At 52.4% G+C, this 140,574-nt stretch overlaps 2 protein-coding genes and 1 pseudogene across 22 annotated transcripts; 1 reads left to right on the top strand and 2 right to left on the bottom strand.

Annotated features, from left to right (window-relative positions):
- Positions 1 to 335, bottom strand: part of LOC101028193 (small ribosomal subunit protein uS5 pseudogene) — an 867-nt pseudogene extending 532 nt beyond the window's left edge.
- Positions 336 to 7,459: 7,124 nt separating this feature from the next.
- On the top strand, positions 7,460 to 21,010 carry PIPOX (pipecolic acid and sarcosine oxidase). Of its 2 annotated transcripts, none has more exons than XM_010342070.3 (8): positions 7,460 to 7,639; positions 9,104 to 9,252; positions 16,812 to 17,025; positions 17,306 to 17,488; positions 18,447 to 18,560; positions 18,930 to 19,088; positions 19,680 to 19,755; positions 20,043 to 21,010. In XM_010342070.3, the coding sequence occupies exons 1-8, from the start codon at positions 7,526 to 7,528 to the stop codon at positions 20,171 to 20,173; spliced, it is 1,140 nt and encodes a 379-aa protein (XP_010340372.1). In that variant the 5' UTR covers positions 7,460 to 7,525; the 3' UTR covers positions 20,174 to 21,010. The 2 variants fall into 2 exon arrangements, with proteins under 2 accessions (XP_010340372.1, XP_003931490.1); XM_003931441.4 differs by having other exon boundaries at positions 18,414 to 18,560.
- A 16,693-nt stretch (positions 21,011 to 37,703) lies between these two features.
- On the bottom strand, positions 37,704 to 140,156 carry MYO18A (myosin XVIIIA). Of its 20 annotated transcripts, XM_074388440.1 has the most exons (48): positions 102,297 to 102,378; positions 98,824 to 98,889; positions 95,605 to 95,782; positions 95,330 to 95,469; positions 92,899 to 92,960; positions 89,517 to 90,212; positions 87,600 to 87,674; positions 86,373 to 86,408; positions 84,175 to 84,262; positions 83,835 to 83,941; positions 83,536 to 83,712; positions 82,986 to 83,199; positions 82,609 to 82,751; positions 81,329 to 81,429; positions 80,270 to 80,333; positions 79,925 to 80,074; positions 77,608 to 77,791; positions 77,294 to 77,384; positions 76,840 to 77,032; positions 75,937 to 76,023; positions 73,662 to 73,803; positions 73,370 to 73,529; positions 72,400 to 72,586; positions 71,820 to 72,063; positions 69,092 to 69,201; positions 66,852 to 66,917; positions 62,975 to 63,103; positions 62,166 to 62,309; positions 61,698 to 61,787; positions 61,453 to 61,572; positions 61,137 to 61,248; positions 60,563 to 60,690; positions 60,093 to 60,247; positions 58,265 to 58,388; positions 57,979 to 58,179; positions 57,295 to 57,405; positions 56,682 to 56,786; positions 56,214 to 56,360; positions 55,715 to 55,828; positions 54,238 to 54,354; positions 53,962 to 54,045; positions 53,386 to 53,523; positions 50,608 to 50,793; positions 50,122 to 50,261; positions 49,294 to 49,338; positions 46,027 to 46,149; positions 43,459 to 44,738; positions 38,534 to 38,625 (listed from the first exon to the last, which is right to left on the bottom strand). In XM_074388440.1, the coding sequence occupies exons 4-47, from the start codon at positions 95,364 to 95,366 to the stop codon at positions 43,463 to 43,465; spliced, it is 7,203 nt and encodes a 2,400-aa protein (XP_074244541.1). In that variant the 5' UTR covers positions 95,367 to 95,469; positions 95,605 to 95,782; positions 98,824 to 98,889; positions 102,297 to 102,378; the 3' UTR covers positions 38,534 to 38,625; positions 43,459 to 43,462. The 20 variants fall into 20 exon arrangements, with proteins under 20 accessions (XP_074244547.1, XP_039331851.1, XP_039331850.1 ...); XM_074388439.1 differs by lacking the exon at positions 95,605 to 95,782; XM_074388442.1 differs by lacking the exon at positions 95,605 to 95,782 and having other exon boundaries at positions 95,330 to 95,388.
- Positions 140,157 to 140,574: the final 418 nt, after the last annotated feature.

The raw sequence follows: 140,574 nt of genomic DNA, 5'->3' as shown, positions 1-140,574 counted from the left end.
CGGGTCTGCTTCTGCACGGGCATAATCTTCAAAACCTCATCCTTGAGAGAGGCCCCCAGGAAAAAGTCAATGATCTCAGATTCCTTAATGGGCAGAGAGAAGAGATAGATCTCCTCCAGAGATTTAATCTTTATGTCTTTGACCAGGCGGCCCAACTTGGTGACAGGCATCCGCTCCTTATCCTCAGCTTTGCCTCCGCGAGGTCCGCGGCCTTGGCCCCGGCCCCAGATACCACTGCCGAAACCTCCTCGGGAGCCACCGCGGTTCCCCATCCCAGGGCCCGCGGGCCTCCGGCCCCAATCCCCCGCCCCCGCTGCACCGGCGTCATCCACCATTTGGTGTTTTGTCGGAGAAGAAGCTGAAGACACCACTTAACGACTACCTGGGGATATTTTAGGGCACCACAGTCAGATGAATGTGCAAATACCGACACGTTTTTTGTGTAGGGTTGGCAGGGACAGACCTGGAAATAAGGCTAAGGAGATTCCAGTGATGGGCCGGGCACAGTGGCTCACGCCTGTAATCCCAGCACTTTGGGAGGCCGAGGCAGCTGGATCACCTGAGGTTGGGAGTTCGAGACCAGCCTGACCAATATGGTGAAACTCTGTCTCTAAAAAAAAAATAAATAAATAAAAATAAAAAATAAAAAATAAAAAAATATATATGTAATAATTAAAAAGAAGATTCCAGTGTTCATCTGCAGGCAAGTTTCCCCTGAAGACAGATGAAAGCCACTCCACCCTCCTTTTTGGTCATTTCCTTTTGTCCCAGTGAGGTCTGAGGGCACTGATTCATGGGTTTATCCTGCCTGCCCCTAACTTCCAGGCTAAATCATGACTTCATATTTTCTTAGAGGTTTCGGTCTCAATTTCCAAGGCTTTTCTTATTTTCTGCCCTTATTTTCTGGAGTCTGCCTAGCAACTGTACTCTTGTATCTTGAGGGAGAAGCATTGACTCTAATATTTGTCATTTAACAAATACAAACTTAAAGGAAGTAGAAACCAGGATCTCTGGGTGTTTGACCCCCTCCACCTCCTGGTCTGAAGATGGGTGCTGTCCTGGGCACTCACAAAGGGCACTATCAGCCTTCGATAAACCTTGCCAGGCCAGAACAGGCATCTCGCCCTCCCTGAACACCCAATAGCAGACAGCTATTGTGAGTCGGAGAAACCCACAACTTATCAGCAAACAGGAAGGGATGCTTTCTTCTTCCCAAATGTCTCCCACACACCATGGGATACTATCCAGCCATCAGGGAGAAGGTGACCACTTGGTATGACTGACGTGGATTGCCAAGATAAAGAAAATGAAAACACCAGGGCGTTCTATACCCTACTTTTGTGACGAATAAAAGAGAATATACTGTATATGTTTGTCTACCCATAGAACATCTCTGGAAGGACTCAAGAGAAAATAGCAACAGTGTTGCTTGCATCTGATGAGGAGAACTAAGCAGCTGAGGATAGGGTGGAAAAAGACATCCTTTACACAGTGGTCTCTTTTGTACATTATGCTGTTGTTCTATGTGTATGTATTACCTACGAAAAAATGACAATTAAAAAAAGCCTTCTCCTTAAAGAGCTTGAGGGAAGGTAGACATACAAACAATTACAATACGATATGCTGACTGTCATTGAGAGCAGGGAGTATAGGAGAGAGGCTAAGTGGGCTTGGGGGTGTCGGGGAATTTGGAAGAATCATCCAGAATGCTGAAATCCTCTCTGGGCTCGGCGTTGCCCAGGCATAAAGGACGCAGTGAGAAGCTACCTAAGACGAAGCTGCAAGAGCAGGCAGAGGCCAGAGCGTGAACGGCCTTGTGTGCCAAGCTAAAGAATTTGGATTTTATCCTAATAGGAAACAGGCAGCTATTAAAGAATTTTCAGCAGGGAGTGACCTGTTCAGATTTGCTGTTTAGAGAGATGACTCTGGCAGGGATGCGGAGGATAGATTAAGAGGGGCAAGGATGGGGCGGGGAGAAGTGTTTTGAGGTTAATGCAATAATCTAGGTAAGAGATGGTGGACGGATGACCCTTGTGGCAAAGGGGGGGAGGATGGCCAAGGAGGGATTAAACCTGAGACCTGAACTGGGCTGGCAATATGTACGGAGACCATGCACAAAGCCTGCTCTGCCGCTGTCTGTTTTCTCACACTGGCATCCTCTGCACGTTTGGATGCCCCAGATGCCCCAGCAGCTGGCAGGATGGGTCCAGAGCGCCCTTCCTGGTCTGCCTGCCTGCCTCCTTGCCCCAGGCTCCTTGGTAAAGCAGGGCAGGGTAAAGAGAACAGAAGCGTTTCCCTCGCCATCCAACTCCTAGGTTTCTCATTTATTCCTCGCTCTCTCCGGATTCGGGTCCTCTCATTATTTCTGATCTGTACAGCTTGCCGCTTCCCTGGCTCGGCTCTCCCACCCCCGTCTGTAAAGTGTCAATCAAGCCATCAGATGAGCAGCTCAGCCTCATATCCTCAGCGTCTCTGCCCCAGGACACAAGAAGCGATGGCTGACACACACAAGCAGCAAGGTGTAAGGCTGCTGGCTCTCCGTTTAATAGTCTTCCGATCCAGAATGGGTGTTAAAATGGAATTTGAGTGGATAGCTTCTCTCTGCCTGCCCCTGTCAGGACATCCACAAGGACGGGCAACCCTGAGAGAAGGGGAAGACTTCAGAAGTCGATTCACTTTTCATTTCAAGGTTGGGCCATGGCCAGTGTCTGCTTTCGGAGGAGCTATTTGAAATTCTTAACGAGAAGCAGAATGCTTGAGTCCAGGAATCCAGGGCAGCCTTGTGAAGTAGGCATGGGAAAATGGAATTGTCATTTTATCTCTGAAGGGATATTGTATTAAACAAAGTGGGGGTGGGGGTGCGGGATACAGAGACGCTTTGTAGCTTCCCTGGAGGACTGAACAATAAGAAATATCGAGGGCAGCAGGAAGAACTGAGATTAGAACAAAGAATGAACTTCCCCAGGCCCTGGAACCAGGGGCCAGGGAGATCTGAAGCATCTGCTTCCTCGGGGGCTTTCTCCTTCTTGTACAAATTGTGAATGGATGTGTGATTTTTATAGAATACAGCAACTAATGAGCATGAAGCTCAATTACCCCACCAAGTTCTCTTTCGATCTTTGATCACACACACACAGAACACTTGGCTGCGATGTGTGTGCGTGTCTGTTTGTGTTCTGCTTGTTTTTCTCAGGATTATCTACTACACACATTTCTGCAGAGCAGAGTCCAGCTTGTCATTTGGAATAGCTACGTAGTATTCCATTGTGCCAGCGAGCCAGAGCTTGCTCAGCCATTCCTTGTGGTTGGGTTATTTCCCATTTTTTTTAATACTGTAAAAGCACAGATATAAATATCTTTATGCCTTTGTCTCCTCTTGGGATATGGTTCCCAGGCTGAATTTCTAGGTCAGAAAGTTTGAGCCATTTTACCTGGATTGCTATGTGTTGCCTCAGCCACCTCCAAAGAGATCTGACAACCCAAATTGCCACCTCCTCTACCTCTGTCCCCACAGCACTGAAGGCATAAGATGCTGTCATTTTTATTTCGTTTTGCTCATTTAATAGGCACATAATAGTACCTTGCAGTTATTTAATTCTCGTTTCTTTCATTGCTAGTGAGACTGGGCACACTTCCATGTGAGGATTTATTGTCTGCTTTTCCTTGTATGTAAACTGTTCATCTCCTCTGACATCTTATCAAGAGAAATCTGGGGGCTGATCTTATATATTTACATCAAGCCTTTACATACTCAGATAGAACATTTTTCTCGGTTATGTCAGCCATTTTTTACTCTTGGGAGCTGTCCAGTTGTGATGTGGATGCTAGCCTGTCCCAGGAGGGTGGGGGTGGGAGTGGCATGGAGTTGTGAGGATTTCTGGACTCTAGAAATATACATATTTCTCTCTCTCTCTCTCTCTCTCTCTCTCTCTCTATATATATATATATATATATATATATATATATATATAGTTTTTTTTCAGAAGAAAAAAAGTCAGGCATGGTGGCTTATGCTTGTAACCTAGCACTTTTTTTTTTTTTTAGATAGAGTCTTGCTCTGTTGCCCAGGCTGCAGTGCAGTGGTGCAATCTCGGTTCGCTGCAAACTCCGCCTCCCGGGTTCAAGCAATTGTCTTGCCTCAGCCACCTGAGTAGCTGAGATTACAGGCCTATGCCACCACAACCAGCCAATTTTTGTATTTTTTAGTAGAGACAGGGTTTTGCCATGTTGGCCAGCCTAGTCTTGAACTGCTGGCCTCAGGTGATCCTTCTACCTCAGCCTCCCAAAGTGTTGAGATTACAGGTGTGAGCCATCACCCCTCGGCAGTCCCAGCACTTGGAGAGGCTTAGGTGGGCAGATTGCTGGAACCCAGGAGTTTGAGACTAGCCTGGGCAGCATGGCAAAACCCCGTCTCTACAAAAAATACAAAAATTAGCTGGGCATGGTGGTGCACTCCTGTGGTCCCAGCTACTTAGAGGCTGAAGTGGGCAGATCACCTGAGCCCGGGAGTTTGAGACTGCAGTGAGCTGTCATCACACCACTGCACTCCAGCCTGGGTGACGAGTGAAACCATGTAACAACAACAACAACAACAACAAAGATAAAAGAAAGAAAAATCCAGTCCGATGGCACCTCCTTTCTGGGCTCCTGTTTTCCTAGGAACAAAATGGCTGGGCTGAGAGGACAGCCAGTTGCCAAGACCAGTCTGGGGGATTACTAGTGGAATGAGAAGCATTGCTGGAGGCCTTAGTGGGCCACTGTGCAGAGGCTGGCAGCCCCCTGTAGTCATGTGCATTTCCGGACCATTATTTTCTCCCACTCACTGTGGGAGAAGCAGCGAAAAATTGAAACCGAATCATCATTACAAGTTCTGGCTCATCCTCAGTAAAGCACAGTGGTTAAAGGAGCGGCTTCTGGAGCAGACAGACCTAGGGTCATATCTCAGTGTCTTTCTTTCTTTTTTTTTTTTCCATAGAGCTGGAGTCTTGCTCCATTGCCCAGGCTAGAGTGCAATGGTGTGATCATAGCTCACTGCAGCCTCAAACTCCTGGGCTCAAGCGATCCTCCTGCCTCAGCCTCCCAAGTAAGACTACAGGCACGCACCATTTTTTGTGGAGATGCGGTCTTGCTGTGTTGCCCAGACTGGTCTCAAACTTCTGGCCTCAAGTGATTCTTCCGTGCCTCAGCCTCTCAAAGTGTTGGGATTACAGACGTGAACAATTGTGCCCAGCCTCAGTGTCTTTGTACACCAGGAATGTGGTTTTGGGTAAAATAGGACCTCTCGAAGCCTTCACGTCTTCAGCTGTTAAGCAGTATTTTGGTTATGGCTGGGAAGGTAAAAAAACCTTTCCAAAATGTTGTGGCTGAAAACAACCACCATTTTATTCTGTTTCACGGTTTTGTGGATGAGGAATTCAGATGAAGCTTGATTGGGTGATTCTTCTGCACTATGCAGCATCAACTGGGTCACTTGGTAGTATTTAGCTGGGGCTGGGCTGGCCTGGAAGACATAAGATGGCTTCACTTTTCTTTGAGACAGAGTCTTGCCATGTTGCACAGGCTGGTCTGGAATTCCTGGCCTCAAACAATCCTTCCTGACTCAGCCTCCCAAGCCAAGATAGATGACTTCATTCTTTTTTTTTTTTTTTTTTTTGAGACTGAGCTTTACTCTCGTTGCCCAGGCTGGAGTGCAATGGCGCGATCTCGGCTCACTGCAACCTCCGCCTCCTGGGTTCAAGCGATTCTCCTTCCTTAGCCTCCCGAGTAGCTGGAATTACAGGCATGCACCACCACGCCCGGCTAATTTTTTGTATTTTTAGTAGAGATGGGGTGTCTCCATGTTGGTCAGGCTGGTCTCGAATTCCCAACCTGAGGTGATCAGCCCATCTCGGCCTCCCAAAGTGCTGGGATTATAGATGTGAGCCACTGAGCCTGGCCGACTTCATTCTTACATTTGGTTCTCCACATAGTCCCAAGTCCTCTTCACGTGCACTCTCCCACAGGGTGACATGGTAGCTGAGGGCTCAAAGAGTAAAGGTTCAAACATAGGAAGAGGAAGCTGCCAGTCTCTTTAGGGCTGGGCCAGAAAGTGGCATGGTATCACTTTTGCCATATTTTATTGGTGAAGCGGTGACGGAGTCTATGATGGAAGGAGTGATAAAGAATTTGACACCATCCTTAATCTGTCAAAAGCGGGGATAAAAATACTCCTAAGCCAGGTGCGGTGACTCATGCTTGTAATCCCAGCATTTTGGGAGGCCGAGGAGGGAGGATTAGATGAGTAGAAGAGTTCAAGACCAGCCTGGGCACATAGTGATCCCTTGTCTCTACAGAAAATAAAGAATATTAGCTGTTCATAGTGGCGTGTGTTTGTAGTTTCAGCTACTCAGGGGGCTGAAGTGGGAGGATCCCTTGAGCCCAGGAAGTGGCGGATACAGTGAGCAGAGATCGTGCCACTGCATTCCCAGCCTGCGTGACAGTGAGATCCTGGAGATCCTGTCTCAAAAAAAACAAAACAAAACAAATCACAATACAGAAACTCCTAGGGCTAGGAGGAGTAAATGAGCTATCGCATGCAGAGGCAGATTTACCATGAAAAAAATGAAACTTCAACCATGGGGCTCCTTAACTGAACAGTTTCTTCCACATCCGGGCATCTAATTTTGTATTAATAATTCTCCTTTTTCCTTTTGCTCAAAGAGGCCCCTCCAACTGTATAAGAATCAGACCCTACCCATTTTGGCTCTGTCCTGAATGCCAGTATCAGTACTTACTAAGCACACTGCCTGGCGCAGAGAGATGCTCAACACGGGGCCCCTCCAGGCACTGGGCTGGCGCCTGGTCCCCTCTCTGCGCCTGAGGAGAGTGCTCCTCCTCTCACTCTGTCCTTTCCATCTTTTCAGGATCATTTCTTCTCCTTTCTTCAAAATGAAAGTAAAACATGCTGGGAATAATTTCATAATCACAAAATTGCCCTCCCAATTGGCCTCTGCCTCTACTCCCTGACCTCACCTCCTACCAGGGAGGTGGGCCTTTCCCTGGGCATCGTGCCAAGTTCTTAGCTGGGCCCTCTAGAATTTCTAAAGGAAATCAGGCTGAAGAGGGGAAAACCAGCAGGGGGAGGCAGCATTCCCGGTGCCCAGTATGGTCTAGGAGGCATTGAAATTCCAGGGCCGATGTCCTGAGACAAAGATCATAATGAGACAGGAAGGTGGCAAAGGAAGGATCCATTTGCATGACAATAATTGAGCCAAGAATAGAAAGCCACAGGGATACAAGGGTGAGGCTGGCAGCTGAGCTGGGCTAAACCTCACAAATCAGACTACCCAGCTCTGCTCTGCAGGAGAAGGGAGGCTGAGCCCTGGGCCAGGCTTGGCAGGGAGGGAATGGGGAGGACATGGCCCCAGGGCATTGTGGGAACACTGGCCAGGCTGGACTTTGCCTTTATTCTCGTCCTTCAGCCGGGAGGTTGCCTTTGCTTGCCTTTGCCTTTGAGGCTCTGTGGCTGTGGGGCTGAGTGGGCACCATGGCAGCTCAGAAAGATCTCTATGACGCCATTGTGATTGGGGCAGGCATCCAGGGCTGCTTCACTGCATACCACCTGGCCAAACACAGGAAGAGGGTCCTCCTGCTGGAGCAGGTACTGTGTCCCTTCTGCACCCCTGACCTTAAGGACTGTCCTACCCACCTTCCCTGTAGAGGGGTTTCCAGAGCCAGCAGGCTGCAGGGCAAGGCCAAAGGGCCTGAATCATCAAAAATTCTGTGTAATTTGTATCTTAGCTGCCTAGTGTGTTTCATGAAAATTCAAAGAAGTTTCACATCCCTCACACCCACATCTAGGCGTATTTTCTCTTCCTCCTGCCTCCTAGTTCCTGCCCTTGACCAAGCATCCCAGGCCCTGTTCTCCTCCTTCTCACTACTCTGTCTCTTCTGTGCCCAAATGGTTGATCCGACCCAGAAAAATAATTGGTTCTGGGTAACCTAAAGTAAAGGTAATTTTGCCTAGAGGCAAATGTTGATTTATCAGCCTAAGGGGTAGGAGTCTGCCCTGCATATTCCCGGCCTAGAAGCTTCTGTTTGTTTCTGCCACCTCCAGATAATAGCAGCCTCCTCGTTTGATACATGATCAGTGAGACCGAGGTCTTATTTTTCCCACTATGCAGTGCAGTTTGCAGTGACCGCTGCATGTGTGGGTGGGCGCTGTGTCTGCAGGCTCCTTCGAGGACAGGGCGGCCCAGCTATCAGCAGAGCTTCTCACTGCAGTGGGCTCTCCTGTCCATTCTGCCTGCAGCTACCCAGGCTGGCTACGGTTTGCTCTTCTTGGTAACGAGCCAGAGTAGTTAGAAACCTTTTTCATTTCTCTATCAGTTTTCTCAAAGCCCAAGGGATTCCTGGTTCATCCTCTCAGGAAACTCATTGTTGCTGAATCCTGAGGTGGTTCTCTTACCCTGAGTGATCTGTAGCCACAGAGAAGTAAAGTCACCATCAGTTCCCTTGTTCGTAAAATGAAGGGGTGAGACTAGCATGATCTGGAAGGTTTTTTCTAATTTTGCTTCCTTATGAATTGAAGTGAGGTGAGATTGCAGCAGGATGGCTGAAGACTAGCTAACAAAGAAACTTCTGGATATGAACGATGTTAGCAAAAAAGAAGCCCAAGTTAGGGCTATTGAACAACTTCTGTCTTGATTGCCGAGTCAGTAAATTGGTCATAAAGAAAGAATTTGGAAAGATTGTATGGATTTTTTTTTTTTTTTTTTTTTTGAGACAGGATCTCACTCTGTTGCCAGGCTGGGTGCGGCTGTGCAATCATAGTTCACTGCAGCCTCAAACTCCTGGGCTCCAGCAGTCCTCCTACCTCAGCCTCCCAAGCCACTGGGATTAAAAATACCACCACACCTGGCTAGCTTTTAAATTTTTGAGGAGACGAGATCTTGCTATATTGACCAAGCTGGTCTTGAATTCCCGCGTTCAAATGATCTTCCTATGCGTAATCTTTCCCTGGATTGTGTGGAAATATTTGAAGGATAAATGACTCCTGGTTGACAGCACACGCTGTGTGTGAGGGGTGATGGCTTCCTTCGTCTCTCTTGTTTTCCACTTCCAGTTCTTTCTACCACATTCCCGAGGAAGCTCCCATGGACAGAGCCGGATAATCCGAAAGGCATACCTGCAAGACTTTTACACCCGGATGATGCATGAGTGCTATCAGATATGGGCCCAACTGGAGCACGAGGCTGGAACCCAACTGCACAGGTGGGCTGCGGGAGGAATTCCTTGAATCATGCGGCTCCGTACCCGCAGGTGCTTGTAGTGTGTGAAGGGGCAGTGCCATGGAACATTGGGAATGCAATGGGAGGGACACTAGGGCTCAGGAAGTACCAGACGCATGGGAGAGTTCTGCTGTCGTGGTGGTCACCCCACAGGTCCAGCTGACTCTGGCCAGGCTCTGAGTTGCAGGACTGGGTTCAGGTCATGGGTCCAAGGCTAGCAGAAGCAGTACTGGAAAGCCTGCTGGCAAGGCACCATGTGGCAGATGCCCCGAGTGGCGTGGGAATCTGCTGGAGTGTGTACTTTCAACTCCGCAGAGGCCTCTGCCAGTCTTTTAGGGGAGGGGTTGGGATAGAGGAGGAGGCTACTATCAAGATTCTTTATATCCAACCAGTATCATAACTTTTCCTGCGGGGTCCTCACCCCCCATAGCAACCCTAGAAACCCATTTTGTTCTCTCGGAATACCTTTTCCTGTAAGAAGAAAATGGGGCTGTTCCCCAGGCTGGGTTGCTTGCCCGGGAGTGAGCCTGCACCTCTTTCTTGGCTGCCTTCGTGGCTCGCTCCAAACCTTGTCCTTTCAAGTACTCGTGATGCAATGGGAACTTTAACCACCCCGCCTCCCCTCCCACCTCCTCTGTGACTCTTCACTGAGCTTCCAACAAACCCTGGCTCTACTGTCACCTGGCTCTGCCCTATAGGGTGGCAGTTTTTTTAATGGCCAGGAACCAAGAGGTTACTGTTCTATTGCAAAAACAACATTAACTTAAGAACAAAGTGAAATCCATTATGCAAATACAGCCGGGACAGCTAATTACAGATTTATTCAGAGGCAGCTAATGCACCCAGCACCCAAATAAAGGAGCATGTCTTGCTGTGGGGTGGCCTGGCAGAGGGACTCTTCTCTGTCAGATGTCTGTGAATACTGCTCAGCATCTTTTGCTAAAAGAATCGCCCTGGGCCTTGGAGGGCACTCTTCTTCCCAGCACACGATGAGACAACTAAGAGATGCTAGAGTGTCTGGAATCTCTGAGGGAGAAGAGTCCGGAGTGAGACAGGCTTAGGCTTGACTTCATGTTCTACTCGTCACCAGCTATGTGATCTTGGAAGTTTCTTGACTTCTCTGTGCCTCAGTTTTTCTCATAGGGCTCTGTGAGGATTAAATGAGACTTTTGTGAAATACTTGGCCCAGTGTCTAGCACCTTTCTATAAGGGGCAGCCCTTTCCATCTATTCTGTGTCAGCTGCATCCTGTTCCATTGAGCGACAGGGGAAGAAAGGCAGGAGACAGATGAATGCAATAGCCACAGAAACCAAGGGGAGCGGCGGCAGGAAAGAGGGAGAGGGACCCTTGGGTAGGACAGTCTCAGAAGCACACAGTCCTCCTCTTTGGCAGGAGGACAGGAATTTGGGAGGGCTTTGGAACTGGGCCTGGCTCTAAATCTCAGCTCTGACACATTCAGCTGTGTGGTTTGGAATGCGCTGTTGAACCTCCGGCGAGACTCAGATTTTTCATCTGTGAAGTAGGGATACTAATACCTGTGTTGTGGTGCTGGTGTGAGGTAATGGGCTTAGAACAGCACCTGGAAAACCATCTTCCTCCTCCTCTTCACAATATATTTGGTGTTTACAGTAAGAAACTACACTGGGCGCGGTGGCTTACGCCTATAATCCCAGCACTTTGGGAGACTGAGGCAGGTGGGTTAACTGAGGTCAGGGGTTCAAAACCAGCCTGGCCAAAATGGTGAAACTCCTACTAATACAAAAATTAATCAGGCATGGTGGCAGACACCTGTAATCCCGCTATTAGGGAGACTGAGGCAGAAGAATCACTTGAACCCGGGAGGTAGAGGTTGCAGTGAGCCAAGATTGTGTTACTGTACTCCAGCCTGGGTGACAGAGTGAGGGTCTGTCTCAAAAAAAGAGAGAAAGAAAAGAAACTCGGAGCTGTTCTAAGTATCTGATACCTATAACTCATTCCGTTCTCCCCACAACCTCATGAGAGGATTGCTGCCAGACACTCAGCGTCTTATCCCATTAATGCAAATCACAGAATTACTATACTCTTAAGTCTAGAATAGAGGTTGGCCAGTTTTTTCTGTAAATGGCCACCTAGTAAGTATCTTAGGCTTTGCAGGCCATGTGGTCTCTGTTACAATTATCCAACTCTGCCACTGTAGCGTGAAAGCAAGATGTAAATAAGTGAGCCTGGGTGTATTCTAATAAAACTTTATTTATAGACACTGAAATTTGAACTTCATATAGTTTTCAGGTGTCACTCTACATTATTCTTCTTTGAATTAAAAAAGTCAGCAATTTAAAATTTTAAAAACCATCTCAGCTGACGGACCAGACAAAAACAGGCAGAAGGCCAGATTTGGTCCCCAGGTGGCAGCTTGCTGGTCCTGGGCCTGGCAGATACTTCAAACTGGTTAACTTGTCCACTTCTGTCTCCAAGTAAGTTCATGCCTAAATCATCCAAGGTCAAAAGACTGCTCCTGTGCATTTAAAGACAGGGAAATATCATGGTACCTCTTAAAAGACCATTTTGATGTCTCACAGCCCCAGTTATGAAAAATGAAAAGTAATGTGAATATGCTTTAAAAACCTCTAAAGTGTTATAGAGTGCTAAGTATTCTTACCATTGTTGTTATTATTCTATTATTAAAAGTCCTCTCTTACGGCTAGGCTAATGTACTCAGGAACACTAATTTATTTGGTTCTTTTACTTAGCAGGGACACAGAACAGATATTTCCCAGTCTCAGAATGGTATCTAAATACAGCTCTACTACCTTTGGGCTAAAAGCCATTTTAATTCCTTTAGCTTTTACTGATTCTGGTTTTCTAAATGATTCCTCATCGGTGTGGTTCTTACGTCTCCCCAGGTTCTTCTAGAAGAACCAGCACAATACCACAATACTACTGATAGATATGAACATGCTTAATGCTATTTGATGATGATTAAACAAACAAACCAAAAAACCTTTGGGAGTTGACAGTTCAGGTGGCTGTCCAGTGCTTTTCATTCTGTTCAGCTGCTTCCTATGACAGTGGCATACTAAACATGACTGGGTTTGGTATATTTGCATATATTCTGGGAACAGACAATGACACATGTGTCAGATCACAAGGTCTGAATCTTTTGTGTGTGTACAGCCAGGACGCTGATTCCAACAGCAAAACCCAGCTCCCTGGCCCGTCTCTTTCCTGCCCCGCCTTCTCCCTTTGAGTCCTACTATCTAGCTCCTGACCCGGGCTGCCCCTGCTTAGCTGACAATATCAGACAAGATCACAGCCGTAGGCAGTACAGCTGCTGGCAGAACCTGGTGGCCCCCTCTGCAGCTGCTGCTTCTTGTGTCTGCGAAGTGTCTGGCTTGTCAGCCACATCCCCTCCCTGGAGCAGTCTTTGTTAACCAATTCCACCTCGGCCCACTGAGCAGAAGATGAAACGCCGAGCACTCCTCCAAAACCAACAAAGACAGCAGCCATTACCAAGTCCCCATTCGAAGCCCTTCCCCAAGGTGACTCAGAGCTGGCTTGCCTGGCATTTTTAATCCAGAGAGAGGAGAGCTGGAGCTTGGGATGGGAGATGAGAGGTGCAGGGAGAGCAGCCTCCCCTCCCAATTCCTCCCCACTCCATCGTGCACCCTGTCCTGCCATAGTAACTGGTGGAAATCCCTGATCACCAACTCCCTACATCACATCTGAGGCATTAGTCGGGCCATAGAGGAGTCAACACGGCCCTTGGGAGGAATCTTCAATTACTTCTTCCTAGTGCTGGGTGAAGCTAGGTCTGGAGGAAGGAATAGTTCATATCAAATGCTCCTGACTCAGCTGATGGGCATTCTGGGAGCTGTACTCTTTTCTAGGGTTCCCTGGCAACCCAAGCGCTGGCTTTAAGTCCTTCTCTGTAGCTAGTCCTGACCATTCATTTCCTGGTCAAATTTCCTCTGGCAGATGACCTTGTCTCTTCTCACCCTTCTCTTTCCCAAACTTTGCAGCCCAGGTCTAAGCAGAAAAAAGAAGACAGGGAGGCCATGAGCACAGGGGTGAGAAATTGATGCAGAACGAGCAGTCTATTTGTTGGTATCTAGAAAAAGCCATTAAGAAAATAAGCACTTAAATGATTTTCAATCTGCCCATGGAAGTCATCTGTCTTCATACTGGGGGGAAAAGGCCCATTCTCCAAGCCCGGTTTTGACTGACTGGTTTCCAATTCTCTAAGCACTTCCCATAGGAGCCTCTCACCTATCTCCCATAATGACAGGCCTTTGCATTTCCAGGCAGTGTTTTACATTTATTTCCGATTTGCTCATAATGGTCAAAAATCTCTCTCCAATCCAAGGCATTTCTCCAGCAGCGCACGGTTTCCCTCAGGCCAAATGGCTCAGCTGTGATCCACGGAAAATGAGAATTTCCCAAACACATCTTCGGACTAGGGGAGGGTCCGGCATCACACATTCGGATGGAAAATTTCCCGCTGTTAGATCAATATCTGGGCTAAGAAATAAATGCCACAGGGGCAGAGAGCTGGAGCAAAATGATTACAATCGGCACAATTACATTCACCGGCGGAATCAGCTCACTGATTACTCCCAGGAATGGGGAGCTCCCGCTTCATCTACCACAGGACGGCTTGGGAATTAGAACATCACTCAGCATTTCATAATTCTACAGATTTGCCCATTGTCTTGGCATGCGTTCATTTTTCCCATACGGTACATCCCCGTAAGAGGTGTTATTTCAAGGAAAGAAGGAAAGAAGGAGGAAGAAAAGGAGGATGAAACGATGGAAAAAGGGAAAGGAAATCTCAGAGCATATGAGAGGCCAAGGCTGGTATAGCAGGCAGAGGTTAGAATATGCTGCTCTGGAATTTCCGGGTCAGGGATCTCACGTTACATCTGCTTAGGTGTGGTTTAAGCCAGGTCTCTCCCAGAATCCCACCCAGCCAGGACCCTATTGGGTAAAAAGGGCTCAAGGAAATATACATACGTGACTTCATACTTATTTGTTGACTAAGAAGTTTACTAGGGCTGAGCACAGGGGATCATGCTTGTAATCCTAGCACTTTGGGAGGTCAAGACAGGAGTTTGAGACAGGCCTGGGCAACACAGCAAGTGACCCTTGTGTTGACAAAACACAAACAATTAGCCAAGTGTGGTGCCTCATGCCTGTAGTCCCAGATGTTTGGGAGGCCAAGGCAGGAGGATTGCTTGAGGCCAGGAGTTTGAGACAGGCCTGTGCAACACAGTGAGACCCCTATGTCTACACACACGAAATTAGCCAAGTGTGGTGGCATGCGCCTGTAGTCCTAGATACTTGGAGGGCTGAGGCAGGAGGAGCTCACTCACGGCTGCAGTGTGCTGTGAATGTGCCACTGCACTCCAGCCTGGGTGATAGAGTGAGACCCTATCTCCATAGAAACAAAAAATATTTGGCCAGGCACAGTGCTCACATCTGTAATCCCAGCACTTTGGGAGGCCAAGGCAGGTGGATCCCAAGGTCAGGAGTTCGAGCCCAGCCTGGCCAACATGGTGAAACCCCCGTATCTACTAAAAGAAAATACAAAAATTAGCTGGGGGTTGTGGCGCGCACCTGTAATTCCAGCTGCTCTGGAGGCTGAGGCAGGAGAATCGCTAAAACCTGGGGTGCGGAGGTCGCAGTGAGCTATCGCGCCCCTGCACTCCAGCCTGGGTGACAGAGTAAGACTCCATCTTGGGAAAAAAAAGTTGACTAGGCAAGTTTTTATTACCTCTGACCCAACGCGAAGTTCTTTTTGGGGCCACAGAACAAAGACGGTGTGCTGCGAGCAGGGACGTCCACGGCGTCTCTCCTCTGTTGAGTGTTGCAAAGGCACAGCTCTCGTTGCTATTCGCTGGTGGTGAATGCTGGGTAGGCGGGGGCCGTGGCAAATGGATTGGGCACACCGCGCGGCTCTGTGTACTGACACCCGCCCCAGGGCCTACTGTGTCCCTACCCCCTCCCAATCTTCTCTTTAATCCCCCCAACCAGATAATGTGGGATTTGGAAGCATGTAATATCCATGAGACTCCATTATAGGCTATTACGAGCTTTATACGCACTACCTGGGGATGTACCAGGCCGCTGCTGGGCAGTGCAGCAGCTGAAACGGAGAAGGACCACAGGAACGGTCCCAAAGGCCAGAGTGACTCTTCCATTGTTTCTATCCGTTCCCCCCACCCCCAAAAGGAGCTCTATCTGGTCTCTTGTGACAGAGAGGCAGGAAGCATGAAAGAGAAACAGCTTTTACTCCCTTAGGGAGCGAAAGCATAGAGGGAGGTACAGGGAGAAACAAAATCGGAGTCACTGAATGCATTGCTGGAGCTCTGGGAGACCGTCTACCAGTGTTTCCGCATGAGAACGCCATTGGAATTTGGGGTGGAATCTTCTCGAGCATTGCAGGTGTAGCATCCCTGGCCCCTGCCGACCGAATAGGAGTGGCAGCCCCAGGCATTGTGCCAACTACAGAAATGGCTCATGCCATTTTCAGTTGTCCCTGGGAGGGTGGGTGGGTGAGCCGGGGGTACCATCCTGGTGTGGAACCATCAGCAGTTCAACAGGCATGTTACAGAGGAGGAATCTGGGCCCAGAGAGGTGAGCGACCTGATCAAGGTCATGCTAAGGTGAAGCCAGGACTAGAGACAGAGCCAGGTTTCCCAGTGTAAGACCCTTCTCACAAAACAGGCTGCCTCTAAGGAACTGAGAGACAGAGACAGACACACAGGAAGGCACAAACATATCTGACAAGAAAGAGAAAGAGGAAAGGGGCCAGAGCAGAGGGTGGCGTGGAAGCGGGGAGGCAGAGGAGAATACAGAACAGAGAGATCAAAATAGTGAATGGGGTCAGGGACAGGAGGAAGGCGAGGAAATCTCATCAAATTGACTGAACTTCCACCACTTCCAAGCCATGGAACATGAAAGAGGACTTAGATCTCTGCCCTCAAGGGCAGGATGGGTCCTGAGAAGGGGGATAGGGGACAAGAAAACCAGTAGTGAGAGCCAAGGGCGGACTTGGGAATGGGCTGGAAATCAGCATGAGAATACTGGGACTCTACCAACTGACTCTAGATGGCTTCACCTGTTCTCTAAATACGAGGCCATGACTCCTCTCAGGGCCTACACCTGGACCCGAGATCTCTCCTAAAGGAGAGCAAATGGCCCAGGGCTTTGCCTTCTTTTGTTTTGAGACAGGGACTTGCTCTCTCAACCAGGCTGGAGTGCAGTGGTGCGATCATGGCTCACTGCAAACCTGACCTCCCTGGCTAAAGTGATCCTCCCACCTCAGCCTCCCAAATAGCTGGGATCACAGGCATGCGACACCGCGCTTGGCTAATTTTTAAAAAAAATTTTTACTTTTTGCAGAGACAGGGTCACATGACATTGCCCAGGCGGCTAGTGAACTAATGGCCTCAAGTGATCCTCTTGCCTCAGCCTCGGGAAGTGCTGGGATTACAGGTGTGAGCCACCACATCGGGCCCAGGATTTTGAAACACACCTTCACCTAGGTGACTTATTTCTTAACAGGCAGACTGGATTACTGCTTCTAGGAATGAAGGAGAATCAAGAATTAAAGACAATCCAGGCCATTCTGTCTAGGGAGGGGGTAGAACACCAGTGTCTTTCATCTGAGGAACTGAAGCAACATTTCCCAGATATCCGGTTGACCAGGGGAGAAGTGGGGCTCTTGGACAAGTTCGGAGGAGTTCTCTATGCAGACAAGGCTCTCAGAGCCCTGCAGGTAACGTGGTATAGCAGTGGGGCAATGCAGGTGCTCCCCGCTCTGGGCATCCTGGGTCCCGATCAGCCAGCCCAAGACCCACCCTCTGGATGAGGCCTTTACCCTGCTGGTTTTAGTCTTGACTTTTTGGGCAAGGCAGTGAAATATACACTGCTGGCCTTGTCAATATAGGGCAGGTGTAGATTCTGTACTCTTTTCTGCCCTAGGCGAAAGGCTTTTTGTCCACCAGGGTGAACCACATACAGAACGAATTCACCTTTCCCTGCTCCTGCCCTTTCAGGATGTGGTTGGACAGCTAGGAGGCGTAGTGTGTGACGGAGAGAAGGTGGTGGAGATAAACCCAGGCCTACCAGTCACGGTGAAAACCACCTCCAGGAGCTACCGAGCTAAGAGCTTGGTCATCACAGCCGGTCCTTGGACCAACCAGCTCCTCCGTCCCCTGGGCATTGAGCTGCCTCTCCAGGTAAGAGGAGCTGAAAGCCTGAGAGTTGGTGCTTAAGAGAAGCTTTGGAACCAGATGGAGTCAAACTTGAGTCCTGGATCTACCTCTTGCTGGTGGACAAACTGGGGCAAATTCGTTCACCTCACTGGCCTCAGTTATATCAGCTGTGATATGGGGGATGATAGCTATGTCATAGAGATGTTGGAGAATTGAATTATTAGGCTGGTGCAAAAGAATTTGCAGTTTTACCATTCAAAGTCACGGCAAAAACCACAATTACTTTTGCATCAACCTAATAGATGCTGTATGTAAAACCTTTAGAGGCCACGTGTGGTGGCTGATGCCTATAATCCCAACACTCTGGGAGACTGAGGCAGAGAATTGCTTGAGCCCAGGAGTTTAAGACCAGCCTGGGCAATACAGCGAGGCCCTGTCTTAACAAAAACTAAGAAAAATTAGCCAGGTATGGTGGCATGTGCTTGTAGTTCCAGCCACTCGGGAGTCTGAGGCAGGGAGGATCGCCCTGAGTGTGGGAGGTTGAGGCTGCAGTGAGCTGTGATTCTACCACTGCACTCCAGCTTGGGTGACAGAGCAAGACCCTATCTCAAAAAAAAATGAAACGAAATAAAAATAAAGCCTTTAGAACACAACCTGGCTTATAGTAAGCACTCGATAAATCTGAGGTCTTATTAATTCCCCGAGAGAGAAATAGGGCTGGGGCTGGGTATAGTTATGGGAAAAAACTAAGAACGGGAGAAGAGACAGAGACTTGGAGATCTTTGTGCATCATAACACATGTGACAGGTAGATAAGAGACAAGCATGGATGAATTCAATGGGGTGTTCAGGCTTGTGTTCAAGGGCCTCAGGGCCCCAAAGAAACTGCTCTCATTGCTGTGGGGTTCCATGGCTTTTCTTCATCTCCCACTTCCTCTCCCTGCCTCAAGACTCTGAGGATCAATGTGTGTTATTGGCGACAGATGGTTCCTAGGAGCTATGGTGTGTCCCAGGCCTTTCCGTGCTTCCTGACACTGGGCCTGAGTTCCCATCACATCTATGGACTGCCCGCAGGAGAGTACCCAGAGCTGATGAAGGTGAGCAGAAAGACCGAGATAAGGCTGATAGAGGCCCGTGCAGATTGGGGGCAGCTGCTCTGATTTTCCCCTCCACAGACGCCCTTGGGTCCCGGGGCATTAGCAGGAGTCTGCTTTGCTCTTGGTGATTTGCAAGGAAAGACCCTAAGCTGCCCTGAGGCCCAGCAAAAGGAGCCCTTCCTTTGCAAACATAGAGTGGTTGTAGGGACCAAGAGCTAAGCAGTCTCAGGTGACAGCCTGCAGCACCTGCCAGGAGTGGGAAGGCTGGAATGATGGATGGGACTGTCCTGTGTACACGCCTGCCCCTTGGCTGTGGGTGTGCATGGAAGGCCAGCCCTCGCCATTCACGCTGCTCTGATTGGGAGCCAGGTCAGCTATCACCACGGCAACCATGCAGACCCTGAGGAGCGGGACTGCCCCACAGCACCCGCAGAGAGCCAAGACATCGAGATCCTGAAACGCTTTGTCAGAGATTACTTACCTGACCTGAAGCCCGAACCTGCCATCATCGAGCACTGCATGTACACGGTAAGGGGTCTGGCCAGCCTCCCTGGGCCCCCTCACCATTCTGCAGAAGGGGAGAAGGAGACAGACTTCGCACGGGCCAGGCCTGATTGTTTGACCCCTGACACAGTGTATGACTTTAAACAAAGGAGCTCATTTCTGTGGGTCGGTTCACCTCTACCAGAGAGGGGCCTGTTAGAAATTATTCCTATTCTTCTTCATTAGGAAACTAGGCTACGCCTGGCAGTCAGTCCTTCACTCTGATTCCCAGAAGAGCTCTAAAAGATTTTTTGGCAAGCTCCTCCAGTTGAGCAGGCCTTAGGGACAAAGAGAAGAGACAGATGTCACTAGGGCCTGAGGCATCTTGGCTAAAGTTAGTTTACAAAGATTAACTGAACACCTACTGTGTTCATAGCTCTGTGCGAGAAGAAAGGCAGATGGACAAATGAGAAAGACTGGCATGCCCAGAGGGGCGCTGGCATGCGGGAAGCATCCCTATGTCCCATTCCATCCTTTCTGGAAAGAAATCCAGCCCAGCCCCTTCCTGTCAGAGCTTGCAGTTCTTCCTCTTCCCTGGAGCCTCGAAGGACACGAGGTGTGATTGTTTCTTTCTAGAACACCCCTGATGAGCACTTCATTCTCGATCACCACCCAAAGTACGACAACATTGTCATTGGTGCTGGATTCTCTGGTGAGTCTGAGCTGGGGGGAATGGGGTACCTTAAAGCTGACCGACCTCGGTGCCAGGCAAAATGGTATTTACCACACTCTGAGCTGCTCAGATAGGTGCTGGCCTGGACATTGTCTGTGTAAGGAGGCTGGGCAGTCAGAGAAGGGGTATTCATGGTGGGAGGCTGCTTCTGGCTTTGGGCTGTGATCAGGAGGGCAGTCAGCCCTGTCTGGGTAAGTAGGGGATGTGCAGAGAGCCCAGCCTCTCTGTCTCTGAGGCTGCCTGAGAGTCTGCTCTTCTTTTCCCAGGGCACGGGTTCAAGCTGGCCCCTGTGGTGGGGAAGATCCTGTATGAATTAAGCATGAAATTAACACCATCTTATGACCTGGCACCTTTTCGAATCAGTCGTTTCCCAAGCCTGGGCAAAGCCCATCTTTGACCTCTGGTCAGAAGCCTCCCTTCTGTGCACAGGAGCCAATTTCACAGACGGGGATGTCTCAGATGAAGGGAGTGTCCCTGTGATGTCATCCTTTTCTTCTGCCTCACTTGAATCCCTGTAAACACAGATGATTAAGTCTACCTTCTTTCCTTGGCCAGCTCCCCATTTCGCAACTACTTTCTTGCTCCCAGAATGTTGATCAGATATTCTACAATTGCAGAGGAGTGAGGACCTTTGGGATGGATATATCAGTAAGAAGAGGGCACAAGAACTGGCTCCGGAGACCAAAGCAGTTGTTAAAAATTCTCTTTGTTGGGGGGCCGGACACCTGTAATGGTCGCACTTTGGGAGGCCCACGCGGGCGGATTACCTGAGGCTAGGAGTTCAAGATCAGCCTGGCCAACGTGGTAAAACCCTGTCTCTACTAAAAGTACAAAATTAGCCAGATGTGGTGGCAGATGCCTGTAATCCCAGCTGCTCAGAAGGCTGAGGCAGGAGAATCACTTGAACCCAGGAGGTTGCAGTGAGCTGAGATCTTGCCATTGCATTCCAGCCTGGGCAGCAAGAGTGAGACTCTGTCTCAGAAAAAAAAAAAAAAAAAAAAATTCTCTTTGCTGGGATATTTGAAGAGCGTGGGATGGATCTGAATAAGTCTGCCCAGAGGAGGGTGAGCAAGATGATCTCAGAGATCACTGTGCCCTTGGAGTTCCTTTTCCGAAAGCTAGAGCCAGCCTCCATCACAAATGCCCATACAATCTGGCTTGTCTTCGATGACCAAATAAATATTTGTGGAACAAATAAATAACTGCCCTGCATGAAGTCTGTAGTGGGCTTTCTTTTCTGTGTGACCTCATTTCTTCCAGACTCTAATTGTCTAAATTAGCACCACAGAATCCATTAACCCAGGAACCCTTGGAGTCCTTATCCCCTCAATGTGCTGCACCCCCTTTCTTTGGATTCTTTGTCTCCTCCTCACCCCCTCTCTGGTTCTGTGAAGAGACTCATCTCCCCAGTCTCTCATTAAGGTGTATTGTCAGGCCCTTATGAAGATGGAGCTGTTATACCAGAAAGAAAGAGACACACTCGCTTAGAAACCCTGTTCAATGTTTGAATGTTAAATGTGCCATTTTATTATCATTAGGATTGCGCCCACTTAATGAAACAGCATTAGCACCGAGTCGGCTGGCCTCCTTGCACTAATTGCTTTGGAAGGGAACAGGCTTATAACCACCCCAAGGTGGGTGGAGGGGTGAGGGGTGGAAACAGGGACTCGAGCAAGGCTAGATGCACTCAGATGAAACCTACCTGGAGGATCTCCAGATCAGGCCAGTTTGAGTCCAGAGAACAAGTTAAAATGCCCTGGGGAGAGAAAAACTGGGACTGGGCAGGGAAGGCGGGGATGTGTTATGGGGAGTCACAGGAGGAGGAGGAGCAGGCAGTGAGAATGACAGTACGAATATTCCCAAAGGAAATACAACACGGAGGAAATGATTCTTCAACTGCCTGAGTCCTTAAGGGCCTAGGCACGTGTATCAGTGCTGATTCTACAGTGAGTTAAAAAAGCCAGCCAAGCCCATCAACCCCATGCCAAGTCTGCTTTTTGTGTGCTCTCAGCTGGTTCCCTGAACCTCAGCCTCTATAAAACGGGAATCATCATATCTGTAAATGGGAATAATAATACCGACCAACTCCACAGGGGTGTGTGAGGATCAATTAAGATCATTCATTCATGTATTTGTTCAAAACACAAATACTGAGTGAGCCTCTATTATGTGCCAGGCACTATGTGAGGCACTGTGGATGTATCAGTGAACAAAACAGATAAAAATCCCTGTTCTAAAACAGTATGGTTGTTCCTCAAAAAATTAAAAATAGAATTACCATATGATCCAGCAATTACATTTCTGGTATATGCCCAAAAGAACTGAAAACAGGATCTCAAAGAGTTATTTATATACTCCTGTTCAGAGCAGCATTATTCACGATGGCCAAGAGGCAGAAACAACCCAGGTGTCCACGGATGGATGAATGGATAAACAAAACATGATATGGACATACAGTGTAATGTCATTCAGCCTTAGAAATAGAGGGAATTCTGGCCGGGCCTGGCGGCTCATGCCTGTAATCCCAGCGCTTTTGGAGGCCAAGGGTGGGTGGATCACTTGAGGCCAGGAGTTGGAGACCAGCCTGGCCAGCATGACGAAATCCTGTCTCTACTAAAAATACAAAAATTAGCCAGGGGTGGTGGTACATGCCTGTAATTCCAGCTACTCGGGAGGCTGATACAGGAGAATCACTTGAACCCGGGAGGTGGAGGTCGCAGTAAGCCAAGCGACAGGGCAAGATCTGTCTAAAAATAATAAATAAATGAAGGGAATTCTGATATATGCCACCACATAGATGAAACTCGAGGACATTACGCTAAGTGAAATAAGCCAATCACAAAAAGACAGGTAGTATTATTCCACTCCATCCATACAAGGTATCTAGGGTAGTCAGAGTCATAGAGACAGAAAGTAAATAGCGGTTGCCAGGATCTGGGAGGAGGAAATGGGGATTTGTTTAATGGGTACAGATTTTCAGTTTTACAAGATGAAAGGAGTTCTGTAGATTGGTTGCACAACAATGTGAATGTACTTAATGCCACTGAGCCGTACACTTAAAAGTGGTTAAGATGGTCAATTTTGTTATGTGTTTTCAACCACAATTTTTAAAAGATCTTATTCTTTTTTTTTTGTTTTGTTTTTGTTTTGAGACAGAGTCTCACTCTATTGCCCAGGCTGGAGTGCAGTGGCACAATCTCAGCTCACTGCAACCCCCGCCTCCTGGGTTCAAGTGAGTCTCTTGTCTCAGCCTCGAGAGTATCTGGGATTACAGGTGCCCACCAATACGACGCTTGGCTAATTATTTTGTATGTTTTGTTTTGTTTTTTGGTAGAGATGGAGTTTCACTATGTTGGTCAGGCTGGTCTTGAACTCCTGGCCTCAAGTGATTCACCCACTTTGGTCTCCCCAAGTGCTGGGATTATAGGTGTGAGCCACTACACCTGGACTAAAAAAAAAAAAATCTCATTCTTATAAAGCTTACAGTCCAGTGAGAAGGAGGCACATAGGCAATTCATGTAGTAATTATATATTTGAAAGTGATAAATGCTTTGGGGATAAAACAGAGCAGGGTGATGAGGAGGTGACAGAGAATGCTGGGGGAGGGTCTGACCTTTCAGGTGGGCGGTCAGGGTAGGACTCACAGAGGAGGGGCCTTTGGGCAGACTTGAAAGAGAAGGAGTATGCCATGCAGGCCTTTGGATGCAGGTGAAAGAATGTTCTGAGTTGTAAAGCAAGGTATTGTGTTATCACCGGCGGGGAGAGACGCATGAGACACAGAGAAGGACCAGAATAAGATCTCAGCAGCTCCCAAGCTGAGAAAGTTCGGGAGAAAGATGCTCGGAATGTCCCCTCTCACCCCACAGCTGCCCGCAGTTCCCTCTGGCTTCTCTCGGTGCCACCCCCTCCCCCAGCCAGCTGCAGCTCCCTTCCAAAATATCCAGCCTTATTCAGCTTGTTGGTGGCAGCTAAAGGAGGGACCAGTGTCTCCCGGAGGCTGAGAAAGGACGAGTGGGGGCTGCTCTCAAGCCCTGCCTCAGCTGGCGGAGGCCTCTCCAGATGAGCCCAGGAAAGAGTGGGAGGAGGCAGGGGGTGAGTGAGGAAGGATGGGTGTTGGGGGATGGATCGGGCCAGCGAAGAATGCAGAGAGACAAGAAATTGGGAAAGAAGAGATTGACAATGTGCAGGCCAGCACCTGCAGGGATGCCACACACCTCTAAAGGCAAAGGACACGGGCCCAGAATGCCCAAGGTGGGGGTGGGGAACCAGTACTTCTTAGGTGGGGTGGGGTGGGATTGTGGAGGAGATGTCGGGAATAGTCTCTGGGCCTAGAGGAAAGCCAAAGTCATTGCAGAAGGGGTCCCGGGACAACCTGAGAGTTTCAGTTATATCGAAGGATTTTCCTAAGCAGACCAACCAGTTTTCTCTCTCTGCTTCCCTTCTGCCTGAGCGTGGCCAGCCATCCCCTTTCAGACAGGCCGTACAGCTCTTCAAGATGGAATAAAATCAAAATCAATCGGGCAGGCAAGAAGAGACCTCTGGAAGGGCAGCTAGGGTCTGCACAGGCTGCAGAGGAGAGATAAGGGCAGCTAAGAGAAAGGCTGGCCTGGTTGGCAAGCAGACTGAGGAAAGCAGAGGCAGGCTGAAAATAGACTGGGGGTGGGAGGGAAGAAAGCCAGGCCAGGAAAGAAGGGAGAGCAGAGGTAATCGATGCCTTCGTGACTCTGACCCAATTTTTCATCTCTCAGCCTCGCCAAAAGATGAGGAGATGGAGGGGAAATCGGGAAAGACAGGCAAAGAGGGAGGAGAGTCAGGGCAAAGTAATTTGAGTCCTTAGACCCGGGTGATGATGGGGTACCAGTCAGGGATGGTGGTGGGGAGAGGAGGAGGTATACACTGTCCTCAGTACCAGTTAAGACCGCAGCAGAGTTTGGCATCCCAGAATGAATTTCAGAGCTTAAGGAATGTGAGTGTGCCCAGGAAGGAGGGTCAACTCTAGAAAGGTCAGAGGAGGCTGAGTCAGTCTGGAGACAGTCGGCTGGAAAGTTAACTCCATGCCTGCATTTTACTTCTCGGAGGAGTGATGAAAGAGAATTTCGTGTTTTTTTTTTTTTTTTTTTTTTTTTTTGGACACAGAGTCTCATTCTGTCACCCAGGCTGGAGCGCAGTGGTGCGATCTTGGCTCACTGCAACCTCTGCCTCCCTGGTTCGAGTGATTCTCCTGCCTCAGCCTCCTAAGTAACTGGGATTACAGGCATGGGCACCATGCCCAGCTGATTTTTGTATTTTTAGTAGAGATGGGGTTTTACCATGTTGGTCAGGATGGTCTCCATCTCCTGACCTTGTGATCTGCCCACATTGGCCTACCACAGTGCTGGGATTACAGGTGTGGGCCACTGCACCTGGCCAAGAATTTGGTTTTTTAATAGTGGGCTTTTAGTGGAGCAAGAGGGATTAAAGTTAGACTTCAGGAAATCCATCCCATTAGGTATATTTGTGAGATACTAAAATATGTAGATGAGCATTCTTGTATTCCTTCCTTGGAAATCTTTTTTAAAAAATGAGAAGCCCTGCTATTTGGGCCTGTAGAGGCTTGTCTGAAGGCCAGGGCCTCCCCTCAAAAGTTCTGGAAGTCTGCTGGCTAGAAAGGGGGTCTAGGATTTTTATTACCCTGGGGGTAGGGTCTGAAATAGATATCTGGCCTAAGACAGGGCTGATACTGGCACCTGGGTTAGGGAGAATCGGGGAGGCCCAAGGTGGGCTGGATCTGTCAGCCCTGGAGGAGCAGCAGAGATAAGGGGTGGGATTCTAACAGGCAGGACCCTTGACATTTATATAACGTTGAATCATGAATAAGCCCATCTCTGGGGTTCCTAGTTAGCACTGCTCATCTGCATATTTATTAAGCCTTATAAATGATTCAGCTCCTACCCAGGAGCCGAATCCAGCCCCTGCCCAGCCTGCCCCCAAGCATCAGGGTGGTTGATTGCTCATTATTTTAGACTAGATTTGTTTCACCAACATTCAGTGAGGCATGGAGTGTGGGGGTGGGCACCGGAGAAAGGAACGAAAGGCAAGTGGAGTGAGGGGGTCAGGGGCTGGAGAACGGAAGCAGCAGCTGTGGGAAGGCAGGTCACAGCTGTGAACAGAGGCACAGAGTGAGGGACTCGGGCATCTCTCTCCAAAATGCTCCTGGGGCCAACATCTTCAGGAGAGAAGGGTTTCTTAGATTCCCCGAAATGTGCTGGGTTCAAGTCCCACTTGAATCCCTGGTTTCCCTTTCATCTGCTGCCAAGCCCCCAGCAGGCCCCATGCTCAGCTCCAGCACAGCACTGAGGCGTCGGAGCAAAGAGTGACAGTCCCCAGGGAAGTTCTCACTTTTTCCTGAGGCAGGAATTTTGCTATTTTCACGCCAAAAAAAAAAATCTGCTACGCTTGGAAGGCAAGAACAAGCACCAGGTCTATTAGGAGAGAAAGAGATGAGAACAAATGCACTTGGTGAGAGAATCTGTAGGGAAAGGGAATACTGTGTCCACAGAGAGTTCGAGCCCACCTTGAAAGAGGAACCTGGAGATGGGCAGCCCTCACCTGGTCTGAGCGGCTCTGGGGGCTGCCTGGTCGCCTGGCAGGAAACGAGAAGTGTTTAACGGTATGAACACGATGGAGTTGGGGGGAAGCTGGTAGGGGAAAGAGCATTTCTCAACCCTGGCTGCGCATTATAACCACCTGGGGAGCTTTAAAAATCGTGATGTTTGGGTCCCACCCAAGACCAATTAAATCAGAATTGCTGAGGGAGAAGGCCCGAGGCACCATATTTTTTAAAAAGCTCTTCAATTTTGTTTGGATCCTAAACAGACCGATTTAAATATACATATTATAAAATATATAACAAAAATATATAATAAAATCAGGGACATTTAAACAGTGTCTGGATGTTTTGTATTAAGGAATTATCATGTTTTAGATGTGATAAAAGTATTGTGATTATGTTTTATAAAGAGTCATTTTCTGGCTGAGTGTGATGTTGCATGCTTGTAATCCCAGTGCTTTGGGAGGCCGAGGTGGGAGGATCACTTGAGGCCAGGTGTTTGAGGCTGCAGTGAGTTATGATCATGTCATTGCACTCCAGCCAGGACAAAAGAGCAAGGCCTTGTTTCTATTTAGGAAAAAAAAAAAAAAAAAAAAAAAAAAAAGGTCGGCCCGGTGCAGCAGGTGGCTCACACCTGTAATCCCAGCACTTTGGGAGGCTAAGGCAGGTGGATCACAAGGTCAAGAGTTAGAGACCAGCCTGGCCAATACGGTGAAACCCCATCTCTACTAAAAATAAAAAAATTGGCCATGCATGGTGGTGGGTACCTGTAGTTCCCAGCTGAGGCAGAAGGATCCCTTGAACCTGGGAGGTGGAGGTTGCAGTGAGCTGAGATCGTGCCACTGCACTCCAGCCTGGCGACAGCAGAGCAAAGACTCTGTCTCAAAAAATAAAAATAAAAAAATAAATAATAAAATAAAATAGAAACAAAAATACAAAATATTAGCTGGGTGGTGGTGTGTGCCTATAGTCCCAGCTACTCAGGAGGCTGAGGCAGGAGAATAGCTTGAATCCAGGAGGTGGAGGTTGCAGTGAGCCAAGATGGCGTCACTGTACTCCAGCCTGGCGAGAGAGTGAGACTCTCATATCTTCCCCTCCCCTCTCCTTTCCTTCCTTCCCCTCCCCTCTCCTTCCCTGTCCTCTCTTCTCATCTCCTCTCTTTTCTGACATTCTGACATCTTCTCACTCTGTCACCCAGGCTGAAGGGCTGAAGTGCAGTGGTGCTATCACAGGTCACTGCAGCCTTGACCTTCCAGGTTCAAGTGATCCTTCTACCTCAGCCTCCCAAGTAGCTGGCACTACAAGCACACACCACCATGCCTGGCTAATTATTTTTAGTTTTTGTAGAGATGGAGGCTTTCTATGTTGCCCAGACTGGTCTCAACTCCTAGGCTCAAGTGATTCACTTGCCTCGGTCTTCCAAACTGTTGGGATTACAGACGTGAGCCACCGTGCCTGGCCTCATTTTCTTTTCTTTGAGGGATATGAAACTATTTCCTGGTGAAATGACATCATGTCTGTCAGCTTCAAAATAATACAGTGAAGAGAATGGGGAAGTGGCAGGGTTGCCAATGAAGCTGAAGCAAGATTCCCTGTTGATAACTGTTTTAATTTTTCTTATTTTAAATTAAATTAAGGCCAGGTGTGGTGGCTCATGCCTGTAATCCCAGCACTTTGAGAGGCCAAGGTGGGTGGATCGCCTGAAGTCAGGAGTTTGAGACCAGACTGACCAACATGCTGAAACCCTGTCTCTACTAAATACAAAAAAATTAGACAGGTGTGGTGGCACATGCCTGTAATCTGAGCTACTTGGGAGGCTGAGACAGGAGAACCGCTTGTACATGGGAGGCAGAGGTTGCAGTGAGCTGAGATCATGCCATTGCACTCCAGCCTAGGCAACAGGAGTGAAACTCTGTCTCAAAAAAAATTTTTTTTAATTTAATTTTTTATATGGGAGTCTCACTGTGTTTCCTAGGCTGAATTTGAACTCCTGGGCTCAAGGAATTGTCCCATCTCAGCCTCCTGAAGAGTGATAACTGTTGAAGCTGCTTGATGGGTAAACAGGTCTATTAGTCCAGTCTCACACTGCTATGAAGAAATATTGAAGACTGGGTAATTTATAAAGAAAGGTTTAATTGCCGGGCGCGGTGGCTCAAGCCTGTAATCCTAGCACTTTGGGAGGCCGAGGCGGGTGGATCACGAGGTCAAGAGATCGAGACCATCCTGGTCAACATGGTGAAACCCCGTCTCTACTAAAGGTGCAAAAAATTAGCTGGGCATGGTGGCACGTGCCTGTAATCCCAGCTACTCCGGAGGCTGAGGCAGGAGAATTGCCTGAACCCAGGAGGCGGAGGTTGCGGTGAGCCGAGATCGCGCCATTGCACTCCAGCCTGGGTAACAAGAGCGAAACTCCGTCTCAAAAAAAAAAAAAAAAAAAAAAAGAAAGGTTTAATTGACTCACAGGTCCGTGTGACTGGGGAAGGCCTCAGGAAACTTACAATCATGATGAAAGGTACCTCTTCACAGGGCAGCAGGAGAGAGAATGAGTGCAGAGTGAAGAGTGGAAAAGCTCCTTATAAAACCATCAGCTTTCCTAGAACTCACTCACTATCACAAGAACAGCATGAGGGTAACTGCCCCCAGGATTCAATTACCTCCCATTGGGTCCATCCCACGACACATGGGGATTATGGGAACTATAGTTCAAGATGAGATTTGGGTGGGGACACAGCCAAACCATATCAACAGTTTCATTCATTATGCCTTTTTTTTTTTTTTTTTTTAACTTTTTGTATATAAACCAAACTAGCCAGGGGTGAAAACTTCAGAACCAGCCACTTAGGAAGACAGGGGTCACCTCAGCACTTCTGCAGGCAGAACCAGCTTGGAGGAGAACAGGTTTGCAGGACCCTAAATAAGAGGAGAGGGCTGGCCCTGTCTCCAATGACCTGGGCCCTGGGCAGCATAGGGCCACCTGGGGAAAGAATAACTGGCACTTAGAGATGCAACCTGGGGTTTGGAGGGCTCTGCAAACTTCTTCCCTGTAAGCCTACACAGCCTCTGCAGACTGGATCCCCACGCCCTGTGTACCAGGCCTGGAGGCCAGACTGAGGGAGCCGCCTGCCTGAGGCAACCAATGCAAACAATGAGCTGCTTCTCTCTGCCTCTCTGCCCTCTCCTGATCAGCTCCACTGGGATTCAGACCCCCATCTCCTTTGGCATCCCCCACTGCCCATCACCACTGCTTCCCTGCCCTGTCACTCCTCTGACAGGCTCATCTACCACTGCCAGAGAACGTTAGCCCAGGTGACTTCATCGGGGGTTGGGGGTAGCCTGAACACAAATCTGTAGAACTGTGAGCACCCAGGACCCCATCAACAGAGGGAGCAGGAGAAGGCCCCAGAGAGATTCCCCAGTAGCTTGACCCTACTTGCATATCACTCTTTTAATGAACAAATCAGAGAATGATTTCTTTTAATGAACAAAACTGAGAATCCTAAATTCTCAGTTATCTAACATCCCAGACTAGTTGAGTCTCTTCAGCCTTGGCCCATGACCAACACAGGAGTGCCCATGTTCTCCACGTGCTCCTGAGAAACAATTTCCTCCGCTGCTGAAGTGGATGCCCCCATTGCGCTGCACAACTCACCCCGTCCTCCAGCCATTTCCACCGGCTCACCCGCTCCAGCCTCCCGCTCAATTTGGGGCTCTATCTGTCTTCTACGCTCCATTACCTTCGCCCATGGCCTCTAGGGGAGGGGAGAGAGTTGGAGGGGGGGTGTTGTTGAAGAGATTTTTGGAATCGGTGCCTGCGCATCACCCGCTGCCATGAGTTATTTCAGCGCTGATGTTTGTCTCGAGCTGATTATTCCAGCCCGAGAACAGGTGGAGCAGCCTGCGGTGGTTTATTCGTCAGCCAAGGCCATCTGTTCCCAACAAGCTGAGATTTGTAGCTGATTTCTACTGGGGAGCAAGGAGTGGGGGTGGGGAGGGAGATGGAGATCACACTCACCCCCCCAGAGGACTTGCTCCTCCCAGACCTTCCAGGATGCCTGAACCCCAGGGCTTCCCCTTTTACTAGGGGTCCTGAATTTTCTCAGAGAAACTCACTGGTCACTCAACTCTGGCAGCAACATTTCCCTAAGGGGCTACACCTTAGATGAAATCATGTATTAGAAGCACAAATCTACCAGCCAGGCACAAAGTCTGGCCAATGAGCCATGTGCCCCACCCCCTTGCAGATCTTTGAGAAAAAAAAAGTATATCACGATGACACAAATATCCTAAATGACCTTCTCAATTCTTGGCTTCTCCTCATCCCAACCCCGCGGCCAGTCCCTTTAACAAAAACATCCTCACCTAAACCGATCACCTGCAGGGATCCCGGCTAAGCGGGAGGGCTTGGTCTAGATGCTCTTGTCTCATCTGCCCTGCTCCCCTCCCCTAAATACCCTGTTCATGTTCCACCCTCCAATCTGTTCCTCTTCCAGCTTCCAATCTCAGCCGTGCCAAGAGAGCCTGCTGCTTTAAGATGGCTTTCCCTGAGCAAGGGATATAAGCAGTTTCTAAGCAGCTTTGCCACCACCCCCCACCACCCCGCCTGCTATGATTTCTGTATATGAAATGCTGGGAAAGAAGTGACTCTTATAGTCATGCTAATATGACAAATTGGGGCCTTCTTTGGTACGCACATCTGTACTGACTTTTAAAAATGGTATGAAAACTTAGTATTTAAAGCACAGCTATTTCATCTATAACCCCACGTCCCCAAGTAAAACTACTTACAGTTTTCAGAGGTCCCTTCTAATATTTATTTATTGATCTGTGTTTTCCCCTCTACTTTTGTCATGTCTATAAGTAACCTTAGGAACCCATTAACAGAGCTACAAGGCTGCCTCACTTTCTAGTTGGTTCTCTCGGCTTATTTTGTCAGTTCTGGTACCAGACGCTCCTTTCTACTATTAAATCCTGCCCAGTGGCTGAATATGTGTCTACCAGAAACAGATGTGCTCCGGAACCCACAAAGGCAGGCCATGAGACCTGTGCTTCCAGGGCAGAAACTTACAGGGAATGCACTCACTAAGGGCCGCTCTCCCTCGGACAGTAGTCCCCCAGCTGCCCTCAAGCAAGGGTGCCAACCTGCAATTGATGCCAGCCCCCAAGGTTAAGATGAGCCATGAAACCTCTTTCGTCACATACTATTTTATATTTGCCTGGCTACTTGTCAGTCACCTGTCTTTCAAAGTCCTAATGTTTCTGAATCTATTGACTATATCTTCCCTATACAGAGCTCTTTTAAACTCCTTTTCTTTAAAAAAAAAAAAAAGTTTCCATTTTCAAATTCCCTGGTGTCCTCTCTTTCCCAAATCCATTTGCTTCTTTTCCTAATCTAGTCAGATCATAGATGTGGCACAAAACATATAAAAATTTATTAAAATGTGGAAACTCTTTGACTCTTAAGCCAAAGCGACTTCAAATGTAATTTGCCTGGATAGTGTCAAAACGTAATATCCTTTTTGAATTTTCTTTTTTTGTAAAACCATCATAGCTGACTTTTGATATGTACAGCAAATTCTATCTGCACATATAAGTATTCCACTGGGGGATTTATGTCACTGACTTCAATCGCAAAGCACACACTCTTTTTGGAATCTCCCTTATGTATATGACCCATCACTGGGGCGCATGCTACAGAAGATTCAATTTCTCTGTACGATTCCTTCTAAACACATGCAGCATCCTTGTTAACTCCAAAACGGCTATTGCTGTGGAAATCTTTCCTCCCAGATCAAATAGCAGCGAATGGTCTGGATTGTTGTTGTACTGTAATGAAATTAGACTGAAGTGAATATAGCTTAAAATATGCATTCTGAGCCATGTGGAACTGTTATTCATATTGCTGGCACAGTGGGAGTGAAGTGAAAATGTGATAATGTATGAGGGATGCTCTGAAAATTGTGAAGAGCGACGCAAATGTGAAGTCGATATTTTCCCCCCAAATTGCCAAGAAGCGTTTCCTTTCTGAGGCCAGGCCTTGGCGAATGCCAAGCGCACATGATTGTAGATGAGGACCATGGCATCAGTTCTTTGCTTTCTTGCTTTCACTGCATCCTTTGCCAAGGCCAGAATAGTTAGGAGACGCCTGGCCAGCTGCTGCAAGCAAGTTGAGGACTCTGCTTAGAAAGATGACATCACCCCTCAGCCTTGGTTTTCTTTCCAGGTCTTCACAGAGTTGTGATGGAGGTGAAATGAGTTGTAGACAAAGTGCATAAGCACTGGGGCCATCATACTAAGTTCGCAACAAATGGGAACTATTGTTGGTCTTATCACCCTCCTCATCACTGCACAAGTGTCACTACTGACAGGATAGGAAGGGGCCCCTCAGTCCCAGTCACTGGCCTCAGCTCAGAGCAAAGACTTCCAAGTGCTCTTAAAAGGGCGGGAAACAGTATTTCCCGGTTGCTAGAAGAGTAGACGGGTCCTTACGCCGCTGTAATCCTTAAAAGGGCAACGCAGCACCTGCACACCTGTAATCCCAACACTTTGGGAGGCTGAGGCAGTTGGATCACCTGAGGTCAGGAGTTCGTGATCAGCCTAACATGGTGAAACCCCGTCTTTACTAAATACAAAAAAATTAGCCGGGCGTGGTGGCGCATGCCTATAATCCGAGCTACTTGGGAGGCTGAGACAGTAGAATCGCTTATACCTGGGAGGCGGAGGTTGCAGTGAGCGGAGATCACGCCTTTGTACTCCAGCTAAGCTAACAAGCGCGAAACTCCGTTTCAAAAATAAAATAAAATAAAAAGGGCAACCCAGATGGACTCACCTGTCAGCGACTAGAAAACCTGTTGCCCTTTTAAGAGGCGTGGCTTCTTGTTATTGCATAAAGAACCTCCAAGCGGAGGCGGGACCAGAAGGCCGAAGAACAGTGGACATGCAAATGAGATATGAATATGCTAATGAACTTTCGCTTTCCCAGTGAATGACACTGCAGAGCAGGCTAGGGAAGGACAGGAAATGAGAGGACGAGGTTGAACCGAGTGGCTGAAGGGAAACCAGCTCCCAATAGACCATGCAGGAAGTTTCTTCCACAGCACCGGGATCTCGAAGCCTCACTGGCACCACCCGTCAATCCCTCCAGTTCCTCACTAGAGGGGATGAAGGGGAAGGGCCATGGGAGATTCTTTTGGCTGTGGTAAGGAGCTCTGAATTTAGACGCCAGAAGGTTCTTGCCAGCAGTACTACCTTGTTTCACAGATGGGGAAACCGAGGCCTGACAGGTTAAGCCGCTTCTCCAAGGTTGCAGTGCTAGAGGTAGAAGAAGAGCTCAGTTTAGCAGGTTTTGTCTATTTTTGCTTTGTTTTCACTACTGCACGTGGGCACCACTCTGGAGGTGAAAAGGCAGCAGCCGCAAAGGCAGCAGAGCTTGGTACATTATCAAGCATGTCCCGGACTGCCCACCAGGCTGGAGGTTTTAGAAAATATGTCCTAGGGAAAGATGAAAGGAGTCGGGTGGCTGCCAGTAGCCGAAGCAGGCAAGGACAAATTATCATAGACTTGTCTGGAATGTGTTGCTATATAAAAGGTGATGAAGTGTTCCAGCTTCCCAGAGAACCGGTGCAGTGGAAATGAACAGGGAACAGAAAGGATTAGGGTTAGATTTAAGGCAGTACTTTCTCCCAGGAATGAAAATTGGGCCCTTTATTCAGTGACCAACGCAGGCTAGGGACTCATCCCCCTCCCTTCCACTTCTGAGACCTTTGGGGAATCCATCTCTCTCCAGTCCCACATGGCCTGCTTGGAGGTCAGGAAAGAATTAGATGACTTTTAAAAGTCCCCACTATTCAGGTAGGAGATCTTTTCTCTGGATGGGCCTCCTGCGCTCTTTGCTGAGGGTGAGGACAGCAGCCGCTCTGGCTCCAGGGCCCTGGGGGAGAAACAGCAGTCATGGCATCTCTTGCAACACGCTCCCTGCCAAATTGATTCAAATTGGCTTGGATATGAACATATGATTAAAGGAGCGGCGCGATTCATTTATCAGGAGAGATTAAAGAGCGGCATCTGCACAGCCTAGCTGGGGGACAATTAAGGAGCAAATCACTAAGTGTCTGTGCCACCAGGCACGGGGGCGGAGGATGGGGGAAGGACAACTGGGATAATCTGCCAAGGAGACACAAGGACAAAAGAAGACCATTTAGGGGTCACTGCCTGCCACTGCTGTTTTTGGGCACAGACTGGGCACTATGGGGAGTCCCACAGGGTGCTGGTTCCCGCCCGTGCCTCTTATTCAGGAGTCAGAGCAATCCTGGGGATCTGCAATTACAGAGAGGATCTAGCAGCCTGGCTTTGAGTCTGGCAAAGAGCCAGATCTGCCTTCTGCAGCATGTTAAGGACCAGAGGTACCATGAGCGTACAGGTAAGGCCAACAGCACAGCTTTCAAGGGACACCCAAAATGAAGATGGGCTTTGGTGGCCCTAAAGGCTCTTGGACTCCTCTGGGGAACGGGTGCCAAGGGAATTGTCTCCTTCTCAGCCTGGAGCCCACCACCTTGGCCAAGGGGCTGTGCCGAAACTTGGAGAAGCACTGGTCGTGTGGCAATGCATAGCCAGCCTGTGGCATGTTCTATCATCACCTATCTTTCCCTGTCTCAGGACCTTTGTAATTTAAGCTCTTCTTCTCAGTATGCATTTCCCAGCTATTTACCTGTGGAAGTGCTATTTTCAAGACCTGGTCAAAATACCAGCTCCCTTTAGAGGCTTTCCCAATCCTCCATGCCAAAGAGATATCTCCCTCCATAATATGTCCAAAGCAACTGCTTCATCCTTGTTATATCTTACATAATTATTTCCACATAGATCTGCTCCAGCCCTCGTCCATAAGACCCTGGAGGATGGATACTATGATGTGTTCCTCTCTTCCCACCCACTCCAAGCTTGCACATACTAAGAAGTGCAGTACGTATTTTGTGTCTACCTCCTTCCACTGAAGAGACCTTATCCATCACCAGCACCTAGAATGGGGCCTAGGCACAGCAGGCAGTCATGAACTATTTCTCAACTGTTAGGCAAGTGAGTATGTTTTCTGACTTGAACAAAGCTTTTTATCTCAGGTGGGGTTATTGGAGGTTGATGTTGGAGTTTCCAGTTAAACAGAGGCCTGACTCAGTATGAGTGAACAGATTTGGGAATTTATCTAAAGGTGGCAGGGAGGTTTGTCACACTAGTTCCTGGGAGAAACAGAAAATGTACTGCGCTATGTGAAAACAGAAATAAAAGATGAGAGTGATAGAACTGAACACAAGCTAGCAGTCCTATTTTTTTTTTTTTTTTTTTTTTTTTTTTGGTCTTCCAAGTAACTTAGGCCGGGCACAGTGGCTCATGCCTGTAATTCTAGCACTTTGGGAGGCAAGTTAGGCAGATCACTTGAGGTTACAGTTTGAGACCAGTCTGGCCAACATGGTGAAATCCCTTCTCTATTAAAAATACAAAAGTTAGCTGGGTGTGGTAGTACACATCTGCAAGTCCCAACTACTTGGGGGCTGAGGCAGGAGAATCGCTTGAACCCCAGGAGGTGGAGGTTGCAGTGAGCTGAGATTGCGTCACTGCACTCCGGCTTGGGCGACATAGCAAGACTGTCACCAAAAGAAAAACAGTAACTTCACTTTTGCTACCGTCTCTATCCTCTTCTCTATTCTATCATGGAACAGTGGAGGGGGCAGTCTCCTTCATTCAAGACGAATCTACTTCTCACTATGTTCCACTCATTTTGGGAGACTTTTCTCCCTCCTTCCCTGTCTGACTCTTTCTGGGTGGCTGACATTACCAGAGCCTCAGCACTTGGGCTGTTTGACATCTTTTCCCACCAATCTGCCCAAACTACTTTATTTGTTCAGGGATTATAACTGGCCACATTACAGAAGGTAGAAGAGAAGGAGGGGGGTCATTTGTTTCTTGCCCTTCTGCATGAGCTGTCTCTTTGCTGTCAATGAAGGAACAAAGCATGGAGTGGGACATGCAGACAGACCGAGCAGGGCACAGAGATAGCACTCCCAACTTTTTCAGGTTGCCCTGTGGGCCAGAGCTAGTTCTGCGAATTTTCATCAAAAAGTCACCTTTGAAATGACTAAAATTAAATTAAAAAAAAAATGTTCTAATGAGAGGGGCTTGAATTCTTAAAAAAAAAAAAATGAAGGGGCTGGGCGCGGTGGCTCATGCCTGTAATCCCAGCACTTTGGGAGGCCGAGGCGGGTGGATCATGAGGTCGAGAGATCGAGACCATCCTGGTCAACATGGTGAAACCCCGTTTCTACTAAAAATACAAAAAATTAGCTGGGTATGGTGGTGTGTGCCTGTAATCCCAGCTACTCAGGAGGCTGAGGCAGGAGAATTGCCTGAACCCAAGAGGTAGAGGTTGCAGTGAGCCGAGATCGCACCATTGCATTCCAGCCTGGGTAACGAGAGCAAAACTCCGTCTCAAAAAAAAAAAAAAAAAAAAAAAAAATGAAAAAGAGGGAGAGAAGATAGAATCTCTGTGACTGGTAAGATTTAATAATCAGAGAGACCTCAACATTCCCTGGTGGAGGCCAGGGAGGATGACGCTTGAAGGGCTCTGCTAATCTGAATCATAGTTCCCAGGCTCTTCACATAAAAGGAGGGGCTTGTGTCTTTCTTGACCAATCCCCTCATCCCACTACCTCTGCCTGCCCCAGAGGCATTGGTCTGACACTTTGGGGAGCAGGCCAGAGATCAGGGTGATGTCCCCATGGTTCCCATCAGAATCCTGCCTCTGCCCATCCTGCCACAACCAATCTGGACTTTACCTGAGCCTGAAGGAACAGGCAGGAAAACTGGCACAGCCAGGAGGAAAAGGGCCTTTATTTCCATACATCGGGTAAACAGGGAAGAGCACAGCCCAATGAGTACAAACCAATTGCAGGAGAGAAGTGGGGTGGCAGATGGGAGCAGCACCAGGCACTGCCCTTGGGCTCCCAAGTCTGGTGGAGTTCTCAGGATAACCTTTTAGGGTGTGGGCTGGGTCCTTCAGACCACATGGTGTTGTGTATGGGATAAGTGTCTGGGGGCAGTGAGTTGGAAGAAGAATGACACAGGCTCAGGACACAGGGTGAGGACCCATGTCTAATGAGCAGGGCCCAAAACTTCCATCTTCGGTTTTTCTGATCACAAAGCCCTCAATCTCAAGCCTTCCCTCTCGAGTTGAGTTTATGGTCCAGGCAGCCTGGACAGAGCAGGAGGGAGGCAGTGCTTGGATTAGCCCTGAACCGGTGTAGTTGGAATGGGTTTATCTTAAATAAGTCATTGCACGTAACACGCTGAGACAAAGAGGGTGGGGTGGGGGCTGAAGGTGTGGATGGTCCCCACGCACCCTTGTCTGCATAGGCTTGCTCAACCCAGCCCAGAAGCACCGGAGAGCCCCTCCCACCTCATTCTTAAGAACCTGGACCTGGCTCTGCTCACCAGTGTCTCCAGCTGCACAGAGAAAGAACTGCTCTCTGAAGAGTGAAGATGGAGATGAGACGAGATCCCCGAGTCATCTCTGGGGGCCCCAGCCACCACTGTAGCCCCCTCCCACTCTGAGGGATGCAGCTGTGATGGAGAGGTTGGGTATTTAAATTAAAAAGTAGAAAGACAGCAGGCACCGAGAAGAGAGGGCCCCCACCCCACACCAGAGGGAAGGCATCGCTGCTCCTCCCCCAATCCTCCCCATGGACCCAGCAACCTAGAGTGTCTCGGTAGGCAACCTGTCCACCGTCCCTGAGCAGGGGGCTGAGAGGGAGGTCAACGCGCTGGCTCCATGCAGTGCCAGGCCACCTGCCACTGCCCACAGTGGCCCAGGGTAGAAGCCAAGAACGTGGCATTGTGAGGCAGGGAGGAGCAAAAAGTTCTCTTTCCAGAAACTCCTCTTTCCCACACCTCTTCCACGTGGAGACATCAGACACCCATAGCCCGGAAAGTTCCCCTGACAGAAGGAGGTCAGGGTGTTTCCCATGCAGAGCAGCAGTCGGGTGGGGGAGATGGGTGCTCCACCACTTCCTGGGAGAAGCGCCCAGGCAGCCGCAGGCCATAGGGTGAAAGGGCTGCAAACCACTCCCCTGGGCTATGCATTGGTCTCTGCCAGCTTGGCCTCTGTGTCGCTGTCACTCAGATTGCTGTAGGAGTATCGGGGTCTGGAGGTGTTGTCGAGAGGGTCGTGCTCATCATCTGACCGGTCAGGGGCAAGGGACTTCCAGTAGCTGGTGGGGCTGCAGGGACAGAGGAATAAGGTTAGGGACAAACGACACTTCTACCTTTAAGCACCCATGCCTCTGGTTCTAGAGGCTCACAAAGCCGCATCAAGGCACTCCCCAAAAGCCATACATTGTTAGGTAAAAACCTTCCTTGGCTTACTTGGAAGATACTCAAAGTGGTAAGAGGAAGGAGACTCTGGAAGCTTTTAAAGCTCCATCCCTTTCTTTTAAAGAAAAGGGATGCTGAGAGCAGTGGGTCTCAGACTCGAGTGGGCATAAGAATTTGAAGCAGGCTCCTGGGCCCTCCCTCTTAGAAATCTTGAATCACTGGCTGTTGGGTACAACCCAGGAATTCTGGATTTTCAGTCCTTCTCCAGAAGGCGCTGAAGCAAGCAGTCCACGAACCACACTGGCCTGGAGACTAGAGGTCTGGTGATTACAACCTGTCTAGGATAGACGTTCTCTTAGGCAACCGATTCCTAAAAAGATTCCTCTGAGAAGGAGGTGCTTTCCCCATCAAATACTCCCAGATCGGAACCCTTTTCTCTAATGACAGCTCCCTGAGGCCTGTGAGAATTTTTACCCTTTACCATGGCATCATCTATTCACAAGAAATGGAGGCTCAGGAGGGAGAGGATGGGAAGACCTGTTTTAGGGTGGCCCAAGGAGAAAAGCCCCTTTCTTAGTACAATAACATAACTGAGTCTTCATCGGGCTGCTGGCTCTGGAGGCCTCCAGCTATCCCGGAGAGGTCTTTTTGTGAAGAGGTCTTTTCCCCTGGATGGAGCAGGATCATGGCATTGAACAGGGAAGAGGGGCCTCATCTCACCGTTCCATCCACCTTCCCTTTTCTTTCTCCCAAAGCCTTAGGGCCAGCTTCCTCTACTCCTCCTGCCTCCACTGCCTCTGTCAGTTCAACTGCACTCTTGCTTCAAAGCAACTGCAGAAAACACAGCCCACTGTGGCTCCTCTCCTACTGGTGCCCCACACTCAGCCGGGTCTCTCGAGCTGCAGCCCTGCCTCCAGATCCTTGACAGTTCCAACTTCGGCAATCAGCAGTTCCACGTTCCTGCTGCCTACAATTCTGACTTAAGAAGCTGAAAAGGGCCCTTTGTTTACTAGCCCGTTTAAAGTTCTATCCCCAAACCAAAAGAGGAGGAGTCAAGGTTCTGCAGAAAGGACCACGTTCTCAGCTTTTCCCAAGGTGGCAGTGAGAGATACAGAGGGCAAGATCTGGTCACTGAGTACTCCTGTGCAGAAGACGTGGCCTAGGCACCCGAGAAGGACTCTCTTACTTTTCACAATAACCCTATGAAATATTATGAGGAAGCCAGTCCAAAGAGATGAAAGGATCTTGCCCAAGGCCACACAGCCAGTATGTAAACTTGAATTTGGGACTCTCAGACCTCAAAGACTTTGGACGATTTCACCCTGCCACTAGATGGGATGACCTGAGGAAAAAAAAAAAAAAAAAAAACAAGACCAAACCTGAATTCTGCTGGCTTGGGCAAGTGCCAGGGGTTACGTAAAGATACTTCTCTCTCTATCCCTGGGGGAAAGGAAGAGGCTGATAGAATACATGTTCAATTATGCAAAATGGTTCAGGAATGGGGCAGTCTGGTTAATAGTTATCGTATTTCTCATGAATGAATTACCATTTTTAAAGGAATCAGGATAGCACAAAACACATTTAATACAAACTAGACTGAACATAAATGAGTCTCACTTTCAGAGGCCAAAGGCACTTAAGGACTCTGGGGGTGGGGTGGGGGGTTTCTAGGACAAAATTATAAAGCTTACTGATGACTGTGCAACACAGAAAAAAATTGGAGTTATTTTAGCTTTGGGGTTGTTTGAATTCTGAATGAGTGGGAGCCTGGTTTGGTTCTCATTTTTCATATAGAATTTCTGGGCACTCAGGGCCAGGGTCTGCTGTTAGGCTAAGGAGCACCTCACTTTGTGGAAAGACAGTGGGGTTATTTTGTGGGCAGAGGTGGGCAAGGCAGATGCCAGGGCTGGGATCCAGACGCAAATGAGGCACTGCTGGCGAGCTCCGGGGTGCTGTAAACTGCTGAATTGGGGCCCTCTACTCCTTTCCACTGCCTCATCTCTTTTCAAAGTGGGGGCTCCAGGCTCCACACCCACATTCCTGTGCTTGCCAGGCAGACACCTGGATAAATGATACCCAGGTTTCCACACTGTTTCGTCAAGATGCTGGGCAGCGGCAGAGGCTGCCAGGGAGGTGGTAAACTCTCTCTCTCTCTCTCTGCCTTGGGCAGTGGACCCACGAGATTGCTCTTGCCTCTAGCTTGGGTGATCTTTAGCCAGTCTCCTTAGTGGCGTCCACTGCTCCAGCCATCAGGGAGCTAACAGCAGGCAGCTGCCCTCCTCTCCAGGGCAAGAGTCAGGGCAGGCAATTTGAACATTTTAACCAAATTGTTTAAAAAAGCCTTCCTCCCCACAAGCCAGTGTCTCCTGCTCAGCGCTGTCACAAACAATTTGGTACATAAGGTAATTCCCGCCAGGCAAGCCCAAGGCAGCAGCTTCCCTCCCCTTGACTTTATTATGGAAGCTGCATTCCTGCTGCAAATTCTCGCTGGTCCTCATTATCAGATGGGAAACTAAGCAACTGCTCCGTCCCATGCCCCCACCCCAAAGCCAGTTGATGCTAAGTGCTACTGAGGTCTTCCCTCCCCAGGCCTTTTCCCTCTGGCTCAGTGTTGCTTAGCTAGGTTCTGGCTTGGTGCCACTCTACCAACAGTGAATCCAATCCTTCTTGGAGGTGATGGTGTATAGGGTGTCAGGGCTACTCCGGCTTTCCTGGTGGAAAAGAGGAACTGCGCTGGTGACTGGTGGAAGAAACAGTCTTTTGGTTTTTTGTTCTTGCTGATTGTGGGGTCAAGGATGATGGTGGGCTGAGGGCACTGGGGTCTGAAATCTGCCAGTCGCCAGTCAGTGTGGGATGGCTCAGCTTTAGGCCCATGTCCTTCTTGGGGTAGAGGCACAGTGTGCAGAAAAGCCTGGCCCTCTTTGCTTTCCAAACATCTCTCCTGGGTCCATCAGCTGACTTCCTGCCTTAGGGGTGTGGGGCACTTAGCAGGGCTGCTAAGGGGAAGGCTAAGATGGCTGACAAAATATTTTAACTTTTTTTTTTTTTGAGATGGAGTCTCACTCTGTCACCCAGGCTGGAGTGCAGCGATGAGATCTCGGTTCATTGCAATCTCCGGCTCCCGGGTTCAAGCAATTCTTCTGCCTCTGCCTCCCGAGTAGCCGGGACTATAAGCGCACACCACCACGCTCAGCTAGTTTTTTTATTTTTGGTAGAGACAGGGTTTCACCATCTTGGCCAGGCTGACCTCAAGCTCCTGACCTCAGGTGATCTGTCTGCCTTGGCTTCCCAAAGTGCTGGGATTACAGGTGTGAGCCGCCGTGCCCAGCCGACTCTTGTCTTAACTATGGAGCCAACACTGGTTCCCTAGTACAACAGAGATGCTTCCTGTTCCTCCTGGAGCACTCAGTAACCATCTGCTGCATGGGGGAAGTGACAGAGCAGGGCTGAGCCATTTCACTTGCTCCATTCCTTAAAAGGTCTTAAATCAGTCCCTTTTGGTATAATCCATTCAAAGTCAGCCTGGGTGTCCAGCTGCTCCATAGCACAAGCATGCGACAGGTGTGTTAGTTCATGCATCTGGGAAATAAATGCCCGTGCCCCAGGGGGCTGCACTCGGGGGTCATACCTCCTGGGAAGCAGCAAGCTTGCCCTGGAAGGGCACCATGCCGAAAACAGCTTCACATCAGCAGGGTGATCTAAAATGTCACCACCCACCAGGGAAACTGGCAACAATGGGATTCCAATGAGTCAGGCTCTGCCCTTTTTCCACGGTGGGGGTGTGGGCATAAAGGGCCTAACTGCTAGATCTCCCTCCCCACAGGGAGAAGAGCTGGGGGAGGCAGGAGAGCCAGGAGGGGGCTGTCACTCAGCAGCTGCTAATTTCTATTCATTAGAACTTTACAAGATGAGTAGAACTGAGGTGACGCCCATGTGTGGGCCTTTGGTGGGAAGGCTGGGGAGGGAGTCAGGCATCTCCTGGGACTGCTGTAGGGTGTGGTTCTGTGTGGGCTGCAGCCCTGTGAACCTTGTACTCCTAGGCTTGAGATCTATGCCAGAGAGGAAGGTGGCTTTGCAGGCGGTGGGGTAGGGGGAGGGAGAGGGAAAGCTGAGCAAAAGGCCCCATAAGAGCTTAGGGTCACTGATGTGCACCAACCAAAGCTGGGGTGTCAGCTTGGGACCTTTCCTGGGCCCAGCCTATTGAGGCCATGAAGGAAAGCTTCTGAATGGGTGCTGCCAGGCTCACACAGTAAACATGTCACCCCTGTGCTCTGCGGTGTGGAGGAGTGGGTAAAGGGAAGAGGGTTGGAGGTGGGCAGACTCCATTCAGACCCTGAGAAGAACAACTCTTCTCAGCTGCGCGTGACCACACGGCAAGTGACTTAACCTCTCCAAGCCTCAGCTTCATCTTCTATGAAACCCGGCTAATGAGACCTTTGTTATGGAGCGACTGTGAGGGCTAAATGACTAAAATGTGGCAGGTATTAAGGACAGTCCCTGTCCCTGGTCCAGGGTCAGGACTTGTAAGCGGGAGCTCTGACATCACCGGCGAGATCAACTGATGGGGCTCTGGGCTCAGGAAGGCTGAGCAGCTTGGCGGGCCCCTGCTCTCCGAGGCAGCCAGGCGTGCCCGAGAGGAATGCGGGTGGGCCCTGAGGTGGCCGCCGGAGGGGCAGGGAGCACGTTAGTTCACACCAGGTGGGACACGCCATGCTGAACCCAGGCTGGGTGCCACCTACTGCACTAGTCGCTCTCAGGCCGGTAGAGGTACCGCATCATCAGGCTGTCCACCTCCTTCTTGCGCTTCTTCTCCTCCTTCTTCGACGGCCGGTGCGTCCGCCCGGCCTCTTCACTTTCTGCAGCTGGGCCCTTCTTCACGCTGGAGCGGCTGTGGCTGGACACGGTCGAGCCGCTGGATGACGACGAGGAGGACTCGGACTCTGTTCTCTTTCTCCTAGACTTGGACTTCTTGCTCTTCCGAGAGCGCCCCTTCTTCCGCCTCTTGTGCTCCGAGGAAGCTTCAGAGCTGGAGCTGGAGCTGGAGCTGGAGCTGGAGCTGGAGCTGCTCCTTCGCCTCCCGCGCCTTCGCGGACTCCGGCTCTTTCTGCCGCTGCGGGGCCCGGACACATCGGCAGCGGAGGCGGAGCGGCGGATGCTGGCAGCTCGCTCTGGGGGGTCCAGGTGGGCGCTCCGGGCACTCCGGATGCTCTTCCTGTCATCCTCCTCAGAGTCGGGCTCCAGGCTGCTCCGTTGGAATGGCACAGGCTTATAGCTCAAGACCTCGTTGATGGCAGCCTCCAGGTCTGGGTCCAGGTAGGAGTGACGGCTGACGGGGCGGACGCTGGAGCCGGGAGGCTCGTCCACGGCCGAGGCCGAGCTACGTGGCCGCGGTGGCACCGACAGACTGCGGGCCAGCGACGGGTGGCTGTACTGCGAGCAGGTCTCACTCAGGGCCACGCTGGCGCCGTCGTCCCACTCGTCCAGGCAGCTCCGGCCCAGGGACAGGCGGGAATCGGGGCTCTCCCGGCCTAGGCCCGAGGCCCGGCTCAGGGAAGGGCTGAGCGTCCTGGACAGGCTGTCGAGGCGCGAGGTGCTGCGGCGGGAACTGGGTGAGCCCGACAGCGAGAAGCTCAGGGAGGAGCCGGCCCTGTCCTCCCCAGAGCCCCGCCGCGTGGCCGAGGAGGCCCGGCTGACGGGTGCAGAGACCGGAGAGGCCCGGCTGAAGTCGGAGCCCCACCGCTTCCGGCCCGTGCGCCCCCCGGCCCCGGAGAGGACCGAGCTGCACTCCTCCCCCGGCTCCTCCGACTTCCTGCCCGGGCCTGGCTCCTCCCTGGGGCCCACGCGGGCCTTCCGCGGGGGCCTCTCGGGGGAGGCCGCCCGCTCGCTCAGGGAGGTGAAGAGTGAGTCTGCATCCCCGGTGCCCCCGATGGAGTCCTTCAGGGTGAGCCGCTTCCGATAGCTCAGGGAGCTCACCACCGAGGCCGGCCTCTCCTCCACCCCTGGGGCCTCCTTAGAGAGGCTGCAGAGGGCCATTCCCAGGGAGGATGCGAGAAGCAGCCGTGGATGATGGCAGCAGGGAGGGAGAGAGGTTGAGAGAGAGAGAGAGGAACAAGCATTAAACCCAGAGAATAAAGGCACAGGGGGAGGGAGGCGAAAGGAGGAGAAAACGGCAGCCCTGGCAAAGTGGCGGTGAGAGTGTCGGAGGAAATGAAGCAAAATAATTTGCGTCAGTGAAAATAGCTTCATGGAGAATGTCATGTAAATTAGACTATTGTTCTATTTCATCACTTTTCCCCCTCTAAACGTTTAGTTCAATTTATTTCATTGTCAACTACCTGGAGCCTCGTGCCACGCCGTGGTGAACCACGGCAGTGGGGCGGGGAAGCCGGCATTATCTGCAATAACAAAATGTCGTTTGGCCGAATAAATTAAACCAATTAGAGGGGGCTGCTGGGTGCTTCTGATGAGGGGCCAGGCTTGGGGAAGGGGCCTCAGCGGAGCTGGAGAAGGGAGGGAGGGACGTTACTTTTCCTACCCAGTCTACCTGCTGTCTCTGGGAGGGGATGGGGAAAGGTGTGCCCTGGAGGATCAGGATGGGCTTGGGTTGTGGGGAGGATTCTATATTGTGGGAGGGGAGTAGGGATGTGGTTTTAGGAGGGGAGGGGGCTGAGGGCTGTTCTTTCTCCCTACTGCCACACTGGTCCGTCGGAAAGGGATAGGGAAGGGGAAGCTCTGGATTCCAGGGGTGACTGTCTATGTGATCAGAGGACTAGGACTGGCTAGAAAACAGGGAGCCTGTTCCCCTAGTGGCTATTAGGAAGAAAGACATGGGGGTATTGAAGAGATTAGAGGAAGGAGAGAACGGGCAGAGAAAGACAGATGTGCCTGTAGCTGGGACAAGAATCAGTGGAACTGGTGCCTCTTCTGCTGCTTTTCATGGTAAGATGTCAGAGATCCAGAGCTGGCCAGGGCTGTGGGATCAAGAGTGTCCTGTGCTCCATCCCAGTCTTGATTCCAAGGGTCTGAACTATCAGGAAGTTTGATCAACATTTGTTGAATAAGTGGAGGTGACATTAAACCTACGCCAAACCAAAGCCCGGAGCCTAATGGGAAAACATTACCTGAGAAAAATAAGGGAGCTGCAGCCCTGGATAAGAAGAAACTAAGCCTCTTCCTGTGCTCATGCACATGCCAGAAGCACACCTGGGCTGTTTTCACAGACGCCAGGCAAGAGACGCAGGCCTCCCCTCATGGGATCCAGGTGGCATGAGATCGCTTTTCCTCCCAGCTCAAGACCACATGCTCACCTGGAACTCTTCAAGCTGCCATCATCAGAAGCTGCCTTGGAAGGTCCCTTGTTTTTTGACAACCAGGACTTGACCCCGTCAACCCGGTCCTCCAGCTCCGAATCCACATCCGAGTCTCCCTCACTGTAGGGATGAGAAGCAGAAAGGTAGGCAAAGCCAGGCAAGGGATGGGCACCTGCTGCCCAGGAGGAGAGCAGAAGGGGGTACAGGGGGTGTCTTGGGCAGGGGGGATGTGGGCGGCATGCGCATCAGTGAGTTGGGGGGAGAATGAGAGAGATTAGAGCACACCATTCACAAGGAGCCTGTCCCCACTCAGCAGCCACACTGTGACAGCCACCAAGAAGAACCTGAGGAGCATGGAGGCAGCTCCCATGCCAGTTATCTGTGACAGGCCACTGTTCAGCTGACCAACCCAAGGAGAATTACCGAAAGACCATCCACTCGTCAATTACACCTAAATGGCTCTGAGCTAAGAAGAGGAGCCCTGGGTCCTTTGGTGACTCCTTGAGGACTACTCTGCTGTTTCTTGTCTGCCACTCCTCAAATTGTGGCTATAGCTGCTGTCATTTTCCATGCCTTTGTTACAAGAGCTGGGCTGTCGGCCACAGAGCAGAAGGCAAGAGTTTCATAGGATTTGGAGTTAGCTTGAAGCTGGAGGTCTCCTTAGCAGATGGCAGCACCAACCTGGGCTCTAGATTAAGGAGGCCCAGGCCATATCCCAGATCTACCCTGTGGCTTCTCTGGCTCTTAAGAAACAGAGAAAGGAAAAGGAGAGGCATCGGCATTTCCAGAGGGACTAGCAACAGTGTCGGCATCTAAATTGTCCCTGGAGACCCAGCTGGGCTCAGAAAGTCCCAGCCCAGAGCCCTGTTGCTCAAGGTCTCCTCTTGCCTTGTCAGGTAGCCCCCCTGCCCTTGCTCAAAAGTGCTTCGTCTGGCAGAGCCAACCTTAGCACTTAAAGGAGAGCCCAAAGGACACAAATTTTGAGGCTGAAGTCCTGGTCACCCTCCTCATGAAGCAGCTGGGCTTGGAGACAGCTTCTGGGTAAGATTGCTTCTAAAATTCTGCAAAATGTCTGCTCACTAAGTTACCCTGCTACGAATAGGCTAGAGTTTCTCCTTGATATACATTTCCTTTCCTCTGTGTCAACAGGAATGGCTCCATTCCTGAATTATGTTCTTAAATAAATAGCCACACAGGCACGTGTACACAGACACACAGGCACACACAAAACCACCAGATTGTTCTGGGGACCAGGAGAAAGCCCAACTCATGGGGAGGCGAATAAAGAGGCATATTTTATGGGCTCCCATCAAATGCAGAATTATAACAAAGACGAGGCTGGCTGATGCCCCGGGTAAACAGGAGTTTAGCAGACAGCCTCAAAACTGCTAATGCAAGCCCTGTGCCTGTCCGAGCCTGGCAGATTTACTGTGGTGCATGGGCCCCATGGAACACCAATACCACCTGATTTATACACCCATGCAAAAAACCTCCCTCTCTAGCTTCAGAGCCTATAATTTATCACGCCGTTCATAACCATATTGATTGCTTTTAGAAAGGAGGTGCTGTATGCATCGCAAAATCTATGTCTACATGTTAAAAGCGTTTCTGTATAAATCTCCCTTAATACTGTGCTGTTTACTGCTTTCATTAAGGTTATGGCAATAACAACTGTATCTCTAAGTAAATCGAAACATTATTTTTCTGCCTGCCTTAGTGCGCTGGGCTCAATAACTTGGAGCTGGGGCCCAGAGCTGTTGAGGAAGGAGCCACACCACCTCTCTGCCATCAGCAGGAACCTGGTTAGAGCTGCACGTCCCCATGCGTCTATGTGAGTGCACACCGGTGTGCGTGTGTGTGCGTGTGCGGTGTGCCTGTGTGTGTGCACGCCTGGCAGTAGTTTAGAATATGATCTTAAATGCGCATTTTATCAGCCCTTGAAGCTCTTACTGCCCAAGGATGGCAGGGTTGAAACACACAGGGGACAGACAGTTGTGGGTCCAGAATATGAATTTTCCTCCTTACATTCAGAGCAGTGGATGGGTTGCCAAGCTGGCCTGCCTGCCCTCACCTTCTTTTTAGTTGCAAGCATCTAGAAGATGTTCTTTTCCTTAAATAATCAGGCCCATAAACAAACTCCAGGGGCAGGAAGGCTCAGGGGGCAGTTGAAGTTTTAAATGGTCGGAATTAAACCTTGCGTCAAATACAATTTATGTCCGGGCTCATGTGCTATTAGTTAACTGGGAGCTGAATCGCGGGGGAACAAACAAACGGAGACAGAACGGCGGGGGATATTAATTGTGTGTGACAACCAGGCTCCAGCGGCCCTCTATCACTGTTACACACTATTACATTTATCATTAGCTCTCACCAAGTCCTGTGTGCTGCCACCAGCCCATCTTGGCCAGGGGAGGGGGCCCACCAGGCAAGAGAGAGTGGGGGAAGAAACCCAATGCCACGCTGGAAAAACAGCCTCCAAAAAACAACCCTGTCGAACTTGATGGAGGATCAGCCTGCTCTGCCTGAAGGCCTGCGCATCTGCATTTGCTGTCCAGCTCCCGCCCAGAAAGAGGGAAAAGAGAGGGGTGGATTTCCTGGGCTTCCCGCCACCTGACAGACAGCACCAGCACACATGCCGCCAGGGCCTCCCTCTGCCCACGGTGCCGCAGGGAGTAAAGTAAACACATCTGGCTGTGTTCCCTTCCCCCGCCACAGCAGCGCAGCCCATGATTAGCTGCCTGAATGCCTTCTCCAAACAAGAAACTCGGAGATGCCCCTCACCTTCCACCCTTGTCTGCCAAGAGAAGGTGGCAAACCTTTAAAGATGAAACATACCCGCTTCTTTCAGGCAGCTCAGGCTCCCAAGAAGCCCAAGGATGTGGACAGATCCAGCCCAAACAGACTTTCTCCCAGAGAAATAGGCCAGAGAGATGGCCACACTTGGTTTTTGAGGGAGAAACGTGCTGGAGCTCAGGAAGGTCGACTTCTCGAATAGGCTGTGCCTTCCTTTCTGCTGGAGCCCCCCATCCTACCTAGCAAGGGTGCCCAGGCCAGCCCCAGCCTTCCAGGGAGCACACCTCATTGCCCACTCCCAGCCTCCCCCGAGGACAGAGTCAGAGTGTTAGTGTTAGAGACCAGCGAGGCGTGAGTGTGGGGAGGCTGTGTCCACATGCGGCGTGCAGCGGCCCCAGGGTGTGAGCCAGTGTTAGGGGTGGTTAGACACCCTCGAGGACAGGCAGAGAGCACATGCGCTCCAGTCCTCACAGTTTATTCTTTCTTTTCTGATACTTTGTCACCATATCCTGCAAACTGGAAATAGAGAGAAAAGGGTGGGCAAGGGGTCCAGAGGAAACAGACTAAATGAATGGGCAACCCAAGGTGGACCCCTTAGCTGAGGACCTCTCTTCCCTCGGCAAAAGCCAGCTCTGGCTGGCTGAGACCAGGTAGGGGGATGCGTGATAGTGCTGTCCTCAGAACCTGATCTGGGCTGTCCCTGGCATCTCTCCTCTGCCCGAATGCAGCAGGCTCTCTGTGCTGCCCCAGACTTGCCTGCAGAAGGGGCCCCAGCCCTGAGGTGGGAAGGGTGCAGGTCTAGGGTGTGCCTAGTGAAACCCTGGGAGCTTCTCCAAGGCCTGGCGCCACCCTGCACTGCTGGCCTTCCTTCCTTGTGACTTTCTCATCCGCCTAAGACTACAAATCTCTCTTTCTCTCCAAACCATTCCCTGGGTGGGTTTTATGAGAAAATCTCTGGCATAGTAACACAGCCTTTAAATCTCTGCTCTCCCCAGAGTGGGGCAGACGCCATTGGAAATGCAGCTAAACGGGGGAATAACTCATCTTGAGCGGGCAGAGCAGGAGGGCCCGGTCCCAGGGAGGGGCGACTGCGTGGGGGGCCTCACTCAGAGTGTACCTGTCTCACCCTCTGGCCCTGCAGGACAGGCCGTGCTGGGGTCTGGCAGTAAAGGGAGGGTGGGGTGGTGGCTCGGTCATGGGGAGGCAGAGGTTGCAACTGTTCTACCTGGTGGCCTGGTTCCAGAGGCGGTCAAGAGAGCCTCTGTGCTGGCTGCGGATGCCCCAGAGGCCACCCCTCACCTGTTGATGAGGTCCTCATTCTCATCACTCTCCATCTCGTCCTCGATGGCGGCCTGCAGGTCCCCGATGCGCTTGAATGCCAGCTTTAGGTCGGCCTGGAGGCTCTGGTTAGCAGCCTCCAAGCTTTCCAGATCCATCTCCTAGGAGGGAGGGGGCAGCCCAGTTTGCAGGAGGGCTAGCCTCTCCCCCAGATGCCCAGAAGAAGCCTGCTTTGAGTCCCTCCCAGCCATGGGGGCGTTACCTGAGGGCTGACCCAGGCTTCCAGAGCCTTTTCTGCTCTGGTGCTGCTGGGCTGTGGGGCCCGAGGGAGCCTCCAGTGCCGTTGGCTCCCTGGTCTACCCTCTTGATATCCTCCTCCTTCCTCCCATTCTCTGACTCATCCGAATTCTTTGCAGCCTATCCCCAACCAGGCCAAAGCGAGACATAAACTCAGCAGCTACTCAGGGGGCTGCCACGTGGGGCCTGTGGGGGACGGGGGGGCGTTACCAGTTCGTGCTTCTTGCGGCTCGCCTCAGCCTCCTTCCTGGCAAGCTCGCCCATCTCCTCCTTGGTGTCCCGGAGCTGCCTCTGTAGCCGCTTGTTCTGCTCCTTCTCCCGGTTCTCGGCCGCAATGCGCTGATCCCGTTCCTCAGTCAGCTTCTCCATGTTTTCCTTGAGCCGGCTGGCCAGGCTCTGGACAGGCAGGTGGGGAAGAAAGACACAGCAGGTAGGCCAGTCAGCCAGGCAGAGGGAGGGTGTGGCAGAGCTCTGCTCTGGGTCAGGAGGCCTGGGTCAGAGCTCTGGCTCCACCATTCATTGGCTACCTGGGCTAGCAATCCTGAGGCTTCCCTTGCTTTTCTGTAAAATGCGGGGAGAATAACACCTGCCCCCCAGGGGTCTTCTGAGGATGAATAAGGTAATGAATGTGAATGCACTTTGAAAGATGAAAGGTGCTATTATCATCATTACTACACCAAGACTGAGGGAGTGTTTGGGCTATAGCCTAGTGGGCCTGTCCGTATTGACATGGCATGTAGAGGCCTCTGAGGTCAGTAGGGCTTCCCCGCAGGGACTCTGAGCCCAGAAGCCCCAAAAACTAGATCCTGTGCTCAGAGCTAAATGGCTTTACTGGAGTTCTGGATTAGGAAAGACTAAACAATCATCAGATTCCAAGCAGAGAGCATCTTTCTAAGCCTAATGAATCTCTCACCAGGTAGTGGGATGCCGAGCAAGAAATGACCTGGAGAGAGGGGTTGAATGTGAGCAAAGAATCCTGCATCTGCTTGTAACCCTGGTTCTACCTCTGACTGGGCCTCTAGCCTCTATGTCCCTAAAATAGCAGAGCCAGGCTACAGGATTGGGCCGTTCATGTTTAACATCCTATGGGTCTAAACCACAAAACTCTGAGCAGAAGGGAACCTGAGAGATAGTGGTGCAGAAAGGGACTAGGCCCAAGAGAAAAGGAGACAGATGCTGTGGGCCTGCCCCGTGTCCATCAGACCAATGGCCTCTCTGTCCCTTGATAGCTCTGTGACCTTGGGTAACCCTTCCTGTATGTAAAATAGGGATCAAAATATTATTAGCCAGCCTGGGGTTGGTGTGGGCAGAAAATAAACTCAAGTTTCCCCTAACTCTCTCCAGCTGTCCTGAGGACTGTGACCCTACCTTGGGATGGTCAGTTGTGCTCTCTTCCTGTCTCCAGGTTATTAATGCCCTCTAGATGCCCACCTGTTTCCACCCCTACCTAACTGCCTGCTCCATGGACTGGGAGTTGATGAAGGAGGTGGTAGGGCTGCCCCTCACCAACCACACTCATCAACACAGGGCCCAGGCAGAACCAAAGGTATGGAGACAAATGCTTAAAAACTCAAGAACTTAAAAATAAGGTGAGATGGGTGTAAACTCAGGAGAGAATCCTTTCTGCCTCTCTCTTGCTATCTGCTCTACCAGAGATGGAAGGTGCTGGCCCATGCTGGCTTTGGAGACCGAAAGAAAAAGGATTGGTCCAGCATGGTGGCTCATGCCTGTAATCTCAGCACTTTGAGAGCCTGAGGCAGGTGGACTGCTTGAGCCCAGGAGTTTGAGACCAGCCTGGAAAACATGGTGAAACCTCATCTCCACAAAAAATACAAAAATTAGCTCGGTATAGTGGCATGCGCCTATAGTCCTGGCTACTTAGGAGGCTGGGATGGGAAGATTGCTTGAGCCTGGGAGGTGGAGATTGCAGTGAGCTGAGATTATACCACTGCACTCCAGCCTGGGTGAGAATGAGTCCTTGTCTCAAAAAAAAAAAGAAAAAAGAAAAAGGATTGAATTTGGAATATGTAAACTCCAGTTGGGAGGAAAGAGGATAAAAAGACAGAGAAAAGGTGAACAAAAAAGGAGAAGGATTAAAGGAAAGAGAAAGAAAAATAGGGCCTGGCTTGGTGACTCATGCCTGTAATCCCAGCACTTTGGGAGGCTGAGGCGGGCGGATTGCTTGAGCCTAGGAGTTCGAGACCAGCCTGGAGAACAAGAAAAACAGAAGGCTGAGGTGGTCCCAGCTACACAGAAGGCTGAGGCAAGAGGATGGGAGGATTGATTGCTTGAGCCCAGGAGGTCGAGGCTACAGTGAACCATGATCACATCACTGCACTACAGACTGGGCAACAGAGCAAGACACTGTCTGTCTCAAACAAAAAAAAAAAGAGAATGAACTTTATAATAAAGGGAGAGGAGAATGGGATGAGAAGAGGGCGAGAAAGAAATAAGATTGGGGAGAAGAAAAAATATGAAGGGAGAAGAAAGAATAGGGCCCTAATCATGAAAAAGGAAGAGAGAGAGAAAAAGCAGAGACAGGAGGGCGGGAAGAAGTGAGGAAGAAAGGGAATAAAGCAGGGAAGGGGAGAGGAGGAGAGGGAGGGCAGATGAGAGAAGAGGCTCCAGTCTGCACAGAAGTGGCACCATCCGCTGCATATTTATGACCCTGCCAGAGAGCCGGTTGAGGGGAACAGGCGGGGGGAGCACGTGGTGGAGGAAAATATGAAGACGAAGAGCTAAGCTGCTCTGGTCCCTTGGCAGAAAGCAAGCACGGAAACAGAATGCAAAGCAGGCGGGCTCCACGGTACCCAGAGAGCAGGCCAGGCAGGGTGAGAGAGAAGCACCCGCCCGTCAGCTGGCCTGGCAGCGAGGCACAAGCCTCTGAGGAGTGTCCAGGGGTTTGCCCAGCCCTGCTGAGCACGCTCAGCTCCAGCGCTGGGGCAGCTCTGCCCTGCTTGGTGTGGCCCGAGAGAAGTGCGAACCCACCTCCAGCCGTTTCACTTGCGTCCTTTCAAACTCCAGGCGTGTCTCCAGCTCCCGTATCTTGGCTTCCTGCCTGCTCACCAGGGACTTGTCCACCATGGACTGCTCCAGGAACTCCACCTGGCTCTGGAGGGCTTGCAGCTAGAGGTCGGGGGGCAGGAAAAGAAGAAAGAACTGAGCCCAGAAAGGGAGGAGGCTGCATCTGGGGCAAGCAATATCACCATGGTGACCAGAAGGCGGAGAGAGGGAGGGATGCACTGGGGAGGAAAGAGAATGGGGCCCCAAGCCAGAGGCCTCCCCCATCTGCCCCAGCGCTTGGCACAGATCTTGCCCTTTGGAGAGAGAGAAAGGAGAAAGCTAAGGACCGGAGAGGGAATAGAGATGGGAAATGAGGCAGCTGAAGCCCAAATGTCTGCTATGGTGACATGGCTCCAATCCTAGCTCTTGCTCCTAGCTTACTCTGCTCTGTGGATTACTGATAGCAGAGAAGAGCACCTTCTAAATTGCAAACTTGGGGGTTCCTCCCACATGAAGTAACCCTGGCACCCTCTCTCTCCTGAGGGAGCCCCTGATCCTCACCTTCTCCTGCAGCTCTTGCTTCTCTTTGTTGGCCTCTTCCAACTGAGCTTGGAGATCATTTATCTGAGCCAGGTCCCGGGAAGCCTGGGAAAGGGGTGAGAGCATCAGAAGCAGGATCCCCCATAAACATCCAGCTAGCTCAGCCCAGCTGGAACACCAGGGGACCCAGGTTCCCGCACCGTCACCTCCCAAAACAAGTGGCTGTGTGGGAGACCCATGAGGAAGACCAGAAGGATGGTGACGGTGCAGTGTGAGGGGCACTCCTGGCAGGGGTACCTGAGCCACGGCGGCCTTGTGCTTCTTCATCAGATCGTTCATGTCTTCCTGATCCTCCTCCAGCCGGTTCTGTATTTCATTCTTCTCACGCTGAAGGCGGCTCAGCTGCTCCTCCAGCTGGAAAGAGGCAAAGGCAGATCAGAGGGCCTCAGGCCCGGTGTGCCTGTGGGCTCCAGGTGGCAAGTCCAAGCCTCCTCCTGCGCCACCTCCAATGGCGGGGGCATAGAAGAGAAGATGATAATGGGCTAAGCCCGCCCACTGGAGCGGGTCCTAGGACCAGTGACACTCAGGAAGCTGCCTGCCCTGCCCTGGGCCAGGGAGATGAGGTAAAGGGCTGTGTGCAGTATAGGCAGACCCTGGGCCTCTGAGCTGAATGACAGCTGCTTCCTGGCAGCTCTTTTGAGGCTAATGAGAAGGCAGAAAAGGTCTGCCCAGAACAAATGACCCATCATCCTGGCACTATCAGTCCAGGTCCTGACCTGCATGTACCCTGCCCTCTTCAGGCCCCAGGACCCCTCACATCTGTGAAGGTCTCCTGGCTTAGACTGTCATTTCCCCTGGGACCACCCACTCCCTGGGCATCCAGCCCCCACAGCCAGTCCCCTCCTTTGGGGAGGGGAAGAGAGCCAACAGCAGCTTCAGGAAATGAATGAATCTATTAGCCTGTAATTCCAAACCAAAATGACTGTGTTGGCTCCTTCTCTGCCCCATCCATCTTGTTACTGGGCTGTGGGGAGCTGGGGAAGCCTCCGCCAAGAAATTTATTAACTCAGATTTAAATAAAATGGTAATTTTATAACAGCCTTTTTTAACACAATTAAGGAATTTGAATTACTCACCTGAAAACTGCTGAGGAGCACAAATGTCACGGGGATAAATCATGCCCCTGAGATTGGCATCTCTCAGCAGCCAGGTGACTAGCTCAGGGGCCACAAAGCCACCAGCCCAGCCCAGCCTCCTCCCCTGTCCCATTCCCTGCCCAAGGAGGTATCGGTGGCCGCATCCCAGTAATGAATTCTCTGCCGATGGATGGGCCGTGGGAGAGGTGGGGAATTAAAAGGGAGGCATTAAATAAGAGCTGTAATTAGCTGCTGCTTGGGCTTGTCAGTGGGCTGGGCAGGGGGAAGGGGAGGGAAGCCGAGCCATCCTGTCCTCTTATCGGTGCTTCTGCTAATCTCTAGGCACCTGTTTACATCCCTCAGCCACATTAGCTGCCTTTATTTATGGTGTTGGGGCCTGCGGCCAAGCTCCTGCAGGCAGGTGGTTAAATAGGGAGATGGGCCCTTGCTGGCTCCCTCTTCCACCCGCTCCTCCCTGAGGCCTCTGCTCAGAGTGGGGAGATGCAGAGGAGGGGAGGCCCGCTCTTCCTGCAGCAAGTCCTGGTGTGGAGGGACCTATCTGGGGTGAAGGGAGCCACAGTCGCAGCTCTATTTTGCCTCAGCCCCCTGAGCCCTGCCCAGGCACCCTGGTCCCTCACCGCAGTCTTGGCTTTGGCGATGTCATCAATCTGCAGGTGCAGGTCTTCGATCTCCACCTCCATTGCTTTCCGTGCTTTCACAGCTGCTGCACAGGTGAACTCTGACTCCTCCAGCTGGAGACAGACCACCCCCACCCCAGGGAGAGATGTCAGCCATTCCCTGGGCACAGGAGGGCTGTGCAGAGAAGAGGGAGCCCAGATGCCCTCCTCCTCCTCCTCCATTCACTTCAGGTCCCAGGGCCATGGGTGTGTGGTGGTGCATGCATGGGCATCTCCTCCTGTGACAGGGCTGGTGAGCATCAGGCCCAGTCCACACCACCCTGGTCTGGATGGTGAGACAGTAGACACACACAGAGCCTGGGGAGTCTGGCTGCTACACGTGGCTCCCCTCTTTCCTGTCACTTTCCTTCCCAAGGACTCAAGAGCCACTGAGAGGAGCAAGAGAGAAAGAAAGAGAATGGAAAAGGTAAGCTCTGCTGCGCCAGTGCTCTCTGGATACCTGGTTCTTGAGCTGGGCGATCTCCCGCTTGCTGGGAGCGCTGTTCTTCAGGTGGTCCAGCATGAGCTGGGCATCCGCCAGCAGCGCCTTGGTGCGCTTCAGGTCCTTCCGCAGCCGCTTCTCTGACTCAACGTCCCGTCGGTTCACCTGGGTGGCACCAGCAGTTGGGGTTCTGGGCACCAGCACACGGCCTCCTCCTGTCTTCCCCAACCCCCTCCTCACCACGTTCTCATTATCAGCATCCCTATAAGAATCCTGGAAGAGCCAGGATCATGCCAACCAGGGAGAAAGGCCTGGGTGTGCCAACATATGGTGATGCCCCCATACCACGAGGGATGACGACGGGCTCTTTGGAGCACCCCCATTCCCCTGGCAGCTCTGTTCCCAGCTCCCCATGCCTAGGATCCCCACCCATCAGGCTGCATGGGCAGGCAGCTGGCCAGGCTTGGCAGTGGAGCATCCCCTGACCTGGTCGCTGAGGGTGGCAAGCTTGCCCTCCAGCTCCCGCTTCTCTCGCAGCACCTTCTGCTTGTCCTCGTACTCTTCCTCCAGCTGCACCTCCATCTGTTTTAACTGGAGTACCGTGGGACAGAGACCCATCCGTCCTTTTAGTGCCTGGTGCCAAGCAGGCCCCTTCTGTTCTGGGTCCCCCACTCCAGGAAAACAGTGGGGCAGGCCTGAGCACAATGATATTGATGGAGGGGTCAGAACCTAAATTCCAGGTTTCTAGGGCTTCAAAGCAGCCTGGGAGGACGAGGAGGGATGGCAGGCCACATGTGGTGGCTAACTGAGCCAGAATAGGAGACATCGCTGCCCAGTGGAGACCTGTCTGGCCAGGCTAACTGACTGCAGGCAGCACCAGCACAGCACAGCAGGGCATTAGTTCCTCAGGGTCCCAAGTTTCTCTACAGACTCTGAGCCAATACATCCCTGCCAATGCCAGGATCCTGAGAGGCGCTTCCTGGCCCAGAATGACAAAGAAGACAATGTGGCTGAGGCAGGGAGACAGAAAAGCCCCTGACTAAAAAGCAGTGATGGGAACAGGCGTTACGCTGGACAGGTAAGTACCTAGATACCTTACCTTCTTCTGACATGACTGCCGGGCCTCCTCCACCTCCTCATCCCGACTCTCCATCTCCTTAGAATGGGTCTGTCTCATCCGCTCCATCTCCATCTCCAGACGCAACTTGGCCTGGAGGTAGTGGAGTAGGGTCTGGGTTCCCTCCTCAGCAGCGCCCACCCACTCCCCACCTGTGCGTGACTCTCGCTAGGCTCAGGGGCCGAGAACGTCCTGCCAGCCAGTTCTCTTTGCTGGCACCTTGCTCCCATGGCAACAGCTTCTCCAGAGCAGCTGAACTGCCTTACTAGAGGTCTGGCATAGGCCCAGAGAGAGATAGCTGGAGTGGGGACAGCCCTGCAGCTTCTCCGTCTGCTTGCAAGCTCTAGCTCCCTGAACTGACTTGGTGGCTTGGTGGCTTGATGGCAGGCTGGTTGGGCCTGTGGCCCTCGGCTGCCATGCATCCTGAGCCCCTCCCTACTAGAGCTCCATCAGATTTGTTTTTGTGGAAAGCTCCACGAACACTTAATTGTCTTCACACTGTGGCTGGCACAGATCAGGTGCTCACTCCACATTTTGTGAGTAGGTGAGCGAGTGAACATGGGAATGAATGGGGGTGGGATCCTCTGGCCCGTGCCTGAGTCTGGCTGTGGGGATGGTGGCGGCCCCACTGCACCTCACCCCTCCCTTGGCCAAGCCCTCCTGTACCTGCTCCAGCATCTGGATGGTCCCTGCCTGCTCATCCAGCTCCTCTTCCTGATCCTTGACCTTGGCCTCTAGGTCCCGGAGCTGTTTCTTGACCTTGGCCAGAGAGGCCTCATCCTTGGACTCTTGGGAAGAAATGTCCTGGAGCTCCGCCTCTAGGGAGACAACCTTCTGGGTGAACCCTGCAATGTCCATGTCTTTTTCCTGGAGCAAAAGAGATGAGGCTGGTGCAGGGCTGGCCCCAGCTTGCGAGGGGGACAGGGCACAGATGGTGGGTGGCCGTACCCACCTCCAGTTGCTGCTTCAGGCTAAAAGCCTCAGCGAGGAGCATGTCCTTCTCCCGCTGCAGCTTCTCTCGCTGCAGCTTCTCCCGCTGGGCCTCCTCGTGCGCCTGTGAGAGCTCACTGTCAAACCTGTGAGGGAGCGTGGTGTCTCCATCAGATGGGGGAAGAGCCGGGGTCCCCTGCACAGAGACTGTCAGGAGGTGGTGCCATGGACAGGACCCAAGCAGGGGTGGGGGAACCCATGCAGCCCTAACGTGGGGCCAGTAGTGAGGTAGGGGCGACATCTAGAGGTGGCATGTCAGGCCACTGAGGCACTATTGAGCAACCGGATTTGGGATGGGGAGCACTCAAACAGGTGAGCCCTTCACCAAGTAGGCCTAGGAGAGACCCATAGACTGCTTCCAGGCCGGGGAACAGGCCTCCTCAGGAGTTAAGTCTCTACATTCTCCATTTCAACACATCAAAGAATGAGGGACCCGTGCGAGGGCTGGGTAGGAAGAAGGTAGAGATGAGCACCCTGCTTCCACTAACTCACTTTCCACAATTCAGTTTGGCAACTGTAAGGGCAGCAACCGGCCCCTTGTCTCTGCCTCTGGGCACCAGCCTTTGGCCAGGACCACACACCCCAGCAGTGCTGGCAGGACACCACCAGGAAACCCCACACTGGGTTCAGAGCTGGCATTCCCACTGTGCCCAGCTGGCCACATGCCTCGATGGGCACACAGGGGGGCCTCTTTCTTCACTCCTCCACTTCCCAGCCTTCCATTTCCTGCTAAATATGGAGCAAATTGCTGAAATTCCTCTTAACACCTTCCCTGAATAGCTAATTAGGTTCCTGTGGAAATTGAACAGCTCCCCTTACCCCAACCCCACATCAAAAAAAAATAAGAAAACTCCGGGCAGCCGAAACCTAATAAGTTGCCCAGTGGGGAGCATGGCAGCACAGTAACTAGGCTGAGCTGGCATTACCATCGGGTGCTCAGAAGGGGGGTCGAGCTAAGGGTGCCAGCCCTTGGGTAAAGGGGTAGGGTGGGGGCAGAGATGAGAATGAGGGAAGTGGTGGTCATGGTATTGGGTGGGAGGAATGGAAAACCTTCCTATTTCCCCAGCTGGGGAGATGGTGGGGGTTCCGGAGGCCAGGGGTAACCCAGGGTCACTGGAAAGGCTCTGTTCTGCCACCTCACTCCCAGGGTCCTAGGTGTGGGGATGCCCCTTCACAAAGGCAACCGGTGCCTCTGCTGAGAAACCCTTCCCCTGCAGAGGAGAAACGGGCACTGTTCCCGCTCCCTGGGGCGCCCTGCTGTTCCTAGGGTGTGTGGGTTCCTCAGTGCTGCTAATAAAGGCATCCCATCCTCATTCCCAGCCCGGGAAATTAATTTAGATTGGATTTTCTCCTGTGAGGGCACCCCCTCCTTTGTATCATTACCATAATGAGATGGAAGTGGCACGGTAGTTTAATGACATTAGTCAGGAGAGTGTGTTTGTATAGCTAAGGCAAGCGAGGGAGAAGCAGAGCTGGGGGCCAGGGGCAGGGGCGCAGCAGTTCCTGCATGGGTCCTGGTTGGTGCCCTTCCTGGCATGGGGTGACAGGCACACGGTGCAGGGAGCACCTTCAAGAGCTGAGGCCTACGCAGGCTTTCAGTGGAGACACAGCCTGAGTCTACCCTAGAGGTCAGGAAGGGGCCCCTTCATGTTCCAAGATGAATGACCAGGCAGGCAAGACCCCTGGACAAATTCAGGTCCTTCCTTTTTTCCTCTCTGGAGGGCAAGGAGGCTGTCCTGGCTTTGGTTGCTTCAGAAGGTTCTCTGGACCCAGGGCAGGGGCCCACCCACCTCCTCTGCTTCTTCTCCAGCTCGTGGTTGCGGACCTGCTGGCCCTCCAGGTGCAGCTTGGTGTCCTGCAGCTCAGCTGTCAGTCGCTGGCACTTCTTCTTGAGCTGCTGCAGAGCCCGCTGGCTCTCCTCACTATCTGCCTGCAGGTCCCCGAGCTAGGGACCAAGATGGGGTGCACAGTCAGTGGCCACGGAGAGGCCCAGAAGCATTGGTGGAGAAGGCAAGGAGGGAGGTGGGTGAGTGGGGGGAAGACCCAGGGGTGCAGGAGGAAGTTGGGTCTCTCAGGGAACTGAAGAAGCTCTAATGATAGCTTGCTCCTGATTGCTCCTGCATGGAGAGGCTAACATGCCAACCTCCCCGATCCATCCCAGGCCAGGACTGCCTGCCCCCAACATTTACTGGACCAACACAAGGCACCAGTCCCCTCCTGGCCCTCCCAGGTACAGGCCTCGGCTCCTCCCCTGCCTCACCCGCCGCTCCAGCTGCCTCTTGTTCTGCTGCTCCACCTCCAGCTTGTCCTCAAACTCCTGCTGGAGCCGCTTCTTGGTGAAGTCCACCTCCCGCACAGCCCGCTCATACTTCAGCCGCCATTCACCACCTGTGGGGTTGAGGCAGATAAGGGAGGATAGAGGTGCTGAGAGTCCTCATAAGGGGCAGAGGGGAAGGAGGATGGGGCAGGGAGGCAGCAGGAAGAGTCAGCTGAGACTCAGAACACTCTCTGCAATGATGGCTTCCTCCCAAGGCAGAAGGAGCCACTAGCCAGGAGAAGACCAGAGCAGGAGATGTGGCTGCATGTGCTGTCCCCTTGCCAGGGACTGCTGGGACCACGGCCCTCAGTCTGTCATGACCGTGGCTGTTTCAGCTCTACATAACAATCCCCTGCATTTACTGGCATCTCTGCCGTCTCATCTATTTCTTTCATTTTAGTCTTATAACAGCCCTATGGAGGGGAGACAGGCCTGGACAAGGGGCATGACCATCCAGGGGTAGGCATCAGGGCTCGCATCACAAGCCACTGCTAAGCTCCTTGGGCCTCGGGCCCACCTGCATCATCATCATCCACTTCTCCGTTGATCTCCGCTGCCCGGATGAGACGGGCCTCCATCACCTCCATTTCCATCACCTCCATCTGCTTCTTCAGTGCATCGTACTGGGTCTGCAAAAGACAGGGTTATGGGATGTGCCATTCCACCCCTCATACCTACTCCCCAAACCACACAGACCACGGTCACATGCTTACCCAGGACAGACAGGGATGCTGGGCTAGGGGTGAAGATGCCAAGTGTCTTTGCAGGGAGCTGATGGGCACTAGGGTGTGACAGTCACCAGCCTGCCATTCTCACCCGGGCCCGGCTCTTACCTGCAGCTCCTTCATCTCCTTCTCAGCCCGGAGCCTCTCCGCCGTCTCTGTGTCCAGCAGCTGGGAGGCGGACTCTCCTGTGTTACGCTCATCCGTCAGCTCCGATGTCAGCTCTGAGATCTGGGGTTGGGGAGTCACCACCAGTTGAAGTGCCTGCCTCACTCAGCCAGAACACCCGAGGGACCTGCAGGGGCCGGGTCTCCCTGAGGCCATGGCCAGTCTGTGTAGTGCCGGGAGTCACTCACCCGGGTCTCCAGCCGGTCGCTATTGAGCCGCAGCTCATTCCGCTCCTTCTCCACTTTCTCTAGCTTGCTCCGCAGCTGCTGAATCTCCTCCTAGGGTGAACCAAAGAGGGCAAAGTGAGCCAAAGGCACTGCGAGGGGCTGAAGCCCTGGGTCTGCACCCCTGTAGTGAACAAAGCTAATGAAGCTTGGGCCAGAACATCATGGAGGAGGCATGTACCCAACAGCAGAGCCACGGCATCCCAGGGATCCTGTCCCTAGACCCTTCCCAATAAGCTGGGGATGGCCAAGATTTGATCGTAAGAGGCTGCCCAGGGGCTCAGCCAGCACCCCAGAGGGACATCTTCTGTTTGATGGGCACAGTTCAAGGATGCCAGCTTTCTGGACTAAATGAAAAAGCACTTAGAAGCCCAAGATAAACTGGCAAGGCTCTTCCCTCCCAGAGACTTGCCCTCCCAGGCTGTCACATACGTCTTTGTTCCGGATCTGCTCCTCTGACAGCTGTACTTCGATGAGGGGCCTCACTGTGGTAAAGAGCTTCCACCAGGGCCAATCCTTTACCCCTTTGTTCTTCCTGATGTTCTTCTGTACACAGCGAATGGCCAGGTCCTGGATCTGCAGGGGAGGTGGGGGTAGCACACAGCAGAGCTCTCAGTCACCCTGGCCAAGCTCGGCCCAGAATCCTCCCCGCCACCAGCATAGGCCCCCAGGGCTGCTCCTCTGGCCCCCTGACCCCGAGTCAGATACCTTCCATGCTCCCCCTTGCCCCAGGCTCCCTCCTTCCCTCAGAGGGTGGGCAGCACAGACCCTAACCCTGAGAGCACTACGCTGGGCACTAGCCACTCCGCTGCCATTAGGAATCATTTCATCTGCTTTATTTGCTGCCTGATTATTTCCAGCACCCTGGCCTAGCTGTGCTATAAAACCTAATCTTGCTGAAACACAAGAGGCGGCAGTGCTGGCTGTTTTATGGACTTGCTAATAAGAAAAGGAGTCGCTGACACAGCTCCTTAATCTTCATGGAGCAGCCTATGATCCAGAGCCCACCTTTGCCTCGGCCCTGCTTCCCGCTACCCCTCAACAAAGCCCTCCAACCAGGCCCTGCCACTGGGCACACCAGCACACTTGCTGGCACCAGGGAGCTGCCTGTTTCCCACCCTGGCCCAGGGCACGGTGCCCTGGAAGATTCCTGCCTCTTCTCCCCCTTATAGTCTCTACCCCAGGAACTTGGCTGTGCCCATCTAGGCTGGCAGGGGGAGGAGATGTTCCTAGAGCAGCACCTTTCTCTTCTTGAAGTGCTGGCGGGCCAGGTAGCCCCTGCAGGCTGCTTGGAACAGGGTTAGGTTCCTGCTGGTTTGTTCATCCCGCTGCTCCTCTAGCCGCGCCAAGGTGCCCGCCCGGAAGAAAACCTGTGGAAGAGCAGGCTAGGTGAAGGCAGGAGATGGGGCCAGCCCAGCAGAGGAAAGGGAGGGAAGGCGGGGAGCTGGAGAAACAAGCAGGTCAGGGAATGCAGCCCGTGGCTTGGGAAGCGCCTCAAAATCCAATTGTCCGAGAGGAGGGGAGGAGCAGGAAGAGGCCCTGGGAAGGTTGAGGGAGAAGGGACTGGGGAGGTTTTGGCAGGCAAGGAGTAAGATGGGAAATTTAACTTCAAAGAGAGAAAAGGCGAGGGAAGGTAAAATGAAGATACCTGGGGCAAGGAAGGAAATGGAGCAGTCACTGGTCAAACAGGGAGGGAGCGTCCCGCCACATCTGTGAGGGCTTCGTTACCCAGGACTGCCAGCAACCCTGTCAGTGCCCCTGTGCCCCCAGCCCACCGCAGGGCCCAACCTGGGCTCCAGCCCCCTCCGACTCCCGACTGCTGGGTTCAGGTGAAGTGGATGCTGGCGGATGTCTGTGTGAGAAGCAGCACTGAGTAGCAGCGTGCAGAGGAAGAGAGGGGAGAGAAGGAAGGGGGGTGGTGGGAGGCTCCTGCCTTCTCCCGCTCCCTGCTAGTCTCATTTCAGACGGTTTCCTCTTTCATGTGCCACCCCCCAACACACACCCAGGTTTCACCTTCTCATGAAGAAGCCAGTGAGGTGGGCGGGGGTTGGCCCAGCCGAAGGACCTGTCATACAGGTTCGGGGGCTGGAGGGCAGGCGTGTGCGGAACCAGCTGGGCGCCCCCACACGGGGCCTTTCCTTACACTCTGCTGCCCTGAGATAGGGCTTGGTAAAATTTGCCACACACCACAAAGAGGAGTGTGTGTGAAACTGGAAGGGTTAGGTGAAAAAATGACTCTGTATCCATGAGAGTGGGCACAGACACCTATGTATATGCCTACCTCCATCTGGCACAGAACACAGAAAATTTCTTTTTGTAGAGAAAAGAGAAGATGTGAACATGATGGGAAACAGAGGTTACATAAATGCACTCAGAGCCAATAGGCACAGTATCCCAAGGCCCCCTTCAGCAAAGATCCAAAGAGAAGGCTTAAACTTTTTGCTGAGAAAGCTCTGCCTCTGGCAACTCCATAGAAACCTGGTCCCCTGAGGCTGACCTTGGAAAAGGCCAGCTCAGTCCTTTGTGACACTTCCCTAAATCCTACCATTGAACATGAGGTCTCCCGTGGGTCTTAGTTTCTACCTGAGCCTCAATTTATTTTCTTTTCTTTAAAAATTTTTTTGAGCAGGCTTGCTCTGTCACCCAGGCTGGAGTAAAGTGGTGTGATCGTGGCTTACTGCAGCCTCAACCTCCCAGGCTTAAGCCATCCTCCCCAGTAGCTGGGACTACAGGTGTGCACCACCATGCCCAGTTAAGTTTTGTATTTTTTTGTAGAGACGGGGTCTCCCTATGTTGCCCAGGGTGGTCTTGAACTTCGGGCATCACATGATCCTCCTGCCTCAGCCTCGCAGAGTGCTGAGATTACAGGTGTGAGCTGTCATGCCTGGCCGTTCAATTTCTTTCTCCTCTCTTTCTTTTTTTTTTTTTTTGGAGACAGTCTCGCTCTGTTGCCAGGCTGGAGTACAGTGATGCAATCTCTGCTCACTGTAACCTTTGCCTCCCAGGTTTGAGTGATTCTCATGCCTCTGCCTCCTGAGTAGCTGGGGACTACAGGCACCCATCACCATGCCCAGCTAATTTTTTGTATTTCAGTGGAGATGGGGTTTTACCATGTTGCCCGTGGTGGTCTCAAACTCCTGAGCTCAGGCAGTCCACCCACCTTGGCCTCTCAAAGTGCTAGGACTGTAGGCGTGAGCCACCACGCCTGGCCCCCAGCTGCTTAATTTCATATAATGTGCAAGCCCGGAATCCCACTGGGGGTAAGGAATATCCAGGTTCCACGGGGGGGACAGCAAACGCGCTTGGTTAGTACCCATTGCCACCTGCCCAGAGCAGAACTGAGGTGCCGGAGTTGGGGTGGAGAATGGCCCAGAGACACAGTGAGAAGAGAAAGAATGGTCTAGAGGCCAAAGCAGCAAGCCTCAAATCTCTCTTGAACATTTGCGGGGTTAAGGGTCCTTTGGGGTATGGGGTGAAACCTCAGGGCCATCTCTTCCCCAAAATACACATTCATACAAATTTTATAATGTCAGGAGGCTCTGATTCCCCCCAAGTCCTTATTGAAACTCTAAGGGTCCCATGACTCAGATGAAGACCCCCTCCTCTCTGAAGCAATGTGACACACATGGAATCTTTGCTCACGAGTCAGTGCTAACCAGAGCCTAGATGACCTGAGCTTTCTTTCCCAAACTAGATATGAGCAGGCACCCAATGTTGGCCCCGCTCTGCCCTGGAGTGACTCTGAGACCTGGGGCCTGCCTGCCTCAGCTGGGCACCTGGCATGGCTCAGGATGACAGAAGGTCTGAGATAGCAGCTGGGAAAAGAATCAGCCTGCACAGGCCCTTTCCTGCCCGAGATAGGCCTGAGAACCCAGGCATAGGCTGGAGGAGGTGCCACCCCCAGTGGCAGCCAGCAGTGGCTCAGCCTGCTTGAGAGGCAGGAACCTGGAGGGAAAGACCAGTGCGAGCGGACCCTGGGACAGACCCTGCGGCTGAAGCAAACTCCTGACTGCAGATGGCTAAAAGCAGCAAGGGGAGGGGAACAGACAGAGAGAAAAGAGCTAAGCCAGACACAGAGACAAAGCAGTGACACAAACCAGAAAATGACACAAAAAGAGGATGGGACACAAAGATACAGAGAACAAGGAGAGAAACAGAAAAACACAGAACCAGAAACCAAGCAATAGAGACCAGCAGGGACTGCTGGGGCCAAAGGGAAAGCCAGGGACAGCAGAAGCAAAGATGGGAAGATGCAGACACAGAGATGCGAGGGAATGACAGGGAGGGTGGGAGGAGCCAGGAAAGCGACTCAACATGCAGGGCCAAGAGGAGGACCAAGGACACAGGACAAGTGAGACTCAAACCTCTGCAAGTACCTCCTTCTCCTGCACACACCCATGGGGCCCTGCGACTCAGAGTTCCTTCCCTCTCTACCAGCAGACAACGGGTCCAGAACTCCCACTGGCCTCCCTTCCACCCTGGCCCTGGGGCACATGTGCAGATGTTGCCTGTCCAGGGTTCCCAAGCTCAAAAGAGAGGGGTGTGCAGGGCTCCCTGCCCATGGGAGGAATGCTCAGCTGACCCTTTGGTGAGGAGTGTCGTGGCAGACCGGCACCCAGGGGTGGGTGTGCCTGCCTTTTACTTGTGACGTTCCATTCAGATGAGGAATTCGGCCTGTAGGCAGGTGGTGGCGGCATAGCCTTACCATGTCCTGCTCACTCTCTGGAGCCCAGCAGCCCCAGACAACGCTCCACAGGGGCTCTACCCGTGGCCTTCCCGCCTCTTCCGGCCCACACCCTCTGGGTCCAGCCCTCCTGACTCCCCACACCAGGACCTGAGCCACCTTCCACCCGCTCTCTCCCGACATCACAGAGGCGTTCCTGGGACTGAACAAGCCAGTCATCCAGAAGGAAGGAAAGCCAGGCTGCTGCATCTGAAACCTCTAGCTCCCTGGCCCCTGGCCCCAAAGAGGGCAGCCCCTGAGTGGCAGGGTGGGGTGCAGCTGGTGGCAAGAGTCAGAGGGACACCAGGAGACTGGTGATGTCTGGCTGAGCAGGGAGAACAGGAGGAGCAGGCCACTGGACAGCGAGGCTACTGCCCTCCTGCGGGGCAACTCACCCGGCTCAGGCCCATGCAGCAGCTGCTCTTCTCCAGATCCAAGCACTCCAGCAGCTCCTCCACTGCCTGTGGAGAAAGGCCTCTGTCAGCCCGCCTGGGCCACCCCTCGCCATGCAGGGCTTCCTCCAGGCCCTCAGCCCTTCCCTTCCCTCCTCCTAGACAATCTGTTCTTCATGCGCGTGGGTGGGCTCCCTCAGTGTCGGGCCCTGGGTTGGACTCTGGGGACAAAGAGGTGACTACACGAGGAATGCACCATCTTGCTGGGGAGCAAGACCAGTAAACTAGTGCAGTACCCAGAGGAGGTGGCACCTACGTCAGACCAGGGCACGTGCAAGGCACCTCAGACAGGTCTCGTTTGTGTGAGAAATTTCGATGCAAGTGAGAATTAGCTGGACAAAGTAGAGAAGAGGGCATTTCAGGGAGAGGAACCAGCGTACGCAAAGGCCTAGGAGCACAAGACAGCAAAACACACTGAGGAAACTCCCAAGTCACTCATCGGAACTGGGATGGGGGTGGGTAGTTAAGGTGCAACTAGAGAGGGGCAGGAGCTGAAGCACGTGGAGCCCTGTGTGCTTCGGGGGCCTCTGGAGGGTCCTCTCAGGGATGGCCATGACCAGGTCTGCACTGGTAGAGATCTCACTGGCAAATGGGTAGATGGATGGAGACCCACCCTACTTCGGCAGTAATCTACAGGAAGGGAGGCTAAAGCCTGGCCCAAGGAGAAGAAAGGAGGAGAGCACGCAGCAGGTGTTAAGGAGACAGAGCCTTGCCGGATACGGGGGGGAAGGTATGAAGGAGAAATCCAGAGCTATACTGAGATTTCCGATTTACATAACTAAGCCGATAATGGTGCCATTCCCTAAAGTAGGGAATATAAGAGAAAGAGGCAGCTTGGGAGGAGGGAGAATGGGTTTGGTTTGAACAAGCCGAGTCTGAGATGCCATAAGGCATAGGGATAGAGAAGTCTAGAAGGCAGCCAGTTAGAAAGGCATGTCTGGAGCTCAGGAGAGAGGCCTGGGCTAGAGGTATTGATTTGGGAGTCATCAATATATATGCGGTAATTGAAATGATGAGTGTGAATGAGGTTGCCCAGGAAGAGGGTGCAGAATAGAAAACACATATGGAAAAGGAGAGTTCTGAGAAAGAGACATCTTTACTTCAGGGGCAAGTGGAAAAAGAGGAGCTCAGAGGGAGTGGGAACAGAGTCAAGGGGGAAACCAGGAGTGGCAGCAGAGGCCCAGCAGAGAATGTCTCAGAAAGAATGGAGCCCCATGCTGCTAAGAATTCAAGTAGCAAAGGGATAGAAAAGTGCTCATTGGCTCTGGCAATATGGAAGTTGTGGGGGATGAGAAGACAGGTGCCAGGGCCTCAGGGAGGGGGACCAGGCAGCCATGGGCAGTGGGGGCAGCAGGAGGAGAGCCCAGAGTAGGCGGGAGGAAGAGCACAGTCCAGGGGGACAATGACACAGGTGACAGAGGCTCCCTCCAGAGAGCAAGGCCTGCAGGTTTGTGGGGAGCTTCTCCATGAAGGGAAAAGGGCCAGGAGAGGAGACGCCAGAGGAAATAGAGATAGAAGTGAGTTGACACTGATGGAACGGGTCTCTGGGGAGACCCAAGGGGACTCCAAGGCACAGGAGCAAGGGACTGGATGAGAGGAGGACCCTCTCCCACCAAGACAGAAGGGGTGCGGGAAGAGGGAGGCCAAGGGAGGTTTGCAGGAGGCGGAAGAAGCAGCTGGAGCCTGATGTCCTAAGATCTGGAGGCTGGGCAACTGCTGAAAGGTGAGCCGGGAAGGTGGGGTGGGGAGGATTTGAGGAGAAAGATGGAGAATGGAACAGCAAATAGGAAGCCTGCAGTCAAGGCCAGATAAGGAAGGGACATCTAGAAGACTTGCTGGTCCCCCTGAGGGCCCACCAAAGGCTGAATACCAGGAACCTGTAGGAAGTCAAGTCCACAAAGTTGTATAATTTTCTCTCACCACCCTTGGGAGCCCAGAGCCAGGAGTGCAGACACCCAAAGGCTGGCACTTCAGGGTGGGAGTCTGGCAGGCTTCCAAGGAGGGGTAGCTCTCTCCAGCTCCTAGGGTCCAGGCCCCAGGCCACAGCTGGGTGCTTCCAAAACCGGGAGCCCTTGAGCAGGGCCAAACGGGGTCTCCAGGGAAGGGAGGGCAGACGAGTCTGCAAAGGGCAGCTGCTTGAGGGGCCTAGGCAGAGGGAGAGGGATCTGGGGACCTGGACCTACCCGCCTTTCATCCACCACGATGTAGTTACGCCCGTGTTTCTTGGTCAGGTGCGGGGCCAGGACGTCAAAGCGGCGGCGGAACTCGGAAAACACCATGTGGTCAGGGTAACCTAGAGAGAGCAGCCCAGAGCCGGGCCTGTCAACGCTGCCTGCTCCCAGCACACCCCAGTAGCCACCGGTGCCTAGGAAGCCAGTGGAGAGTCACCGAAGGGGAAGAAACTGCAGGAGGTGGGAAGCCTGTGGTTGAGGCAGGCCTGGAAAGGAGAGCTGAGAAGGGGGAGGCAGGGAAGGAGGAAGAGGAGGCCAGGAGGAATCAGGCCTTCTCCACAGGGGGACAGGAAGGCTTGAAAAAGGAACAGGCTCCTTCGGAGGGAAGCAAGCTCCTAGTCAGTGAGGTGTGCAAATGGCGGGTTGTGGGGCAGCTGACCAGCTGCGAGGAAGCATCCCCGAGATGCTCTCTAGCCCTCCAAATCCATGCCTCAGTGATAACCCAGACAGAATGACGTCTTATGGTCTTAAAAAAAAAATAATAGGCCAGGTGCGGGGGCTCATGCCTGTAATCCCAGCACTTTGGGAGGTCAAGACAGAAAACAAAAATTAGCCGGGCATGGTGGTGTGCACCTGTAGTCCCAGCTGCTCGGGAGGCCAAGGCAGAAGAATTGCTTGAACCCAGGAGACAGAGGTTGCAGTGAGCTGAGATCGTGCCACTGGACTCCATCCTGGGCAACAGAGCAAGACTCCGTCTCAAATAAATAAATAAATAAATAAATAAATAAATAAATAAAAGGCACCACAGAGTAACTGAGGGGAAACGTGCATGGGCTAGGCCCTGGCCCTGCCTCTTAGGATCATGTGACCTTAGGCCAGTCACTCAACCTCTCTGAGCCTGTTTCTTCACCTTTAAATGGTGCCCTAGTACTCCATGCTAGTCATGGAGAGTAAATGAGAAACCAGGTAAAAAGCACAGTGTGACTCACCTGCTGGGCGTTTAATAAATACTCCTTTCCTTTCCTCTGTCCACTGAAGCAGAACATCAGAAAGGCTGCCCTCCCCTACTGCACCCTGACCTTGAGTCCTAGGCCAGGTGACCAAAAAGACTTGTAGCTTCTCTTTCCCTGAAGAGTGTCTGGGCTTCAGGTCAGGGGCGGTGTGAGGTGGCTTTTGGCTTGGAGCAAGGTGACCAAGTCACCTCGATCTTACCAGAGCCCAGGGTAGAGGGCCACGAATACCACTCCCACAGAATCACATAATTTCAAACTGGAAAGGGGTCTTGAACCAGATCCGACTCATCTTTCAGACCCAGAAACAGAGCGACTGGCTTGCTCAAGGTTACAAAGGCTGCTGCTGGGGACAGAACTGGCTTCCAAACCTGGGCTCCTGACAGCCAGCCAGGGGCTTGCTCCACAGCAGTGCCGGGCTAGCTGGCTCTGGGAAACCCTCCAGCTGGGAGGTGAGGCTGATGCATGTGCCTGATAATTGAAACAGGAGGTGGGGGCTGCTGAGGGGCCAAGACAAAGTGAGCTATTGATTGTATCTGAATTGCAATTAAATTGATGGGCCAGGATAGCAGGTCCAGACGCCTGGCATCTTAATTAATCATCAGTGCTATCGTCGGTGGCTGGGGGCCGGGTGAGGGAAGGGGGGCCTGCTGCTGCCGGCCTCATCGATCTGCTTGTTTGAGTAAAGCACATTGATTTTGGTTCAGAGCGGTAACAATCTGGTTTTGAAATAATAAACACCAACTCCATATCAAGACATGGGGACAGATCGATGATTTATTTAGAGCAGGGCAGGGAGCCCATTTCCTGGCTTGGGCTGCTAAGGAAAAGGGACAGTGCCCATGGAATATCTGAAGGGGACCTGGCTGTGGATGGGGGGTGGGTGGGTTGGGGGAACGCTTCCTGCTTTTCTAGTGAAAGAGAAAAACAGCAGAAACCCAGCAACTCATAACTTGTCAGGCAAAAAATAAAAACAAACAAAAATACCCTACTTGAGAGACATGAGACATGACTCTACAGCCAGCCTGCCTAGTCAAATCCTGCTCTGCCGCTCAGGAGCTGAGAGACCTTGGGCAAGCTAGTGAACCTCTCTGAGCCGCAGTCTCCTCATCTGGAATGATAGCTGCATCTGCCTCATGAGGTTGTTGTGAGGATTAAATGAGTGAATATGTGGGAAGAGCTTCAAATGGTAAGCGTGCGGTAAATGGTCTAAGGACGCTAAGTAACCACGATTACTATCATCCTCTCTGTCTCCTCCTCTAGATGGGTCCATAAAAAGAATCTGTCTGACCTTTCTTGGGAATTTTAAGTACTTCAGAAGGATTTAGCACCTCATTTCTCACTGGGCAGATGGCTCCAAAAGGGCACTGGGTTTGCTGCTGTGGGCAAAGTTGAGCTGTTCGAACTGGGGACATGGGGAGATAGGAGGGTCTGGACAAATGACAAGGAGTGGGGTGGAGCAGGGGTGGGGGGGTGAAGAGAACTGAATACGGAAGGGAGAGGAGCGGGCAGGGACTCTGTAGGATGGAAAGAAATGAAGAAAAGGAGGGGCTGTGGGCTGGGAGAGACAAGGAGAGATCAGAGCAAAAAGGAGTGTGAGGAAAGAGACAAGGGCCAGCCCTGAGGCAGGAGCAGCCCCACCTCGGCCCATGGGTCCCACGCGGGTGGCTGCGCCGGGCAGGCCAGCTCTGGAAAAGGGAGCCAGGAGTTGAGAGGGAAGGAGGCCCCACCTTGGCGGTACATGCGCATAGCATCGAGCAGGCGGGAGCCGCGGAGCTGGGTGCGGAGCAGGGGCACATCCAGCTGCAGGAGGCCAGCCTCGCAGTGGTCTCCCGAGGGCAGGTCCAGCTCACTGCTGCTGCTGACTCGGCGGGAGGAGGCAGAACGGGGCTCTCCGGCCCAGCCCTCAGCCACGGGCAGGAAGCAATGGACGAAATGCAGCTTTGACTTCTTGATGGTGTCAATGAGGGCGTCCTGCCAAGGGGAAGGGACCGCCCTCAGTGGGCTCTGATGGCCCGTGCCCAGGAGAACAGGGACTGGTGCCAGCATCTCCACTGCTCACAGGGTAGCAGGGGTCCCAGCACCAGCCAGGACACACTAAGCCTGGACAACTCTGCCCTCGCCAGGCCTAGGTGGCCACTCACAGGTGGCAGCACTGAAAAGAAGACCCCACTAGCAACCATTGAGTCACAGCGGGATGCTGAGTGGGCACCAGATGACCTCAGTGTGCTTGGAGTCCCCAGTGGCCTGCCTGCCAGGAGTAAGGAAGAGTCCTCAGGCCTGCCTGCTGGGGCCTGGGCTGGCACTTACCACCTGCAGCTTAATCTGGATGCACAGTGACTTCTTTTTGACAGCCGCCATGCCTGTGGTAAACGTCTTCCTCATGCTGGTGGCCCGGCGCAGTGCCAGCTGTGAGCCGCCCTCCAGGCCCGCAATGGAGCCTGAGAGCACTGTGGCACTGCCTGCGCGGCCCAGAAACAGGTTGCTGATGATTTTTCTGCCAGAGGTGGGAGGACAAGGGAGGAAAAGGAGTCACCTCAATGGAGCAGGAGAGACGACTCCTCCCACGAGGCCCCAGGGCACCCAACAGTCCCATTCAGCCACATCCAGGGGCCTTGCTACCTGACTGTATGTCCCACACCCTACAGAGAAACAAACTGGAGAAATTTTCAAACAGTAAGGAGAGAAAGCGGGAGGCGGGCAGAAGCCAAGGGGTGGACAGGAATCGGACAGAGAGGAGCGACCTACTCATCTATTTCTCCCTCAGCAGGGAGGGCAGAGGTGTAGAAGGGCTTCCAATGTGACAGGAGGGATTAGGGTTCAACATCTTCTAACATATGATATAATTTACTTATTACGTTTCCTGTTTATTATCTGTCTCTCCCACTAGAATGTAAATTCCACAGGGGCAGGCAGTTCAGTTTTGTTCACTGTTATCTGCCAAGCACCTGTTGCAGGGTGGATGCCCACTAACCATCTGAATAAGTGAGCGTATGACAGGGCCTGTGGGGCAGGGGGTTTCAAAGGCTGCTCCTGCCTTCTTTGACTGTGGGGTGTTCTTTAAATTTAAGCCATGGCTCTCCCACCATGTCGGCCTCCTCCATCTACTCCAGGAGCCCTCTCCAGTTCCTTAAGGCCAAGTGCCCTGGGCCACTGCCTCTCAGGAATAAAGGCCATCTACTTTGCTAGTGAGGGGGCCTCTGAGACAACTCCAGGAGGGAATCCCAAAACCAAAACAGTCCTGGGGACAGGACAGGAGCAGATGGAGTGGTAGTCTTACTTCTGGGAGTCCTGCAGGAGCCGGGGGGCACTCTGGGTGGCTGGGTTCTGCTTGGTGTAGTTCAGCCAGCCAGTCACATTGTACTCTACCCAGTTGGTGCCATGGCTGTGGCCCAGGAGAAAATGGTGTGGTTTGCTGCTGCGCAGAAGGGGTCTTTGGCCTGGGGGTAAAAGAAGCAAGATTCAGGTTGTCGGGCAGGGCCCAGGCACAAAGAGGGCCCCAGGGAGTGCCACCTGGCTCCACCTGTGTGTAAGAGGAAGCAGAGGAACTACCCTCTAGGGATGTCACCTACCTTTTTTGTCACCTTCCTGGGGGCCATAATAGGAGAAAAGGCGCTCCAGGAGGGCATCCTCACTGGCCCCTGGCACCAGGGCCTCCTCTTCCAATAGCCAGAGCAGGCCCCTCGCCTCATCTGTGCGGGCCAGTGAGCGGACCTACAGAGAAGGAGCAGTCCCTCCTTGTCATATGGAGCTGTGGGAAAGGGCCCAGGGTCCCTGGGCCCAAACACACCCTACAGAATGCTACACACATGCACCCATGCACGCACGCACACGCCGCAGCTCCTGCTGCTCACTGCTGACACCTTGTGGAGGAGGCCGGCAGCCCAGGGAAAGGGGAGCCTGGAAACGGAGCGGAGGGAAGCCCACAGCAAAAGAGGACGCTTATCGCTCAGGTCCAAAGTCACCAAAGACTGCAGCCTTTCTGCTGGCCCAAGCCTGTGCCCCGAGGCCCTCCTCCACCCTTGTCCCCTCGGAGGTCACAAGGGGCTTGGGTGAGTCCTGTACTGCTCTCACTCCTTGGCAGTGGAATAAAGTCTGGAAGGCCCTGAGCACAAGGCTTGGCCCTCTGGAAGCTGTTAGTGGTGATGCCTGTGGGCTTAATCCTGGTCCCTGAGAGGAGAGAACCCAGAGGGGGCTCAGATGGCTGCTGGAATCACTGCAGGGTATAAACTCAAGGGCCAAAAGCATATGACAGGTGACTTAATGGACATGGCAGTCAAACCTGGTAGAAGCTGGGATGAGGTGGAGAGCAGGTGTCCCTGTCTAAAGAGAACCACCACCACTGAGCTGCAGCCAACCGCTGTCCTGGAACAGCACTGGCCTAGCACTGATAAACTCTCTGGTTCTTCAAGAGAAGGTAGAAATACACAAAATTCTGATTTCTAATATCCTATGAAGGCCAAACAAACTAGGCCTGTGGCCACACCTGGCCTGAAGGTGCCTTTTCTATGGCATTCCCACATCTTCCTCGGGCAGGAAGGAAGGAACCTTCCCTACACCCTATTCTGGCCTGGCCTTTAGGGGCCAGAGGAAAAAAGAAGCGAGAAAAAGAGCCATTTTTCGTCTCTTTGACCCCAGCCACCTGCTTCTCCTCCCCGCAGATGCCCAGGGGAGTTGGCGTGATTACCAGAAGGAAGCAGAACATGGCCAAAGGGCAGGGCAACTCTGGCAGCAGGCTCTGAGTAGCGGGAATAAGCAATGAAGCCATCAGATGCGGAGACAGGCTTGGCACCAAGGCCCCTTCTCAGGGGTGCAGCCGCCCCACGCCAGGGCACAGTAGTCAGAGGAGACCACAGGAGACAAAGGAGGGCCGAGCTCTTCCCACACGCTGCCTGACCCTGCTGCTCATCAGTCTCACGTGCTGATGTCCCCCCTCTCCCAGGAACTACAACGGCTCTGAGCAAGGCCAACACAGGAGCTCAGGTGTCAGGAAAAGAAAATCCACTTCCCCGTGGAGACACAATGCTTGGGCACTCTAAACCTCTGTCCCCGGGGGATACTGACTCTCTCCCAGGCCCCGCCACGTATGCAAGCCAAACAGGGCCTTAGGGCAGAGAAGAGGAAGGGAGAGGCAGGCATGAAAGCAGAGGAGGGAGATCGGCAGCCCCACGAAATGCCGGTTCTCCAACAGAGCACCTTATGCAGTTCCCCAAGGGAGGACAAGCACTAAATGCCAAGTGTTCACAAGGCCAGCCAGTCCCCCACCAAGTGCCAAGGTGCTCAAGACACTAGCATAAAGAGTGACAAAGCCTGCCCCCAAGGTTTAGGGGCAAGGGTTCAAATCTATGACAGCCCCTCAGAGGGTGTTGTACAGCTCAGCACTGTCTCCGCGGCAAGTGGGAGGCTGGCTCCTGGCCCTGCTCTGCTAGGTTGCACCAGTCCTCTTCTTGGAGACAATGGGAGGGAATGACTTTGTCCTTGGGGTCATTCACCCTCACCACTTGGAACTCGTCACCAGGGCTCCTGGCAGACGCACTGGTGGCTCAGCCAGTCACCAGCTGGGACCCGAGCCTCAGATGCTAAGAAATGAGATATGCTTTCCTGCCCGGCTGGGACCCCCATGGACTGTGGCTCCCCAGGGCACCAGGGCAGAAGAAAATGCTGCCTTCCTGGCCAGACTGCCTGCGTGCTGAGAGGCAGAGCCCCAGCTCCACAGAGTAGTTGGTGTCTGGGCATGACTGCTGGACCCTCCCTCAGCCCACAGCAGCACCCCCAGCAGCAGCTCAGATGGGGAGAGGGGTGAGTAACCAGAGGAAAGGCTGCCCAGACCCTCTCTGGAGCTCCTACCAGAGACTGATGGGAGGCCTGGTCCACAGCAGCCACAGAGTCATCCGTGGGGGGCTCCAAGTCATCAAACGCCAGCTCAATGTTCTCCTGGGAAGGAAGGCCAAGCAATACTGAGCATGAGGGTCATGTTGGGGACACAGCCCTATTGAGTGGCTGGGGGGTCCTGAGGCCAGCAAGGCCAAACTCCTCTGTGCCTACAGGTGCTCCCACCATCATCCCAAATGAAACTGCTCCAAAGGCAACTCACTGTATTTTTTGTACAGCCAAAATTCTCAGAACCTCTTTTTAACCTAAGCCAGAGCCACATTCTCCTGTTACTCACATCAGTTGATTAGGCAACGCAGAGTAAGCCCACTCTCAGTTTCACACAATCATCCCTGAACACCTGAAGACAAATGCCATTTTCCTTCTGAATCCTCTTTCATCCCAAATAAATATCCTGACAATTCACTCAACTCATTTTCAGATGAGGCAGGATTTCCAGTTCTCATCCCATCTGGGACACTCTTTTACAGAAGGGACTAAGCCATCACCCGGCATCCTCACAGATCAGGGAAGGGAGACGGGAAGGCCAGGCTCAGACACCCTTGGAGCGGGAACCACACAGTGGCAATCACCAGGCTGGGGAGGTCCTCAAAAGAGGGCAAGGGCAGCCTCCTGGGGGCCCTCAATGCACCCGCAGCTTCTTGGAGAGTAAACTCTCCACAAAGTAAGAACATAGCCAAAGCCAGAGGCCAGGGAAAAGGTGGCAAGGAATGACTCCTGCTCCAGAGAGCACAGGACAGAAATGGAGAGTAAGGAGTGGGGAGGGGATGCCTTCTGCATCCACAGATGCTCTTCTGGGGGTGCCAAGGCCAGAAGCTGAGGCTGGGTGGCGCCAGGGGGCCCAGGTCCGAGAGCTACCTCCTTGTATCTTTCCAGCTCCTGCACGAAGGTGCGCTCGTGGAAGAGCCTCTGCAGCCGGTCCTGGGCGTAGTTGTGGCACAGCTCCTCAAAGGAGGCTCCTCGAGCTGAGCCCCCCTGCTCAGGGTTCTGGAAGCCTGGGGTGTCCACAATCATCATGGAGCAGAGCGAGTGCTGGCTGGACTTGAGGGCCCTGGACAGGGACAGCCTGGGTCAGAGCCCCGCTGGTTGGTCCCTGGCACCAGGCAGCCCTGCCCTACCCAAGCCTGACCTCTACCCCTGCCCAGGTCCCCAGGAACCTGGTTGGGAGGGAGTGCCGGCCTTGCTCACGGCCCCCAGGACACAGTGAACCCCTGCTGGAGGAGGCTAGCTCTGCCTCAGCCAGCCAGACACAAAGGCATCAACTCCACCTCTGCCAAAGCAGGAAACACCCTGGGTCCCGCCTGACACTCACCTGTTTACCAGGGAGACGAGAAGGGTGAAGAGCTCGCTGTAGAGGCCAGCTGCCATCCCCTCGAGGCACTCCAGCGCACTCAGTTTCGGGCCTGTGGGGCAGGGGGAGCAGCGCTATCTCCTGCTCCCCAGGGCTCCCCACCTGGGTAAGGCCCTGAACTGCCCCAGGGCCCAGTCAGCAGGGGGCCTGGGGCGGGGCCTCTGCCACTGACAGAGCATCAGTTCACTCCAGCAGTCCCCTCTAGCCCCAGGGATGGCAGCAAGCCCCAGATAAGGCCTCCTGCTCACAATCACCAGCCAAGGGGCAAAGATTACCTGTCCCATTTCCCAGGCTGCTCTCCTCGGGGCCCTGGCGGAAGGAGGTGGAGCGCTGCAGAGTGCCAGCCTTGTGCTGGTGCTTGAAGATGGCTGAGGACAGCTCCTCCAGGCTGCAGCCCAGCAGGTACGCCGCCTTCTGTGCCCACTCATGGCGGGCAAACTGCTTGCGCCCAGCTGTAAGGTAGAAAAAGGGATCTCGCATCCTGGGTGTTTTTCCTTAGGCCAGCTGATCACCTGATGACCAGCTGGTGACTGTATCTTCTGGAGGCAAAAATCGGCCCAGATGACGCTTGATGGGCTTCAGGCAGAACAGGGGCAGCTAGCAGTGGCCAGCGCTTCCTGTGCTCCGTGGGGATAAAGAGAATGAGCAGGTCCTAAAGAGGAGGTAACTCCACATGCTACCACCAGAGGGCAATAAGCCAGCTGCAAAAATCCCTTTTCAGAGGGCTCAGCTCCAGGGATGCCCAACTAGGGAAAGGGCAGAGTCAGAGGACAAACCAGCCCACCTGGGATGGGCACAAGAAACCCATGTGCCTGTGGGGGATTTATCTTGAGAGAGGACTCCCCATTCCCTAGGTGCATTAAACCCTCCCTCTTGCCCCCTGGCATCTGACCGTGGAGACCACAAACACCCTCTAATAGCCCAACAGTGGGGAGGCAAAAAACCCGCAGCGGAAAGGGAACAGCCCGCACAGACATATGCGCCTCAGCCGACATGTGTCTAATCATGCCAATTAAGGAAAGCTAACAAGAAACAAGGTTTTACCTTCAGTAGCTTCTGTAAGGCAAAGGACCAGCATGCAGCATGCAAAGAAAAACAGTGTGTTAGCAAACAGTCATCAACAGAGCTTGCTGTCTCGGAGGGTCCATGGGGCAGGGGGTTGTGAGGATGAGCAGGCAAGAAAACACAACCACAGTCCGACTTGGGACACACGCACACACACACAGTCTCCAGGGAGTATGCTAGTGGGTGTAAATCACACTGACACACACACACAAAGAGACCTATAAAGACATTTGTGCACCCTCCCCCCCCCAAAAAAAAAAAACCCAGAAGCTCTGAGGCGCTAACAGACTTTGCTCCACAAGGTCCCTGTGCCGACACCCGGAGCTCTCCGCCGGCAGTTGGGGCTGGGTAGGTTAGAGGAAAGCCAGGCTTGTCACCGCTTCAAAGTGAAGCCACTTCCCTCAAGACACAGCCACATGCCTGCCTTGCCTGCCCATCCTCCACAGTCTTGAGACAACTTCTCTAACACAGAGCCTGGCTCCTCCTGGGCAGGGATGCCACCTCCTGGGGTCACACAGGGCCTCAAGGCCAGACACCCATTCCGCCGGGCACCCACCACCCGCCAGGGCTTTCTCACTCCAGCTGAGCAGCCTGAGGCTCTTCACATCTCAGAGGGGTACAAAGCCAAAGCCCAAGGTGCTGTTCAGTGCCAGCGTCCCCTTTCCCTAAACTGGAGGGAAAAGGGGGGAAGAGGATCCCCACCCTCCAATGTAAGTCATCTTGGAGGATGGAGCAGAGCTCTTCCAAGCAAGATCAAGTCCCCAAGCGCAAGTGCCTTAGCTGCAGTCCATTCGTTACTGCGGTGCCTGCTGCCCTCTAGTGGCAGCCACCCTGACATGCAAGAGGAAGAGACGCAGCTACCCAACCAGTGGAGAGAAGGGAAGAGGACTGGAGAAAACTGGTCTCGGGAGGCCCCAGGAAGCAAGCCCACCCTACCCCATCCCGTGGAGGGCATCCTGAGAGGTTCCAGAATCCAGGCAAAACAGGCAGGAGAACCAGCTACTCCTGGGACTCCAAGACACCCCACAGCCTGCAGGCTCCCCTTCCACTCTCAGCCCCGGGGCTTCTCCCCAGACCAGTCCTCTCCACAGTGATAGAACAAGCCCAGCCCCTAGAAAGTCCTGGGCAAGCACCAAGATAGGGCATGGTATCCCCTACACCCCAGGGCAGGGCCGAAGTCAGTTACCCTCTTGCTCCTCGGGGTCCTCTGTCAGGAAGGGAACAAGGAGGAGAGTTATTCCAGGGGTGCTGCCCTGCCTTAGTAACCTTCTTGTCCCTCAGCCTCTAAACCCCCAGCCCTCCATGCATCCTCACGGTACCCCCAGGCACGGACAGCTAAGTCCAGGCCTCAGGCCGTCACTGGCAAAGACACTTCTTGGGCCTTCTGCTCTGATGTGGGGGGCTGAGAAGCAAAAGAGGGGTGTCTCAGAATGGCTGAGTCTGTCCTGGGCCAGAATAAACTGGGAGTGGGCAGGGTTCCTAGGAGGTCTCCCAGGGGACAGGCCAGCTTGCTGGGACCCGCTGCAGGTTACCTTTGGTGGCTCCTGCAGCCCCCAGGTGGTAGATGGCAGCCAGAATGAGCCAGCAGGCCTTCTGTTCATCGGGGGAGATGCCCAGCACCTTCATGGCTGCCTGCAGCTTACTAAACTGCTGAGCCGCCTTCTGCTTTTCCTCAGGCTGTGGAGACAGATGACCTCAAAGGGCTGTCCCTCCCAGCACATCCCCACAGGCTGGGCCCTCAGGGAGGGTGAGGCTTGGGTAGAGCCAGCAGCTGCAGCGAGCTGGGCTCCCGCTATTCCCACGGGACCCTTGGAGGTTTCCCCTACCCACCAAGGCTCAGGGCTGCCAACCCAGATCCCTCGGATCCCTCACCTTGGCCAGTGGCACAATCCCAAACACACTGTTCTCTGCCAAGTGGTTGAGGTGGAGCTCTGTCCTAGGGGTACAAATGAGGCGTCAGCACAGCGCTTGGTCCCCATGCCAGGGCCATTTCCCTTCCAGGGTGGAGAGAGACAGTCTCAGCTTCCAGACTCCAAGTTCTGTCTGCCCATCACGCCATCATCCCCGACTGGCAGGCCAGCTGCCGCACTTTCCTAACTGGCCTGGAAGCCTGGTCAGAGCACCGTTCTCCCGAGGACAGGTCACCAGACATGCCCTGCTGAGAGGATGCAGCCAGGCCCCCAGAACAGAGCAGGGGGCCTGCCCGAAGGGCGAGTCCAGCCAAGGCAGAGACCATGCCCATGCCCTCCGTTACAAGAAGGGCTAAAGAGAACAATGGCTTGGGGCTGCCGACTCGGCCTCATCATTTATCTCCTTTCAGTGAGCACACATGCCAAGTCTGAGGGTCTGAGGGGAAGAGCATGGCAGAGGCAGCCAACATGGGCCAGGAAGGGCCAGCCTGAAGGGCACTGGAAAAGGCATGGGCTTTTGGCCCCAGTGTGGACTCAAATACCAGCTCAGCCCCCTACCAGCCAGGAGAAGCGGGTGGCATTGCCATTCGTGATGGTGGGGCTGTTCCCAAAGGCTTCCAGGAGGGTGTACAGAGCCTGCCACTTCTCCACTGTAGAATACAAGCCCAAGAAAACTCCCCAGCCACTGGCTCCTCAGTGTGCTTTGCTTTCCAGAACGGGCTTCATGGGTAACGGAGCTCCTAGCTAGGCCCTGGAAACACTGAAGGGCTGGCTGTTCCCCTCCCTTATAGCCAGGCCCCAGTACCTGGGAGCAGGGAGTTCCTGAGAGGCAGGGGCTGTGTCTAATTCATCTCACTGTACCTTGGACCCCGCTCAGAGCCTAGCACGTAGCAGACATGCAGTGACCAAACAGTGCAGGGTGCGATCAGGTGGCTTTAACGGAGGATGCAGTCAAGGCCCAGGAGCCTAGTCAGTGGGCTGGAGCTCAGAGCACCCTTGTGCACCCTCTGACCCACCTCACCTGAGGGTGCCATCCCCACAGGCCAGCAGGTAGTAGAAGACGTTGAACGTGGCTTCATTGGCTGGGCGCCGAGCCACGCGCAGCTTCTCCAGAAGCATCGTCTGTGGGGCAGCACGGAGGTGTGGGTAGGGTAAGGAGGGCAGTGCCAGACTGAGTCTCTCCCACCCCACGTCGGCACATCAGAAGGAATTAAGCCCACAGTCCTCGAAGCCCCAGGGAACAAGCAGCTGTATTCTTTGTTTTTTTAGATTTGAGATGGAGTCTCACTCCATCACCCAGGCTGGACTGCAACGGTGCTCTGAGTGCGATCTTGGCTCACTGCAGCCTCTGCCTCCTGGGTTCAAGTGATTCTCCCTCTTGGCCTCCTAAGTAGCTGGAATTACAGGCACATGCACCACCACACCAGGTTGATTTTTGTATTTTTAGTAGAGACAGGGTCAGGCTGGTCTTGAACTCCTGACCTCAGGTGATCTGCCTGCTTCAGCCTCCCAAAGTGCTGGGATTAAAGGCATGAGCCACCATTCCCAACCTGCATCTTTTTTAAAAAATTATTTTTTAGATATGGTCTCGCTCCACTGCCCAAGCTGGAGTGCAGTGGTACAATCACAGCTTGCTGCAGCCTCAATCTCCCAGATTCAAGTGACCTCCAATTTCAGCCTGCCAAGTAGCTGGGACCACAGGTGTGTGCTACCACATCTGGCTCAATTAAGCAGCTACATCTTATTCCCAAGGTGCTCAACCAGATACCAGATCCCTCTAGGATCAAATAGGGAACAGAAACCAGAACAAGGTGGAAAAAGACAGGCCCAGCTCCTCCCAAAGGGGCCCTGCTGCTCTGCCCAGCCTGCAGGCACCTGCCTTCTGGAAGTGGGAGCTTGTGGTGATGTATTTAGTATAAGAGGAAATCAGCCTTGGCTGGGCATGACTTTCTGACAAGTCACTCCTCTGCTAGGTGAAATCGGTCTGAGAGAAGCCCCTGAGCATGAATCTCAGAAAGTGGGCGTGAAGCTGAGGCCCAGCAGTAAGCTGAGGACAACCCCAGTATTGGAAGAGCAAAGGGAACCGGGCAGAAAGCCGGGCCAGGCCTCATACAGGGCAGGAGGCGCAGAGGGCAGAAAGATGATGCCTCCGGGCAGCATAAGCCAACCCTGCCCAGGTCTGGGTCAATTTTGTTGAGGTAGAATCCCAGGAAAATGAGGCACAGGAGACAGCCTCATTTCTAGGTCACGAAATCCCGTGGCCCATCTCCTCCTACCCCAAGTCCTCGGCAGCACTCTCACCTGAATGGAGGCTGAGGCCACCTGGCCAGCTTGGTCAAAGTCCAGGGAGAGGATCTGGGAGAAGCGGGTGGCATTGCCGTTCATGATGGTGGGGCTATTCCCAAAGGCTTCCAGGAGGGTGTACAGAGCCTGCCACTTCTCCACTGCAGAATACAGGCCCATGGGGACATCAGGAAAGCCAGGGGCAGCTTATTCCCCAGCTAGGAGCTCCACAGGCATGAAGGCTTGGGGCCACTCAGACCAGAACTGCCCATGGACAGAGGGGTTTTGGGGGAATGGAAAGGCCAGGGAGAAAAAGAGCTGGCACCTCAGCGGGTGCTCTCTCCTCACTCCCCTCCTCACCCCACTCTCACTTTTCTCCGTTGTCCTTGCCTCACCAGAAAACACCTTGTTCCCGCTGACGCCTGCGATGGTGGCCAGGTACTGCACCAGATGCTGGCAGCTGGTGGTCTTGCCACTGCCACTACTGCCCAGGAGGACGATCGACTGGTCCTGGCGGCTCATCAGCATGGCCCGGTATGCGGTCTGGGCCACGGCATAGATGTGGGGTGCCATGTCCTCCCGCCGACACCCCTTGAACATGTGCATCACCTTGGGTAGACAGTGGGGGAGAGAAGGGGTTGGCTCTTAGCTGTTCCCATTTAGACACCCCTTACCCAGAAGGTCCACATCTTTCTGGATTTTCCCTCCTGTAGTGCCCAGGGATTCTAAGGCTGAGAACAAGGCCATGCATGGAATTGCAGATACTAAGTCCTTGACTCCATCAAAGGTGGTGGGGAGGTCCTGTCTCCGTCTCTTGAAATGATTCCTCCTCCCACGTCAACTATGAGTGGACAGGAGGCCAGTGGGATGCCAGAGGGGAAGCGCAGACAGCCAGGGTGGAGGGTGGGGCCAGGAGCCAGTGGGATAGCCTCAAGGGCGCCGCACCTTCTCGGAGTACACAGCAGGGGCCCCACGGGGGCCGAGGACCAGCAGGCTGGGGCCAGCATATGTGTGCAGCAGGCTAGCACCGTAGCGCTGGCGCAAGGTGTGCAGGACGCTGGACTCATTGAGGTACACCAGTGAGGCCAGATCCTCCAGACGGTCGCAAGAGGGAGCATTAGCCTGTGTGGGAGGACAAACGGGTGGGCACTGGAACAGCAGAGCCCATCTTCGCTGCCAGAGGACAGGTCTGCCCCTCCCAGTGCACTCCTGAGCTTCCTCCCCTCCCCCCGCTACCTGCCCACCTTCTCCACGTCATCCTCATCCACATCCAGGATGGCCCCATCGTGGTCCAGCTTCACACGCACCTTCCCCTCAGGCAAGCTGAGCTCCTCGGATTTGAGCTGACTGGCTGCAGGGGAGGGACAGACAATTGGGATGGGGCTGGGAAGCCTCTGCTACCCTACTTGGGACCTTCCCGGTCCTGCCCTCCTCCCTACTGCATCACCAGCCTCCCCTTGCTCCCCTTGGACACAGAGGCTCAGGATCATACCATCAATAAGGCCCAGATGCAGAAGGCACATCCGCTGCCTAGCCCTGAGACCAGAGAGTCCCGACATGTGTCCCCGACCCTCCGAGACTCACCCAGTGAGAAGCCATCCCTATGGACCAGCCACACCTTCTCCGTCTCATTCCAGGCCTCCTCCGCTGCAATCTGCTCTTCTGTCTTTGCCTGTCAGAGAGGGAAGAGTAAACAGTCAGGCCCTGCCATGGAAGACAGGGACAAGGACAGCAGGAGAGGGGAGGCGAGTGAGGGAAGGGCTTCAAGATGAGCCACTGGGCAAGGGATGAGTTAGGTGGCAGACACAGAACACACACACAGGGACATCAGAGGTATCCAGCAAAGAGGGTGGGGAAGCCAGGAGTCAGGGGTGGCTCTGAGGAGCCCTGAGGATGGGACACAGAGGCTTGGGACCATACCATCAGTGAGGATCTAGCAGGGCAGGGACAGAGGGAGCTTGTGCCCAGGAGACAGCAGGCCCCAGGGAAGCAAATCACTAGGTTCTCCCTCAGCTGCCCTCTGCCCCTCCACCCTGCCAAGCCTGGGAGATCAGTGTCCGGAGTCTAAGGCCCTAGACCCTGGCCACAGCTACTAGGATATTCCATGCCCAGGTTCTCCCTTCATCCAAATGTTAGGGCCTCCTTTGCCAAGCTGGGAGAGGGCATGTCCTCAGACCTGAGAGGGGAGTGTCACCCGGACTCTGCAGTACAGAATGATAGGTGGGCTCGGAGCCCTGGCCTCAGCCCTGGCCCTCCCCTGCAGACAGTATTCTACCTGGGCAGGGGGACAGTGCCTAGGTACACACACCAGCCTCCCTGCTCTTCCTCCACGCCACCGTCAGCAAAGACCCCTGTCACCCAGACCTAGTGGACATGCTGATGCCACACAAGGGCACAGGGCAGTGTGGCCAGAAATATGGGGGTAGGGGCAGCCCTGCTCTGTCAAACACAGGGAGAGGCTTGCACATTACACAGATGGGCATGGGAATGGCACAGGAGTGGTGTGAAGGAGCTGGGAGCCCCCAGAGGCCTCAGGAGGTCATCAGATCAGAAATCACCATTCATAGATACTGAAAGGGTATGGGGCTGTCAAACCTGGCACCCTCTAAGGACACTTGAGCTGGGAAGAAACGGCCTGGGGAGCTGGGGAAACAGAAGAGGGACCCAGGGCCCATCGGGCTCCCCTTGTCATGTGCAGGTGAAACGACAGCTAGGTTGTCCCGTGCCCTGGGTGGGGTATGGGTACCACAGTGCCATGGGTCCACCCTCAGGTTAGCCCGAGCCCCTACACTCTTAGAGGGCTCCAGTTGTGAGGCACAATTAGCCTGAGACCTGAGGCCCAGTCATGGATACTCCCTGGGTCCTGACCCCCTGGGTGAGAAATTAGGAAAGGATAAGAAAACATAAGAAATTCGTTCTTTGTCACATTTCTCGGAGCTGAAAGAAAAGGAGATGGGGGCTCTGCTCCCAGGCTGGCTTCTGGCTTTAGACAAATCCCTCCAGCACTGGACTGCCCTTCCCCAGCTTGGAGTAAGAGGGCTGGCCTACACCAGTGGCTCCCAGATCTCTGCGTTTCATGGACGCATGAAGTAACTCTTCGAATAGGAGGATCATCATGGGGCTGGCAACGTTTCAGTGTGCTCAGCGAGGGCATTAAAAAGGCTGCTTCTTTATACTTGCAGAACTATAACTTTATACAAATCATTACAATGCTGTATTTTTTTTTCAAATCACGTAAGACAGGGAAGACCTTTGTCTTAATTGGACACCTTCTATGGACCAGGTAATTGGGGACTGATGAAGGTGACATCATAGCCTATAACGAACTCCTTCAGAGCTAATCTGAAAATACATTTCTCACATTGGCCAGGAGGTGGAGACAAAGAATGTCTCATCTTCAGGCATGGGCTGGGAAGAGGGCAGGGATTTGGCCTTTTTAGCTTTCTCTACCCAGAGTGAGCAGAATTGAAACACCTAGAACTCAATGAGGCCGCCCCATGGGCTCCAGTGGCTGAGAACCATATGCCACATGGGCCCAACTTGAAGAGCAACATGGTCTAGATGCTCCCCAAAGGGCCTGGCACAGAGCTGCACCATCTCAAGCTCCCGGCATTGCCTCCCCCTGGGGTCCTCCCAGACACAGGGTGGAAGCCTGGAGGGGAAAGAGGCCTTACACTCCAGCAGGAGGCCCGAGCACAGATGCCAGCCCAGGTGCAGGCCGGGGGCACTGGGTGGTCACCGGAGGGAGCAGAGGGCTCCTGAGTGGGGGAAGAGCACCCTACCTGGCTGTGGGCAGGAGAGGCAGCCTCAGGGTCCAGCTACCGACAGCAAGCAAAGGAGAAAGAGAGAGAAGAGGGGTGAAGACAAGCATACCACTGGCACGCCCCCTTTAGCAAGCGCTCCTGGGTCAAGTAGGCTGGCACTCTCTGGTTATCCAAGCCCCGGGGTGAAGGTGGAGGAGCTTGGCACAGGACCTGGGAGCGGGCCTGGGCAGGTGAACTGTACCCAGTCAAGGAGAGGCCAGGAAGGTGAAGAGACACGAGTGACCATCAGGCCTCAGGAGATGTGGTTCTAAGTCATTCCCAGTGGCCTGGGCAGGAGTCTGTCACTCTACCTCTGGCTGCAGCCTCTCCTGGGCTGGCCATCTGGTCCATTCTGAATCAGGCTCCCTCTTCCGTGTGTCTACCAGGCCAGGCCTCCTCACCACACCCAAGGCCTGGGCCCCCTGGGAACGTCTTGCCTTATCTCCAGGGCATTTCTCAGCCTAGAGAAATGCCCCAGCACAGAGCTGCTCCTAGCTTTCTAACACAGCCCTGGGGTGCCACTCCCCAGGCCAAGGGCTGTGCTCAGAGCTGTAGCCCTGTACCTCACTGAACACAGCTCCCACCAGCTCCAGTCTAGGGTCTCTCCCTCAACCCCCATACGCCCTACAGCACTCCCATCTCTGCAGCCAGGCACAGTGACCCCACCTAGATCCAACCTGGGAACCACCTGACAGCTGCCCAAGAGCCAAGGCACTGTGGACAGACCCTGCAGCCAGCTGTGACCTCTCTGGTTACTTAAAGCCCTGAAAAGCCTTTCTGGGGAGGAAGGCGTGTCAACCAGGACTTGGATGTTACCTGTTGGAAATGGGCAAGGAGTTAACAGGCCCCACCTGGGTCTGGAGAGCCAGGGCACCAAAAATAGCAACGGTACCCTTCCTAACTACCCGGAAGGCCCTGGCACCAAAACATGCCCTCAAGGCAGGGCAATGTGGCCAGAGAAAGGGACTGGACCCTGAGCAAGCAGGGCACCCTCCCACATTCACATGGCTTTGGGCTTTCTGGAGGGACGACTCTCCCCAGAGCCCTTCTCTCACTGCTTCAAGAGAAAGGCCAACGTGAGGGCCCACAGGCCACCACGGAGCCACCTTCACAGTCAGCGCGCCTACGGACACACACAGGGCCCTGCCGACAGCCTCAGGAAGAGGGTGGCCAGGGACTCAGACCCACACACGCAAGTGGCATTACAGAAGCTGTGAAGATCCTCTCCAGCCGCTGGTGGGCCTCTTCCACGGGGGTCAGCTGGACCTTGGCAGCTCCTGCCTAAAGGTTAAACCACTATTAGTCCCAGCCCAGGAAGGGAGGGGCTGCAGCATGCCGAGCGCCCAGCCCAGGAAGCCACTGGGACCCATCAGGGAGGGAAAGTAGCACCAGGGAGGCAAGCCACACGTCAACTTGAGTTTTTAAACTGTCAGATTAGAAAAAAAGAACAGGTGCCTGGGAGTCCGGGGGTATTTCTTCCCACCTGCCTTTCTTAAGCCCTATTATCCCACTTGCCCACTGGCCTCTGACCCAGGCCCAGGTGACAGGTGGCTAACCTCCAGGTCAGGGCACAGCTCAGCTCCCAACTCCTCCCTTGGGAGAGGAGGAGGGACAGGAAGTCCGAGGGGAGGGCAGCCAGCCCAGGAACAGGCTCACAGCTTTGCCTGCTTACAGGTTCTCCAGAGGGACGGACAGTTCTGCCCATGCCCTGCCTAAAATGCCCATGCCAACTCCTCCCCGTGAGCAGGAGCAGTCACCTCCCTGATTCACAGAGTGGGCCAGGTGGGTGGGGAAAGCGGTGGCTTTTCTCTAAGTGCTGCAATGCCCAGGGAGCATGGGGAGCAACAAGGCTCCCCAGGTCCCAGGAGGGAGCAGTCAGGGAGGGCCTCGAGGCCTCTCAGGCTGTTCCCTGGCACCCTCCAAATGTCTCTCCTTCTAGCCAGAAAGAGCCTGCACAGGCACAAGGAAGTAGTGGCAAAACTTGATGCCCCTCCCCCACACTCTGGAGGCCTCAGCAGGGTCCACAAAAGGGAAGCTTGAAGAGAACTGCCCCCAACTCAGAGGCCAGCCAAGGCAGCAACACCTTCGAAGGGGAAGAGGCTAGACTGAGCCTCCCTTCTGCTTCTCAGCCTCCTGCCCCACCCAGAGAACACTTTCTGGGAAGATGGGGTTGTCCCTATATCCTAAGGGGCCCACTGTACCCATCTGCCATCCAAGTACAGGGATCCTCAAGAGTCCTGCTGCCAGAGGGTCATGCTGGCCAGACCTAAAGAAGGCAGTGATGGCATCAGTAACAAGGGTTATTAGCACCACTATCAACACTGCCATCTACAGAGCACCTACCATGCCAGGGACCAGCTTGGAGCATTATCGGTATCATTTCTAATCTTCTAGTTACTTAAAATCCTTCAAAGCAGTATTATCCCTTACTTGCCATTCCAAAATCCCAAAAGCCCCCAAAACAAAACATCTTTTCTTAACTATTTTGGCGGCAAAACCTGTTAGTTTATCCTCTATGCCCTGCAGTGTGAATATTCAGATTTCGCTTTGGAAATATTGATGTTTGTTATGCATTGGTGCTTATTATGTATACTGTATGGCACTAAAATACAAAACTTACTAATTTCCAAAATACTTCTACACCCAAGGTATCAGAGAAAAAATTTCAGACCTGCATTATCCCCATTCAACAGAAGTCTGAGATGGGACTTTGCTGAGGTCCCAGGGGGTGAGTGGCTGGGGATGCAAACCCAGACCCCCTGACTTGAGAAAACACTGTCTTTCTGCCTGAAACTGATCTGCTGAGACTCTGCTCCTCGGTTTGCGGTCTGGGGCCTCAAGCTGGTGCCATGTAGCTGGGGACCAGGCCCTGACTCCCATGGCAAGGCCAGCAGCATGCTGGTTAGCAGTTTCCATCCCAGCTGCTGGCAGCCCAGGCAATCTCGGGGTCTGCGTTCCGTTAAAGAAAGCCATGCAGCCCCTGCCTTCAGCACACAACCCTGGGCTCAGCCTCTTGGTCATGCAGGGTTCACAGAGGTGGCTTGGGGAAGCCGGCTGTGAGGGTGCCTGGCCCTTGAGCGAGGCTAGTGAGGGGCAGGAGCGGTTAGTGACACACTAGTGTACCTCCTGCTTCACATCAGGGGCTGGTGACTTGGACTGCTGCTCTCCAGCGAGGTCTGACTTCGGGCCAGCGGAGCCTGGGGCCGCCAGCTCTTCCGGTGGGGCTGGGGAGCGCTGCTTCTTTGGGGTTTCAGGCTTGGCTGGGGATCCTGCTTTCTCTGGGGAGTCCACCCTGTCTGGGGAGACTGGCTCCTGGCTGGAAGGCTTCCCCCCCTTCCCAGGAGACTGCTTGCCACGTGGCTTGTGCTCCTTGCCCCTGCCCCGAGACATCAGGCTCCGCAGGCCCAGGGAGAGCTCATCCTTGGCCGCCTCCTTCTTCGCTTCAGGCTTAGGTGGAGGAGGGGGAGGCGGGGGAGGGGGTGGCGGCTTGGGACTAGGGGCTGCCTTTTCTCCCCTCTTGCTTCGAGTCGGGTGCTCAGGGGACTTGACTCCTCTGCCTGGGGGCTCCTTGGCATTCCCAAGTTCCTCGCCAGGCAGCACTTTGCTCACCACCTTCCTCACTGCATTTGCCACCCGCTTCCGGGACAGGCCCTGGGCCTCTTCACTTGGGCCCTCTGCTGTGGCAGCTCCCAGGCCATTCATGGCGAGTGTGGGTGGTGCAGGGCTCTTGGCTCTCTGGGAAGTCTCTGGGGGTATCGGGCTGGTGGGAGGCTGAGGACTCTTAGATAGGCCACTGCCTTCCTTTGAGCTGCCCTCTAGCTAAGGTCATACAAATACAGGTAGATATTAGCATCATCCCCTGCATCCCTGCCCACCCCATGCAGAGGGAATAAGAAGGTATGACCTCACGGCCTGGGACAGATCTTCCATTCATCCATCCACCAAGCAACACACGGCTCCAAGAGGCTACCACAGGAAGCCCACTTTCCATCTTACCGATAGGACAACTGCAGCTAAGAGTTTGGCTTCTTTCCCACAAAACACAACCAGGTACTACTGCCACCTGCTGTCTATCCCCAGGCTTAGCATGGACCTGTGAGATCTGTGAGATGCCGGCACAGAGTGCCCAGAGGCCGGTGAGGTGCTCCGGGGTTACTGGCTTTGTGTTAGGGCAGCAACCAAGTCCTAGTTGAGGCGAGCCCACTGCCTCACAGCCCAGACACAGCAGAGATGGAGCATGGAGAGGTCAAACAGCCAATTCCCACCTCCATTCCTACCACCAATCCCAGGCCTAACTCCAGGGCTTCCTGCCTTCGTGGTCCTTGGCCCTTCCATCACCCGTTTTCTGGGCAATCAGACCAAGAGCCTGCCCATCCTGAAGGAAAAAATGACCAGGGGAGCTCTTCCTGGCCCCAAGACATGCCAGGCCTCCTCCTGGCAGTGTCCCTGTTCTGCGGCCACTATCTGCCCTTCACTTATACTCTCGAGGGCTGCAGAGCCCAGCACTGGCCCAGGAAGCTTCTGCTTCAACCTGCTTTCTGCCAGTCTCCTTGCAGTTTTCCTCCTGCAAACCTCTCAAGGGTTTGGAGACCCCCTAGCTCCCAGAGTGTGTGTATAGCCCACAAAGGGTTAAGCACTCAAGCAGCCTTGGCTCCATTCTGCCCTGAGTGGGCTGGTATACTCCAGCTGGGATACCCACCCTTCCCTCACACACTGGTGGTAACTGTCTGGGTCCTGAGGGACTGCCACTGGAAGGCCAGGCTGGCTAACAGCAGGGTAGAGTTTTCCATAAAGCCAGCCACATTGCCTGGGGGGAGCAAGGGTAACCTGGGGTCTCCTTATTGGCCAGGCAGAGCTCTGTCACCAGCTGAGCTGTGCTTGAGTCCTTGTTGCCCAAAACCATGATCTTGGTTCTAGAACTCATGTGGGCACTGGGCTCCACAAAGCCCACCTGCCCATGCTTGCCTGGATGCAGGAAGATGCTCTTAGTTGGCACACCTGGGAGCTGCTGCCCCTGTAGGCCACATGAAGAGGTTGTTCCGCCTTCTGAGCAGAGCTGAGCCAAGGGCCTCAGTCTAGGCCCTGGCTGCAGGGTGGCTCTGCTGAAGGGGTAGAGAGAGTAAGGGCTTGAAGGTCATCCTGGACCTCTTAGGTCAAGAGTGCTCAATGGCATGCCAGGGCACTGCAGTTGGCCAGTGGCCCTACCGCTGGATCCTACTCTCCTCCCCTTCCTCTTCTGGCTTTCCTCCCATCTCCCTTCCATCATTAAGATGATGATGATGAGCCAGGTGTGGTGGCTCACGCCTGTAATCCTAGCACTTTGGGAGGCCAAGGCAGGGAGATCGCTTGAGCTCAGGAGTTTAACACCAGCCTGGGCAACATGTGACACTGTTTCTACAAAAAATACAAAAATTAGCCAGGCTTGATGGTGTGCACCTATATAGTCCCAGCTACTCAGGAGGCTGAAGTGAGCTGAGATGGCACCACTGCACTTCAGCCTGGGTGACAGAGTAAGACTCTGCCTTAAAAAAAAAAAAAAAAAAAAAAATGATGATTGCTAACACATATAGTACTTATCATGGGCCATGGCCCTCTTTCAAGCAGTTTACATGTCAGTTTTGAAAAAAAAAAAAAAAAAAAATTCTGGGCAACTCTGAGGCCTCTCCCTATCTCACATCCATCCCTTTCACATCACAGGCTGGCTTTGCAGGACTGTTTGCAGATTAGGTGGAAGCCACAGTGCCTGGCTAATCAAGTTGACCAAGGAAGTGCGGGAAGCCAGGAAAGGCACCATCTGGGGTAATGAAGTAAGGATCTGTGTTGTGACCCAGCTCTGTCCCAGAGCCAGGGTACTCCTGCCCCCTGTGCTACCAGATGCCCTCTCCTAACTACACATCTCTGGACTTGGCTATTCAGAAATGGATTCTCCTCTCTTGCCTTAGAAGAATCCAGCTTTATTCAGGGTCTCTATCCCAATGCACTGGGGCTGGAGGCAGTGGGCAGCTGGAGCCTGCCTCCAGGTCACCTGCACCAAGCAGCTGACAGGGTCTTCGAAGAGACAGCAGTGACTGGAGTGAAGTCCCTCCATGCCCTTGTCTTGTGCCACACAGAGCAGGCTGAAGAATCCCATTCAATGCTCCCTGATCTAAGAGTTTCCCCACCAAAGCCTCTCCAGGCCCAAAGGGTTCAGGAACCCATAACCAAAGGAAGGCAACTAAAAGGGATTGGGGAGGAGGTTAAAGGAGGTCCCCAAAGCACCCTGGCCATCTCCTTCACACACCTCAGGCTGGCATCATACACACCGTACTTTCTGCCTCTTTACTAGAATTCTCTCCAGCTGAGCCACGTACGAAGGGGCCCCCTGCAATCTCAACCTACTCCATGGAACTGTCTCACAGGATAGTCCAGGGCTAGCAGGTGCAGGGGCAAACACACACACACACACACACACACACACACACACACACACACACACACGTCTCAGAGAACTCAGGGATGCACTTACAGCCCCTTCCTCTTTGCCAGGAGGGCCAGGCTTTGGCAGAGTTTTGTCCTCCTCTTTAACCTGAGGGAGCAGGTGAAGAAGTCACTGGCAGGTCAAGGCTGGGGACCCAGCACTAAAAGCACAGGGAGAGAACATTCAAGGGGCCCCCCTCTCCCTAAGAGGCAGAGCTCCTGAGTCTTTAGGAATAGCGGGGCAAGGGGATCTGGGCAAGAGCTATCCTATCCTAGAATCAGAACTGTTCAGTGAGGACTTCGAGAATGCAGAGTCTCTGTGGGGGTGAAAGCCAAGTACTCTTGCCCTCAGCGACCAGACCAGCCACTTTGCCCACTTCGGGGGCTGTCTAAAGAGGTCTACCCACAGCGACATCGTGGTTTTGGTTTCATGGCAGATAGCAAGAGCCAGCTAATTTAACTTATCCAAACTACAAGAGTCATCCGCAGCTCAGACAAGAAGTGATTTAAACAAAAAGCCCCTGATTTAGTGACTGAGGAGGTAAAAGTAACCCAGCGTGGGTGGCTGGCGGGCCAGCAGCCTTTAGGGTAGGGTGAAGGTTGGCCCCTATCGGGCTGGCTCTGGCTTGCTTCTTGGTCCTCCACAATTCCCTCAGCTCAGCTGAGCTCTTGCTGGAGGCTGGGAGTGGGGCAGAGGTGGAGATTCAGGAGGCCAGATATTTTCCCAACCTCAGACCCACAAAACTGCCAACCATGCAGCCAAGGGAGGGAACACTGAAGTTAGGGGTGGGGTAAGGAGAAAGGAAAGATGCTAAGCTCTGGACACTGTGGTCAGGGGTTTGTGTTACAGCCCAGGAGCTGGCTGGCCTGAGTCAGAGGGGAGGAGTGGAGGCACGGAAACAGCAGATACTGTCACACATCTGGAAAAAGGGCAGATGATGTGGAAGCTCTGAAGGTTCTTTTAGTTCAGAAACTGGTTCACAAGAGACTTAGAGGGGCCGGGTCTCAAGTTTAAAAGAGCCCTCTCCTTTCCACCTCACCAGTAACTCTCCCTCCAAAAGCTCAGGCAGTCTTGGTGGATTCAATTTCTCCTCTTTCCTGAGCCACCTAGGACTTCAGGAAAAAGACAGCCCTGCTACCAACCCTACCCCCTCCTCAGCGTGCCTCCCCTTCCCAGCACATCGTGGGTAGGAGCATGGCAAGAAGACCTTGATTCCTAAGGGAAAAGATCCTTAGAAACATCCAGAATCATTTATATGATCCATTTGGGGGGGGGCTCTCCAATTTCAATCAGGGTCTATGGCTAATTTTGAACTCAAATTAGCAGTACCAGGGGAACTGGCCGGTGTGATGGCCGCTGCAGTTTTAAAGCTGCCTCTGGTCCACAGAGCTATTTGCAACAGGCTCAAGCTTCACAATTAGTTTACAATGCCGAGGATGGGTGGAAATGGCAAATATTCACCAGAGTGAAGCCTACTTCTTTTAAGAATTGGAATCGGAGCAGAGAAAGGGAAGGGCTGGTGGACAGAGTGAGGAAGAGTGGCAGGGTCTAGGTCTGTGTCTGCTGCTGCCCACCACGTCATCACTCTCCCCACTCCCTCCCCCAGGGATCACACCATGCAGTAGCTCCGGGTCACATAGGTTAGTGGGGGGACAAGTGTTCACAAACCACACAGACACAAGCATTACTGCGCACAGTGCTGTTAGCTCGGGTTCCAGGGTGGCCCAGGTTCCAAGTCCACTCTGTGCTCTTCACCAGCTCCAAATCTGTCTTCCCTCCAGTGGCTCAAGTTTGGGACCCCAAGTGTTTTCCCCAAGGTGTGGCATTGGGGAAAATACTGGGTGCCCCCCAAGCATCTGGAACACTGGGCCCAGCTCTGAGCTCAGCTCTAGATTTAGTGTCAGGCTGACTCACTGCTACCTCCTCTGCCAGAAGGGCTCTGGCTGTTGTAGGTCACTGCCCAGCTGGGGACTGCACACACGCACAAAGGCACGCACACAGGCACTCCCAAGTCTGCAGCCTGAATCACCCTCTGGGCGCAGGTGGCCAACTGGCCTGACTCCCCACCCTCGGCCCCTTGTCCTCTTACCCACTGCAGCCCCCAGGCTCAGAAACACCTAGTTCCAGTGGTCTCTCCACAGCAGCCCACGTTCCAGGGGTGAGTCAAAGCAGCAGGGCGGTGGGAAGGGTATGGAGGGGTTAACCCAGAGGGACACCAGCAGCCGGACAATAGGCGGCTCACCTTACCAGAGGTGGGGCTTAGGGGAAGAGCATGACTCAGCACAGGATCCCATCCAGCCAGAATAGGGAGTTCACCACCCGCCACCGTCATTCTCCCCCCAACCACCAATTACACACACGTGCCCCAGTCCATCTCTAGCTTCCAAAGCTCCCTCTCCCACAAGCCAGTCTCCTGCCTGCAGACACAACATGCCAAGCACACAGGAAAAACATAAAGATTTTAAAATCCAACTTTCCTTTTGTTCCCAGAAGGCGAACCTTGATGAAAAGGCCATGGCGCTGAAGGTAACCTGTACCCTGGGTCAGAGAAGAAATGAGGGGCAGGGTCTCTCAGGGTCTCAGAGTCTTCCTAAAGGTCAGAACCTCCCAGGACAAATGCTGTGGGCAACAAGGGGAAAGGAGGGATGGAGTGGAGGAGGAAGGATTATAAAACTCAAAAGGGTATTGGAGTAAGGAATAAAATATTAAAGGAAAAAATGAAGGCAGGTAGATACAGAACATAGAACTCCCTACCCTTGGAAGCTGTGTGCTTTGTTTTCATTTTTTGAGACACAGTCTTGCTCTGTCGCCCAGGCTGAAGTGCAATGGTGCCATCTTGGCTCACTGCAGCCTCTGCCTCCCGGGTTCAAGTGATTCTCCCGCCTCAGTCTCCCGCGTAGCTGGGATTACAGGCATGCACCACCACGCCCTGCTAATTTTTGTATTTGTAGTAGAGACGGGGTTTCACCATGTTGGCCAAACTAGTCTCGAACTCTTGACCTCAGTGATCTGCCCGCCTCGGTGTCCTAAAGTGAAGCTCTGTGCTGCAAATAAGCCACTTTGCCTCTTTGGGTCTCCATGAAGAATTAGGGCCTGACTAGTCTAGATAATGGCTCAAAGCCTCTCTATGTCTGGCACCTTAGGAGTCTACGTGGGGAGAGGCACTCAAACTCTTATTTATTATTACTATTATTTTTTGAGACAGAGTCTCGCTCTGTCACCTAGACTGGAGTACAATGGCATGATCTCAGCTCACTGCAACCTCCACCTCCTGGGCTTAAGCAATTCTCCTGCCTTAGCCTCCCAAGTAGCTGGGATTACAGGCATGTGCCACCATGCCCTTTTAGTAGAGATGGGTTTCACCATGTTAGTCAGGCTGGTCTTGAACTCCTGGCCTCGGGTGATCCACCCACCTCAGCCTCCCAAAGCGCTGGGATTACAAGTGTGAACCACCACACCTGGCAGGCACTCAAACCCTTAATACAGTAGAAGTTGTGGGCCTGTGACCTAGGAGAGGAATTGAGGAAGCTGCCTCAGGATCCAGCAACTTTGCCTTCCAGCTGTAACATACAATTACCTGGGGCAAGAAGCCTGGAGAACTATAAAACTGTCCATCTGTGGATTAGAAACCAGAGCTGGGCCTCTTGAAAAATCAAGTCAGAATCTGCCTCAGTCCAGGGAGAGGCCTCATCCAAAGAATCAGTGCAATTCAGTGGAGTTTAAGAACTGGTTCATTCTTATAACTACTTATCACAAATTAATAGTCAAAAATTAGAAAATGCTTTGTTTTCAATTAATTGCTTTTATTTTGCTTTGTTGACTTCTGTTTTATTATTCAGTTAGTTTGTTAGTGTAATTAACTCTTTTGATCTTTGATCTCTTGTTCAAGTTTTCCTACTTATCCAGGGAGGTCCCATCCGGCCCAGGCTGTGAGGACACCGGGCCATTTCCACCCATGCCTGTTCCTCTGCATCATCCGTTCCTGTGAGCATTACTCTAACACAGATATGGGGCTCTCCCCAGAGGAAATTCTCTCTGTGGCTTTTATGCAGAATTGCATGGATAGTTTTCCTCCCTTCCTTATCACTGAATTTCAGCTGAGATTTGCTTTGGATCAAGAGCAAGTTATCTTGTAACTGGATTGTTTATAACTCAAAGGATAAATGCTTGGGGGGTGGAGAACCCATTCTCTATGATGGGCTTGTTTCTCTTTTTTGTATGTGTGAAACAGAGTCTCTGTTGCCAGGCTGGAGTGTAGTGGCGCAATCTTGGCTCACTGCAATCTCCACCTCCTGGGTTCAAGCAATTCCCCTGCCCCAGCCTCCCAAGTAGCTGGGACTACAGGTAAGGGCCACCATGCCCAGCTAATTTTTTGTATTTTAGTAGAAACAGGGTTTCACCATGTTGGTCAAGATGGTTTCAATCTCGTGACCTTGTAATCCGCCCGCCTCAGCCTCCCAAAGTGCTGGGATTACAGGCATGAGCCACCGCACCCAGCCAAAGTGCTTGTTTCTCAGTGCATGCCCGTATCAAAACATCTCATGGACTGGGCATGGTGGCTCATGCCTGTAATCTCAGCACTTTGGGAGGCTAAGGTGGGTGGATTGCTTGAGCTCAGCAGTTTGAGACCAGCCTGGGCAACACGGCGAAACCCTGTCTCTACCAAAAACACAAAAAAATTAACCAGGGATGGTGTCCTAGCGGCTGGGGAGGCTGCGGTGGGAGGATCACTTGAACCTGGGAGGCGGAGGTTGTAGCGAGCCAAGATCGCAATACTCCATTGCAGCCTGGGTGGCAGAGTGAGACCCTATCTCAAAAAAAAAAATATATATATATATATATACACACACACACATATATATATATATATATACACACACACACATATGTATATACACATATATATCCCATTAATTATATATAACTCCTACGTACCCACAAAAAATTTTTAAAAAATATATCAAGTCACTCTTATCCAATACAGAATAGGTAAGAAACTCAGGCTCCAAAGTTGGTGGCAACATCTGAGTTGGGAACAAATGACTCTCTGGAGCAAGGGTGTTTAGATCTAAGGCCTCTCTTCCCTGACCTGTTCTCTCTCTCTCTTTTTTTTTTTTGAGACGAAGTCTCGTTGTTGTCATGCGAGTTGAAGTGCAATGGCACAATCTCAGCTCACTGCAACCTCTGCCTCCTGGGTTCCAGCAATTCTCCTACCTCAGCCTCCCGAGTAGCTGAGATTACAGGCGCCCACCACCACACCTGGTATATTTTTAATAGAAATAAGGTTTCACCATGTTGGCTAGGCTGGTCTCGAACTCCTGACCTCAGGTAATCCACTCATGTCAGCCTCCCAAAGTGCTAGGATTACAGGGGTGAGCCACTGTGCCAGGCCAATGACCTGTTCTCTCTCTAGGGATTTCAGCTACTTCCAGCAACATTACTGAATATGGAATACCTACAATGAGATGGGCCCTATACAAGTTATTCAACATTTATTTTCTAATGTAAATCTTACAACAATCTGAGGATTGGTGATATAGGAATTCTCGATTCCCATTTTATTGATGAGAGAAAAGCCTCAGAAAGAGGTTAAGTCACAAAGCTAGTTAAGTGGGGGGGAGGGGGGGGAACTTGGACGTCAACCCACATTGGTCTGCCTCCAAAGCCTGTGCAGCTTCCTTAGCGCCAACCTTTTCTGGTATGTTAGGCAGGCATCATCCTTGGTAGCCAAATCTGGCTGATAAGCTTCATCAGTGTGAAGGTTCAGCAGATCTGGTCAGGCCAAAGCACGGATTCACCGTGTGTTTTACTAGTGTGCAACTTTCCAAATTGAGTTTATGGACTTGCAAAAAGGGAGACCCCCATCATGATTCTGCCACTCTGTGCAGCCCTGCCCACCTACTCCCTCTGTGGCACTTCTGACTTCTTCCCTTGAGGGACAGCAAGAGAAACCAGCATTCGCTGAACACTTACTATGAGTCAGGCACAGGGGAAGGCACTTCACACAGGTCTCTTCATTGAATCCTCACAACCCACTTTCTAGATAAGGAAATAAAGAAAGTGAGTTGCCTAGCGCCCCACCACTAGTAAGTAGTAGAGCTGGGATCCACAACCAGAATGGATCTTGGGAAGCTGTCTGTGTGTCTTTGTCATCCTGGACTGTGATTCACTCCTGAGCAGGACTTAACCACCATACTATAGGCACTCAATAAACGTTAACTGCACGAGAGTAATGGGACAGGAGCTCTTTGCACAAACCTCTTATTCCCATCTAATCTCTTCCCCAAACGTAAACTACAGAGAACAACACTTGCCCATTCTGTTTCCCAGGGACATGGTACAAACAAGGGAGGTATAATCTCTAAACATACTCCCAATAAATACATAGTAAACTCAGTGCCTGGGTTAGGGGGAGGGCAAGGACACTGAAATTGCTTAGTAGCTCTTTGTGGAACAACAGCCACAAAATGCATCATCCTCTGGTCTAGCCACTCCATCTTCAGGAATGTATGTCCAATGAGCTGTCTTAAAGAAAGAAAGAGAAAGAAAAAAAAAAATACAAAGATTTTTATAGATGCACTCTGTATAACAGCTCCAGATTGGAAACAGCCCAAATGCCTAGAATTAGGAAATGGTTAGGTGCAACCTGTACTTCTATTGCCATTTAAATCGACAAATGTGTGGACAATGTAACCATATGGAAATCTCCACATAAAATAACATCGATCAAAAAAACTAGAACTCAAATAGTATACAAAGAGTGATCATAATAATCTTGTAAACTGTGCAAATTAGACACAATGGGAACACTTGGTATTTATTGTGTTATGTATTTGTTACTTACTGCTTATTTTTACTCTGTAGATGGCGAAATAGTCAATAAAAAAAGAAAAAGCAAAGAAGATAATAGCTAGAAGCATTTGTTCTAAAAGAGGAGAAATCCAAGAAGTATGCTGAGGGACTGTCAAACCTCAGCCCGGGAAGGCTTCTGATACTTGGGGAGCAGCGCCAGCTGGGGTTTACTCTTCACTATGCCAGCAGAGCCCTCCTGATCTTTTTTTTTTTTTTTTTTAAAGATGGGGTTTCACCATGTTGGTCAGGCTGGTCTTGAACTCCCAACCTCAGGTGATCCGCCTGCCTTGGCCTCCAAAGTGCTTGGATTATAGGCGTGAGCCACCACAACTGGCCGAGCCCCCCAGTCTTAACCTGCATCCTGTGTGTTCCTCACAGGAGGGAATGGGGGCACAAATGCTCCTAGGAGAATGATGCTACACCTCAGCCAGCCCCTCAGGCCCAGAATGCCCGGCAACCACATCGAGACTCAAGCATCCATGCCAGACATCTGCACACTGCAAGCCCCCAAGAGCAGAGGGTAACCCTCAAGAGAGTGCCCAGAGGAAGCCAAGACATGGCCGGTGGCTAAGGCCGGTTCACCGCCTCTGCCAGCACTCACACACCCAGGGCTTCTCCTTCTGAGGACCAAGAGGCAGGGCATTCTCCTCTCCTCCCTCTCCTTTTCCATTCGGAGGCACAGAGGGCAGTTCTCAGGAGACTCCTTCCTGCCAGTACCAACCTAGCACCAACTTATCTAAGGACTGGGGGTGGGGGGATGGGAGGAATAAAGAAGGGAAGAAGTAATAGTATGACAGTAAAAAACAGTTAATCATTATTCAGCATTTGCTATGTGTCAGGCACTGTGCTGAATCCTTCACATGAATCATCTCATTTGATTCTCACAACATCCCTCTGAAATAGATACTAGTGTGACTGTGTTAGTTACTTTACAGATGAGCAAAAAGAGGCTCAGAAGGTCAGGTGACCTGCCCAAAGCCTCCCAGCAGCAAGTGGCAGATCTGGGACTCACACTCAGGTCTCCAGCAAGAGACCTCCACAGCTCACTTGAAGGGATGAAGGCACACCCTGCCCGCCACCTCCCCTGGTTCACCTGCCCTGTTGTCCTTCGACATCAGCTGCCAGAACAGCAGCTTGGGAGGAAAGCAGGGGTTTCCAATGAGGACCCGCCCCTCCACCCACCGACCTGAATATGCTTTACATGGAACTGCTTGAGAAGAAGGGAAGCTCTCTAGGGAATGAACCGAAGGCCACACTGCCAGACAGAGGAGGAGGGGGAGACGAGCTTGGCAGGGACAACCTGGCCCTTGCAGTCCTGCCTCCAGCCAGAGCCGTCCCCAGCCCCAGGGCGGAACAGAAAGCAGCCAGGCACCCGCCTCATTGCAGGCCAGCCCAGAGGAAGCAGGTGCACTGGAATGGCTTCCTGCCGCAACTGTAGTTGCAGAAGGGTCTGGCTTTCCTCCTCCAACGACTGGACCTGCTGCAGGCCTCCCTTCCCTGGGGATGCTCCCTGCCCCCTCTGCAGGGCACTTTGCTGTCTGCCTGGACATCACTGTGCATGGCCCTGAATCTGTGGCCCAGTGCTAGTGGCTCAGGGGTGGCTCAGGAGAGTAAGCTAGTCCAGGAAGCACCCATCTCTCAGGGTGAGGAGCTCTCTCTGACCTCTCCCCTACCCCCAGGCATACTGCCCACACACCTCAGCCCTGGTGCCAGTTTGGGGGCTGAGGCAGGGCAGTCCTGAGCAGAGAGAGATACAAGTGCTCACGGGCACATCTCAGGCTCCTGATGCACCTCCACACCAGGCCAGCCCACGCACTCTGCCAACTGCTGACACAACTGAAAACCTTACCCTTGGGCTGGGAGGGGTAGAGTCAGGGGAATGGAAAGGACTGGGAGCAGCTATGTCTCTCCTCACTTTCTTTTTTAAGGAACTTACTTCTCTGGAGTAATCTCTACTCAAAAAGAGACTTAGGGCCAGTCAGGGCATCCCCGGCATGCCATCTGTGCCCCTTGCAAGTGACCTGTGCAAGCAATGGAGGTGGCCAGGCTGAGACTACTCTTGGGGACAGTGAGAAGGGTTGCTCCCCGACAACTCCAAGGACCATCCCCTCTCAAGGAGGAAAGGAGGAGAGAGCTATACCGGCAGCAAAGCAGGGGCAAGACTGCTGAAGACCTTGGGTGCTGGGGGGCTGCAGATTTGGAAGAAAACAGTGTTCTAAGGCATGAAGGCCAAAAAAGCACTAATGGTTGGCGGGAAGGTGTGTCACAGGCTTGGGGGTGGAAGCAACCCAGGAAACAGAAGACAGTGCCCCTCCTGAAGTCAAGAGTCAGGCCCAGATGCCCTGCTCCTAGCCACAGAGGGGTTTGAGGCTTCCGGGTCTGGGTAACTCCCTTCTTTAAGGCTTCCGGGGCTGAGTAACTCCTTCTCACCAAGCAGCTCAGGAGAGCTGAGCCCCAAGGCAGCCCCACCCCCTCTCCCCATCTACTTCAGCGACATCTGGGGAAATCACAGAAAGGTCCCTCTTTCCCTAAATGAGGAAATAGCATGAGGAAGCTGGGACATTTCCGGGGTGGGGGGTCAGAGGAACACTCACCCGCATGGCCCGGCCAGGAGCAGCTCAGAGCAAGGAGACTCCGCTCTGATGCTGCTCCTGCTCCGTTAGCAGCTCAAAATAGCACAGGCTCGGCCCCGCCCAGTTCCCGCCCTCTCTCAGCCCCTCCCGTTCCAAGCTGCCCAGCCCTGGTTGGAGCCAGTGGCCCGGAGGACTGCGGGTATCAGGTATGCCAGGAGGGAGAGGGTGATACAGCAGTGTGTGTGGAGAAGGAGAAGGCTCTTAGGGTAAAGCCATTAGGGTGGAGGGCAGGCAGTGTTGGGGCGTCAGGGTAAGGATAGGGAGGGTGGGACGTTCCTATGGACACACACCCCGGCTCCGGGACAGCTGGGCTGATATGGCTCCTAAAAATAGCAGAGGAATTTGAGACCTGCGGCCCCCGGCCCCACAGGCCAAGCTTGAGACAAGCACATGCGCACTCATGTAGACTCACGTACATGTACACACACACACACCCCACCATGCATGAACATTCAATCAGCGCAGTGTTCTTGAGAACACGCAAATCATAGGCCTACGCTAGCCACTTAATTACTGCAGCAGAGGCCAAGACAGCCACTAACGTCACATCCAAGACAACGCACAGGGCCCACTGCACACTGTGCCCACATAGCAGCCACAGAGCAGTTCTATAAGGTATGGCAGGAGCAGAGACCCACACGGGCAGGCCCACTTACTGCTCCACTGCCATCAGCACACGGGGGATATGCAGAGAATCAACTGCACTCTACCTTTACATCTCTCCTCCTCACACGAGAGAGACTGCATAGTGGGGACGGTGGGGTGGGCCTCAGCCCTGCAGACAGAGGAAGTCATGGGTATCTGGCCAATGAGCGACGGCTGCCTGTGAAAAGCCAGTGTTCCTTGTGAAGAGAAATCCTGGCCTGGCTCTCCAGCTGGCACCACGGGATGCCTAGACCAGAACTAGGGACCCCTGAGAGGCTGAAATGGGAGCTGGGGAACAGAAAGAGAAGGGGCCAAAAGAGAGGGAGTGCAAGTCTCAGAAGCTGTCAGCTCTGCAGAAAAAAGGAAACAGTCATTGCTTCCCTCTTCCTCTTCAGGAAAAAAAAAAAAAAAAAAAAAAAACGAGGTGGGTGGGGAGGTGGTGCTAGGAAGCCCTGATACAGAACCGCCAGTCTGGCATATACCCCATGCTTGTTGCCATGCACTGTCCAAGTCCCGTCATCACACAGTCACATACTCAGGCTATTAGGACACAGTGCTTATGTCCCTGCTCTCTAGGGAGTGAGCTGTCTCCCCAGGGGGAGCATCTGGCCCTTCGGAAGCACGTGCATTGGCACAGGTGCATCTCTAGTGCCTACTTAGAACAAGGTGCCAGCCTCAGCTGCTCAATGAAATCCACTGGGAAACTTGAAAAAGATACTGATGCCTAGATCCCACCCTTTCCCTCTCAGCTTCTGATAATAATTGGCCTGGGAGGGAGGCCTGGGCACTGGAATTTTTTTTATTAATTAAAGCTCCCCAGGTGATTCTTACATGTAGCCAAGGCTGAGCACTGCAAGTCTCTAAGGCCGACATAACGCCTAACACAGAAATGTCCATTTGTTAAATGAGTGAGTGAATGAATGACTTAGCTGTGTGAACACAGGCAGGTGACTTAAATTTTCCTTATCTGTAAAATGAAGATTACACCTGTACTGACTTTTTTACCCAACCAGTATGGAACTGGTACATAATATATGTGAAAGGGCTTTGGTTCTCAAAGTTCTCAGGCCAGCAGCATTGGCACCCCCTGGGGACTTGCAAATTCTAGGGACCCCACCCAGACCCGCTGAATCAAGAACTCTGGATATGGGGTGCAGCATCTGTATATAACTAGGCTTCCAGGTGGTGCTGAGGCACATTCGAGTCTGAGAAGCACTGCTTCAAAGAGATGATTGACAGCAGACCATGGTTAGGAGTGAGACCTCCAGAGCCGCATGGCCTTCCACATACTAAACTACACAATTTGACCTCTCTGTGTTGTCTTTTCATTTGTATTTTATTTTTTGAAATGGAGTCTCAACTCACTCTGTCAACTGGGGTAGAGTGGCACTATCTCGGCTCACTGTAACCTCCATCTCCCAGGTTCAAGTGATTCTTGTGCCTCAGCTTCCTGTGTAGCTGGGATTACAGGTGTATGCCACCACACCCAGCTAATTTTTGTATTTTTAGTGGAGACAGGGTTTCACCATTTTTGAAAGGCTGGCCTCGAACTCCTGACCACAAGTGATCCGCCCACCTCAGCCTCCCAAAGTGCTGGGATTACAGGTGTGAGCCACCATGCCCAGCCTCTGTGTTTCAATTTCTTCATTTGTAAAATAGGAAAATCACAGCACCTACCACATGGGGTTATTCCATGGGTCAAAAGAATTAGTACATACACAGCTCTGAGAACAGTGCCCAGCACTGTTTCATTTTCAGTATTTTTTTTTAAAAAAGCAGGGTCTTGCTCTTTTGCCTAGGCTGAAATGCAGTGGCACTATCTTGGCTCCTTGAAATTCCATCTCCCAGGCTCAGCCCATCCTCCCACCTCAGCCTCCCCAGTAGCTGGGACCACAGGCATGCGCCACCATGCCACCCTATAAGTTGTTTTTTTTTTGTACAGAAGGTGTTTTCCCATGTTGCACCAGCTGGTCTCAATCTCCTGGGCTTAAGCAATCCACCTGCCTCGGCCTCCCAAAGTGCTGGGATTACAGGCATGAGCCACCACGTTTGGCCTCAATACATTTTAATTATTAGTATCTACCTATAATCATAAATGGGGAAAAAATGAGGTATTGTAAGCAAAATTTCCAGGTAACTGGAGCCTATCCTCTATAAAGGATAAAATATTTAAGTTATTTTCTAAATTCTATACCATTTATAATCCTAAAAATAACAAACATATATGCCCTGTTTTTTTAAGTACAACACTCCAAATTCTTCTCAAAGATCCCAAACTCTGAGCCTTCCTTCTTGAGCCCAATCCATTTCTGCTCCATCCTGTACCGAAGGGCACGCCATCTCCACCATGATGACTCCCAACTTCTTGGCCTGGTTACAGAGCCTGGTTTCTGCCCCACCAATGCCCCAGCCTCTCTCCAAGGGCAGCAGTCCGTCTTAGGCACCGCCATGCTGAAGCCTCAGATATGCCTATATTAGAGGAAGGCCAGACGGCCTTTGTGGCCATATGTCTGCTTTTTAATTCTTTTGTCCCCTGCCTCATTAGGCCATCAGCTGTCACTCGCCTGTCGGCGTGCCTGTCTCCATTCAGCTTCACATGCAATCACAGCTAGTCCCTCCACTGCTCAAAGCGTGGTGCAATCTCAGGGCATGGTCTTCAATGAGCCTAACTGATGGCTCCAAGGGCCACGTGGGCACTCCCACAGCCAGCCAGGCCACCCCAAGCCCCTCAGCTTGCCTCCAAGGACAGCCGGAATCTATAATCTGGCCCCATCCACTTTCCTAGTCTCTTCTTTCTCTTCTCAGCCAGCCCAGCTCTCCCTCATTTGCCTGCCCTTGTCACCACCAGAGCCATTCCCTATGAATGTGTTCCCCACCTTGGCCGCCCTCCCCATCTCTCCAGGCCCATCTCGACTCCCGCTTCCTTTATAAAGCCTTCCCTGAAACCTAAGACCCACCCAGCAATGCAAAGAACGTGGACTTGGCAGCTGGACACGCCTGGGTCTGAATCCCAGCCTTTTTCTTGCTGTCTGACCTAAGGAAAAGTTACTCGACTTCTTAGAGTTTCCACTGTTTTGGCCTTAAAATAGTCTGATATCCACCTTAAGGGGCTGTTGTGAGAATAGAAAAGGCAGAACATATAAAGCAACTGACATGCAGCCTGGAAAATTATAGTTATTAAATTATTAATATCATCATTATTATAAACCGTAGCACTCACTACCTACACCTAAACATATCACATACATACAGTTCTTGGTTATACTCAACATGGTGCTCTGTTATAGACAGTGGAATCACACACTATAAGGGGTTAGATTCTAAAGTCAGCACGTAAGGCAAAAATAGAACCTAGTCCAAAACTCCTGAAAATCCCCCTAAACTACCCACAAAGTATAGTACACATGGTTTTTGGGTATGCCATTTGATAGAATATAGCTGTAGGAAAGCAGAATAGCCATGTACGGCATATAGTAAAAACACACAAAATATAATTTTTATAATTTTAGACTACAGTAATATGGTTTCTTACACAACCATATAGTTGAATTTATTGAAGTGTACTGTCCACGTGCCATGACTTTACAGCATAACTAATGTTCTGAATGATAATCGATTCATGTTGCATGTTTAACCTGCTTTCCCTGGAGAGCTGGGACCACTTCCTACTTCCTTTCTATCCCATCCCATTCCCCAGCACGAGGCACACAACAGGTGTTCCAGGAAAACCCATATGGATTTAGCCGACTGATCTGAATGGTGCCTGCACAATAAGCGGGCTGGAACAGAGTGAGGAACAAGGGGATCTTCCTGTGAGGTGACAACTTCAACTGCTCTGCTCTTCCATGTTGGTGGCGTGGGTGAGTTTAAGGTCCCTGGCTCTGTTTCAGGCACCTGACCAGGCAGAGCCGCCTAGCAGAGCTGGGGGCAGGCCAGATGAGAGGCTCTGAGGGCTGGAGGAAGTTGTTCACTTATTCAACTAGCCGTGAACTGTAACACCTCAAGGTGAACACTGTGGGGAAGCACCATGCCTGCTTCTTTTTCAGACTCCCCACCACTGACTGAGCTTCCCGAGGCAGACGCTGTGTGTTGCTCACTGCTGTACCCCAGCACTCACCTAGCACTGGGTCCTGCTCAGACAGTATGAGGCACGTTTGAGTGACTGAGTGAAAGAGATGATTTAGTTCTTGTTTTCAACTAAATACTTCCTGACTTCAAAAAATGTGCAGAACAGCAGAGGGGGTAACAAAGGTACCCCGAGAATTAAAATTCAAGTCAGAATGTGCTCAGTGCTCCAACATCGACATCAAGAACCATCTAGGGAAGTTCAGAGGCAAAGATCTGTTCCGGTTAGGGAATTAGACACACAGCTTACAGACAGTTCAGAGCTAGGCCAATAAAAGAGAGAAATGTTATAATGTGGCAATGAGGTAGGAAGGGAATTCCAGAGTGAAGATGTAGTGTAAGAAAAGGCAAAGAGGGGCCGGGCGTGGTGGCTCACGCCAGTAATCCCAGCATTTTGGGAAGCTGAGGTGGGCGGATCACCTGAAGTCAGGAGTTTGAGACCAGCCTGGCCAACATGGTGAAATCCTGTCTCTACTTAAAAAAAAAAAAAAAATAGCCAGGCATGATGACAAGCACCTGTAATCCCAGCTACCTGGGAGGCTGAGGCAAGAGAATCTCTTGAAACCGGGAGGTGGAGGTTGCAGTGAGCTGAGATAGCACCACTGTACTCCAGCCTGGGTGACAGAGCAACACTCCGTCTCAAAAAAATACAATACAATACAATAAATAAAAGGCAAAGAGGTGGGAAAGCATGAGATGTGAACAGTAAGTCTGAAAGAAATGTACGACACATACAGGAAAGCAATGAGGGATTAAAGCTGGGAAGGATGCTGGGTCTCAAATCAAGCAGGTGTGTGCTGTAGCGGACATGTGTTATTTCTGCCGCCAGCCACCCATTCCTCCATCCTCTGATTATAGCACCCCAGTTTCCCTCTGGGGACCCACCCCAGAAAATGACTTGGCCCTGGCCAATGAGAATATCATATCCTCAGGCCATAAGTTCATGGAGGGTGTGTGAACCAATCGGTTTCAAGGACACATAATGAAACTATGGGATTATTCAGTTATACTTCTTTTTCCACGTAACTTGAACCTAGGGCTGTGACATTTTGCCATTACTTGTCTGAGGATCAAGCCTGCCTAGGAGATGGGGTGAGAGACAGAAAAGATCAGGTCCTAGTCACACTGATAATGTTTCCAGATAAGGCTGGGCCTGTAGCCAGTTCTACTGTTGGACTTTTCAGATATTGGTGCTAATGCGTATCTTCTTTTCAAGCCCTTCTCGTTGAGCTGGGCTTTCTGTTGCTCACAATTGAGAGAGCTCTACCTGAGATGAAAGCAAGGTGGGCAGTCTAAGGAACAAGAAGGCACACACCGCGCACTAGCCATGGCCAGACACAGTCCTACTGGTTTTCCTCTCAAAACCCTGTGAGATAATGAAAAGGGGAATTGTGGAATGGGGAAGCGGGGTTTACAGGGGTTAAGACTGGCCAGATGATTTGAACTCAGAGCCTGGCTCCTTACACACCACCACCTGCCTGGAAAACAATGGGAGGCACGGCAAGTTTCTGGAGAGTAATGGGGCATGATTTAACCTGCGCTTTAAGAATGCTGAGCAGGGCTGGGCATGGTGGCTCACGCCTGTAATCCAAGCACTTTGGAGGCCAAGGTGGGCGGATCACCTGAGGTCGGGAGTTCAAGATCAGCCCGATCAACATGGTGAAACCTCATCTTAAAAAAAAAAAAAAAAAAGAATGCTGAGCAGGTCAGGCATGTGGCTTATTCCTATAATCCCAGCACTTTGGGAGGCCAAGGCGGGCAGATTGCTTGAGCTCAGGGGTTCAAGACCAGCTTGGGCAACATAGTGAAATCCCGTCTCTACAAAAAACACAAAAATTAGCTGGGCATGGTGGTAGCATGCCTGTGGTCCCAACTACTTGGGAACCTGAAGTGGGAGAATCACCTGAGCCCAGGGAAGGTCAAGGCTGCAGTTAGTTGTGATCACACCACTGCAATCCTGCCTGAATGACAGAGGAAGAGACCCTGCCTTAAAAAAAAATCTGAGCTAACAGGATGCAAGAGGAAAAGAAAGGAGGGGAGACGGTGAAAGAACATTAGAAAGTCAAGGCAGCCAGGCATGGTGGCTCACACCTGTAATCCCAAAACTTTGGAAGGCAGAAGTGAGAGGATCACTTCCGACCCAGAGTTCAAGACCAGCCTGGGAAACGCAGAGACACCCCATCTATAAAAAAGTTAAAAATTAGCCACGGGTGCACCTGTAGTCTCAGCTAGTTGAGAGGCTGAAGTGGGAGGATCTTGAGCCCAGGAGTTCAAGGTTATAGGTTACAGTGAGCTATGACCATGTCACTGCACTGTAGCCTGGTGACCAAAAAAAAAAAAAAAAAAAAAGGAAGTTAAGGTAAAAGGTGATGCCAGATGAGAGATTAGGAGGGTCTACCTAGGATTCTGGCAGTGGATGGAGAAGAGAGGGTGACGCAAGAGAAATAAGCTGGACTTGGTGACTATTTGTGGGAGGATGGGAAATGGGCACAAGCGGGTGGGGGTGGAGATTGAGAAAAGGAAGGGAATATGCTAAGGTTTCAAGCTTGGGAGTATCTCAACAAAATATATTCTAACAAATGAATACTTCCCTGACCCCATTTGTCCCTCTCGTTCCTCTGTAAATCAAAACGTCTATATAAAAAAAAAAAGTCTGTAAGCACCGTTGCCATAAATGGGTACTAATTATATGATCCTTGTATTACAAAGTAAATTTGCCATGTGTAAAGTGTCACTAACAGAACTCTTTAGGGAAGCTGGGGAGAGTCCTGCTGGTCTAGAGCACTTGCCTTTGGGGAAGGAGGGCCCAACCTCTAGGGTGGCAGGTGCACTTCCTGGATGATCACTTCAGAGGTCCTCAGCACCAGCCCTAGGGCCAGTACTAGAGTCTACACCTGCCTCAAAGAAAATGCCAGCGCAGGAGTGCCTTCCCTTTCTTAGGAGGAATTATCCTTCATTCCTTTGTGTTTGTGTGTAACAAAATCTCATCTCGTATGAAACAGCAGTGTTAGGAGACAGTGATTGGTATTGAGGTGCCAAGAATTTTTATTAAATTCTACCGGGTGTCGATGGCCAGTAGATTCTGAAGTGTTAGAGGGGCAGACTCCCTTGAAGAAGCCAAGGGATGGTCTCAGGAAGGAGAAGGAGGGCTGAGAGGAAACCTGGAGTGACCAACGGTGCACGCCCAGGGATGCCCCAGCCACTCAGCACCCTCCGCATGGGTCAGGGTCTGTGAGGGCGGAGTCAGGCCCAGGCGCCCGCCACCACCCGCACTTCCCCGGTTAGCCCCACAGCCCGCCGGAGCCTGGGCGGTGCCAAGGGGGCATGGCCAGGCCCAGCACATGCGCCTGGAGCCCCAGAAGCTCCGCCCTGCAGTCCCACTGGTGCCCGGCAGAGGGCGGCCGCCCCCTTCTCATCAATACTCCCGCTCTACCCAGGCCGCGGGCTTTCACCTCCGCCAGGCCGGCCTCCGGGCCCCGCCCCTAGGAGGCGTCCCGGGGGAGCTCAGGCCCCAGGGGGCTGCGGCGGCAAGATGGCATCTGTCGTCCCCAGGATGCTCAGGGCAAGAAGAGGCAGGGATGAACTCGGCGCCCACTTTGTTCTCATCACTGCTCTATCCCCAGAGCCTGGAACAGTTCCTACATACAGCAGACATTCAGTAAGTGCTTATTGATGGATGCCTGCTATATGTAGGAACTGATGCTTATTGAATGAATACATGAGTACAAGGTCCAAAGACGCCAGGAACGCCTTGAATCTGTTGTAGGGAGGGGCCCAGCACAAGCAATCAGGGAGGTCAGTGGGCACTGGGACAGTGAGCTACAGATCACTGCCCCAGAAGTGGTCGCCGAGGCCGGGGGGGGGGGGGTCTGGCACCACCCCCAGCCCCTATACTCCCTCAGCCCCTGCATTGGCACACCCCATCGGTTTTACTACACCTTTTCGGGCACAGAGCCCAAGCAGGGACGCCTGGGCTTGTCCTCTCTGCCAAGACCCAGAGTCAATACACGAAGACTAGGAAGGCAGGTGTGGCCCACTGCGGAGACCACCTGACTGGGCAGCAGCAGGCCCGCTGCTCTCTGAGGTCTCAGCTGCTGGGGATTTCCTCATGGCCCCTGGGGATTTCCAAATTGCCTCTGCTTTGCCAAGCTTCTCCCAAGGCCCAAAGCCAAAAGCCAGCCTTGAGGATGGTTTCCCAAAATCCTCCACAGCCCTGCCCCAAATCTCTTCAGGACTTGGGTCACTTCTGGGTCTCCTAAATGCACCACAGCCACTATGTTCTCCTCCCCACCCCCTCTGGCAGACACGAGGGGATAAGCATAATGAAGCATTGTTCTCCTTTTCATATAAATGACAACTCTTCTCTAATCCACAGAAGAAAAAGAAAAGAAAGTCAGCTTAACGGTCAGCCAGAGCAACTTAAATAAAATATCAGTAAGGTCTTCCTGGGTGTGAGAGATGGAGGCCTGTGGTGCTTATTCTCAAAGTCAGAGAGGTTCCTGTAGACAAGCCTCAGGCTCCTCCCAACACTGGACATCCAATAAATATTTGAGAATCTGTGTGCTCACCTCTGGAGCCCCTATTGGGCCTGTTTCTAGAACGCTTTGAAACAAAAATAAAGCACAAACAGGATGTCCATAGTAACAGGAAGAAGCAAAAGCCTCTACCTTGCCTACCAACCCACCACCTCCGCTTTAGGAGCCTGGGCAAAATCCACTGGGGCATGTGAGCACCTGTGTGCTACAAAGCTGGGCAGAAGACACACTAGGCGAAGTAAGGAAGCACTGCCCCAGTTGTGGCGGCACACGGCCAGGGGCCTACTGGCCCTGGGGCATCAGGATTCCAGAGCCGGTGAAGTGTAGAAATTGCCAAAAAGGACAGATCTTCCTTCCTGAGAGGAAGGGGAAATGACTGTCCCCTGCCTCACCAGGGGGACTCTGAAGAAGGAGACAGACTTTCAAAAACACCCCACCATTTTCTTTCTGGGAGCTGTTTAGAGCTGTGCTGTTTAATACGGTAGCTGCTAGCCATGAGTGGCTATTCAAATTGAAGTTGGCGGGATGCGGTGGCTCATGCCCATAATCCCAACATTTTGGGAGGCCTAGGCGGCAAGATCGCTTGAGGCAGGAGTTCAAGACCAGCCTGGGCAACACAGTGAGACTCAGTCTCTACAAAAAAAAAAAAAATTGTTTAATTAGCCAGGTCTGGTTCTGGCTACTTGGGAGGGGGAGGTGGGAGGATCGCTTAAGCTCAAGAGTTTGCTGCCGTGAACTGTGATGGTGCCACTGCACTCTAGCCAGGGCAACAGAATAAGACCATGTCTCCAAAAACAATTCCAGTTAAATGGAAACAATGGGGATACTTCTGATTAAATTAAAATCAAGTAACATTTAAGGTTTAGTTCCTACTGAGTTGGACAGCACTATAGAACATTTCCATCTCTGCAGAATGTTCTGTTGGGCAGGTCTGGTCTAGAGGTTCCCTTTCAGGGTGTCCTGGTCCCTCTGCCAGTGCCTCCTTCAGGTGATGCCCCTGCCTACCTGCTGTTGTCTCCCTTCCCCACCCCAGAGTCTGCTTAGACTCCTGTCCCCACGTGCCTTGCCTTGTTCCCTGGGCCTCCAAAGGAGGTGGAGGGGGGAACTATAGTCACAATTTCATACCCAGCTGGGAGCAGAAGCCAAGGCTGAATGGAAACCTGCCCCCACCCTGAGGCATCCCAGGCCTGGGAGAAAGCCCCTCAGTGCCCCGCACAATCGTTCCTTGTTTCTGCAGTCTCTGGGCCAAGCATGGGTAAGACATCTGGAATGCAGTGGCCCGAGGGCTTCCCCAAGCCACCCGCTGCAGGACTTATCTGATGTTAGTATTCCTCTAGAGACAGAAGCCCCAACAGAATCCTGAACTTTTAAAGGCAAATAAGGCCAGTGAATCCTCGTCCAGGGCATGCAGGATTTCTGCCATGGACCAGTGAGGGCCATAATGGGACTCCGCCCTGTGTCACCAGCTGGATGAAGAAAATGAGGAGAAGGAGGGGGAGGACATGGTGGAGAATGCACTCTGACATCCCTGACATGCTGGAGAGGAGGCTCAGAGAAGCCCCCCAGCCCCACGTCCACAGAAGAGCAAAGGAACAGAGTGGCGGGTCTGACCACTGTTGTGTTCAATTGCAGGGACTTCATTGGAGAGGTTTTGCCACAGTTGAAAATTACAAGTGGGAGAGTCTGGGTACGCTCATATGGGTGGTGGAAGGAGCAGAGAACAGACCCTGGAACTGGCAGGTCAGGACTGTCTCTCTGTTCTATGCCGGTTCCTGCTTAGTCCTAATCTAAGTGGGCTGTCAGGAGCAAGACAGGCATGAAGAAACAAAGTAAGTTGTAGAAAGACCAAAAAGTAGGGTGAGTTTGTTCAAATGGAAAACAGATAGATACCAGGCAAAAAGACACCTGGTACTGCGAAGGTCTTGCCATCAGCTAAGAATCTGACTGGAGGGAGTCATAGAGAAAGCAGCACAATTTTAAAAACTGAAATCAAATTTCAGACTGTATTGGAAACTCCGAGCAAAGAAATCCCTAAGATTACTACGTGGGCCTGAGTAAGCTTGAGTCTGTTCCCCACTTTGGGCAAAAGCACCAGCGTGAGGACAAGAATAATGCAGTCCCCCAACCCACCCCATGAGCAGAGCTGAGCCATTAACAGGAACAGCACCTGTGATTCTTGTGGGTACCAAGCTACCAGGCACAAGTGCTTCCCGACGTATCAGAGACAGATTAATGATGATGATGATGATGATGATGATGATGTTCGCTTTTTTTTTTTTTGAAACAGGGTCTCATTCTGTCACTCGGGTTGGAGTGCAGTGGTATGATCATAGCTCACTGAAGCCTCAAGCTCCTGGGCTCAAGCGATCCTCCTGCTTCAGCTTCCCAAGTAGCTAGGACAGGCATGTACTGCCATGCTCGGCTAATATTTTTACTTTTTATGCAGTCTCACTATCTTTCCCAGGCTGGTCTTGAACTCCTAGCCTCAAGAGATCCTTCCACCTCAGCCTCCCAAAGCACTAGGATTACAGGTGTGAACCCTCGTGCCTGGCCAATGCTCACTGACTGTACACACTATGTTCAGGCACTGCTCTAAGTAATCCTCAAGACAACCTTACAAGGAAAGCACTATTATATTGTGTTTGCTTGTCTGTTTGAGACACGACTTGTCTGTTTGAGACAGAGACTCCATGCTCTGTCACCCATCATGGAGGTCAGTGATGCAATCACGGCTCACTGCAGCAACTCCTGGGCTCAAGCAATCCTCTCACTTCAGCCTCCTAACTTTTTTTTTTTTGAGATGGAGTCTTGCTCTGTCACGAGGCTGTCTCAGCTCAATGCAACCTCCGTCTCCCAGGTTCAAGCCATTCCCCCGCCTCAGCCTCCTGAGTAGCTGGGACTAGAGGCACACGCCACCACACCTGGCTAATTTTTTGTATTTTATTAGAGGCAGGGTTTCATTATGGCCAGGATGGTCTTGATCTCCTGACCTCGTGATCCACCTGCCTTGGCCTCCCAAAGTGCTGGGATTATAGGCATGAGCCACTGCACTGGCCTATATATATTTTTAAATATACATATTTGTATATTAGGCCAGTGCGGTGGCTCATGCCTGTAATCCCACACTGGGGTCTCACCACATTGCCTGGTCTTGTCTCGCTATTTTGCCCAGGCTAGTCTCGAATTCCTGGGCTCAAACCGTCCTCCTGGCTCAGCCTCCCAAAGTGTTAGGGTTACAGGCATGAACCACCACACTGGACTAAAAGTACTATGATTACCCTCATTTTGTAGATGAGGAAAATGAGACACAGAGGAATTAAATAATTTGCCCAAGGTCACTCAGCCAGCAGGCAGCACAGCCAGGATTCAGACCCAGGCAGTCTGGCTCTAGAGGCCATGCTGTATCCAACACTTAGCAATGTATTAACAACACCTTCATAGCCACAAGCAACTCCTGCCCTGTAGGCCCTTGCCAAGGCTGCCTTCCTCCTCTTTCCTCCCCAGACAAGCTGAAAGCAGTTCCTGCAGCCTAAACTAACCCTTCCAGCCAACTTCATGTTTGACAAGCATCTGTTTCTATGGCAACAGTAAGAGCTGCAGTTCTGGCATTTTGAAGAAAATGGGCGGGATGACGGGTAGAGGACCCTTTATAGGATGGGTCCCTCTTTCAGAGGCACAGAAGAGAAACCTCAAAATCAGTTGTAAAAGGAAGACAAGCAGGTTAGGTGAGGAACCCAAAGCCCTGATTGAAGCAGGAAAACTGCTTTCCCCACCCTAGAAACGAAGTCCTCTGGTTTGAAGCCAGCTGTTTTCCCCTGGAAAGAGAAGGTAAGAGCTAGAAGGAAATGGCAGAAATTGGAGGGGTCTGGGGGAAAAAAAGGACAACCGATTCTAAATTCTGCAGAGAGAGAGAGTGTGTGTGCATGTATGGGGCACCGAGGCCATTCCTAAGCTGGGTATCCTGCCACAGAGCCCTGTTCTGTGGTTCTCTTCCCCAGACTGAGGCTAGGTGATGATGGGTGGAGGCAGGAGGGATCAGGCAGCCCTGGGAGAAGCATGTAGACAGGCCTCGGTGTGCCTGCACAGGGTGGCTAACCTCCCTCAATGGAAGGCAAGGGCATTTGGGGTGAGGTGGTCAGGCTGGTACCCTAAGAGAAGGCTTCATTCTTGCCTGCCCCCCCACCTCACCTAAGCAAGAAACCCCTTTTATTGTTCAGAAATCCTGAGGCCAGGATCTCAGGCTGCCAGGGCAATGGGGGCTCTGCCAGGCAAAGCCAAGTGCTAAGGGGAATAGGGATGTTTGCCGGTCACCGATTCTGGGAAGACAGGCCACAGTGGTCCCCCCAGGCTTCTTAGGCAGGGGGCCCAGTTTCCCTCTTGCCTCTATTGATCTTGAGGCATGGCCAAGTGAGCAGGGACTCAACCTCACCCTGTGCCCGTGTCCTTTAGGGAACCTAGGTGCCTGCTGCGAGGAGGCAAGGCTGTGTCAGTCTCAGCACAGGCTGGGCTCCCCCCGTGCCTGAAGTGCCAGGCATACTGGCTCCCACAGCCTGGATAGCTCTGTGGAGGGCAAAGCAGACGATGCCAGCCCAGCTGGGGAGGAAACCTTGTACTGCTCAGAGGCCAGTGCTTCTGCAATCAGCTCCACACCCAAAGCAGTCCACAAAAGAGGGAGGGGCAGGAGCAGAAGGCAGGGCCCCCACCAGGAAGAACTAACCACATAATGAAATGGTATTAGACCCTTCTCCTCACCATGTCCCTGGAAGGTTCTATTGGAATCTCCAGATACTTTCCCCTTGATGTGTTGGGGCCGGGCATAAAACTGGGTATCACGGAGAGTCATGACAGTCTCACGCTGCCTGACAGTGCTGTCACTGCTTGGCCGCTGGCCCATGCCACCCAGGGCTGAGATGGCTCTTGCTGCAGATGTCTTCTGTCCTTGCAGAAGCACAGGCTCCTTCATCACAGGGGTGGCATCTTCAGCCTTTCTTCTCCACAGAACCAGGCTCAGGGGCTGACCCGAAGCGGGTGTTCGTCAAGGCGTCCTGACATCCCACCCTGATTGCACCAAGGCTCCAGGGACATCCACATCTGGCCTTTCCTACAGCCCAGAGCCCTGCCTCTTCCCCACCACACATGCAGCCCTCTTCTGCCCCAGGGCTGGGCAGCCTTAGTCCTGCTGCCAGAGAAGAGCTCCCTGGGAGGAACCTGCCGCCCTGTGTGGACCCTGCTTGCCCCAGGGCCTGGCAGTGAGAGGAGCTGGGGAAGGAGGAAGTGAGTCAGCTCCTTACAGAAATGGGAGTGGGAGGGAGGAGCCAGCAGAAATGAGACGGGGGCAAAGGGCACAGGAGCCAGAAAGGTCACTAAGAGAGGAAACCAGGCCCTGGAGGTCGGGGACCCACAGAGTAGAAGCCAGACACAGGTGATGAATTCAGCAGGGCCACCTCCAACCGAGGCTGGGTGGCCCCAGCAGGCCAGAGAACCTGGGTCCAGAGGCCTGGCCCCACCTGAGGATGGAATCTGAGGCAGCGCCCCTCCCTGACTCATGTTCACGCAGGAGGCAGCGAGGCCTTGTGGGACACAACCAGCCTCGTTCTCTCCTCACAGAGGTGGAGCGCCCACTCCCTCTCCTGAGCCCTACAGCTCCAGAAGCCCAGGTTCCTCCTGACCTGGCACAGTGGGCACATGCTAAGGTCCTACAGACAAGTCACCAAGGCCAGTCAGAGGGAGCAGATTCCAGGAACCAAAACTGTCTCCCAGAAGGGACGGGAGTTGAGCCTGGGCCCCAAGAGCAGAGCAACTGGGGCTGCCTTAGCACCCACCCTCCCCTCCCTGGTAAAGACATATGGGAGCTGTCCCCAGGCTCCAGCTGGAATCCACTGCTGTGACTGGGCAAGATCCTTGCTGTGAAAATTCCCAGCCTGCCGACATTCCAGCAGGAAGGCAGTTCAGGGAGAGCAGCAGAAGGGAAGAGGAAGCCTTGAGCCCCACCAGGCCACATTCCAGCCCTCAGAGACCTACAGCCAGTGAGATAGGCACATTCCTCCAAGGACTGGGCCAGACACTGTGTGGCCTCCATGTAACCCTGAATCTTCTTCTCACCCAAGCCTGGCACCTTCATGCAGGCTCTGGTGCGGGGGCAGGAGGCAGACTGTCCCCAGGAGCCCGCCTTCTCAGGCTCCTGCTCCTGGACGCCCACAGAGCTGCCTCTCCTCCACTCCTGTGAGAGACGCCAGGCCCCAGGCACACAACATACTAAGGTCCTAGAGACAAGTCACCAGACCAGCTGGAGCGGGAGGGGTCCAGGAATCAAAACTAAGCTCAAGTTTTGGTTCTGGTCTGGAAGACCGAATGGAGAGAATGAGAAACCAGTTCTAGATTACAGAACCATCTTCTTTCCTTCAATAAATAACCTCTGCCCTCAAGCAGTGCTCCAACACTGGAGAATGAGCAAGATAACTCAGTAATTACCATCTTGTGAATGCTGTGAGGAGCCTGGGGTACTGCCAGGGTGGGGACCTGACGTGGTCTGGGAAGATCAGGGACAAGTGACATTCAAATTGAAGCCCATGTGTAGTAGAAGTGTACAGGGTGGGCAGGGAAAGGGGCTACAAACAAAAGGAATGGCAGGAGCTCAAGGGTAGACCGGTGAGAAGCCTGCATAACCCCTGCTAGGCGCTCCGCCAGGCTGTGCTCTGCCACTGTTTTTCCACAACACACAGAGGAAACAACAGTGTGGCCCCGAGCAACCCGGCAAGCCCGCTCTTGGTCAGAGGTGACACTACAGGGATCCTGTCACCCCAAGTGTTATGGAGATCAGCACTAACATGCCAGGATGGACCAAAAAGGTGAGAGGGGCAACATCCCGAACTCCCAGATTTAGCATAAGGGCCTCCACTCCTGGGGACCACATCAAATGCTGCCAAGGCAGGTGCCGCTTCTCTTCTCAAGGCGTCCCTCTGCCACCCTTCCGTCTCCCAGCTCCTACAAGAGCGAATCCTGCCTGCTGCCACTTGGGCTTACTTCCTCTGGCTAACCCTCCAGGAGACACTGAGAGCAATGGTCACACCCCTCTGCAGCACATCGCCACAGCGCAAGAATGGCCTGTCACTCCTGGCTTCCCTTCCGGAAGGACAACAAGGAGTTGAAGAGGCTTTTAGTGACAGGGCAGCAGGAGTCAGAAGGTCTCAGCTGGGCGGTGGACATCTATGGATATCCAGATAACTGCCTTCTTCTCTGCTATACAGCAGACTAGTCAAGAGCTGATGGCCCAAGTTCAAGTCCTGATGAGTCACCTGTGCAACCTTATGCAATTTGCTTAACTTTACCTCTCAGTAATCCAGTTCCCTCATCTTTAAAACAGACTGTTATGATCCCTCCTTCAAAGGGTTGTTGAGAAAATTAAATAAGTTACTATATGTAAAACACTGAGAACAGCGCCTAACCTACAGTGAATGTTAGGCATGACCCTCACCTTGCCAGAACTTTTCATGCCCTTCCCCCACAGCATTTCTGTTCGTCTGAGTCTTTTTCTTTTTTTTTGGAGACAGGCTCTTGCTTTGTCTCCCAGGCTGGAGTTCAGTGGCATAATCACGGCTCACTGTAGCCTCAACCTCCCAGGTTCAAGGGATCCTCCCACCTCAGCTACCCAAGTAACTGGGACTACAGGTGTGCATCACCACCTCTGGCTAATTTTTGTATTTTTTGCAGAGATGGTGTTTTGCCATGTTGCCCAGGCTGGTCTCAAACTTCTAGGCTCAAGCGACCTGCCCGCCTCAGCCTCCCAAAGTGCTGGGATTATAGGTGTGAGCCATTGTGCCCTGCCTCGGCTGAGTCTTATCCAGATCAGTTAAACACCACCCAGGGCGCATGTCTGCACTGTGCACCATACTGAGCGCTACAGATAACACCCAGCAAACACCCGACATCCTGCTCCGGCCCAGAGTCTGAGCAAAGCAACCGGGCCAAGTCGCACCAGGGCAGAACGCCATGCCCTGATTCTGGAGAACATATGGCGGGAGATTAAGGGAGTCCGAGGGGTGACCCAGGTCTAAGGAAATAGTTTCCCAACCAAGCTAGAGCCCACAACTGAAAAAATAAGCTTTGCTAACACTGTCCCCTGTATTTAACAGGACAGAAGCTGCTGCCAAACACCGTGTGGGACTCTTGAGTTGGCTGCCCCCTATCAAAGTGCACAGCAGAGGTGGGGGCCCTGAAAACACCACTCTTTTGCAGTGGCTGGCTGGCATGGTGGGCGCCCACAGTGCTGCCAGATGCCTGGGGCACATTCGTACCCGCTGCCCAGGACTGACAATGGAGGCGCCAGGCCGCCTGCCCAGGCAGCAGGGAAGCCCTCACTCACCTCTGCTGGGTCACCAGTCCCCACCACCCCTCCCATGCTGTTATCCACCCAAGAGTGCAGTGAGGAGAATACAGCAGCTTAGTGCAGTGGGGTGGCGGGAGCCCTGCTGGCGGGCAGCGCGTGCCTGTGGTTTCTGGGAAACGCTGTAGAGATTTGCAGCATTTTTAAAATACTTGTGTTCCCACCCGCCACACACTCCCCTTCACCCCACTCCCCACCCACCCCCAGTCAGGGTGTTTGCATATCTGGTATTTTCCAGAATCATTCCAATATAAATAAGAGAGATTAGAAGGGAGCAGAGAACAGGGTGACTTGGGGTGTCAGGGCAGGCAGAAAGGGACCAGGACAGGAAGGGGTGAGGGCAGGCTACCTCTTAGACCTTGCCCCTGCACCAAGGCTCTGAGCTGTGCCTGCAAAAGCACCCAATGACCATGCCATGTACCCACACTCAGGTCAATGCAGCCTGGGCACTGTGCCCACCACCCACGGGCTGGGTGGCCAGAGCACTCTAGGGCTACAATTCATCCAGCATCTCATGAGGAAGAAGGCAGAATGGTGCCTCCAGGGACAGAGAAGGGAGACCTGATGGGACAGAAATGATCTAGTCCGCTGCTCCGCCCTGACAGTCCCATGTACCCCACTAATCCAGGACAGACAATCCCAAAGACCTTTCACCCACCACTTCCCGTGCCCTTGACACCTGCCCCCTGGCCCTTCATTACCAAAGGACTTAGTTAGGGTTGCTCACTGAGCCCTCAAGCCAGGGTTCTCGCATGGCGAGACTCAGATGCCAGGGGTGCCTGAAGCTTTGGCAAAAAATGAAGTAAAACTTTCCTGTTTAAAAAGAAAAACAGAAACCCAAAACCAAAAGCAAAACAAAACAAAAAGAAACCCCTCCAAGGATCACTTGCAATAAAATCAGGAACAGAAGCATTCTAGAACAGTGAGCCCAGGCAGCACACAGCGCTGTTCTCCAAACCCGGCCTGACAGATCTGGAGGCATGACCATTTTGATCTTCCCTTGGAATCCTGCAGGCCCCACTCCTGGCAGCAGCCAGGTACTCTAGGGACAAGGCTGATGAGGCTCATACAGTTTCTACCCAGGGGCCTAGGGCTTCCCCTACAGCAAAAGGGCTCTCCTGCCCTTCTCCCAGATGCAGGCAACCCTGACTTGCTGGTCTCCTACAGGGTCACCGACAGACAAGCCTGCAGACCTGAGAAGCTGGCCTCTAATAAGCTAGAAAAAGATAGGAAGCACCCAGAAGCCCATCTGTCCCTTCAGCTGGCTGTCTGTAAGGCTAGGGCTACAGGAAAAGTCTAGATGAAAGCATCAGGCGTCTCCATTATTCAGAAAACCTCAGGAGCAAGGATGGGTGAATACTAACATGCATTAAGTAAGGAAGCTGCAAAATTACCCTCCCTGGGTGGCTTTAGAGAATGAGCAGAGGGAAGGGAAGGGCACTAATGTTCCTAAGCATTTACCACCTGCCAACTTGCCCAACATAAACATGCTTATCTCATATAAAGACCCACAAAATAGAGTATATAGAATAGAATAAAAAGTAAGTCTCCCTTTGGCCTGCAATTCTATTCTGCTTCTCAGAGATAAGTGGAGTGAATTCATTGGGTATGCATCCTTCTCCAACTTAACCTTCTCCAACTCTGGGAGAACAGAATAGGCCTATTTGATAGAGATCACAGGTCAACTCTCCTGATTGCCACCTCTCCCCCTAGGCAGAACTTCCTCTTTCCTGCCCCACTGTATGTCTGCACAGACTTCTGTGATAGCAGCTTTGCATTTCTTTACTTAGGTCTACCCTTCCTCAAGGAAAGATTGTATTTTATTTATTTAATCCCCCAGTGCCAGTACAGTGCCCGGTCCTTAGGTCACCTTCACTAAATATTTATTGAGGGAAAAGAGAACACTGAGGCTCTGAAAGGTTTGATAACTTTGGCAAAACCCAAACCCAGGTCTTTCTGGCTCCAAGACAGGAAGGGGTAAGGGCAGGCTACCTTTTAGACCTTGCCTATGCTCTAGACCTTACAGCCCATGCTCTTTCCACTGTAACATGCCCTCTCTCAGACCTGCCTGAGCATGGAGGTGGTTTACATGAAGATGGCAACCTCGTGAGGAACCCAACAGCCCAAAAGCCTTTGACCAGAACCTCCACCCCACACACTAAAACCTTTGACTAGCAACCTCAAGGTCCACCAGGAGAAGTACCCCTACCACAGCGACTAGACTTGGCTGGAAGGGAGTAGTAGGCCTTCCTTTAAAGATCCCCTCTCCCTTCCCACCACATCCTCAAAAGCTCAGGGATGGCCAGGTGCAGTGGCTCATGCCTATAATCACAGCACCTGGGAGGCCCACAGTGGGCAGATATCTTGAGCTCAGGAGTTTGAGACCAGCCTGGGCAATATGGTGAAACCCTGTCCTCACTAAAGTATACAAAAATTGGGCCAGCACAGTGGCTCACACCTGTAATCCCAGCACTTTGGGAGGCCAAGGCAGGTGGATCACCTGAGGTCAAGAGTTTGAGACCAGCCTGACCAACACGGTGAAACCACGTCTGTACTAAAAATACAAAAATTAGCCGGGCATGGTGGCAGGCACCTGTAATCCCAGCTATTCAGGAGGCTGAGGCAGGAGAATCATTTGAACCAGGGAGGCAGAGGTTGCTGTGAGCCAAGATCACACCATTGCACCCCAGCCTGGGCGACAAGAGTGAAACTCCTTGTCCAAAAAAAAAAACCACAAAAAACAAAATACAAAAACATAGCCAGGCATGGTGGTGTGTGCCTGTGGTCCCAGCTTCTCAGGAGGCTGAGGCGGGAGGATCACTTGAGGTCATGAGCCAAAATTTCCTCATTGCACTCCAACCTGGGTGACACAGCGAGACCCTGTCTCAAAAAAAAAAAAAAAAGTGCTCAGGGAAGCCTTGCTTTCCAGCCAGCACCTCTGGCTCTTCGTGGCAGGACAACCATGTTGGCCGGGGTTTAGCTGGGTGGGCTTTTCTGAGCTCAGCAGAGAGGTCCTGTACTCCCTGATGTAGGAGGACATGCCTAGTCCTAAGGGACTGCACTTGTCCTTGCCCAGGATGGACCCACTGAGGATACAAACTGAACAGACTCACCTTCTCTTCCCCAAGGCCTGAGTCTCCAGCCTGGCCTCTGCCCCTTCTCAATGGGCCCTGACTTTCCCATCCAGACTTATGGAAGTGGAGGAGGGAATTTTGATCCAACTGGGTTTTTAAGATCCTCAACTTTACCAACACCTCCTCTAACCTCATGAGACTCAGGAAACACTTGGCCTTCAGCAAATTTAAGAGTAATTGGCCGGGCGCGGTGGCTCAAGCCTGTAATCCCAGCACTTTGGGAGGCCGAGGCGGGTGGATCACGAGGTCGAGAGATCGAGACCATCCTGGTCAACATGGTGAAACCCCGTCTCTACTAAAAATACAAAAAATTAGCTGGGCATGGTGGCACCTGCCTGTAATCCCAGCTACTCAGGAGGCTGAGGCAGGAGAATTGCCTGAACCCAGGAGGCGGAGGTTGCGGTGAGCCGAGATCGCGCCATTGCACTCCAGCCTGGGTAACAAGAGCGGAACTCCGTCTCAAAAAAAAAAAAAAAACGAGTAATTGATCCACATACAGATGCCCCCCAATAACTTTCCCTGAGGAATCAAAGGGGAAAGAACGTAGCATCTTGCCAGTACTCTGGCAGCCAGTCACTTGACCCTTTCTCTCCCTCAGGTCCCTACCAGTGGGTCACCAAGACCCCAGGGTAAGTCTGCCTTCGCTGCTCGAGTCTGAGATGGCTCTCCATCCCCCTGCCTCTACCTGAGTCCAGGCCTCCATCCATTCTCCTAGGATCACAATCACTCCCTCACCATTCTCCCCACAGTCAACCTTGTCACGCCCTAGAGCATGCTCCACAAGCAGCCAGAGCGATTTCCTAAAACCTGTTCATATTGCTCCCTGATCAAACTGCTTGAGTGCCCTCTGGTTAAAGTTCCCATCCCCAGCGCAGCTCACAGGGGCCTCAGTGACCTGGCTCCCATGGGTTCTTCCTAGTGCTTCTCTCAACACTCCCTTCCCACACACCATTTCCCCGCCTCATTCCTGAAGTGTGTTACTCTCTCTCCATAACGTTAGGCCTTGGCATGTGTTTATGACAGCATTTTCCTTCCTCCCCTTCACTCATCTACTACCCAGATGTCAGCTTTCGCTGACCCATCCACAAGGCTGGACTTGAAGCCTCTTTGCTGGACCTCCAGCACCAGGCCTGGCCCCTGTGGCTAAGCTTCTCAGAGGGCACTGTCACGGTCTGCTGCTAGACCATCTCTCCCACTAGACTATGAGCTCCTTGGGGCTCGGATTATGTACAGCTCACTGCTGGATCCCAGAACCTAGTATGCAGTAAGCGCTCAACAAACGCTTCCCTAATGGACAGGTAGGTGGAAGGATAGATGGCAAAAGAAAACGCTGGTTTCCCAGGCCTGCTGGTGGATTTCTGCCAGGCCCCAAGTCTACCCTGCCACTGTTGCTCACCCCTGCTCCCAACGGAACCTCATCTAGCAGCATTCTGGACACACACCATGTGAGAGGGAAACCCAAGGGGCTGTGTCTCCCTGGAGCCTTCTAAACAGGCCATGGAGGGGAGCCAGGGGGCCTGGTCCCATCTGCATGCAGGAAGAGAACAGATGTCTCGTCAGCTCCCTCAGAGCTCCCGGGGGACAGGCAATATGTGGACACAGTTGATGGATGGCCTGATGGCAGGATGGCCAGTAGGAGCTGTTCCCATGGGGCTACAGTCATCAGGGTATCCTCCCAGGAGTCTGGAGGAGGCGGGAAGACTTCTCTTGGCGCATAACTAGGTTCAGAACTGCTACCAAGACAGGGAGCAGGAGTAGGAGCAAAAGGAAGAGGAGCAGACAGAGGCTGACGGTACGGAAGAGGCTAGAGCACCCCACGCCACTCCCAGGCCTGTCCAGGAAGCTGGAAACGCTGGGCTCACCCTGCTCCTCTCTGATTGTGGCATGAGTCCCTACCGCCTACCTGAGTGAGAGAAGATACAGGGTTTCTTTCAGGCCCATGTGTCCCTTATCCTGCCACATGGCTCTAGGAGATGCATGGGGATGGAGTTTGCTACCATGTTCCCTGGCAGATGACACAGGCTGAGGCTGGGAGAAGTCCTCTGGGCACCAGCTGGGCTTACCCCATGGGAGCTAGAGTGAGCCAGCATTTCAGGGATACCAGCTGTAACTTGCAATCCACAAAGGCCTCCAAAGCTAAACCATCTACCTCCCCAGGGATGGGATAGCAGCAGCTACTTGGGAAGGGACAGCAAGGAAATGTGAGATGCCAGGATGATCCCTGTGCTAAAAAGAGAAAATCAAACAGCATCTGGGATGCCAGGCCCAGGGCCCTATAGAGGCCTTGCTGTGGTTCAGCAGGGAGCTGGCAACAATCCCCTGAGGGATTCATTCTTTAGAAGAAAATTCCATCTGTTAAAAGCAGTGTTAGCCCAGAAGAACGCATGCAGACAGGCATGGTAACATGTTACAGTCACTGCTTCTGAGATAAAGACCCCTCCCTTGCTCTTCCCCCTCTACCTCGTGGTTCTCTGGGTTTCGCCTAACCTCGTGGCTAAAACATAGGAGGTGCTCAATGTGTACTTCTGGAACGAAGAGTCCAGGTCTTCCACACAGGCCTCCTCCTATTCATTATCCTTCCCCGACTAGCAAAGCTGCCTAAACCCAGCTAGCTCCAGGTGAAAGGAAGGCCTGGAATCCAACTGCAGGGCTTCCTGCCAGTCTGACCCTGCCACTGCCAGCCCCGCTTCAGGCCCAAGGTGCTGCTGGGTTGAGCAGTTATCCTTAGCAGCCACTTCCCCTCCCTGGGAGAAAGCTGGGACCGGGACTCTGCCAATTTCCTCCCATTAGCACTTCCTCCCACTTCTGATTTTGACACATCTGGCTGGTCACTTAGTACCAAAAGGTCCTGGCCAGGCCATGCATTGGTCAGGCAGCAGGGGCCAGATCTGGATGGTCCTAAAACCCGCAGCTGGGAGGGGAAGATGGCCAGAGGACAACTTGTATTTCATGCACTATCTCCAGGCAGGACATTCAAACTGCTATGTAGCCACTGTATCAAAAGACCCCTGGGGTTAGTGAGCTTGTTGCGCCATGGAGATCTGCCCCTGCATCTGATCTAAACCTCCCTGCTCCTGTGCCTCCTGCTGTTCTTTTTGTGTGGGCAGGTTGGCAGCTGGGGTCTCAGGGACAGTCAGGACATACTATCTGTGTAGGTTTTATCCCTCTTGCTTTTCCAGGTCCGTGCTTTTTCTCCTTCCAGGAGAGGTAATAAAGATGCTTGGAGTCCAAGAGACCTTTATAAATTAGATCCAGTTACTCCTCTGCTTCGAACCCTTCAGTGGTCCCATTTCACCATGTTCAGAATGAAATCTGAATGAAATGTGAACTCCAACTATGACTTACAAGGTCCTCCGCGATCTGCCTCTACCCTCTCTGCAGGCTCACCTGGTATTCCCTTGCTCACTCAGGGGCAAGAGGAGTCTGTGGCCTGAGGTCATCTTTCCCAAAGATATAAGCATACCAGCTGTACCTCTCAGATGTTCCATGACAGCTCTAATTCGAAATCATTTGTCTTTTTTATCCCCAAGATCTAAATAACATGGAAATATTGTATTTTATAACTGGAAGTGACATGTTAGCCTACATGCCCCAATTTAGGGCTCAGGAAATATGGTGCCCAAACCCCTAGCCAGTCCTTGTAGTGGAGAAGCTGAATACTTTCACTGTAATTACTAACCAATAGCAGGCCTCTCTCGAGGGCTCCAGAGCTGCAGCTAAAGTTCAGGCAGAGCTTGGTCTAGCCCAGCACCCTTGAGAAAGGCATTACGCTGGATTCAGTTAGGTCAATCCAACAGACATAGAACCCTGGAGGGAACCATAAAACCATGAGGCCTGGCCAAACTGCTGGGAACCCTACTGCAATAACCCTTTGCGGACTTGTCCTCAGCTCCCAGAACAAGGTAGAGAGACAAAGTACGACTCCTTTAATGTCCTTGTCTTTCTTCATTAGGTTGGGGGTGCTGTTTGTAGGGGTGGCACCCCCAGAAGATTATGAGTATGGGGCACCTTCTCCTAAGCTTATGCTCCCTGCAGGCTCAGAGAGCAGCATAGCTTCCCCACTTACATACTGCTGGGCTCTGATCGCAGCTCTTGGGTACCCCAAATACCCGGCCAAGCACAACAGCAGGAGGGGCCCACATTCCCCATCCCTGCTGAGCCCAGGTGCCCAGGGAAGCACTCACATCGGCTGGCTCCCTGCGGGGTCCCTCGCTGCTCCGCAGCCAGCTCCTGCTGAGCTCGCTGAGCTCCGGAATGGGTTGCACCTTGAGCCGCACACTGTCCCCTGACTGCCGGATCATCTCCACAATCTCATCCCTGGACTTGCTCTCCACATTGTGCCCATTAATCTCCACCAGTCGATCTCCAGGCACCAGCCCCAGGGCCAGGTCCTTGGTGCCTGCACCGGGCTCAGCAAAGTGGACCACTCGCCGATAGGCCTGGCCCTCGGGGCCCCGATCCAGCATGGTTGTGCGGCGCAGGGAGAAGCCAAAGTCTCCAGTGGGCCTTCGTTGCAGCTGCAGCTCCCGGAGGGCAGGCGGGGGCAGGGGCACCACGGGGGGCAGGCGCAGGTCGGCTGGGAACTTTTTAGTCACCAGCTCAGGGGCTTGGGATCGGTGCCCTGCTCGAGGGATGCCTGGGCCAGGATGCTGCACCAGCTGTCCCTCCAGAGTCCTCACTTCCACCTGTGGCGAGGGGGCGGCAGAGTGCTCTGAGGGCGTCGAGGTTTCTGAGGCGCTCTCATCCCGGCTACGCTGGGAGAAGGAAAAGCGCTTGACAATCATCTGTGAGTTCTGCTTGGCCAGTGAGCCGAACTTGGCTGCCCGCTGCAGCACCGAGCCGCGGAAGCTGCCCTCCTCACCCTTGAGGTCATCGCTGGAGCTGGCTGTACTTAGGTGGCCTGAGTCCAGAATGACGCTGCCCCGGTTACTGTCGGAGTCGATGTCAGTCAGGTGCAGGTCAGAGCCGCTGGCCACCTTGATGGGGATGGGGTTGGAGATTTCCAGGCGCGTCTTGGATTCACGCTTGGAGGATCGGTTCAGGTTGAAGAAGCCACGTCGCAAGCTCATCTCCTCCAGGCTCCGGAGTTCTGCGGCTGACATCCTTTCCTTTTTCTCCTTCTTTTCCTTCTTCTCCTTCCGCCCGCCATCTTTGTCCTTGTCTTTCTTCATTAGGTTAAACATGGTGGGGGTGCTGTTTGTAGGGGTGGCACCCCCAGTAGTTTATGAGTCCTTAGCAGAGGGCCTTGGTGCCCCACTTTGCTGCTACAAACAGAAACATAGAGAGAATGGTTAGTCCAACAGAGCCTCATGTGTCTCCAGTCCAGACATAACAAATGATACAGCTGCTCCTCACTGGGTGCTAGCTATGTGCCAGGCACTCTGCTTTACCCAATATTGTCTCCATTGCTTTAATCCTTACAGCCTTTCTAAGAGGTAGGTACTATTATTACCCCATTTTACAAATAAGGAAACTTCAGGTTCAGATAAGGCGGCAAAAGCCCAGATTCCAAAGCCTGTCATTTCCTTGATAGACTTAGGTGTACCTGAAGGTAGTATCTGGGAGACCTGACCTCCTGGTGTGAGGATATTTCAAGCCAACCTGGGACCTGACTTAAGATTCAAACACAGACTGGGCAGGGTGGCTCACGCCTGTAATCCTGACACTTTGGGAGGCTAAAGCAAGATTGAGGCTAGGAGTTTAAGATCAGCCTGGGCAACATAGTGAGATCCCATCTCTACAAAAATTAGCCAGGCATGGTGGTCCTAGCTACCTGCAGTCCTAGCTACTTGGAAGCTGAAGATTTCTTAAGCCCAGGAGGTCAAGGCTGCAGTGAACTATGATCACACCACTGTACTCCAGCCTGTCAAAAATAAAAATAAAGATTCAAACACGAAGAGAAAAGGAAATGGTCTCAGTGCACCATCACCTCCCACAGACAATGTTCATTTAAGCAACAGACATCCCATTCTTTGGGCTCTTTGCTGAGCCTGTTACCCCTAGAGCAGCATCCTTAGCCACTGCCTCAGAGAAGACCTCAAAAGAACCAACATTTATTTAACGACTACCACTTGCTAGCACAATGCCAGGCACTTTACATGCACTATCTCCTTTGAGCCTCACAGCATTCCTGCAAGGTAGATATCATCTCCACTGCACAAAGGAGGAAAATGGGACACAGAAAATTAAGCATATGTTGTCATAGAGCTAATAAGTGGTGATGCTGGGATTCAATGGCAAATACTGAGTTCTTTCTAGGGCCTGGGTGACCAAAGTAAAGCAGCAAGGGAAGGAAGGGAAGTTCCAGACCAGAGGATAGACAGCTGCGAGGTGGGGGTGGGGTAGGGTCTGCTGGATAAACAGGATCCTAAAAAATTCACATCCTTTTCCCCAGATCAACACCTAAATATAGCCCCAGGAAGAAAGCTGTGGTCGCCTGAAAGAAAAAAACGCAGCCCCAGAGTACGTGCAACCATGGCACCAACCTACCCACCCCCCTGCACATCTAACTGGGAACAGGACCGAGAAAAGCCTGGTGAGGAAAGAGTTGAGAGAGCCTTTCTTCTAACCAGCAGGGAACAAGAAGAAGAAATAGGCCATGCCACCTAATTGGAAATCAAATGAATTTCTCTCTCTCTCTCTGAAAGCCTATGCCTCTGAGTTTCAAACAGAGGATTTACAAACTTACCCTTTCTAGTAATGGCCTCTTGCCAGGCCCTGGACAGGTCTTTCCTCTCTGTGTGCCCCACCCCCACAACCAATCAGAGCCCTCCAGGATCCCCATTCTACTGAGAGGGACCACCCTTCAACCCAGGTACAATGCTCAGGAAGGCATCAAGGTCAGAAATTCCCAAGGGCCCCAGTGCAATGGCTAATTGCTTCCCCCTGCCCAGCATCCTGACTTATGTCCCTCCTAGCATACCAACTCACCTCCTTTCTAGAGCAGTGCTGTCCATAAGAAATATAATTCAAAGCCAGGTGCAGTGGTTCATGCTAATCCTCAATACTTGGGGAGGCTAAGGCAGGTGGATCATTTGAGGTCAGAAATTTCTGATCACTTGAGGTCAGAAATTCACGCACACCTGTAATCCCAGCACTCTGAAAGGCTGAAGCGGGTGGATCACCCGAGGTCAGGAGTTCGAGACCAGCCTGGCCAACATGGCAGAACCCCATCGCTACTAAAAATACAAAAATTAGCCAGGTGTGATGGCACACACCTGTAATCCCAGCTATTCGGGTGGCTGAAGCATGATAATCTCTTGAACCCAGGAGGCAGAGGTTGCAATAAGCCAAGATCACGCCACTGCACTTCAGCCCGGGCAACAGAGAGAGACTCTGTCTCCAATAAAAGGGACATCTGGTCCAGTCACTGTATCTCTGTGTACCTAGTATGAACCCTTTTCCCTTTCTGACTTCCGTTTGTACTTGGTAAAACAAAGTTCTCTCTGAACGTGTTGGTTCTAAATGCTACATGCACAGTACCTGGGAGTTAGAAAACAGGAAATCCAGGGCCCAAAAGGCACACAGCAAGGGCCCTTGGCCAGCTAGGTCTGCACTGATTTGGGGTGGAGGAGTATCTGACAGGTAGCATTGTCTCCTCAGGACTCTACTATGACAAGGGGAGTCTCTCTCCTCCTGAATGCTGATGGGGTGTGGCACAGTCCTACCATAAACCGAGATGTAGGATCTTCAACCGCCACCTTTTACCTCACCCACCACTGCCTGTACCATCTTAAAGGGATGGTTTAGAAGATAACTCCAGGGGTACTTGTGGGAGAAATGAAATAAATCCACCCTGGGGACTTGGATGGGACAAACAAGAGTATCTGGGCCTCAATCCAACCATAGAGAACCCAACTGCCTATAATGCTCTCCCACCAAGACACCCAATTCTCTGTCTATAATGCTTACCCAATCCTGGCTCTTTGCTGGGGACTAGATCACTGAGGAATATAAGTGGAAAAGAGCTCCCAGCATTCTACAATCTTTGGGCTGGAAAGGTCCCCGAAAAGTAATTTTATGGAAATCCCCATCTCAGCGAAAGCTTGTTGCTCACTGTCATTGTGGCAGGGAGGAACGGCAGCCGGTCACAGCAGCAGCACACAGGATGGTGCTGGCCAGAAGTTTCAGGAGATTTAGTATCTAGGCCTGGATCTGCCAAAAAAATCACTGGGGGAACCTTAGCCTGTCACTTTGCTCAAGGTTGAACTACATGATCTAGGTCTCCTGTGGCTCTAAAATTCTAAATATTTAAGTCTCCTGGGGATACAGGTTAAATTACTAACCTTCTGCCAAAGCCACCCCTCTCATGCCAACTCTGGGGCCTTGAGAGAATGAGGCTATGCCAGCCCTTCCCTCACCACCCCTGTCCTGCCACCACCATCTACACAGCTCACAAGGCACCTCCTCCCCACTACCATCCCCATAATCACCAGGCCTGGCTGTGGACTGGTTCTCTCCTGAGTCACATGTCTAGAGCTGCCTGGCTGCCTGCCGCCTCCCATCCACAATCAGATCTGCAATGCAGCTGCTGCTCCATCACCTTCTTGTAGACCTTGCACTTTCCAGCACCTCCTGGCCTCAGGTCCAAAGCCTCCAACAGCTCCGACACCACCACCTTCCTGCCCCGCATCCCAGGCTACAGTTTCCATCTGCTTCCCCGTCCTCTTCCTCCTAACTTCTCTCTCCACTCCAGTGAAGGTAACTTTACAATTTCCCCGACCTCCTTTTCTGACTTTCTCTCCTCACCATACTCTAAGAAGCTTTTCCTAATTTTAAGAGAAGGAAAGGTATGTATGTAAGTTAGGGTATGGACCTGAATTATCTTGACCTTACTATCCCCAAAAACAAAAGGAAAGTACAGTCTGTCAACTCAGCTGCTCTAAGAGAGTAAGCATCTTGAAGGCAATGACTGTTCAACTCAAATATACATCTATCTGTCCATCAGAGAGTGCATAAACAATGCTCACATTCATGCAAGGGAATACTTCTCAGCAAGAAAAAAGGAAACAGCCAAAGATACACACAACAGGGATGAACTTCAAAATCACGATGTCAAGTGAGAGGGAAAGAAGTCTTTGACAAAAGAGTACAGACTGGTAAGTTTCTATTTATATGACGTTCCAGTGCAGGTAGAACTAACCTATGATGGGGGTAGGAGTGGGATTACATGAGGGAACTTTTCTGGGTGATGCTTATATCCTGTATATTGATAGCGGTTTGGGTTGATAAATGTGTCAAGTCATCAAATGGTGCACATAAGTTTTGTGCATTCATTGTTTGTAAATATTCATTCAAAATTAAAGAACTATAAACAAATGTTGAACTGTAGTGAATTATATATATGTTAAAGTATTTGGGGTGAAGTATACTGATGTCTACAATTTACTTTGAGATGTGTAAAATTTTGAGATAGCTTGATGAGATTGAGGAAGGTGGCTCATACCTATAATCCCAACACTCTGGGAGGCTGAGACAGGTGGATTGCTTGAGCTCAGGGGTTGGAGACAAGCTTGAGCAACATGGCAAATCCCCGTCTCTACTAAAAATACAAAGTTATCTGGATGTGGTGGTGCACACCTGTGGGAGCTATTTGGGAGGCAAAGGTGGGAACATCACCTGAGCCTGGGAGGCTGAGGCTACAGTGAGCCATTATCATGCCATTGCATTCCAGCCTGGGTAACAGAGTGAGACCGTGTCTCAAAAAGAAAGAAAGAAGGAAAACAAAGAAAAAAAACCATAGCCTGATGGATGGACCAAGGAATAAAGATTAGGTAAAAGCAAGGATAGGAAAATGTTAACTGTAGAATCTAGGAGATGAGGGATGTTCATTGCAAAATTATTTAACTTTTCTGAACGCTTGCAGATCGTTGTGATAAAATGTTGGGAAAAAATGTGTATCCATCAGTCACTTCCTAAAGGCAAGCAAAGTAAAGATAAGTAAGCCCAATGTCAGAGTTTGGGCTTTGCATATCAAGTAACAAATCTGAGAACAAATCTGAGTAAATGGGGACGGGTGTGGTGGCTCATGCCTGTAATCCTAGCACTTTGGGAGGCCAAGGTGGGCGGGTCACCTGAGATCAGGAGTTCAAAACCAGCCTGGTCAACATGCTGGGGGCTAAATCAAAACGAGCCTGGTCTTTGGTGGGTTTAGTAAGACCCTGTCTCTACTAAAAATACAAATTAGCTGGGCATGGTGGTGTAAGCCTGTAGTCCCAGCTACTCAGGAGGCTGAGACAGGAGGATCACTTGAACCTGGGAGGTGGAGGATGCAGTGAGCCAAGATTGCACCACTGCACTCCACCCTGGACAGCAGAGCAAGACTCCATCTCAAATAAATAAAAACGAAAAAAAATATGAGTAAATAGCTATGCAATCTCAGGCAAGCCACATAAGGCCTCCATGCCTCCATTTCCCCATCTGCAAAATGGAGATAATAATGGTACCTACCACCTAAGTTGGGGGAATTAAGTGAAATACATATATAATCCCTTCAAGGCTGGGCACAGTGGCTCACGCCTGTAATCCCAGCACTTTGGGAGGCCGAGGCGGGTGGATCATGGGGTCAAGAGATCGAGACCATCCTGGCCAACATGGTGAAACCCCGTCTCTACTAAAAATACGAAAATTAGCCGGGCGTTTGGCACACACCTGTAGTCCCAGCTACTTGGGAGGCTTAGGCGGAAGAATCGTTCATGAACCTAGGAGGCGGAGGTTGCAGTGAGCCGAGACTGCACCACTGTACTCCAGCCTGGGCAACAGAGCAAGACTCCGTCTCAAAAAAAAAGCCCTTCATATAATGTCTAGCCCATAGTAGACCCTCAGAGAGGTACCTAATAGTAGCAGGGCACATTTTTTGCCATCTAAATGGGACAGTAGAGAGGATAACAGAGTGCACAAATGACTATCAGGACAAGTGTGACTAAAATAAGTCAAAACCTTTGTACATGAAAAGTAAAGCCCAAAGAAATGAAGGTAACCCGATAAGCACAAGGCCAAGCTGATCACACTGGCTTGCGTCCAGAGGCCCCACGTATCCTAATGCCAAGGATACTATGGACAGCTAATTCACAGGGGCAGACATACAAATGACCAACAAACATCAACAGGTATTCAGCCTCCATAATATTCACAGACATGTGAAATTGAGGTATACTATTTTTTAATTAGCAGTTTAGTTAAAAACTATCAAGATAGATAACATCAATCAATTAGGCCATAGGACGCAGAGATTCTCCTAAGTGTTGGTGGAAACACAAATTGGTAGGTTGGTCCAAAGTAATTGCAGTTTTTGCCATTACTTTTCTTGTTTTTTTCTGAGACAGAGTCTCGCTCTGTCACCCAGGCTAGAGTGCAGTGGCACACTTGGCTCACTGCAAACGCTTCGCAGGTGCAAGCGATTCTCCTGCCTCAGCCTCCTGAGCAGCTGGGAGTACAGGTGCCCACCACCATGCCCAGCTAATTTTTGTATTTTTAGTAGAGATGGGGTTTCATCATATTGGCCAGGCTAGTCTCAAACTCCTGACCTTGTGATCCACCCACCTTGGCCTCCCAAAGTGCTGGGATTACAGGGGTGAGACACCGTGCCTGGCCGCTGTTACTTTTAAACGGCAAAACCATAATTACTTTTGCACCAACTAATATCTTTCCAGAGGGCAAGTCAGTGGTATCTGTAAAATATAAAAAATAAAAAATAAAAAATTTTAAGACACAAGGTCTTGTTTTGTTACCTAGGCTAGAGTTTGGTGGCTCAATCATAGATCACTGCAGACTTGAACTCCTGGGCTCAAGTGATCCTCCTGTCTCAGGCTCCTGAGTAGCTGGGACTACAGGCATGTGCCACCACTCTTGGCTAATTTTTTAAAAATTGTTTTAGAGACAGGGTCTTGCTATGCTGCCCAGGCTGGTCTCAAACTCCTGGCCCCAAGCAACCCGCCTGCCTCAGCCTCCAAAGTAGCTAGGATTACAGGCACCACCACTGTACCTGGTATGTGAAAATATTTGTGTACATATTATTTGGGCAATGCCATTTTAAGACATCTATAGGTACATTCACACAATACATAGAGCTAATCCTTGAAGCACTGTTTATAATAGCAAATCTACAAATATAAAATTTGTGTATACTGACCTGAAAAGATTCTACACTAAATTGCTAAGTGAAAAAAACAGATTGCAGGATAGTTTGTAATTTTGCTAAAATTTAAAAACCTATATATATGCATGTGAATATATTACATGTACATTGTGTACAATATTTGCATATGTGTAGGAAAATCGTATGCTCTGGGGAGGAGACTGGAATTTTAGAAGGGTCAAACAGACTTGTGTTTCATCCATATTTCAATATTTTTTCTTTTTAAAAATAATAGAGATGGGGTCTCACCATGTTAGTCAGGCTGATCTCGAACTCCTGGCTTCAAGATGTCCACCTACCTTGGCCTCCAAAGTGCTGAGATTATAGGCATAGGCCACTGCATTTGAGCTGTATTTTAATTTTTTTACAAGAACATTCATCTGGTAAATGTGTATTTGCTTACACCTAGGAGCTTTAGGGAGTGGGATTATGTATCATTTTTCTTCTACTTTTCTTTCTTTTTTCTTTTTTTTTTTTTAGACAGAGTCTCACTGTGTCATCCAGGCTAGAATGTGGTAGTGTGATCTTGGCTCATTGCAGCCTCAATCTCCTGGGGGCTCAAGCGATCCTTCCCACCTCAGCCTCCTGAGTAACTGGGACTACAGGCATGTACCACTACACCCAGCTAATTTTTGTATTTTGTATTTTTTGAGGAGACAGGGTCTTGCCATGTTGTCCAGCCTGGTCTCAAATTCCTGGGCTCAAGCAATCTGCCTACCTCAGCCTCCCAAAGTCCCGGGATTACAGGTGTGAGCCACTGTATCCAGCCTCCTACAGAAATTTTTAAAGTATTTACATAAGATATTTGATATAACATATATTAAACTATAAACATATATAATGCCTAAAATATATATAACAAGCTTTTAAAAAGCAATCAATCCAAAAATTGATCAGTGGTCATCTCTGGAGAGTAGGGGAGAAGGGTAACACTTTTGTAATGCTTTAGCTTTCTACCTAAAGAATCAACTTTTTTCCAGACCAAAAAAAAAAAAACGTCTGGACAAACTAGTAGGCAATCCACTAGCAGTAAATCTGCAAACAGGGTAATGGTCAATTTAAGGATTTTCATGTCTTGAAAAAGTTTCAGTGACTTGGGGGATTTGGTTAAAAAAGAGCTCACTGGTGTCATGTGGCTGTAAGTGGGGACACATTTAAATGGGTCACCCAGCAGCTGGCAAAAGAAAGGAAAAAAAAAAAAATACAGGAAATGGAAACTATAACGTTAGAGAGTCCCAAGACAAGGGCGCCCAGACTTGGCTGCGGTGGGTGGATACTTAGGTCAGTCCTTCCACCCCAACCCCCAGACCACGCTCATAAATAAATACAAAGGAAATACTTTCCCGAGAGAGCTGGCTTCTCTCCCTTGGCCTCTGACCTCCCTGAGTGGCTGTTTCCTCCAGCCCCGGGGTCCCCATTCCGACTCTGACCCGCGCCGAGGGTTGCAGCGGCGGCCGGAGGGGTCGCCAGCACCTGGCCCGGCCCCAAGCCCCAGCAGGAGCCTTCTCATGGCCGGCTATGCTGAGCTCCCCAGCGCCGGGTGACTCCCTGCCAGGTCACACGGAGCTTATCTGGCTCCAGGTGTGCTCCTTCACTCCCACCGCACGCTTCTCGCTTCTCACGTGACATCAGCCGGCCCGCCCGCAGCCGCACGGGGAACTGGGCGGCCCTCGGCGCTTCCCGGCGGCTGGGCCCGCGCAGCCGCAGCCCCGCGGCGCCTCCCGCTGCGATGCCGTCTCCCCCGGAACGCAGCAATCCCGCGGCCCCGTCAGGTCCCCTGCTGCTCTTCCAGGTACCCCGCCTGGCACTCAGCTCGGCTAACACCCGCTTCCGTGTGACCTTGAGCAAGTCCCCTTCCCTCTTTAGGCCTCCACTGTTTCAGCTACAGTATCTCCAAGGGCCCGAGAGCTCAGACTTGGCCCTCGGCCTCTGCTGGAGAGGTATTCTGCTCAATCACACACTGCAGGTTTTAACCCCGCTCTGCCTCCGACTTGCTGTGTGACCTTCGGCCCATCGTCCAACCTGTCTGAATACCAGAGAAAAAGCACCCGGGGGTCTGACCCAAAGCAGAACTTAAACTCCATCAAGTCCCTATACCAATCTCAAGTCCTGTGGGGACCTGTCAATTACAGCAGACAGTGGGCTGGGCCTTCCTACCCCCAAACCTTTAAACTACAACCAGCCAGAGCCCCTCAGTTTTGCCACCACACTCAGGCCTGTGGCCCCAGACAACCAAAAAATCCCAACTCACAGGGATGCTCTGGCTCCTGCCTGTGGTGTCCACTCCAGGTGAGGGGATCTGGCTGGGGACAGACCTCTGATTTGAAGGAGTAAGAACAACCTTGCTGCCCTGGAGACCTGTGACACACCAAGTCGGGATCAAGGCTTCCTGAGTTCCAGCAACTCCCAGCTCCACCTCAGCAGGGTGGATTCTTCCTTTCGCTTGAGCCCCGGTTCTGCCCCACCCAGTCCACCTTCAGGTACCTGCCTCTGGGGGACCCAGGGTTTTGGGGCCCAGCTTCTGAAGACATATGCACCCCTCAATGAACAACCGCTAGCAGGACCAGTGAGGGGGCCTTCACGGACGGCCCAAGAGTGAGGCCGAGACCAGGTGTGAGTCAGGAAGGGCATACCCTCCTGAGGAAAGTCTGGGGTGCAGGAGGAAGCCCTCAGGCACACACTGTGGCACCTGGGCCAGGCCAGAAGAGAGTAAACATACTAGACACTCAGAGCTACCAGGCACCAGGTCATCAACTGTTTAAAGTTCAAAGCTCCCAAAGGAAGTCACCGCCAGCCTGTTGCCCCTCCCATGCCCACTCCCCACCCCCACCCCCACCCCCACTTACAACCCTTCTCATTCCCCTAATTTCCCCAGCACAATAGCTGCCCCCAAAAGCCATAGTTTTCCTGGAATTAAGGCCACAACCCCAATGTCCTCAACCCAAAATGGCCAAGCACACCTCCACCAGAGGCTATATATAACCCGCATGTCAAATCCAGAAACCAGGAGGATGTTTCCTGGAAAGACTTCATCACAAAAAAAAAAAAAAAAAAAAAAAAAAAAACCAGAGGGGAAGCTGAAGAGGTGGGAAGCCATGGACAAAGAGCCAGGGAGGCTTGCAGGAAGCCAGAGACCTCAGGAGAGCAACTTTCAACATCCCCAAATAGAAAGTAGCCCCTGAACTAAAAGTGTGGGGAACATTAGGCCAGGCCTGTTGTCACGGCAACAGGGCACCAACCTGCTCAAGAAAGGGCTCCACAGCACAAGGGAAAGGCAGCTCGGTTCAGTGGGCTCTGTACTCACCGTCCTGCTCAGGTGATCTTGCTCTTAATCACCCAGGTGGCCTCCCCTCCCTTCCAGCACGCCACAGTGCATACACACTTCTCAGAGCTCACTCGCCACAGGGGTACTGATGAGGCTTCCCGGCCACAGACACGCCAGGGGCTCCGAAAGACAAGACGAATCCACACTAGCCCGAGTCATTGGTAGGGTGAAGTGGGGAGGGAACCCAATTCTATACTTCTGGGCGGCCATCTGAGGGCATGAAGGCCTAGCCAGAACAGTCCCTCTCAGGAAGCATTCCCCCAGCCCTCCCCACACAAACACAAACTATGAGGCCAGCGCCAAACACATGCCCCATTGGCCAAGTGACCAGGCAAAATTAATGCCGGCTCAAAAACAAACTGGCTGTCTTCCTCCCCATCTCCCCCACCCCCCACCTCTGGCTTATTCGGGCCACAGCCTTTCCAACTAATCAGCAAGACACATGTGCCTAGCAGTAGGGCAACTCTCCCATTTCCGCCCCCGCAACAAAGCCCCAAAGCCTGGCCGGTCCCTGCAGCCTTTATCGCACCCAGGAACAGGACCCACACTCCTGGCCCGGCTTGGGACCAAGGAGCGTCCCCCTACTAACAGGGGCCAGGGTGAGGGGGCAGCTACCCCTACTACCTCCCCTTCCCATTGGCGAAACAACTGGCATGACAGGTTAGTAGGGCGGGGCGTCGGGGCGTTCTCTCCAGAGGCCTGGGGCAGCCTGTCCGACCTTCCCACACGCACCCCACCCCTCTACAGGGAAAGGCGAGGTGAGCATTCAGTCGCAGGGCACAGCCTGCACTCCCTAATCCCCAAAGCCAGCCACCATTCACCCACTCCCCATCTTCTGTCCCAAGAGGAGGGGGCCCAGGGAAGCGGGGTCTCCATTGTTTTGCCAGCTGTCTAGCAGCTGCTCCTTTGAGAGGAGCCCGCTGTCCGCCCGGCAGTGAAAGAGTGAAGGCCGCTGGGAGGGATAAAAGGCTCGGTAGAGCTGCTCGCCTTCCCCGCTGCCTTCCCCAGCGCCCCGCTCGCTCACCCGCTCCATCGGGGGGCCCGGGCCGGGCCCGGAGAAGACCCCCCGCCACCCCTCAGCTCCGGGCCACCTGGGCGCCTCCAAGCGCCAAATCCCCCCACACTGAAAGCCACCCTGTCCTGCCTCCCTGCGCCCCCCAGGTTGGCCGGAGGGGCCGGTGGTCCCCCTTCCCCGCCGCTCCCGGTCGGCCCCCACCCCCGGGCGTCGAGCTCCACGGCGCCGCCAGGGACGGGAGCCGGGAGTCCGGGCCGCTGCTTCCAGGGGACAGGGGAGGAGGAGGAGCCGGCGGGCCCCGCCGCCCGCCCGCCCGGCCGGATCCCGCCCCGCCGCCCCACCGGGCCCGGCCCGCCACGGAGCGGCTGCCCCCGCCGACCAGCACTCACCGGCCGCCGGAGCCCGCCCGGCAGGCAGCAGAAGCGGAGACGCGGCATCCAGCGGCCCCGGCCCGGTCGGGGCTGGAGAGGAGCGCAGCGCGGCGCAGCTCAGCGCCGCCCCCCGCGACCGCGCGAGCCGAGCCGAAAGGGAGCTCCCTGCTGGCGGCTCTGGGGATAAACGCCCGCCCTGCCCGGCAGCGCCAGTGCGCGCCGCCAGACGTGGGCCAGGCGGGCACGGGCGCTGCCCTGGGAGCCTCCGTTCTCAGTGGGCTCCGAATCCCCTCTCGCTGTGTCTGAGAGAGGCCCTGTCTGGAGTTTCTGTCCGCACTGGGCACTGGAGGCTGTCTGAAAAGCGTCTGAAAGGGGCTGAGTGGCACTGCTCCTGAGTGACCCAGGACAGGCACCCGCGTCACGATGCACGTATGGAAGAGGCTAAGGCAGGCACCGAACTCTGCAGGCTGTGCTCAAGGTAGTGCTGTCTAGAGGAAGCAATTGGCCATCTCTTCCCAAGGTGGCTCTGCAGAGGCACACACAGGGCCCTGCTGGATGGTGCCCCAGACT

The sequence above is a fragment of the Saimiri boliviensis genome, chromosome 17 (genome assembly GCF_048565385.1).
Source record: "Saimiri boliviensis isolate mSaiBol1 chromosome 17, mSaiBol1.pri, whole genome shotgun sequence".
Lineage (NCBI taxonomy): Eukaryota > Metazoa > Chordata > Mammalia > Primates > Cebidae > Saimiri > Saimiri boliviensis.
Note: the sequence above shows the minus strand (reverse complement) of the source record. Positions and strands in the feature narration are given on the sequence as shown.

Bases quoted from the DNA above. Each gene is read 5' to 3' on its own strand.
- PIPOX (XM_003931441.4), top strand. From the start codon at position 7,526: ATGGCAGCTCAGAAAGATCTCTATGACGCCATTGTGATTGGGGCAGGC. The intron at 7,640-9,103 runs GTACTGTGTCCC...TTCCACTTCCAG, and splicing joins GGGTCCTCCTGCTGGAGCAG to TTCTTTCTACCACATTCCCG. The intron at 18,561-18,929 runs GTGAGCAGAAAG...ATTGGGAGCCAG, and splicing joins AGTACCCAGAGCTGATGAAG to GTCAGCTATCACCACGGCAA.
- MYO18A (XM_074388434.1), bottom strand. From the start codon at position 128,340: ATGTTTAACCTAATGAAGAAAGACAAGGACAAAGATGGCGGGCGGAAG. The intron at 72,587-73,369 runs GTAAGACTACCA...CACCTCTGGCAG, and splicing joins CTCCTGCAGGACTCCCAGAA to AAAAATCATCAGCAACCTGT. The intron at 60,248-60,562 runs GTGAGGCAGGGG...CTTGGTCCCTAG, and splicing joins AGAGGCAGCTGGAGCGGCGG to CTCGGGGACCTGCAGGCAGA.